The sequence below is a fragment of the Aricia agestis genome, chromosome 7 (assembly GCF_905147365.1).
Source record: "Aricia agestis chromosome 7, ilAriAges1.1, whole genome shotgun sequence".
NCBI lineage: Eukaryota > Metazoa > Arthropoda > Insecta > Lepidoptera > Lycaenidae > Aricia > Aricia agestis.
This window is the reverse complement of record NC_056412.1, coordinates 10,059,148-10,203,326: the sequence shown is the minus strand read 5'-3', so window position 1 is coordinate 10,203,326 and position 144,179 is coordinate 10,059,148. Positions and strand designations below refer to the sequence as shown.

At 37.3% G+C, this 144,179-nt stretch overlaps 8 protein-coding genes and 1 long non-coding RNA gene across 11 annotated transcripts; 4 read left to right on the top strand and 5 right to left on the bottom strand.

Moving 5' to 3' along the window:
- Positions 1 to 831: 831 nt before the first annotated feature.
- On the bottom strand, positions 832 to 2,785 carry LOC121728821 (muscle-specific protein 20). The gene is made up of 4 exons (XM_042117122.1): positions 2,682 to 2,785; positions 2,286 to 2,497; positions 1,862 to 1,982; positions 832 to 1,263 (listed from the first exon to the last, which is right to left on the bottom strand). Exons 1-4 carry the CDS (start codon positions 2,709 to 2,711, stop codon positions 1,072 to 1,074), a joined length of 555 nt encoding a protein of 184 aa, XP_041973056.1. The 5' UTR covers positions 2,712 to 2,785; the 3' UTR covers positions 832 to 1,071.
- A 3,685-nt stretch (positions 2,786 to 6,470) lies between these two features.
- LOC121728820 (paired mesoderm homeobox protein 2-like) lies at positions 6,471 to 49,345 on the bottom strand. Its single transcript, XM_042117121.1, has 4 exons — positions 49,120 to 49,345; positions 36,869 to 37,065; positions 9,820 to 10,021; positions 6,471 to 7,263 (listed from the first exon to the last, which is right to left on the bottom strand). Exons 1-4 carry the CDS (start codon positions 49,343 to 49,345, stop codon positions 7,067 to 7,069), a joined length of 822 nt encoding a protein of 273 aa, XP_041973055.1. The 3' UTR covers positions 6,471 to 7,066.
- Positions 49,346 to 67,899: 18,554 nt separating this feature from the next.
- On the bottom strand, positions 67,900 to 79,337 carry LOC121728718 (G1/S-specific cyclin-D2-like). The gene is made up of 4 exons (XM_042116957.1): positions 78,931 to 79,337; positions 77,249 to 77,464; positions 75,519 to 75,675; positions 67,900 to 68,880 (listed from the first exon to the last, which is right to left on the bottom strand). Exons 1-4 carry the CDS (start codon positions 79,162 to 79,164, stop codon positions 68,600 to 68,602), a joined length of 888 nt encoding a protein of 295 aa, XP_041972891.1. The 5' UTR covers positions 79,165 to 79,337; the 3' UTR covers positions 67,900 to 68,599.
- Positions 79,338 to 82,578: 3,241 nt separating this feature from the next.
- On the top strand, positions 82,579 to 83,455 carry LOC121728719 (anaphase-promoting complex subunit 10). Its single transcript, XM_042116959.1, has 3 exons — positions 82,579 to 82,752; positions 82,884 to 83,120; positions 83,195 to 83,455. The coding sequence occupies exons 1-3, from the start codon at positions 82,656 to 82,658 to the stop codon at positions 83,404 to 83,406; spliced, it is 546 nt and encodes a 181-aa protein (XP_041972893.1). The 5' UTR covers positions 82,579 to 82,655; the 3' UTR covers positions 83,407 to 83,455.
- LOC121728717 (translation initiation factor eIF-2B subunit epsilon) lies at positions 83,422 to 88,399 on the bottom strand. Its single transcript, XM_042116956.1, has 10 exons — positions 88,218 to 88,399; positions 88,017 to 88,141; positions 87,499 to 87,690; positions 87,107 to 87,290; positions 86,164 to 86,408; positions 85,566 to 85,685; positions 85,170 to 85,480; positions 84,832 to 85,008; positions 84,387 to 84,667; positions 83,422 to 83,667 (listed from the first exon to the last, which is right to left on the bottom strand). The coding sequence occupies exons 1-10, from the start codon at positions 88,308 to 88,310 to the stop codon at positions 83,458 to 83,460; spliced, it is 1,938 nt and encodes a 645-aa protein (XP_041972890.1). The 5' UTR covers positions 88,311 to 88,399; the 3' UTR covers positions 83,422 to 83,457.
- Positions 88,400 to 88,932: 533 nt separating this feature from the next.
- Positions 88,933 to 96,841, top strand: LOC121729117 (Bardet-Biedl syndrome 7 protein homolog). Of its 2 annotated transcripts, XM_042117504.1 has the most exons (16): positions 88,933 to 88,957; positions 89,066 to 89,187; positions 89,771 to 89,894; positions 91,008 to 91,122; positions 91,211 to 91,340; positions 91,435 to 91,628; positions 91,761 to 91,941; positions 92,024 to 92,202; positions 92,386 to 92,503; positions 92,843 to 92,983; positions 93,510 to 93,742; positions 95,123 to 95,281; positions 95,855 to 95,964; positions 96,047 to 96,149; positions 96,324 to 96,433; positions 96,518 to 96,841. In XM_042117504.1, the coding sequence occupies exons 2-16, from the start codon at positions 89,086 to 89,088 to the stop codon at positions 96,652 to 96,654; spliced, it is 2,136 nt and encodes a 711-aa protein (XP_041973438.1). In that variant the 5' UTR covers positions 88,933 to 88,957; positions 89,066 to 89,085; the 3' UTR covers positions 96,655 to 96,841. The 2 variants fall into 2 exon arrangements, with proteins under 2 accessions (XP_041973438.1, XP_041973439.1); XM_042117505.1 differs by lacking the exons at positions 88,933 to 88,957; positions 89,771 to 89,894 and having other exon boundaries at positions 89,134 to 89,187.
- Positions 96,842 to 96,871: 30 nt separating this feature from the next.
- Positions 96,872 to 97,492, bottom strand: LOC121729118 (probable 28S ribosomal protein S6, mitochondrial). Its single transcript, XM_042117506.1, has one exon. The coding sequence runs from the start codon at positions 97,380 to 97,382 to the stop codon at positions 96,930 to 96,932; it is 453 nt and encodes a 150-aa protein (XP_041973440.1). The 5' UTR covers positions 97,383 to 97,492; the 3' UTR covers positions 96,872 to 96,929.
- Positions 97,493 to 99,230: 1,738 nt separating this feature from the next.
- LOC121729116 (THO complex subunit 2) lies at positions 99,231 to 124,157 on the top strand. 2 transcript variants are annotated; one of them, XM_042117503.1, is made up of 30 exons: positions 99,231 to 99,363; positions 99,541 to 99,706; positions 99,776 to 100,017; positions 100,515 to 100,648; positions 103,667 to 103,923; positions 104,019 to 104,168; positions 105,421 to 105,590; positions 107,097 to 107,262; positions 107,748 to 107,917; positions 108,070 to 108,268; positions 108,595 to 108,830; positions 109,229 to 109,346; positions 109,421 to 109,553; positions 109,983 to 110,131; positions 110,696 to 110,952; positions 111,177 to 111,336; positions 111,840 to 112,088; positions 112,621 to 112,841; positions 114,245 to 114,413; positions 114,663 to 114,776; positions 114,945 to 115,032; positions 115,353 to 115,434; positions 115,567 to 115,636; positions 115,765 to 115,834; positions 119,308 to 119,348; positions 120,653 to 120,751; positions 122,566 to 122,623; positions 122,769 to 122,839; positions 123,084 to 123,133; positions 124,014 to 124,157. In XM_042117503.1, the coding sequence occupies exons 1-30, from the start codon at positions 99,296 to 99,298 to the stop codon at positions 124,042 to 124,044; spliced, it is 4,188 nt and encodes a 1,395-aa protein (XP_041973437.1). In that variant the 5' UTR covers positions 99,231 to 99,295; the 3' UTR covers positions 124,045 to 124,157. The 2 variants fall into 2 exon arrangements, with proteins under 2 accessions (XP_041973437.1, XP_041973436.1); XM_042117502.1 differs by having other exon boundaries at positions 124,011 to 124,157.
- An 837-nt stretch (positions 124,158 to 124,994) lies between these two features.
- LOC121729119 lies at positions 124,995 to 143,714 on the top strand. Its single transcript, XR_006035913.1, has 3 exons — positions 124,995 to 125,009; positions 128,735 to 128,740; positions 143,491 to 143,714. It is a non-coding gene; the product is annotated as an uncharacterized LOC121729119 (long non-coding RNA).
- The last annotated feature ends 465 nt before the right edge of the window (positions 143,715 to 144,179 follow it).

Genomic DNA, 144,179 nt, shown 5'->3' with positions numbered 1-144,179 from the left:
GTATGGATATTGCTGAGTAAACGAGTTAAATTGTATTTAAAAATTATTAAATAAAAGAGAACGAGAAGCAAGTTATTCCTCAAATCTTTTAATACCTAACAGACTTATATAAATAAATGTATACTTTACCAGTAATATAAAAGCAATCGATATTTAAATTGTGTTTTTTATTTCGAAGAGCCTATATTAAATTAGTATAGAGCTAAATTAGTATTAGCATTAGCATTAGCATATTATGATGTATTTTATATTTAGGCAAGAACTTACAACATACTCTCTATACAAATTGTATTAATTATACTTATAGTGGGAATAAACAACAAGTGTAGGCAAGTTTCTAGATACATATTACATTAAAATGTATTATGGTGCTCCCAAAGTGATAATGCGCATAGAAATTTTCGTAATTTTTCGGCAACGGTCGTATTTCCCGAGCGTTGGAAGACGTCGCTGCAAAGCGCTGATTTTAAACTTAACTTTAAGAAAAACACCGCTTTGCGGCGACGTGGAGGCGCGAGACGTTGCTTGGACGTTACATGGTAACGTCACTGGGCACGTCGCGATGGCTTCCCGGTGAGTTATAGCACTTATTGACGGACCGGTGGCAGCGGACAGCCACCGGCTAGATATGATGTTTACTTCTATTTCCTTTGAACAAGGTGCAAAAATGCAAGTGCATTGTTTGGGGCTCTTACGTTCATAGATTCGGGTGTTTTCGTGATTACGACAATTAGCGAAGATTTGCATGCGCATTATTAATTTGGGAGTTCTGTACCATGGTATCTGGATCAAGCATTGATATTATATTGGACAAACAATAAAACGGCCGCGTTAGAAAAATATTTTATTATAAAATGTTTGTAATAAAATGGAAATAAATAAAAATTCTTATCCTAAACCGTTGGTGATGGCGGTAAGACGTTACCCGACGGGCAACTTATCATGATTTTCTTGACAAAGAGAACGCACAATCTTACACAACAAACTCTTCGACTTGCAGTCTCACAAATGAATCGTGTTCTTAATTAATACTTATAATTAATATCACGTGGTGGAAGGCGGGCGGGGTCCTTACTTTCCGAGGAGGATCTTGCGGCCGGCGCCCATGTTCGATCCAGCCTGGGTTGCGCCCTTGTTGGAGCCGGCTTGGAGACCGATCACGGTCTGGCCTGCCTTGAGGACCTCGTCGGAGAAGTCACGCTTGCACTCGTCCGAGGGCTTGGGGCCGAGGAAGGGGCCCTTCCATTCGGCGTGCCTATAGGTCTGGTGAATAAATTCGTTATGTTATTTTGCGTCGAAAGTGCAAAGAAAAAGTAAATTAAATTACTCGCTTTACAATCTAATCGTCTCTAAAAGAGATCAAGTTTATTGCGATAATGATGATGATGTCTGAAATAAATGGCCTCTTAGCCCGGCCTTGGATATTTGTAAAAGTGAGGTAATGTTTACAATGTTGTAAATCTTTGTTATTCTTGGCAGAGTTTCAATACAGAGTCGTTCGAACAAATATTTGTAACGCACGATCTGGAGCCGGTTCCAGCTTGTTTATCCTACTGCGCATAAACCGATACATTATTTTGGCTATCCCAAAATTACAGTTAGGAAACTAACATGAGTAGAGCTCTTCTACGGATAAACCTTACAAGTTGCAAATTATATACATTTTAATTAACGGCTAAAGTATGATATCGAGGTCCACTTGCACTGAAATTATTGGCAAAAGGTTAAACTCTTCTCTTTCCCAAATACTTGAACAAACTTATAAAGTTTAAGTACTTTACTTCAGGATTAACTTTAACTCTAAAGATTGGCGCAAGTAGGAATAAGTCGACCTTAGATATAATTTTATCAAGGTAGTTACCTCGCGGCCGAGGGCGAACAGGGTGCTGACGACCTGGGCGATGTCCTTCTTCTCCCACAGGTCTACGGTCTGGAAAACGTCGATGTCGGGGACACCGTAGTTTTTGATTGCTGCTTGGAAGCTGAGAAAAGATTAGTATATTGTGTACATCTCACTTACTAATAACACCCATTTTATGGGTTACAAACGCACAAATTGTATTGGGTGAGACTAACAAATTATCAAGCCTAATAGAATCTCCAGGTTACAAGGTAATCCGCGCGAGCTCCAATGAATCGGGGGCTGAATTATATTAATCGGCCTTAGAGCTACCTAGTTAGTAGCAAGTCCTCGAGGCTCGTACGTATTATGTTTTAGGTAATTTTAAAGTTTTTATTTATGTACTAGGTCCAGATATCAAGATGAGTAGTCATATTATACTTACTTGGTGATGTTCTCCATCATCTTGAATTGACCACCAGAGGTGTTTATTTTGTTGACGGATCCAGGCTTGATCTTGTTGATCAGCTGGCAAAGGACTGTGCCGTCCTTAAGAACATCTTCGAAGGCTTCGCCGGGGGGGAACTTGGCGCCGAGGATGGTCTCAATCCATTCCTGGGCCTCTTTCTCCTGTTCTGGGTTGCGCTTGGAAGCTAACTGTTGGATAATTTAGCTTATTAAAATTAAGGGCTCATTATTAGTGATAGGTTGGGGAACCGAATCCATGATAAAAAAATTTAGATGATCAGATTTTTACTTGTAAATTGAAATATTTTTGAATATGCATATTTATTTCGAATTTCGTAAGTGGAATTTGGAGTGTATATTTAGCGACACTGACCTTTAAGCGGACTTGACGTTCGAGAGACATGATGTAGTTTGTTGTGTAGTTGTGGAGTGCTGGGATGGCTCCGGTAGACTGAGCTCCTGAACCAGGGTAGGCAGTATTTATAGAGCGCGGGGTTTCGCCCTTCTGGAAACTCACGCGCAGCGCCACTGACGAGGCTACGAAATAAGCTTCTGACTCAACAACCTTTGTTCGAAGGCGTTATGCTAATATATTCAGACTTTAGATTAATTTAGAAATATTTCAATATAAAATCTATTTTTTGAACTATTATTAGAAAGTTTATTAAATTTAAAGTTAAACTGATTGTTTAACGTAATAATTAAGCTACGTTATTACGTTAAACCGAAGGACAAACAAACGATATAATATTGTAATAGCGGTTATTGTTGATTAATATAATATATAATACTTACCATATAATATACAATACTTACCGCTAAGCGTTTTACTTACAAGAAACTCAAAACTCAAATTCTGTAAAGTTTCTTACTCAGATTATATTGTTTTATAGCTTAGTAGGGTCACTGGGCCACACTACCACTCAGCTTTTAAACAAAAAAATTTATCAAAATATTTTCATACTTTTAGAAGACATCAAACTAAGTATACCTCGACGCTATATAACTTATTTCACGTTTGGGGTTAAAAACGATACTTATATATTGTGTACCAAAAAACGGTACCAATAATCACACACTTTCTTGTAATATAATCATAATATAGGTACAATACTTACCGCTAAGCTTTCTGCTTAACGGTAAGTATTGTATATTATGGTCCTATTATATTTTATTAATTAACAGTAACCGCCATCACAATATTATTTCGTTTGTTTGTCCTTCAGTTTAGAACCTAATAATGTAGAGTACAATAATTTTAGTATCTTAAAAATTCAAGCATCTTATTTTGGATGGTAATAGTTCTACCTTCTTGCTTTTGTATTTTACTCATCATGTGCGAAGTAAACAAATAGTTGAAATTGCTATTTGGTTTCTAAAGCTTATTTTTACCTGGTATAATTGACTAAAAATTTTGAATACTTGAAATGTATTTTAACGATATATTTTGTGAATTAATATTACGATTGAGGAGCTTTTTACGATTTAAATTTAAAAATTATTATTATTATTAGTTTTTTTTAAGCAAATGTGTAGGTGTAGGTTTTGCAGATCGTCGAAAATTAACTATCTTAGATGATAGATATAAAAGCTCACGCATTTTCGTGTAGGTAATAAAGCTTTCTATAGAAAGCTTAGACTTTCAAGTTCTCATACCAAATCTGGAAATTAATGGCTTGTAGATAGTAGGTATGTTGTTTTATTAATAAACAATGAAAGTTATATTAATAAACAATGTATCATATTATAGGGACTTACCGCGAGCTTATGACGCGTGCTGCCGCCGCCCACGGAGCTTTTTTGAGCTCCCGATGAGTTATAATTGTCACCGAAATCTACGTCCGAGGACAGCGTTATATGAGAGAGAATCAGAGAGGTTTTTAAATTCATGAAAAATAACAGCTGTTTGCTACGTAAAGCATATTTATAGGTACATAGCTTTGCCTGGTCGCAGGTTGCAGGTAGAAAGATGTCGGAAGATTCTTATATGTATAAGTATCTTCTGACATTTTCCTACCATATATTAAAATCATCACTTATTTTGAAAAAATAAGCTTCGTTGTAACACCATTTCATAATTTAGTGACGATGAAAAATCCTGAAAGTTTTATTTTTAAGCAATATTTTTCCGTGTTTATTTAATAAAAAACTAGGCCTTTGCATCCATTGTGGATGATTTATAAAGTATTTTCAGAGAGAAGTAACCACTCCTCAAATAGTGCCTGGGACAAGATTTTTAAATGACCGTATGGTTGCTCAAGCACATACGGCATTCTCGCAACATAGTCGGCCTAGTCCAGTGGGACCAACTATGTGCGGGTTTCCTCACGATGAGTGTCTGTGTTATGTACTTGAGATCAAAAAATGCCTGATTAGTACACGTCTCCACCCGGGATCGAACCTGTACCCTTTAGGAGTGCGAAGCAAAGGTTACCCATTAGGCCACGGACGCTCTTTATACTATTTAATATGTATTAAGTTAAATAAACATTAAAATCCCCCTTGGATTTTAATGTTTATATAGTCAGTAGGCCTGCGTAAGGATAAAGCTAATAAAACTATAGCTAATAATATAATTTCTAACTCATAATATTGTAGGTTTTAATGTCGTGTACCTAAATTCATTCTTCATACAATGTAACAGAAATGTTCAATCTGTGTGATATTGGTTCAATTTCGCAGTTTTGTTTCACATTTTTAAAATGTTTGCAGAGAGTGTAACACGTTTGAAACATTGCGACGATTAATATGTTGAACATGGTGCATTTAGTCATACCCAAATCTGTGCTCATAAATACTTTACACAAACATTTCCGATCGTTTTCTCGCATTCAAATAAACATATTTTTGTAAGATGTACGAAAGAAGTTTTATTTTTAAAATGTTACTAGTTATTCGACTTTAAATTGTAGAAATTAATTAATGGTATGTGTATTTTATATTGTTTAAAACTAAAACTTTTAAACTTTTAAAAGCATCAACATATTTATCCAATAATAATTAATCATCTGTGAGGGCTCGTGTCGTTACATCTTAACTGACTGTCTACTATGTTAAAGCACAAATCAATAGGCCTGATATAGTTTTTCCGTAAAGGGTACCACAAAATTGTACAGGTTGTAGGATATGCTAAGGCTCGCTTCGCTCGCCCTGATAATCGGATTCAGGACGTGTCCACATAATATTATGGACAAGTTGTTTTCGAGCACATTTTTGAATTATTTAAATAGAGTTCTTAAAGTGTAAAAATATGAATGTATTTAATGTTTGAAACATAAAGATAGTAACGATTTACGAGCACTTGGGCGTGTATGAAATATTTGTCTGAAGTGTTCACGACTGCGAACTGCTGAAAAAGATTGATGTGCCATTACAGTGTGAAGATATCTTTGATGTTTAGTCTGTGTGAAGTATCTTCTTAGTGTATCATGTACCTTTAAATACATAATAACCGATAGATGTATTTTTGTGTTTAGAGCCACAAAAAGTATGTAAATGTAAATTTACCTACTGCTTTTTGGGTAAACTAGAGATCGCCCAATGGTCGAAATTCGACCTTAGTTTCAAACACATTAGGACTAACTATTACGTTTAATTTGTAAAAAAATATTGACCATATCATATATTTTTTTTCAACTCTCGTTTCTGGGACTCCGCTGATCTCAGACTGGCCGTGTAAGCATTGTCTAATAGTATCTAAGATTCAATAAAAAAAAACTATAATCCATTTTCAATTTGTCAACTTGTTGTCAATAGACTTCAACCATAAATAAAAGAGTATAATTCGTATGTATAGGTTTGTCAATCAAAAATCTTTCATCTTCTTGAGTGTGCGTATTGTAGTGTGTGTAATGTTTTGTTAGTTTAAAAAAATGTGTAATAAAAGCATAATTTTAAAATAATATTAGCTCGATGCACTTCTTCACCATATAAACTATAACTGTGCAAAATTTCATTCACCTACGTTTCCGCATTTTTCGTCAAAAGGGATACAAAGTTTTTCGCTTGCGTATTAATATATAGATTCTTAAATGTGTTTTGAATATTTTGACCTACTAGAGACAGAAACTGTAATAGTTACTTAATAACTGTTATTTTAATATATTCTATAACTCTTTAAAATAAAATAAAAAAACATAGTAGTTACTCATTTCTTTATTAAAACACCCTCCAAATCATCGTTATCAGTACATACACTCAAAATACGTCACTACAACGCATGATACATATTTACATGTTTTACATATTTACAACATTGTTCGCTACGACACTATTGAACAATATCATAAAACTCTGACCTCAAATTATCACTATTACAAAAATCAAACAAATTGACTACGGCTCCTGGACTAGAACGTTTCAAATTGCTACTACTTATCACATTGCTGCAGTTAGGGAATGTAAGGGTATTAAAAGCTAAATATGTTAGTCGCGGATCCCCCGTATACGACGCTATATTTACAGTACTTATCACAAAAGTTGTCTTACACGTAGATAACCATTCGTTACGACACCGGAACCGAACATTTACACTTATCCTAGCACTAATAAATCTAATTTAAAATACACCGCTCAATAAATTAGAAACACAATGTCATACGCTAGTTCATCATGGACACTTGGCACTTATTTCACCTGGTTTGTAAACACTCGGACCGTCAAATTCTATGGAGCTTACGGTCTAGGTACATCGCCGTACCCGACCGGCCGATTTAATTGTCATTAAGCTCACGTTTAGAATTAGAACAGCTGCGACCATTAGAAAAGATGGTTGTTCGTTTTGGCGAGAGTCCCGAGGTGGTCGGATAGGAGGTAGTTGGGGGGCGCTACGCCCAGCAGTGGGAAGCCGGAGGGCTGCCGCAGCAGGCCGCAGCCGCCGGCCCACTTGTTGCCCACGCCCACGCCGCTCGCCGCCTCGGACCCCACGGAGTTCAGCTCATCGCACAGCTTGTTGGCTGCAATAGAACATTTCCTGTTAGCATATTCTCAAACGGCAACGGTAGTTTAATTCACATACCAGCTATCTCCCCAGATACGGAAGACATCCATCATTGCTAATAAGATGGGTTTTGTTCTATCTGTTAGTACTTATCACAAAAAGATAGATAATTAAATAAATAACTAAATAATAGATGATTAAATCAAAATATTCTGTGCCCTATAATTAATATTTAATTATCAGTTATTCTTATTCAAATAAACGTATTTCATACAACAACACTACCACAAAAACAAAACTTTAAAATTTAAAATCCTTCACGAACTGAGTTTCATATTCCGAAACTTGAAACTAATGCACTAAGCGCAGGCTGATTCGGAATTCAAATTGCGAGGCGGATATGAAATAATCGCGCTAACGCAATTAGCCGCTAATCACTAATCCTAGCTCGCTCGCTTGTTTATTCAGCCCTGAGCGACAATCGCGCAATTATAGCAAATGAGTCGCGCGGAAATCTCGCGCCGCCGCCCGCCCTCGCCCGCCCTCGCCCGCCCGCCTAATGTGATTACCGCGCCGCAAGTGTCAGACCAGGACCTATGTTATTAGGCTAGATTAGGACGCCTTTAATAATCTGTTACCTGCACGAATTGTTCGTATATAACCTAACAATGTAATTTTCGAGGGAGAGTTTTCTGCTCAAATGATACAATGACCGCCAATATTCAGGAATTCCAATAATAATTAGAAGTTATAAAAATATGTTTAAATTTTTTTTCTGTTCAGAATTCTACTGTAAAATGAAATCAAATATGAGAAAATAATATTGAGCAAAAGCTTAAAAACTGACACTCATACTTGACCTAAATATAAACGGCTTAACCAATTTAGATGACCCTTCTGTAACGTAGCGTAAGGACGTTATTGAAACGTCTTCTAAAGAATTTCTCAAACGCTCAAACGGTTTAGTTATTTATATATCATTATATATCATTGTAGATATTTGCTAAATATTCGCGTATTTGTTTCACAATGCGTGTTTTGGTTGAAAATGTTTTTTGAGGACCATTTTGAAGTGATGCTACGCGCTGGAGCTGTTTGCTACGCTTCGTAGCGTACGTATAACGTAGCGCTGAAGTTAACTCTGTACCTACCTAAAGTTATTTGGTTCTATTATATTTTTTAATTCTGTAATTTTGAAAAAAAAAATGCGAATGTAGTTCAATTATTATTTAGTAAGCTGAATATATTTTAAACTACTATTATTTATTATCCTTAATGTTCAATGATCAAAATGCCATACATTAGCCGTTAGCCGTAACTAAAAACTAAATATAGAGAGACTAGTGCAGACAGGTATCAGATATTTCGATGCATTCTAATTTTAAATTCTAATTTGAATCCGTATTGAAATATGGTTGAAATCAGCCTTGTTATGTTCTCCCACGCGGCGGGGCAAGGCGCTGAAATAGCGGCAATCACGCCGTCTCACGATGGTCCCGACTGCCAACTCTCATGCCTCGAATACCCCTTCGATCGCAAGCCTCGAATACCCCTTACTCGCGTGAGGGACAGATTTTTAAAATTTCATTCTATTAAAATGGGATTAAAAAAGAAAAAATATTTCCAACAAAAAAACGTACAACTACATAATATTTTGTGATGTGTGGTAATTATGGTTGCTCGAGTCTAGTTCTGAACTCAGTTGTAGTTCCTCATATTAACTACCTTACATGGCAGGGTATTGATGATGAATAAATATTCTGTCAGCTATTCTACGAACTGACGAAGAGGTATTCGGGGCATAAGAATCGGGCCCCTGCCCCTGTAGACAAGTGGCAAAACGCTAACGCCAACGCTCGCGCTAGCGCTACAAAATGTATGGATTTGACATTAGTATTCGCTAGCGAAGCGATGACTTATGTCAAATCGCATACATTTTGTAGCGCTAGCGTTAGCGTCAGCGTTAGCGCTTTGCCACTTGTCTACAGGCCCTGCTCAGTCTCACCTCGCTAACTCATCGCTCACGGCTTACGGTATGCATGACTCACACGATCACAATATCATAACCATCGATTCACGGACTCACACTTATTTGTGGAACGCCAAAAATAATTTTATTGCATTCCCGCACTATAACACAATATACATTATACATTTTATTGCTTTACAATAGAAAACTGTAAATGAAACGACCATTAAAAATATACGTAGAACTTTACAAAACGTAGACAATAAAAGTGTGTGACACAGAAATTTTAGATAGAGACTCATCAGATGTATACAATTTGAAACATTTCTGTATATCTACATTTACGCTTCAACCGCGGGATCGCTCTTGATTAAACTTAGCATGGAACAACTGTCCCGGGAAGGACATGAGTTTAGAATGTTTGTATTAATGCCGCGGCCGCACACGCGTCTATCGTCACAAATACCTATACCATTGGACGATACACTCAGATCATCCAACGCTTTCGTCTCAAGCACGAAACACTACGCATGTGCGGCAAGCAATACGAAGTTCACCAGGTCATCTAGTACTATTTCTTTTTCTTTTATTTTTCTGTCTTACCTGCAGAGGTGATCGGCTTGAGGTCCGGCGGGGAGAGGTGTGGTAGCGAGTGGTGCGTCTGTCCGGGCGGGGGGTGGGGCGAGGCGGCGGGAGAACCCCCCTTGTCACGCTTCCCCTCCGCCTTCACCCCCGCCTCACCCGCCTTCTGCTGCGCCAGCCGCTCCTGCTTGCGGAACTTCGCTCGCCGGTTTTGGAACCATACCTGAAATAATGTTTTTGTAATGTTAGAACTTAGAAATATAACCAAATTTAATACTTTACGAGCTGCACCCTCATCCTACGCAGGACCAACATGTAATTCCTATAAAGGGTCTTAAAAAATAGAATAAAACAGATAGGAATAACCTTCCACATACGCATTGTGTAATGTGTATAAAACAGGTACATCATCTTAAATTATATCTATTAGCATGTGCTGATAGACGATATTGCTGGACATAGGCTACTCCTAACAACAAAATCGTCAACACTTCATTTGTATTTCTTTGAAATGAGCACATAAATTAATTTTATTGGATCTATCTAAGATAAGGAATAACATTCATATTTAAAGGCGAAAGTTTGTGTGTGTGTAATGCGTATGTTACTTTTTCACATCAGAATGCGATTTTAATAAAATTTGGAATGTAGTAATGATACCCTGGATTAACACAAAAGTAGGTATTTTTTACGGCGGGAAAATATCATAATTTATTTTGCCGAATAAGCCGCGGGTAACACCCAGCTAGTATGTTAATAATAATTCGACAGAATAATATTATTATTATTATTTATTTTTATATAATATATTAAATATATAATATATTATATAATAAGGGGGCAAACGAGCAAACGGGTCACCTGATAGAAAGCAACTTCCGTCGCCCATGGACACTCGCTGCATAAGAAGAGCTGCAGGTGCGTTGCCGGCTTTTTAAGAGGGAACCGTTTGCTCGTTTGCCCCCTTATCTCATTAAAAAAAAAGCCCGTGGTATTTCTCCGGTCGAGCCGGCCCATTCGTGCCGAAGCATGCCTCTCCTCCATATATTTGTGCTAGAAATATCTTGTTTAGTTGGTAAAGTTTGATTTAAAGAAAAAACTACACTCGACCACCAAAAAACGTAGTGAAAAAGTAATATCTAATATAATAACCGGTTTCGGTGACGGTGGCTGGTTTCATTGAAAACAGGCCAGCTACGCAGGAGTAATTTTATAGTGCCCAAGTGTGTGCGCAGTACACAAGAGCACTCTCTATTCCTTTACTCTAATAACCCAGTGGGACGGAAGTCCGACACGACTGGCGAGGGATCAGGCGCAGGACCGACTTTTTACATGCCCATGACCCATCCGACGCATGGATCATCTTACTTGTCAGACAATCAGGTGATCAGCCTGCATTGTCCTAACCAAACTTGGAAATAACATGTTTCCAACGCGGGAATCGAAACCACGACCTTCGAGTCAAGAGCCGCGCTCTATACCACTAGACCACGGAGGCGTTGTGTCTAAGTTAGTAGCATGACAGCCACCACTAAATTGTAACTATGTATAAGTACATACATAGAGAATCGGAACCCAAACTATCAACACAAATCCCTATGTAAGCTGTAGGCGTAATATTTAGGTTCGGTGGGCGGTCGACAACTAAATGGGTGTTTAGACAATAACACATAAACACGCCCAAAAAGGTAGTGTATTAATTAATACCTACACAATTTTAGTTCATTCTGAGTTCATGAAAGTTGAAATTATAGTTTATATTATCTAACACAGTGTTTTTCAATCTTTTTGATTTCGCGACCCCTTTACAGATTGAAATATACTGGTGTAATGATTTTTTTTTCTAGTATGGTAAGTATATATTTATCTATTATACGTCAGCTTTTTCTTTCTGTCGGCGACCCACAGATTGAAAAACACTGATCTAATATCTACTTCACTTAATGTACCATCGAGGAAATTGATTCCTAGGCAGTTGACTGACCAACGTCATTTGGTCGGATCATGTCAATTCAATGTTAATTGTAACCTATCGCCTCAGTTTGACATAATGCGACCTACGTCAGTCCCCCATCTACCTAGGAATCAACTTCTCTGATAGGACTATCAGAGATTAATAGGTAGATGACGGACTTAGGCCATTTGGTTGTGGGTGGGCTTAGCCGATAGATCAGACTTGACAATATAATCAGCGGTCACCTTGTTTTTTTTTTTATATTCTGAGGCGACGTGTTATTCATTTATAATTTATTTATTCGCATAAAACATGGTACATCTAAGTAGTTATTACTAGGTCATATAATCTTGGTTCCAGAATGCTTTATCAATTGACAAGCAAAGAGAGAAATGTTATGGAACTGATAGAGCAAGATTTTTGACGATTTTTGATAAAAGTCAAAAATTCAAGCCCCAGAACATGAGATATATTTTTTAATTCACTTTACAATATCTACAGAGAAGTCAACCTCTGATGCGTAAACTGTAGCTCGTAAAATAAAATGAGGGGACCATGGTATATTATCGGGGACCATGGAACATTATAATTTTCATAAGCTATTTCGACAATTTACTATGCGGTCTTTATTAACTGTCTATTTATATTGCTGGATACTTAACCTACTTTAATCAATCGTTAAATTGCCAATTATAAATTACACATCGGTAAGTAGATTTGGAAGGAGTGGGTATAATGTTTCAGTAACTTCTTGCAGTTTATTTTGGCACATAATAATAATAATAATCTTAATTTTAATTGTGGAACTGTCTGTCTATCTGTCTGTCTGTTACATATTCACGTCCAAACCGCTGAACCGATTTTGCTGAAATTTGGTATGGAGATACCTTGAGGCCCGGGAAAGGACATAGGATACATTTCACCCCGAAAAAATATACGGGTCCCGCGCGATAAACGAATTATGTCGCAACAGAGTTGCGGGCGTCATCTAGTGTTAAAATAACAGTATAGCTTGTCATCGTACTGATTTATGCTTGGTAATTAGTCCCTTCTTTTGAGTTCATACAATCATCAATCTATGTCTTCAATATGTTGTTTGACTATTATTACATTTATTTCAGTAGAAGAAATCGTTTACTGTAATATATGTTTGTTTGCATAGAAACACAATAGACATTCGTTGATAGTGGACAAACTCGAGCAAAATTAATGTTAGAATTTGCTTCGGAAATATTATTTGCCAAAACTCATTAAAATATTTATATCTAGAATAATGAAATGGGAACTAAAATCACACATTGCTCTAATGAATGAAAGTAAAAATAAAGTAAATTGATTTTAACATTATACTACGAATAACAATACCCAAAATTGTATTTTATAGATATTATAATAAATGTAGAGCTGTTTGGGCACTACGCTCCTTGTAAATTAAAAAGACATGGCACTAGCAAAGTATTTCCATTTAAAAAAGATAATAAAAATCCGCGAACCGTACGTAAACACTGAAAGAGGAGAGAATACGAACTTGCAGGACAAACAAAGTTAGCTTTTGACTCGGCTAATGGGAACGCATCCGGTGCATCCAAATTTTAATGCAAACCGTTTTATATTCGTTCGAACGCGAAAATCCGAATTGATCGTAATTCGATTTGGGCCCGGAGATAATTGCAACTGCCACGGCGCTGATTGGCAAAAAAGTCCGGGCGACTCCGCGCGCCGCCCGACAATCATACGCACAGTGTTTGCGCGCCTGATGATGTTTGCCCGCCATGTTTTCACAGCCCCGTTACAATTTTAACCCTTTTAATGAACCTCTTACTTCATATTATTATGTAACAGAATTAATTCGTTTTCGTGTCCAATATTTGCGCGTATTTTATTACATTATTTTCGTTTCGTTCGCGTAAAAGATTATAATATTTTACCACTATTTTGTAGGTTAAAATTTGTATTTTTAACAATGTAAGTACTTGTTCGGTTACCTAGATAGAATTAAACATATCTATGTTTAAACAATAGCAGTAGGTGCAATGTTTTGCGAATTGTAGAGCTTAGCCAGTAAAATATGATGTAAGATGTTTAAAGTATATTTGCTAAGCTTGTAGGTATGTACCAGATACCTTTATTTCGTAGAAAGATTTATATAATATTTAAACTCATACATGGTGCTGGTAAAAGTACCATTTATTGAGGACGATAGCATAAAGAATAAACAGAGTGTGTGATTTCATAATTTTCATGTCATTTTAAATAGATGAAAATTGAAATGACCGGAGTTACATGCGATACAAAGTGTTAAAGGAAGTGCTAGAATGGTATTGTGCATAAATCATGCGAAATCTAGCAAACAACAATTTCCTTACTGCCATAGACATATTGTGTCAACATGGACCACTACTTGCGGATGATAGCCAAATGTTACGATAGGTATTTATTATTTTTATGATAGAACACCCAAACAGCTGTAAGGCTCAAGCTACACTGAATTGGCTGCGATCATCGGTTGTCGCACAAGCTTTATTTACATATATTTCCCTTTTTATCCAACATTAACACAGCTTTAATTCGGATCCTACCAAACAGCAAAACATCACATTAACATTTCAGCGTTTATTTCATGAGAATAATATTTCGTACCTTAAGGCCCAGTAGTCCCTAAAATAAGCAGGTCGTTGTCTGTCAGTACGAATATCGACGTTAAGGACATTAAAATAACATTCATATCAGCGCGCCTTGTACAGTGGCTGTTACGCGCTCGCCGCGTGCCTTGATAATAGAAAATAGGAGAAAAAACCTTTTGTTTTTAGTATTACACAAATCAAATATATCAAATCGTTTACGTTAGGTTACGACACATATACTACATTTTTTGTTTTTTCTAGAAAGTGTGTAATTTAGCCATAAAATGATTTAATTATGAAAAACAGCGTTATAACAGTCATCTTTGAGATTTTTTTCTATCGAGCAGAATTTTTCAAATTGTGTACTGATATACCTTTGCGTATAGGAAATTTACTCAATTTTAAAACGATACTTATTTTATTCTTAAATAATGACATTTCCTTTACTAAAAACGTGTTTTAAAAAACCCACTTTACGTAGTTGCAACTACCACAGCGCCTTAATGGAAACCTTGATACCATATTTTATACATAATATTATAAAACAAAGTCGCTTTTTTTCCCTCATGTCTAGGGAATGTTATTATTCGACAAATTTACTATTCGAATAATTCGAATATTTTACAAAACTTTTCGAATAATTCGAATATTATTCGAATAATTAAAAAATATTGAAAAATGCTGAAAACTCTGAATAAAAGTAACAAAAAGCTTCGTACAACCATGTACAACCTATTTTGTTAATACTATAAAGTAAGCAATTCTTATTTTTACTTTTATCAACATAAATCTTTATAAATGACAAAGTTAATTTTTATTATGAAACACTTTAAAAATGTATATTTTAAGGTTACAGCTGGGCAATAAAAGAAAGGCTGTAAAGTGTAAACCGTTTTCGATCGTAGCACTTTTTACTTTTCTTATGTGTTTAAGCTTAAGTCTTGCTAGGCAGCAGTTGAGATTCAATAATAATATGATATTAGACATTATGATATCTGTTCATTAATACTAAGCCAGCTTACCCGTCTTTTTGATATTTTCGATTCACGTTCACCTAGTTCACCTAGTCGGCTTCACCTGTGTGTGAAGGCTTCGGCTGTATGTGGCTCGAAATTATAAAAAAGGGCTACTAGAAAACCAACCTCACAACAAAAACAAAATTGCAACGAAGCCCTGGGGGAGGGTGAAACAATCCTAGAGCTGGTGAATTTAGTAACTTGAAGTTTGATAACTCCAATAACATGATATTAAGGAGTCATCGACATTTTTTGATACTGTACTAACTGTTTCAATTATCAGTCGAGGACTGCCGTGGTAAAGCTATTGTATAGCAAATTTTTATCAACTTGTCGAATCATAGATCACATCGCGAGATTCAAGCCAGAAATGCGTATAGAAAAAATATCTTTTGTATTTTAACTACGTATTTTAAAAATCTCAATATTGCACTTACATTTATTACCTTCTTAAAAAACGAGTTTGTTTTATACGAGTATACGTAATGAACATGAACAACAATGAACTAAAAACATGGTCAACGGCGACGATGAATGGTCGTATACTCATTAGTTAGACTTAAAACAGATTTATATATATTATTAAATATGTAGAATATTCATAAATAATATTATTTTTCTGAAATAAACTTAATTATGTTCTTATTCCATGTTAATTTTATGATTGATAGCATTTTAAACAAAAATAAAAAATATTTTTAGTATTCGAATTATTCGAAAAATAATTTGGCGAATATTCGAATAATAAAATCGTCGAATATTCGAATAAAACGAGTATTCGAATATTCGAATAACATACCCTACTCATGTCCCTTTGTTCCCTTTAATTTTTAAAACTACGCAACTGATTTTGATGCGGTTTTCTATAATAGATAGAGTGAATAGTGATTCAAGAGGAAGGTTACAGGTATAATAACATTCATTCAATAGTGGGGAAATACTATAATTTTTGGGGTTTCTAATGTGATGTCGTAATTAATTACATTTTTTCCGCTTACATTGCAAACGCAGGCTGAACCCTACGAGATTTATCAAAATAATGTACGAAGTATTATACACATTAAAAAGGTCTACAGAAAACTCCGCGATGGTATATGTCTATCTCTTATGGATATCCCACAATATTTTTTTTTTGTCATTTTCTTTTTACGACAAATAATGGCTAATTTTCGAAGCAATTTTAATAAATACAGCATTAATCCTTGTCCAATTAAATAACTTAAACACATTGTTGATTTAATATAGATCTATATGGCCCTTTACAGCATATTATGATTTAAATGAATATTTTCGAATATATTACAGATTCAAAATTGCGGGTTCAGTAGCTTTTGCGGCGGTACCGACCAATGCAGGCCACGGGTAGTAATAATGAATACAAGTCAAAACTGCTGAATCGATTTTAATCATTTTTTCAGTGGCTATAATATATTTTATACCCGATGCGTAGCCGGGCCGGGTCAAATTGACATTGTTTAACAATGTCAATTTGAGATTATTTAACAATATTTTGTTATTAGATTTAGCTTATGAGAACTGGTCGTCTCTGCCAACTCAGGGTGGTTCGAGCCTAGCAGTTAGCACCGCCCACCAGTAAGCTCGCCTTGGCATTGGCGACGAGACAACGAACTTTACTTCTCTAGAATAATTCGAAGTGTTTTATTATACGCGTTACCGGTTCATCACATCTTTGGCTGTTATAGCGGTCGTTCTTCACGTTATTTTTTATATTGACTATATTTAACTCTGTGTTTTGCACGCGTAACGCAATACCTACGCAAGCGGCATAAACTTTTTCCAGCGTTATGAGTCGTGATTACTAATCCTTTTCCCGCGTTCTAAATTTGAATCTGACTCATATAATCTGTTTTATAGAGTTCCGTACCAGAAGAAGAGTCCAAAGGGTAAAACAGGACCCTATTACAAAGACTTCAATGTCTGTCCGTCTGTCTGTCTGTGTGTCTCCAGGCTGTAACTCAAGAACTGCTATAGATAGATTTCTGAAATTTTCACAAATTGTGTACTCATATCTGTTGCCGCTATAACAACAAATACTAAAAACAAAATAAAATTAATATTTAACGGCTCCCATACAACAAACGTGATATTTTTGCAATTTTTTGCTCGATATCAATAACTGTAATACATAGGCACTTGAAATATTGACGAAATACTCAGTTATATTTGTACTTTAATAATCAATAATAAAATTTAAATAAATTAAATAATTAATAATTAATCCCATACAAAAAAAACACAACTTTCAGCCTAATATTGCTCGATTGAGGTACGGAACTCTTCGTGCGAGAGTTTAACTCGCACTTGGCCGATTTTATTTTTACTTTTAATTAAGTTTTTATACAAGAGATGACAATGTCCACCTTATCATGGCCAAAATATTCCTAGTCGTACATTTTGTTATCTTATATCTTTAAACGAGCAATTCTTGTATATATATTATTGGGATCGCGGAATCGGCTCCAACGATTTTCATGAAATTTAGTAAATAGTGGGTTTCGGGGGCGATAAATCGATCTAGCTAGGAATCATTTTTAGAAAATGTCATTTTCATCGAATACCGAGCAAAGCTCGGTCAAATAGCTAGTATTTACTAAAATATAATACCACGTCTTACAAAAAGAAACTGAAATTTTAAAATATTAAGGTATATGGTTTTTAAATTGCCTTAGTAGTTACTCAAATCTAAATGTTCAAACATAATATTACCTATATTTTTTCTTTCACTAACGTGAATATTGTCACGAGTCACGAGTCACGACTAATTACGATCATAATGCAGGAACACGTACATTTTCAATATTAATTATTGACAAGTTCACAAGTCACAACGTTCACCTCACTAACAAATTGTTCTTTGTTTATATTTTGAAGAAATATGGAATAAATACATCTATTAATATAAATTATTTTGCTTCTGGAAATTCTACTAGTGATGAGAATGGCTGGATGCCCAATTTTGGTCATCACTAAATTCTAGCTACAACTAAGTATAAATTATTTTTTCCAAAATGAATATTGCGGTAGCCCTGTAATTGCAGTAGCACTTAAACACAAATCGTAGTAGCATCAATGTCAGCCCTAGCAGATGCAGCGACCTCGGCCGTTAAATAAATTATAATTATTGAGATAAGTAATTATAGTGCTAATGTAGCACTACCGGTCCAACTATCCAAATTGACGACGCCTTGAACAAACATCAAAGAAATAATATTATGTCGCGTTATTTGGTGTGAAAACTGAAATGAAACATTTCGTATGTCTTTGTTAATATTCTGACTTTTTAAAAAGGAAATGCCCAGATTGGTATAAAAGTAGCAAAAAATCTACATTTACAGTTTTAAAATCAAATTAAGTCTTAATAGGAATTCTAAATTAAAGTAATTATTAGCTCGTTTTTAAAAATATCTTTATTATTGTCTTGTTTAGGTATTGAAAATTATATGAGAAGTAAGTCCATAAATATCATTATAATATGTCGTAATTATTGTGGCTGCGCTTGCTGGATATTGGACAAATATCAAGTTTGTTCATACATACTATAGTCTAACAACTTTAATAATGTCTGAAATCTCATTAAATTAATGTTTTACAACTTCCGCGTGTCTGTGCCATGCTATTTTGAATTTTACATCTGTTTTGAAACTTTATTTAGCAACTATTTTGAGGTAGGTAGTCATAATATATGAGAAGCTTCATATAATAATGTGACGCATCGTCATGGCATAGCATTACATACCTACATTTCCATACGGCTTTTCCTTTGTCTGAGCTCCGCATCGAAACTCGTATATAGGTAAATTTAATTAAAAGTCCCTATTGGAAACAAAGTTCAAACATTCGAGTCGGGACAAGATTTTCATCGGCGTTCCCTAAAAGAAAATCAGTGCTTCGGAGTGGAAAGGTCGCGAGTACGTGACCGGGTTAGGCTAGCGGGCTAACGAACAGAACTCGGCTGATTGGAGCCCGCCGCGATCGCCCCGAGCGATCTTCCGCATTATTTCCGAATAAAAAAAATCAAAGCTCGTATGCGGCACCGCAAACAAACAAATAATGCGGCCCGTCGCCAATACAGATGAGCTGCGATACGCCTCGCCCCGACGCAAATAACCGATGTTTGTGGAAATTCGTTTCGCTGTTTACCGAGATGTTCTAATGTAAATGTTGCGTCATATTTTATGTATACCAATTTTTTCAAAGCGCCATCCCGCCTTATTGAGCAATAACGACACAAATAGAAATATTTTTTTCTTAAATCGGCATCCCAGTTCAGGTAGGTACTTGCCTTCGAGTTAATGGCACCAATTACCTAAATAAATCGAATATTATGTGAGGCTTCCTATATGCTAATTTATATAACTTCATTTATATAACTTTAATGCTAATTTATTGTATTTTATTTTATCATATTAGGTGGCTTATAACACAGTATATATTATAATATGTGATAGTTTTCAAAAAGTCAACTACTAAAGCTAATGATTTATATAACTTTGTTTCCAATACTATTTCTGAAGCTGTCTTTTAGCTAAATCCGCAATAAGTAAATGCGCCGATTCTTACACCAACAAAAATAAACGTTAAATTCTTTACAGTAATAAAACAAAAACAATCAACTGAATCAATAACTGATAACCAATATTTAAAGATCAAGTTATTGTCAATCAATGACGGGGCACCGAGCACGATTGGGGCATAGTGGGGCACGGGCAATTAAGCGCAGGGAGTCGGACAGTGCACTTCGCAAATGAACCGAATTGCAGAGGCCGAGGCACCGGGGGCGCTCCGAGTCACGGCAAATGTAATTAAACAAGAGATGCACTCCCAGATGTAACTCCAATCACACGTCGCTATATCATAGTCGCCCCAAATCTCTATTCTATTATTATTAAAGTGGCGATATCTATTAATGTTACTGATATTATTAAATTGTCCGCGCTTGGAGCTTGTAAGAATAGGATTGTGATAGTTATTTTGCAATGTGTTCTAAAGAATGTCAAAAACACAAGTTTGAATACCAAAAATTATATTATAAAGACCAAACAGCAGACTTAGTATCGGAAATAAAAAAAATTGAAATACTCAGACTTTAGGAGCAAAAGAACAGATTTTCTTCAAATTCTTTAAAAAAGAAATTTTCGTACTTTCTTTTCGCTACCATAGAAACTTTTTTGTGGTAGCTATTTGCTGCCTCCAAATGGCCAGCAAGGGAAATATAATAATCAACATTTAAATTTTCAACTTGCTACAAAGTTACACCGTGTCTAAAGCAATACAATTTTGTTATTGCAATAGTATGAAAGTTGCAGCAACGAAAATACGAAAATAGCGTTATATTCGGCAAACATTTTCGTAAGACCCTGTTTATATTTTGTCCGGTGTCACACATGGGGCACTCATTCGGCAAATAGTGGCAAGCAACAATGGTGGAGTATTAAAATAAACAAGACGCCATGTGGCGACAGTCAACACGGCTAATGTATTCAGTGTACGACTAACTCGCCCCGTTTGTCTTTGCTCGGAAACTGCTAAAACTTTACCGTGGAATTCGCTTCGTGTAGTGCAGAAGTTGCGATTTAGTTTCTATTTTGCTTGGCTGGACTCTGGAATTGCCGTAAAAGGCTGAAAATTACTGAGGTTTAACATAATGTAATATTATCTCTAGTTTTTGTTACTTACAAGAATAAAACTTAGAATATTGCACCAGCCACCACGTTACAGTCATATAACATATTCGACGAAAAAAAAATTAACACAAGAAAAGCTATCGTAAGATTGAACTTGAACTTCAAATATCAAAATATTCCCAAAAAATTGAACTGACGGGATCAGTCTACAATAATTCCAATTTACTTATGTTACTAGAAACTTTAGTTAATTTGAATTAAAACTCAAAGAATGTTCTATCTTTACCAGTTAAGACGTATCTCGTGGCAAAGGAATTCTAAATACTAAATTTTGAACAGCCAGATGGCTTTTATGACGAAATTATTCGAAAAATACAATAGAATAAGACAAATTGAAATAATAAGTTGAACAAATCTGCAGTGGACCGCATATTTGTGAAGGTGTGACCTCTGTAGACGCCGAGCGCCGGGGGCGGCCGGCCAGCCGGGCGGAACGAGTCAGGCCGCGCGGAATGATCTAATTGTATTCATTAGCCCGGGACAAATATTTACCCGGCCTCAGGCCCGACCTCGGCCTGCCCACTTTGATCTTACCTTATATTCAAGATAATATATATTATGTAAATGTAAATATTACTGTTTAATTAGGATAGATGCGACTCTTTGCAGACGATCGAAGAGCGTTAACATAGAAGTTGAAATTTACGCCTACTTATTTTTCCTAAGACAGTATATCAATAGCAACATTTCTCGGCGCATTTGGTCTCGTAGCGCGGCGTAGCAGCTCCAGCCGCTGTTCTGTTGCTACGACCTGTGTAGCACGCAAGACAAGCTTGTAAGTTTTTGTGAGGAACAAAAACTTAAGAGCCTTCCCCTACGGAGATTCCGTAATTTACCGTATTTAGAGTCTTATAAACTCATAATTTGAAAGCTACAAAGTTATAATAAAAATACAGCAATAATCTTCAGTATATCAACATTCCTTTCTATTTTTGTTTATTATACTCATAATATTAGCCTCCAAAGTAATAGCAGGGGGGTGTCACTCCGCCGTTCCGCCGCCGAGCTACAAGTACATACGAGACTCCCCGACGTCGCGTCGGGGCGATTCAATGGTTGCCGCGAACTGACTCGTGGCGCACGCGCGCGCCTCCTACGCAGTGTCATTTTAATTGGCAAAACTTATCAAAAAAAGCAGCCGATTGTTGGGACAATGAAAAAATAGCAAATTTATATATAAGTACTTATCTACTGTCATGGTACCTAAATCTATGACAATAATGTTATTAAATATACAGACAATTAATGTTTTATAATTATAATAAATATACTTATTTAAAAAAGGGGGTAGGTCATAGGTGGTAGCTGCATATACGTTATACATAATAACATAATCCATACCTAATTACCTACTTACATCAAAAGAAAATCACGTGCCGTGTCTGTGTAAACTGATTTATATGTTCGGTATTCATTTACCTAATAGGTAGGTATAACAGTTTCCGTATGTGCCTTGCGTGGTATTTATACTTATTTGATTTTGACAACCCTATTTTCGGAATATCTGACAAGGTGTGGAATGGGGATTGTCCATTTTTTTTTTAATTTTGCTAATTACAAAAACATTTCGAGGAATAAGGTCCAGTGATCGTTTTTCTGTATATAAACGAAAAAAATACCCATTAGTTACTTATATTTTTGCACAAATATGTTTAACCTTTGTTTGACCTTCACTGGCGTTAAATTAGCAATACATTCGACCAACATTACGTTTCGAACTTTTGGTAAGCTTCTCGTATCAGCTTTCACATAATGAGAACTTGCATTTGAGGAACCAGCCATTATAAATAAGATTGAAAGGAAAAAACATATTGCAGAGGTCAATTATTGGCCGCCGATGATGACGTCAGAGTGAAACTTTAAAAATTTATTGAGAAAAAACTAGCCAATGAATTTCAAAACTATTTAATTTGTATTCTTAAAATACCCTATTTTAACGAAAAAAATATAAAATGTACATGTGATTTTTTTTTGGACAATGCCCATTGGTGTGGAATAAAGTCGACCTTTGCGCGGCGCCAGAGAGCTCAATGTCGGCTGCTCGCGTGCGGTCCGTTGTTAATAATACTTATGTAGGCACATAAAACGGCGGCATTTGTGAACATCAAAGCAGTGAGACTTAATCTGTACTTGTACTATTATCTATTCTGTGGTATTACCAATTCATTTAAAATTGAAGCATACTTTCAACATCTCCCTAGTATTTACAAATTACGTTTATTTGAAACACACGATAATAGATAGACAATTTCATTAACGACATATTCCCCGTTTTAATTTTTTTTAGATATATTTTGAACTAAGATAAGTAAAAAAATAGGATTTTGGTGCGATCTCGGCAACGCGTTAAATGTATGGTCAAGATTGTTTGCTCGGGGGATGGCCTAACTATTTATTTTAGTAAGTAGTGATTAAAAATTTCTTAACAAAAGTTAGTACATAAACGAAAATCGATGTACCAACTGATCTATAAGCTTTATAAACACAATAACAATATAACATTATTAAAAGATCATCAAAATAATCGCGGAGCTTCAAGTAACTCGAATTGAATCATGCTATTTACCCTATAATGGCTGGCGCGAAGTTAATCAATGGGCGATGCGGCGATCAAACGCCGGCAGTCGGCAGGCGGCACACCCCCCTGTTTATACTTAGCGGATGAAAAGGCAACACCGAACGCCCTGGAATAATATTAGCTACCCTCGATAACTCAGCCGATAGACCCACCTCCGACCCCCCGCGAAAATAGATCTTATCGCGAATTAAAAAGGCTTATTTTTAGTTATCCCGCCCTCGATCGTTGTGCCGTTTTAAAGGAGTACATTTTTTACTGGTAACATGTGTTAACATTTGCTGATAATCCGGGATTAACACGTCATAATAAAGAGATGAGGCCGGGTTTGTTTAGGCCGTATGTCCACTATACGATGCTGTTTAGCGCGACAGGTGTCCTGTCCTGATCATCGTATTTTATTAGGGTTTAGCTTTATTTTGTTAACTCGTCGTGTGCGAGTATGAGTCGATAGAATGATTATTTTAAAATAAACATAATAGTAACTCAATCCAATCAGTTTAATAAATTCAGACTTACAAGTATTTGAGATTTATGTAACGTACCATATTGCTTGTTTACTATTCTGAATTCTATGGAAAAGTTTAAAAAATAAACTTGCCTAAAGCTTGACTTCAAAGATGATAGACTTTTAGTCTTCGAAAAGTAGGTATACCGTATACGTATTAATTTCTGTTAGATATTCGTCATATCTTTAATAATTAATAACTTAACTATATTTTTTAATTCACTATATACGAGTAGGTACTTAGTTCCATAACCATGTTAATCTATACTCTATACTAATATTATAAATGTGAAAGTATCTCTGTCTGTCTGTCTGTCTGTCTGTCTGTCTCGCTTTCACGCCAAAACTCTGAACCGATTGCAATGAAATTTTGTACACAGTTATTCTAGAGTCTGAGAAAGGACATAGGCTACATTTTGATGTGGGAAAATATCTTATTTCCATGAAAATATCGATGAAAATTAATTGGCATTGCGCGTGGCCAGCGCTCATCCCGGGGGTCCTGGGTTCGAGTCCCGCAGGCGGAACAAAAAGTTTTCAATGTTCCTGGGTCTTGGATGTGTATTAAAATAATATTTCAAAAATCTTAAATATATTTTATGTATAATATTATAAAAAATCCAGAAATATATCGATGCAATGAACATTTTAGTTCTAATACGATTCAACAGATGGCGTTTTATTTTTTACTTCATTGTAACATAGAACTAATCATACTTATTAGTTATTATGTTTTTGTTTATAGTTTTTAATACGTTAGAATATTATGTTTAATAATATTATCACTTGGTATAATAATAATCAATCTATCTTAACTTATAGAACTCCTACTGCATTTCTAAGGAGTTCGAGTGTACCGTGTTGGCCTATATTCCATCCAGAAAATATATCAATGCAATCAACATTTTAATTCTAATATATGAAAATAGATGGCGTTTTATTTTTTACTTCATTATTGTAACAGAACTAATCATACTTACTTTATTATAATTATATTATTGTTTCGGTTCGGTAGTTTTGGCGTTTGGCGTGAAAGCGAGACTGACAGACAGACAGACAGAGATACTTTCGCATTTATATTATTAGTATAGATTATGTGCACACTGCACAGCTGTTTTTGGGTATTTTGATTAATTAAGGGCCGCGCTACACCGGAATGGCAGCGGCGAGGCGAGCACTTTCAGCGCTGCCATTCCGGTGTAGCGCGGCCCTAAGAGGGGTACCACTTACCAGGGTTTTAAAAAGTTTTTAAATTTGTCACAAATTTTGTTGACATCGCGCGCTATAAACTGAAGTCCACGCGGACGAAGTCGCGGGCAACAGCTAGTAAAGTTATACAAAAACAAGTTGATTTCGTGTGTATCATTATTTAATATCAGTGACGCCTCCAAAACTACATTTTAATTAAAAATAAATATCATAAAATAGAGTCATAAATAACGAGGACAACAAAAAGTGTAGGAACCGTAAAGTCATGTAACATGCTGTCTGATAAATTTTTAATGACGACTGCATGACAAAAATCATAAAACCAACTCGACAGATGCGCCCCGACTGATGTTCGGTCCATTACCTCAGCATAGTTCGTTCATCCATTCAGCGTTAATAGTGTTAAAAAGAGTCCGACAGTTCATGATTATCTCGTTAACTGTTTAATACATCGGTTTAACGCATAGGATTTGGAGCTTCGTGGGCTTATTGAAAAAAACTAATGCGGAATAAATAGATTTACATTCCAACTGTTCAGTTTTATATTAAAAATTGTTATAATCCATATTTAATTTTATTTTTGTTTCTCATGAGTCATGAGTGAAGAGACACAATATTTAACTGATTTGTTTTATTGACTGAAAAAGTTTACAATTATTATTTTAGTAACCTTTTTGTGATCACGCCAAATTATAACTATATTCATTGAAAAATAAATTAATTATAATCTCAGCTCTAATCTAACATGCCATCTCCCCTAGTTGCAATTAAAATTGTTGCAGATCGATATTGACGGATGAGTGTGCGCGCGCGCACTTCCGCAGACAATGCCGTAATCAGCGATCTACCGGCACGTGACGTGACACGACAAATTACTGATACGCATCGACAGATGTTGCGATCTACTGATAAATAGGACATCGGTAAGGACGATAAGAGATGAATTGCATTTCCTAAAACAGAAGCTTTAAATTTGGTATGATTGAATTGGGAATAAAAGTCACTGATCATCAGTATTACATACAGCATAATTTAGATAAATTTATTTTTATCTAAACTTACAAATTCGAGTTAAATATTGGTATGTAAAATTTTTATATCTGAAAACTATTTATTTAGTAGGTCCGTGGAGTAGATAATATACTAAATATACCAAAAAATTATTATATCGAATATATCAATGAAATACCAATCTTAAGTCTAGAAATAGTAAATAAAAAAAAGGAAAATGTATGGTAACGTTAACCAAATACTACATTCGAAACAGAATATTTTATCTTTACGAGTAGTATAATTACAATAATATTTCACTTAGCCAGATGCACTATTATTTAGTGAATAAACGGAGTGAGTATCAAATGAGTCGCGAGTGGGGAAGAGCCACTTGCCCCGTCCCCTGCTAAATGGCGCGAGAGAGAAGTCATTGTGATGGCAAGTGCGACCAAATTAAAGTAATGCTTCTGACAATTGCCACGATTTACTGACGACTTCATACATTTCACTTGACTTTGCAAAAATTGCATCTATTAAGTGCTTCCATGTATCGTATGTTTTAGATCAGTTGGTTAGCAAAATCACTCGATGATATACAAGTTTAAACTTAGGCCCTTTTGACAGGAGTTGGTTTATATTTTCAATATTCACAAAAATGTTACTTGATTGGGTAAATTTTTGACGTTAACAAACAACCACGCTTGAAAGTAATTCCCAGCCAAAAAAACCCTTAAGAAAGAACTTACAAAATCGTGTTAAAGCATACAAAATATGTTGCTAGTATAATATTCACATGTTAATACTCGTACATGTTGTACCTACTGTAGTGGATTTCAGAAAATATGCAATACTTACCAATCTAACAATAGCTTCAACTTAAAATAATATTATACGTCTATGACTTCAATATTTAACAATATCATAACTGTTAATAATATGAATAATTTTAAAATGTATATTTTCGATCACAGTACATTTCCAAGACAAAAGTAATTTACAACAAAACATAATAACTCACGACTAATAAAATGAAGCAAAACGTACATTTTAGTACACTTAAACGAAATAAATTCCGTCCCTTGCAATTTCATACCCATAAATAACCGTGGTATGATAGTTTTTGACAAGTCTCCTATGTCTCCCCCATAAAGTTGCCGAGATACGCGCGAAATGATGCAGCCTCTTATGTATTATTTCCCATAAAATATTCTCCTCTTATAGAAACTCTTATGTATTATTGGATCAATATCTATTTTCTTCTTTGAGACTTAATCGTCTACTTTAGGTAAGGTTAGCCTAATGACCTTAATTGTTCTAAGAACTGTTATTTAAAAAAAATTAACCGACTTCCAAAAAGGAGGAGGTGATAATATTATGTTCGTCTGTATATATTTTTTTGTATGTTCTACCATAACTTCGCCGTTTGTAGATCGATTTTCATAATTCTTTTGTTGCTGTACAGGGTTGAATCCGAATTTGGTACCATGTTTACAAAAGTGGTGATCTGATGATAAGATCCGTGAGGAATCGACTCCTTAAAATTTGTATGAAAACATATTATAGTGATTTTGATTTTTCATCGAAGCAGATATTTTTGATGATTATTTCGCTGTTTGTGGACCGATTTTCAAAATTCTTGTGTTGTTGTGTAGGATATAATCTTAATTTTGCATAACAATTACGAAAGTGGTGATCTGATGATGGGATCCATGAGCAATCGAGGGGAATCCTTGAAATTTATCAAAACACACGTAGTGAAATTTCGTACGAAGGTGTCTCTTGATCCAAAGGCACTAAACAGAACTCGAACTAGTAGAGATAAAAGTTTGGAAATTGCAGCATCGCGTATTACAGTAATATAACATTATGGATAGTTAACATTCGTAGTGGTTATCTACGCATAAAGCCTTTGTCTTGTAGATAGCTAAAAAGAGTAAAATTATTATTTTTTAACAAAATATTGAAACCGACTTCTAAGGTAGAAACAATATTCTTAAAATGATCTAAAAAGTATGTAATAATTCTTATTCTTCATTAGTGCTTTTTTTTATAAATTCGATTGAACCTCAAAGAATTCTGTACTCAACTTTCATTCTTCTTTGTTGTACTAGGTATTGATCAACTTAGGGAATGCTGTAAATTTAAACACAATCGGTTCAGTAGTTTTTGAGATAGGGAATTTTTAATTCTGAATTACGTACAATTTTGAAGTCGGTTTTATCTTTTCAAAATAATATTACTTAAACAAATTGTTCGATCCAGTCCGTTTCCTATCAAAATACCAATGATGCCAATGTTGTTGGTTTGATATATCTTGAGAATACTATTTTGTATTTTAATATGAAATGAACTGGATCGAACGAAGCTGGGCCCGTACCACGAAACAGTTTTGAGACTCAAACAATCGTACGAGAATGTTGCGTCATTCTCTAACAAACGTGAAATGACGTTGTTCCAGCATCGGTAATCGGTATCTTAATTGTCATACTAACGCAGCGTCTTCTCAACTTTTGTATTTTGAGTTAAAAGAACATACCCAGTACCCACGATAATTAGCGACTGAACAATCCCCAGATCACCAGACAGACAATAAAACGACGAAGTCCCACGCAATTATTTTTCATTTAGCCAGTGATAGTTGTTTTGTCCCTTGAGATACCATGGGATCAAGTGCGCCCCCGCTACAACTATTTGAATGTGAGAAAGTTTACTGTGTACGGGGCGCCCGCGCCTGGGGATTTGTAATTGTGTTTATCAAAAAATATCAAAGCTACATTTTAAAGTAGTCAATTAAGTTAAGTCAATTCATGCTTCGTATTACGCAGATAAGTAAACAGTTACTAAACTGTTTAGTTATTTGTGACTATAGAAAAAATGATAGTTAATTTCACGCTAGTTCTGTTTTTTTACGGTTTCAGGCTTTATTTCGCCACTTCTGGAATTCACTTTCGGATCTTGTTTAGAAATTTTTTCTTCTTACTTTTAATTGAGTGAGAATAAAAAAAGTTATTTCTTTTTGTGGTCCCAAAATATTTACTTAACAAAAACATGACCATCTCAATAAGTTTTGCGACTTTGAAACATCGAATGACATCAACAAGGCGACAGTATATCGAGAACACCAAGTATCCCATGGTTCCCGAATTGGTACCAGTCCCGTGGGATAGCAGGTCACGGTGCGCCATTCAATCGCCCGTCAGTGTCCCACGCGATATCGCCATAGCACCGTATCGAATGTCACGCCCTTCACACATTAGTCGCAGTTAACGCGGAGCGCAGTAATCCGAAGAGACGTACTTAGCAATAATTTGCTTGTAACACATAGAATTGACTAGCGTGAAATTTGAATAATTTATCAAAACCTAGATCAACATTACCATTAACTTACTGTTCGCTCCTTGAAACTTGGTACAAAGTAGGTACTCCGTACTACATGAATCATGATATAAAATTTCAAGAGATCTTCGATATCCTATAGAAGTCGATCAAACGACTTTTTTGAAAAAGTTGGACTGTTGGCAAAGAAAAGGCGTCTTTGATTGTTTTAAAAAACATAGATAACAATAATTTTGAGTCACAAAAGTTCATTATACCCTAAAAGCGCACAACGTTAAGGCCCAGTAGTCCCTAAAAGAAGCAGGTCGATGTCTGTCAGTACGAATATCGACGTTAAGGACATTAAAATAACATTCATATCAGCGCACCTTGTACAGTAGCTGTTACGCGCTCGCCGCGTGCCTTGATAATAGAAAATGGGAGTAAAAACCTTTTGTTTTTAGTATTACACAAATCAAATATATCAAATCGTTTACGTTAGGTTACGACACATATACTACATTTTTTGTTTTTTCTAGAATGTGTGTAATTTAGCCATAAAATGATTTAATTATGAATGAAAAACAGCGTTATAACAGTCATCTTTGAGATTTTTTTCTATCGAGCAGAATTTTTCAAATTGTGTACTGATATACCATTGCGTATAGGAAATTTTCTCAATTTTAAAACGGTACTTATTTTATATTTAAATAATGACATTCCCTTTACTAAAAACGTGTTTTAAAAAACCCATTTTACGTAGTTGCAACAACCACAGCGCCTTAATTAAGCAAAAATATCTATAATGTCTTCGAAGACATGACGTCAGCAGGCGATGGCTCAGGGCGTCTGGGAGTCATGGCGCAAGGCGTCGCGTCGGAGCAGGGCGTCGCGTCGCGTCAGCGTAGGGCGGCGGGCCCGCTAAGTGATTACACGAAGCGTGAACCGCAATCTAAGCGATTAACAGTACCCTACTTTCATTCAACATTAGATTTTATCCTTATTGTTCGGCAAATAAACAATGTATTCCTTAGGAACAAACTAAGTTATTAATTAATAGTGAAACATGTGAAACATACAGATTTCGAGTGTCATTTGATAAATATGAGGGAGGCTTTGCCTGGATATGGACAGACGGACAGGCTGATATTATATCTTTGTACTCGGGTTCCGTTTTTTACCATTTGAGTAAGGGACCATAAAAAGGAGAGAATTATCCATTTCCGTTATTATACTACGAAGTCGCGGGAAACAGCTATCCATACTAATATTATAAATGCGAAAGTGTATTTGTTTGTTTGTTTGTTTGTCTTTTCTTCGCAGCCTAACGAAGCAACAAATTGACTTGGTTTTTGGCATCGACTTAGTTGAAAGGATAGAGAGTAACATAGGCTACTTTTGGTCTTGGAAAAACATCATGTTTCTAAAGGAGATTTGCAAGAATATTCGTATTGTACACGATTTTCGAATTTCACGCGAGCGAAGCCGCGGGCAAAAGCTAGTATTATATAAATCTGTTTTTAGTATAACTAATGAGTATATTATGACCATTCATCGTCGCCGTTAACCATGATTTAGACGTTATTTTGCCTAAAGACATGCAAATCTATATAATATATAAAACTCAAAGGTGACTGACTGACTGATTGACATAGTGATCTATCAACGCACAGCCCAAACCACTGGACGGATCGGGCTGAAATTTGGCAGGCAGGTAGATGTTATGACGTAGGCATCCGCTAAGAAAAGATTTTGATCAATTCCACCTCCAAGGGGTTAAAATAGGGGATGAAAGTTTGTATATATTAATATTTATTTTTATTTATTTATTAATAATAACACTTCTTACCGCGAGCGAAGCCGCGGGCAAAAGCTCGTTGAAGATAAAATGCCGCTCAGTATAAAAAATATATTACCAAATATTGAAAAAAAAGGACGTAACGTTGATACTCAAACATTTATTAGGTCGCTCAAATATTATGAAGCTGCTCATTTTGTATTTTAAGTAACCAAAATATATATTTCTAAGTTGCTGTTCTGTTAATTTCTCGTCACTCGCAGTCAGTCGCTCAAATAGTAATTTTGTAACCCAAATTTATTAATTTTGATACTTAAAACTGTAATTTACAGTAACTCAATTAAATACTACCCTTAATATATAATCTCAACTGCTGCCTAGCAAGACTAAGTATGAGAAAAGTAAAAGGTGCTACGATCGAAAACGGCTTACACTTTACAGCCTTCCTTTTATTGCCTTAGTTAAAATAAGAATTGCTTACTTCATAGTATTAACTAAAATAGGTTGTACATCGTTGTACGAAGCTTTTTGTTACTTTTATTCAGAGTTTTCAGCATTTTCGAAATTTTTTGAATTATTCGAATAATATTCGAATTATTCGAAAACTTTTGTAAAATATTCGAATTATTCGAATTTGAAATTCGTAAATTTGTCGAATAATAACATTCCATAGTTTTAAGTATACCTTTTTTTGTAATTAGGTAGATCTATTAAAAAATTGGTTAATAATAAATGTTTGAATAAAAAACAACTTTACTGTATTATTATATTATATAATATTTTATATCGGATTAATACCTACAATAATATCTTAAAGTAAAGTTATATCTTTGATATAAAATGTAAACCATTTCCAAGATACCAATTTGGAAATATAGTGTTTTTGTATGTTAATAAAATCATATTCAAATATATCACAACGGCTATCAATGTAATTACTTATCCACTTCAAATGGACAAACACTAATAATTTCGTGCTTGAAGTGAGCAATGACTGCGGCAAGTGTAATGTCGCACGTCGCACGCGCCGCGCACGTGGCCGAGAGCACGCGGCCCGCACGCGCGCGCCACCTGCGACACACTTGCCCCACTCGGTGGGAATTGTCCCCAAAATGATGCCCCATTGTCCCATCTCTAGACTGTGACAGCCGGAGATATTATGTATTGTTTATCGGCTAATGAATTCCTGATCTCATAATGTTAAGCCAAAATCGTAAGTATCCTTTATCTTACTGAATGTTGAAATATTTATCATATTATTTTCAAACATGACACTCATAAAATAAACATAGGCACGTAACCTATTGCTATGGTCAGTTACTCGCCTCGGAAAATCATAATTCTGTAAGATATTATGTAGAGCCCGGCTCAGACGGTCTCTGGGGTCCGGGCGTCTAAGATCACTTGGATTGACATTCGCCGGCTTCGTCCCAGAGGCTGGCTTGTCAATCTTTATTGCACACCCACATTGCTATCACATCTAGTGGTCACTGCAGTTGTTGTTAATATTCAGGACCCGGCTACGGTGATGCCAAAAAGAACCGTTATGATTATTATGGCAATCCATTCAACACTCGTATATTATATGTTATGCGTATTTTGATCGTAACCAAAACTACAAATTCGATTAAAATTATTAATGAGGTGTCGATGCATTCGTAATAATTGCCTATTTAGCATAGTGTAATAATATGACCTATTATATGTATTATGATTTGTTTTATCGGGTTATAATTTTTACTTTGGATAATTTTATAAATGCAACAACCAGAAACAGAAAAAGACAAAATTTAGTACAATTAAACATAAAGTAACATTAAGTAACTTCGTTCTAAATCAGTTCATGGAACTATGATTTCCTGCTTTTTTAATCTAGAAAATGCATTTTTTGCACCTACAACGAGCCGCATATTAAAAAATCTACTACGCCAACTCCAAAATGAATTCTAAATTTAAAATCGAAAACTGTATTGTCATCCGAGCCAACAATAAAACCAAAATCGTCCGCAATTTTATAGAATTTATCGGCTCGGCCGGTGGCGGCGCGCACCGCGTGATGGATTAAATTGCCCTATCCCTATGACAACGTGGGCAGGAAAAATACGCCATGTATTATAAAGCAGCTGGTCATTTTTCAGGCGATTCCTTTTGCTCTGGAGCAGGTGGCTGCGGGGAGCAAACTGTGCGTTTGCTCAGCGCCGTCGAGCGTGGCGCACAATTTCCCCGGGATCCGTGTTGAATTAGGACGACGGTGTTTGTTCTACCCCTAATGCACGTTTCACAAAATGGCCACTCAGAAATTATTTGACTGATGGTATTTAATTTTTTATTCAAATCACTTATTAAAGTCAGCGAATATCCTACCAAATTTATTTTATCTTAGTATAGATCTTAGCAAATTTCGTTAACAAAGTGAGTTGTAACTTTTTTGTACGGAAAGAAAAAAGATTTTTTTCTATCTTCATCACTATTATATCGATAACGTTCATACTTCATAGAAACCTTTGAAACAATGTCTATCCCAACTTTTATACTGCCCACTTAAAAACAACATAACGAACCTAAATAAAATGAATACCCAAAACAAACAGTCGAAATACATAATTGTGCATCGACCATTGTATTTACCGCTCATATACAAGCGCGGAATTGTAATATGTGGATTGTTTTCCAGCGAGTTTTAATTATCAGAAGTCGCGGGCGCTGAGTTACGCGACCGCTCGCGATATTTATTGCGGGCCGGAGCCCCCGCCGATACTTTTTAACGTAATGAGCGTTTGTTACTGGGGCCGCTGAAATATGGCGCTGCTGCTCTATCTGTGTAGCTCTTATATTGAAAAATATTGTTACCTACAACTTACAAGCGATAGAAATGTGTCGAGGTCATAAGTTTATATTAGAAACGTTTTTGTAAACGAAAATTGTGTGACACAAAATTTCATAGTCTTCTGCAGAGTAGTTGATAAAGGATGTAAGAATCAAAACAAGTAGTGTCTCCTAGCAGAGAACCTCAAGCGGCGCAAATAGCTGGGAGCTACCTGGCACAGCGGATAGCAATTGCCATCCAACGTGGCAATGCTATCAGCTTGCTGGGCACTCTGCCAGATGGGGACGACTTGGGCAATTTTTTCTTTTTATAGTTTTATATTTAAAGTTTGTATATATAATATATCTGTATTATATATAATACAGATATATATCTGTATTTTAGATTGTATTTTAGTGTTTAGACGTCTATCCTATTATTCTTAACATTTATTATTGTTATAATTATTATTGTGAAATATACTTTTATACTAGTAGTGTCTCTGTTTTATTGAAAACAAATAAGTTTTACACCATTTTACACCAAAGACGGTATTAACTTCGGGCCTAAATAAAACTCCTCTAGAAAATAGAAAAGAATATCAATAAACAACAGTATGATACAGATACCCAAGATTTGTAACATATGCTCGGGTCGGGCTCCCGATTCTTTGCTCCATCAAATATTCAGGCGAACATATGCGGCGGGCACATAAAAATGAGCGCCTATTATGAAATTAGAGGCAACCGCGTTTCTTTTTTTACCAAGGCGCGCGTCAGAAGCCGAATTAACGGACACTAATTGGACCGTGGAAATGCAGTGACGGACGAAACGAAAAAGTATTTTTTTCGTCCAACGGGGACGTGTCCAAATATTGCGATTACATAAACCTATCAAATATGTATTAATATTGAAAAGTGAACGATTTCTATAGATACGATTTCTGAAATGGTATAGGTTTGTAAATGTGAAGCTATAATACTTAAACATAACTTTAATGTGCATGGTTTTATTGCGAAATAAACAATTTCCTTTTGGCTCACACGTTTACCTTTGCAGAACATTTCATATTAATCGAGAACGTCATTAAAAAAATATAATTTTATCTCTATTATTATAAATAGATTTAGCTACGATTGTTGTTTAAAATTTTGATAGTTAATAGTGACGAGGGAAATGTGACGACATATCATGAATTAGCTAGACAGTTTGAGTACGGTGGAGTTTCACATTAAACGTCCAATCTATACTCTACGTTCTACAAACTATCAAACAAATTCATAAAAAATTTACACAATTTTTATTCGACTTATATAATTTTGGTTGTTGTTTACTAACCTAATATCGCTCTAATGGTAGTACATAACCCATCAATCCCAAAGTGGCACAGAATAGCAATATTAGTCCCATATTGCTATACTGTGAAAGTGGCACCCGGCTGTCGCGTAACAATTGAAAATCTATTGTGTCTGCCATTCCCATGATCGCGGTAATAAATAAAATCATTTTCCTGCCTTTTTCTTATTCATTGGAAACATTTTTAGCAAAAAAACAGCTACATGGATTAAATATTTTTATAGGCCACACAAAACTTTACAATCGCTTGGAGAAACTGCAGGCAATAATCGACTCGAATAATAATAATACTCCCCACACCGGTTTCGGTGACGGTGGCCGGTTTCATTGAAACCAGACCAGGTACGCAGGAGTAATTTTTATAGTGCCCAAGTGTGTGCGCAGTACACAAGAGCACTCTCTATTCCTTTTACTCTCATAACCCAGTGGGACGGAAGACCGACACGACCGGCGAGAGATCAGGCGCAGGACCGACTTTTTACATGCCCATCCGACGCATGGATCATCTTACTTGTCAGACAATCAGGTGATCAGCCTGCATTGTCCTAACCAAACTTGGAAATAACACGTTTCCAACGCGGGATTCGAACCCACGACCTCCGGAGTCGAGAGCGACGCTCTAACCACTAGACCACGGAGGCGTTCAAACTATATTATACGGTTAATATTATACGTATTCGACTCGAATACGTATAATATTAACTAGTTAGGAACATATACGTAGTGTCACTGTCTAATTGCAACCTACTAAAATATAAGTATGTAATCATGACGTGTTCCCATCCTTAGCTCACTTTTCCAACCACCAAAGAGACCTAAACATCGATGTGCCTTGTAGTTTCTCTAAACTCTATTTGGGTTTCACTCTATCAATATACAAAAAATCAGCTGGTTAGTTCCGTTTTAGGGTTCTGTAAACAACCACTCTAAAACGGAACCCTGTTTTTTAACCACTAGGTTATCCGGTTAGTCCCTAAAATGTTTGTTGCCCTAAATAAAAAAAAATACGTGTGGCACTCAGGGACTGCCGCGGTAAAGCTATAGCATAACATCTAGTCTACACGCATACATCTAGTCGCATGTATACAAACACCGCGCCGATGTCTGCCGAACTGAATCGACGATAGACGACGAAGTACCTAACGTCGGTCACCACGCTTTGACCCGCGATAGAAGATATGCAATAGCTCCAAAATAAAATCATCTCTTACCTGTACCCTCGCTTCAGTGAGGTCTATCTTCATAGCGATCTCCTCTCTCGTGTATATGTCGGGGTAGTGTGTCTCCTGGAATGCCCGCTCCAGCTCCTTGAGCTGTGCCGACGTGAAGGTGGTGCGGATGCGCCGCTGTTTCCGCTTCTCCGTCAGCGAACCCTCGTGACCTCCGTATACCTTGTACGGTAGACCGGCTGAAAAAATACAATAGGAAATTATCTAATTATTATCTATGTCTACCTACATTATATACTAAAACATTGTATTTTCAACGATCTTTCTTAGGACTTTAGATTTATTTAAAACAATTCTAGTACGAAGTCATTCGTACGGAACCTCGTATGAACCTAGTAACAACTACCACGAGATATGTTGTAAAACATAGTTTAAAAATATGTTTATAATATTACTAAACTAGTTAAAAACATAAACAGCATGTAAATACACGACCGTGTAGAAAAGTAATACCTACACATACTGCAATGGACAGGTCAAAGAATATATAGATCACTAGCTGTGCCCCGCGGTTTTACCCGCGGTTTAAGTGACATACTCGTAATATAATAAAAGACTATGAAAAGTTCCAATAATAGGGTAAAAATGGTTTATGGTAGTGATGATGATGATGAATGTAATTTGCATAGTAGCATATACTCTTCGTTTTTAAAACAACGTCGAAACTCTCAAATTTGTATCTATAAAGAGTCAGGAGTTCTCTCAGCAATCTTCAGAACCATGGTATACATTGGTGCAAAATCTTACTTATTGGTAGCGAATGCTTAGAATACTGCTCACGAAACTGAAGTCATCACTTGTTTCCATATAAATTTCGAGGAGTTCCCTCGATTATTTATGGATCCCTTCATCAGGTCATCACTTTTATGAATATGGTACCAAATTCGGATGATAACCAACCACCACCGCCACCACCAAAAGAAACATTTTGAACATCGGTTCACAAGCGGCGGAGAAATCGTTGAACATAAAAAACGAACATAACATCTCCTCCATTTTGAAAGTCGGTTAAAATTGTATAAGCTATATTATTGTAAAGTTTCATTAAAATCCGTTCAGTAGTTTTTGAGTGAAAAAGTAACAAACATCCATACATACATCCAAACTTTCGCCTTTATAATATTAGTAGGATTATTATAGAGGTTAACATGATTATATGAATTAAAACGATTACTGATAAAAACTCATATTTACAAATTGAAATTGTAACTGGTTTATTTATGTTACAAGTAATATATGTAATAGTAATTTATTTGTAATGTACATGAAACTAATTGCGTTTTTTTTTTTTTTTTTAATGAAATAAGGGGGCAAACGAGCAAACGGGTCACCTGATGGAAAGCAACTTCCGTCGCCCATGGACACTCGCAGCATCAGAAGAGCTGCAAGTGCGTTGCCGGCCTTTTAAGAGGGAATAGGGTAATAGGGGAGGGTAGGGAAGGGAAGGGAAGGGAATAGTTGAGGGTAGGGAAGGGAATAGGGTAGGGGTTAGGGGATTGGGCCTCCGGTAAACTCACTCACTCGGCGAAACACAGCGCAAGCGCTGTTTCACGCCGGTTTTCTGTGAGAACGTGGTATTTATCCGGTCGAGCCGGCCCATTCGTGCCGAAGCATGGCTCTCCCACGTATTTTTTGGAAAAAATTCTTAACATTCGCTCATTCTTCACATTACATAACATCGGGACTGTGCCAGCGAATGATAATGCTCCAGCAATTTAAGTGACGAACAAAATATAAGGTGCAGGCGGCCATTTTGTTCCCCTCCCCCTCGCCGATCCCGCGCGCCCGCCCGCCCTGCGCTGTACCTACTTGTTTGTTAATGTTAATATTGTTTACCGTTATAATTAACAGCTTGTAACATTTTCGTATAATATTATTTTTAAAATAATTAAAAATTTAACACGTTAAGGAGTATATTAAAGTTATTTTTTTTCAGGTATAATCGAATTTTTTAATGTTTATGGAAAGTTAAACATAATAATTACGATTTTGAGCTTGTGATTCTATGTATGATTAATTCTTTTAATTTTTATAAAATGTGAATCGTGTAGTCCAGTTGTAGATAGATACTAAATAAGGTAATAATTCGAGAAAAGACAATAAGTTTTTCATACAAAAGTTAACTCAACTTTTTTCTTGTCGTTTCAAAGCACCCTCACAAACAACGTAAATTAGGAAATAAGACAAACGTTCAGTTTTTCTAAAGATGCAACACAATAATTACATGGATGTAACTTTAAGAAAGCAAAACATAAAAACATTCATGTAAAATTATATGCCATATGTTTTCGTAAAACATAATAAATTACTACGAGGGCTTCAACCTCTTGCAATAAAGAAACACATAAAATTATAGCGTTAGTGAAAAAGCCTTCGGATGTCGCGTAGCACGTATCGATCGTAGCCCGTAGCTCGTAGCTCGTAGCCCGTAGCCGTAGCGCTACGACACCGCTACGAAAGTGCTACGAAAATGCTACGAAAGTGCAAGCTTTGTTTCGGAGACTTGTATTTTATGTTCCTTACATTAATTTAAGGAGAGCCGGAGACAGATTTTAAAGTAAGGGTCAATACCTATTTTGTCACTACTATTTTGTTGAATGTAGCATTTTGTGTTTTCCCTCGTCAGTTCTAAGATGCCTTAGAACTGCTTTTAATTACTTTATGCAAACTGCTGAGCTACTCTTATATACGAAATTAAACATATTTCGTTTACCTTACTAAAGAAACAATAATATAAATACATTTGCAATAGCTGTTTATTGGAACCAAAAAAGTAACAATTTATTTTATTTTGCAGAACATACTGTTCGGTAATGGCGTTTTTAGAAACCAAAAAAATTCAATTTCAATATTAAAATTTGGGTTTTTCTACGTAGGTACAAGACGGATTGTGTGACATATCAGCGAGGACGGGCGGCGGACCGCAGACCGCAGCGCGCAGCGACAATTACCTCAAATGAACCGGAATTAATCGGGACTCGCTTCTTGGCCGAGCTGCGGTCTCATTTGCATTATTAATAGAGGAGGGCCCAGGCGGGTGCGCGGGGAGCGGGGGAGTGTCTCCGTCCCCCTCCCTCCGGGCGTCTCTTTCCCCCGCTCGCAATTTGCGGGACCTAATGAAGAGGATCTTGGGAAGATGTTTCCGCTCTTACAATGTTTAATTTGAGTTCGCAGTTTGGGTCAGGCGGTCCGCTTATTGTTATGATCATTTTTTGTCGGCTCCGGCTTCAAATGGGATGATTCGCGTACATTTTAGATTGAATGTTCGTACCTTCGTAAACAAAATGGCATCTACGTTTACGTTTAAATGCAGTGATGTCGTGTTTACATGTTATTTCTTTGTATGTAATACAGTAAAAACATTATTACATGTAATACAGTAAAAACGATCAAACGGATTAATTGTAGTCGTAAGGCATTCGGATATTCGAAAAACCTATAATTTAAAGTGCAGGGTAACGGGGTAAATGGGTAATTTAAAGTATGAAAGAAGACGTGTTCGGTAATATTATGTAAAATATAACTATGGGTTTTTAAAAATCGCATAAAATCAATGTTTATTATGAAATTATTAAAAGATACTTTTTACGAGGGCAGTCCGGATAGTCGAGAATACGACTTTTATATTATATTAACACGGAAATAACTGAAGGCCGGGTAATCGAGTTTCTACTGTATCATGATACTTGAATTATTCTTCTGGTCCTTACAAATTGTGAGTTTTAATTAAGAGCCGTATAGCAACATTAGTCTGCTAATTTGTTGCAACGGAATAGCAAAATGCAATTTACACACCAAATGTTCTCGATAGGCTGAGCTTTTTTGAACAAACTGTTAGCTCACAAAGGCAAACAAGTAATCCCTTTGAAGCTTAAACTAACACGCTAATTAATCGATTGATGGCAATTACCCGGTGATATGGTGCAGACCCCCCCTCCCCCGACACCCCCTCCTCCCCCCGCTACCGCCCGCACTACCCCTCATTACCACACAGGCCTGATAGCGTCTTTCGCTAATTACATTGTAAGGTGTTCTACGATATGATAGCATTGTGTGAGGTCACTTCTTTCATATTGCAGAATGAAAATTTGGTTTTTAGATGAAACAATTAAGAGGAGTCCACACCACCGTTTTTCCATACAAACGTTGTCCCCTGTTTCCTCCCTGGATAATGCCGGTAGAGTTATGATTTTTTTCCTGAATATCTATGGCCACTATTAGCATGTCCCTATGTTTTCTTTTTTTCATAATTTTATTATTAAAAAAGATATGAACGTCCAAAAACCCAAAAAAATGGCCAGATATTCCTCTGTGTTGAAACACCCAGAAAACAAAACTGGCTAAAATATAGTAAAACCTAGGAACACAGCTCAAGCCTTGCTTTAATTCTTAATGAAAAAAGTACTTAAATCGATTAAGTTTTGGAGAAGGAATCAGCGGACAACGAATCGAAGATGTTCTGTTCTTTTATTAGAACTTTTGTCGTGTTGTCTCTATCGCGCTCTGCGGTGGGAGACTTGAGATTGGTGAGACAGCAATACATTTTCAAATACCTATTTTCAATTTCTCTCGCCCCTGGTGTATCCTCTTAAAGACGTGAGTGAATATAGTAAGAAATTTAGGACCGGAAAAAGGTTTTGAAATAAAAAAAAATATTCTATGTATAGCTAGATATATTAGCCAGATGATGACGTAGGTGAGTTACAGGGTTTGTTGAAATTATAAGGAAAAAATGAGTAATTGCTCTCATAATGTAAAATGTGCGTTAACTAATTCATCCACTCATGTCTTCATTTTTTTTACGAATTCAGTATTGCAGATCATATATAACTTAACAAGGTGAGTGGTTAAGCCAATTGAATTAACAAAGATGTAAGCTCCTAATACATTATGATCTTTACAATCGTTACTCTAGTTATGTACTAGACTACCTTAATACCTGCTTCGTACATTAGTTTAATTCTAACTAAAAATATATTTAGAACAAAGGGTTTATGATTAATGGTGGCACAATAAATCTACTCATAAAAAATCCTGCACTATGATGTAAATCACTATATACAGGGTGAGTAAATTGTTTCGCCATCCTTCATCGCGGCCCTTGGTTCATTTTTCTCGCGTCACGCGAAAAGTTTACCGACATCCATAATGCAGGCTCCGTCGGCGCGTCATCGCCGTACTGCGGACCCCTGAAGGGTTACGTAGATTAATGGAAGCCTAAATACACAACACCGTGTTTACTACCATGTAAATTGTGAATTTACATACAATTTTGGAATATGAATTGGCTTATGAATGGAAAGATATTTTGAACTACTCTTGTAACGACCGTCAGTGTTTAAAATTCGTTTGATAGAAATAGGAAAACAAAAGAAGATAAGCGACAATATATTATTATGTCAAGAAATCACAACCGAAATCGTAAAAAATTTTAAGTTAACGTTTTGACTAAGTTTCTTTATTCCATTAATATAAGATATTTATATCTTTAGCAAAAAAAAACTTATTATATTAAATCGTAAAAAAACAACACAGCCTTTATGCGTGCATTCGAGTATATTATTTACTTACAAATAAACATGGTGGTGAATTTTCCTAATGGAAGCAGTAAAGTGAACACTTCGGAGCAGTTAAAGTGTGCGCCTGTTGGATTATACAAACTCATAAAAATAAATGGATGTGTTACATACCGGGACCTAATAAAATGTACACCTGGAGATATCAGTTATTTCATTAAAAATGCTTTTATGTTCTTGCACTAAATAATAACTCCCACGTCGGCTTTGGTGACGCTGGCGGGTTTCAGTAAAACCAAGCCAGCTACCCAGGAAAATTTTAAAATAATTATTTCTTTCTTTTTTTCTCATAATCCGTGAGGCGATAAACGACACTACGAAGATCAAACGGAACACCGACTTTTAGATACACATCGTATTAGGAAATATTTTTGTCAAACAACTAGGTCATCAACGTACATTTATAAATAAAATTTGAAGTCTTCTCAAGGTACGAAGCCGAACAACAACCTCCGCCCGATACCTGAGTAGAAACTGAAGAGCCACGCTCTAAAGCCCTGGACTATGTAGGCGCTACTTTGTACTACTACAAAGTATAATATATATTACATCTATAAATGTATGCAATATTTTTATGGGTATAACCTTATTAGAGTCACTGCAACGACTAGACTCGCAAAATAAAAATATTCCGGGAAGCGTCTATTGTTCGCTATAAGGTGGCTAAAGTGCAAAAGTTATGATTGGATTGGTGTTTGGTGTAGCATCAGAGATGGTGCGCTAGCTCGACTGTGAGATATAGCCTTTTTATGGCCCACTTACCATACTACAGTGAGACAGAATAGATCACACGATGCGATAAAACATCCCTCCGTCCTGGCAAATCGAATTAACCCGTCCACTTGCATGTAAACTCGCGCCGTCGGAATAGAAACGGCGGTATTGGTTTAGGTCGGGCGATATTTGAATTTTCCCTTACGAATCAAATCGAATAAACAATAGACGATATATTTGCAATATTTATTTTATTCGTGGGTTAAATGTTTTATGTGGACGACAACATTTTCGCTTTTATATTGCAGAAGTTAGATCATCGCGAATTTCTTGCACTTCTTCTATATAAATTATAATAACTTTTTCCTGGCATCAGTAGTGTAGCTGTTATATAAAAACAGAACATATTATTCTTATGGAAACAGATCAATGCCAAGTATTAGAGGATAAAATGATTACAGCGTAACTCAATTTTAATAAGCAACAACCTTATGAGGTAACGGAGCCTAACAACGTAAGGTTTGTAATTGTGTTGTAATTAATACGCAAACTTGTAATTAATTTCTGCGTGATTAACGGGCATAAGGCGGCTTACTTAGATTACAAAGAGAAGGGGAGGCCGGGGGCCGTTCTGCTGTCCTCCCTCTAAGATTCTCGCGGACGCCGCCGCCAATTAGGGGCGCAATCGCTCACGCGGCGACTTCGCCCCCGCGACTTCGCCCCCCGCGACTTCGCCCCGCTCGGCCCGCCCAGACCCGCGGTACGTGACAGCGTTGCGCTTCCTTAAAACTTAGTGTGCGGCTAGCATTATGGTGACTAATCCTGCAGTATCTACCGCGACCTGACTAATCTGATAACATCCATTTATGTTGTGTAGCGTCTTGGCTTTTAATTATTGAATCTTTTTTTCTGAATCGAAAAAGATTCATTACATACCTACGTTGCCTGATATTTGCAGAAATTAACTTAAACTTTCCAACTATAACGCTACAAGTTGTTTTTATCATGTAACGTAATCATTTATCATTTAAATATTAGTATCATACGCAGGTCAACAACATGGTATTCTTATTATCACTGTCATCATCATAATAGGGGTTCTTAGCCAAAGGGTAAATTTTGGATTTTATATTGCAGAAGTTAGCCGGCTATTACTAAGGCTTTGCTGTCTGTCCGTCCGTCTACCACTAGGCTGTAATATAAAAAGGCTGTATCTCAGGAACCGCTAAACAAACGTTGTTTTGCCATATAAAGTATTTCGCCCATATTATTTTATTGAAGTGGCTAAATAAGTATGGCACCATGGCAACGTCCATCGCTATCCAGTCGCACAAACAATGGTCGCCTTGAGTTGTAATAGTTTACACTTTACTGTTATTTATTCAACAAATGCACTTACCAATATAAAAAGTAGCCAGTAGCCGATTCTCAGACCTACTGAATAGGTATGCATATTGCATATAAAATTTGGTAAAAATCAGTAAAGCCGCTTCGGAGGAGTACGGTAAAGTCTAACATTGTGACACGAAAATTTTATATAATATAAGATATTTCAGCTGTCGCTATAACGACAAAAATACTGAACACAAAATAAGATAAACTAGAGATCGACCAATGGTCGAAATTCAACCTTAGTTTCAACGACATTAGGTACTACGTATATTTTGTAAAAAATATGTACTTTATCATTTTTTTTCAACTCTTGTCTCTGGGACTTAGCTGATCTTAGACTGGCCGTGTAAGCATTGTCTAATAGTACATCTTAGATTCAATAAAAAAACTATAATCCATTTTCAATTTGTCAACTTGTTGTCAACAGACTTTAACCATAAATAAAAGAGTATAATTCGTTTGTATAGGCTTGTCACTCAAAAATCTGTCATTTCTCATGTGTGTGTGTTGTAGTGTGTGTAATGTTTTATTTGTTAAAAAAATGTATGATAAAAGCATAGACATAATATATAATAGGTTTATGGATAAAAGCATAATTTCAAAATAATATTAGCTCGATGCACTCCTTCACCATATAAACTATAACTGTGCAAAATTTCAAAAAGTTTTTTGTTCGCGTATTAATATTAAGATGATGTATTATATAGAGGGAGCTCATAAAAAGAGCTCATAAATTCCTCCCTGGATAATGCTAGTAGAGTTATAATTTTTTTCCTAAATATCTACGGCCACTAATACAATGTCCCTATGTTTTCTTTTTTTTCATAATTTAATTATTAAATAAGATATGAACGTTCAAAACCCAAAAAAATGGCCAGATTTTCCGCTGTGTTCAAACGTCCAGAAAACAGATTTGGCTAGATTATACAAAAAAAGCAAAACATAGGAACACAGCTCAAGCCTTTTTTTAATCTTTAATGAAAAAAGTACTTAAATCGGTTAAGTTTTGGAGAAGGAATCAGGGGACAACGAATCGCTGATTTTCTGGATTTTCTGCAGTTGTCTCTATCGCGTTCTGCGGTATAGGCTTGAGGTAAGGGAGACAGCTATAGATATTACACGTACTTTTTTTTCATTTCTCTAGCCCCTGTTGTATCCTCTTAAGTATCAATCAAACACGCGCGGTGCCGTAATTTTTACACGCTGTTATTTTGCGATCACTCCTAAGCTATTCATTGGATTGTATTATAATGTAAAGTACAATAACCAATACGGTTTTACTAAGGGTCGTTCCACAACGGATGCTGGTATAGGTCTTCTTTGTAGCATATTTGAAGCTTGGGAGGAGTCACAGGATGCCTTAGGTATTTTTTGTGACCTCTCTAAGGCATTTGACTGTGTCGAGCATGCTACTTTAGTCAAAAAATTGCACCACTATGGCATAAGGGACTCAGCACTCAGCCTTTTGACTTCTTACCTCAAAAATAGGACTCAAAGGGTTGAAGTTAATAGTAAAAGATCCAATGGGACCAAAATAGAATTAGGTGTACCACAGGGATCCATTTTAGGACCATTTCTTTTTCTCATCTACATTAATGACTTACCTTATCTAGTTAAGGATAATGAGATAGTACTTTTTGCTGATGACACTTCACTTATTTTTAAAGTGAAGCGACGGCAGTCAAATTACGACGAGGTAAATAGTGCTCTCTCAAAAATAGTACATTGGTTTAATGTTAATAACTTACTTTTAAACTCTAAGAAAACCAAATGTTTAAAATTTACTTTGCCCAATGTTAGGCAAGTTCAAACCAATTTACTATTAAATGATGAGAAAATGAATTTGGTGGACTCCACTTAATTCTTAGGCATTACATTAGATAGTAAATTACAGTGGGGTCCTCATATTGCTAATCTTGCAGGTAAGCTCAGTTCTGCAGCATATGCAGTCAGAAAAATTAGGGAAATTTCTGATGAAGACACGACAAGACTAGTTTATTTTAGTTATTTTCACAGCAGAATGTCTTATGGTATCCTTTTATGGGGAAACGCTGCCGACTCAATACAATTTTTGTGCTGCAGAAGCGAGCTATACGCTCAATTTATAAAATGTCAGCTTTTGAATCTCTGAGAGAAAAGTTTAAAGAAATTGGTATTCTAACTGTTGCTTCTCAATACATTTTGGATAATGTATTGTATGTTAGAAAGAATTTAACTAAATTTAAAACTAAAAGTGATAGTCACGGTAGAAACACTAGAAATAGGCACAAGCTGGAAATACCAGTGATCAGACTTAGCAAAATAAGTAAATCTTTTAAAGGTCAATGTATACGCCTTTACAATAAAATCCCGGAAAACGTTCAAAATCTATCAATTAATAAATTTAAAAAAGTAATTAAAGAACGTTTGTGTGCCAAAGCCTACTATACGGTCAAAGATTTCCTAAACGATAGCACATCTTGGGAGTAGGATGGCTGCTTGCAAGGCTGCTTCTACATTTATTATATGTGACTTACAATTGTGTATTCATATTGTATAGATTAAGTTATTTACATTGTAAATTATTATCGAACAGACAGACAGACAGACGCAGCCGGGGACTTTGTTTTGTAATATTATGTATCGAGAGATAATAGTAGGGGAGACCAGAGTGATATTTTCTTAGATATTCGAGCGCCGTGGACACCTAGTAGGTTTTATAGATTAGGTCAAATGGAAAAAATGAGCATTTTTTATTTTAGCTGTGCGTTTATAAGCAACAGTCATTTTAAAGTTATGAAAAAGAAAATATATTAAAAATGGTAATTAACTTGATAATGGACTAAAACATTTCATCGAGTGCGACATAAAATATCTGGAAAGTTTAGATATGAGAATCTGAAGCTTTATTTGTTGAAATTTTAAAATGTTCCTACAGGCTTGCCATACCTTTAAAACATTAGTGCTGTATGTGTTAGCTTCTTTGGGGTATATTTAATTCAGTCAGATAGGGATATCATAATCTGACAGATCCGATGATAATACTTGAAATTTATATTTTTTTTCTAACCCACCAACTAAGTAATATGATTTTTATACCATGATAACATATGGGAAGCCTATACAAGCTTAATCTGACACGCTCGAGAACATCGCGAAATCCCCTCTTGGCCTCCTCTACTATAATGAAATTTATAATATCATACCTATGTTTAGTAAAGTTTCTTATAATAATTATTTTAGATAAAAGTTGATTGCAACAAAGACATTTTACTGTCCACGATTATAAAAAGTGTCCATATCTGCGGATTCTACTAATTTAGAAAATTTTGTTGAAATACCTAATGCACTACAGCTGCACTGTAATACAACCACTGTAACATGTGGGCACTGTAACCCTATTTCATCTTATTTTTAGATATTATATCTTCGAAACAATAATAAATTATTACCTTATTTCGACCATCCTACACAGAGGTACCTCCACGTAATTGATTTGAATTATACAGTGTGTAACAAAAATAATTGATAATACTTTAGGGTGTGTACGACGTACGTGTTCCTTGAAGAGCCTTTTGTATGGGGAAACTCGTGACGCTCGGGCCAAGGGCCCGAGCGTCACGAGTTTCCCCGCCCATACATACAAAAGTGAAAAAAAATTTTCACACGCCCATACAAAAGTGAAAAAAATTTTTCGTCTTTCAGCGCTGCTACTTTCACAGTGAACTCTCTACAAGGAATACGTACACACCCTAAAGTATTATCACTTATTTTTGTTACACTCTATATATTATTATGGTCAAATTATTGTATAAAGGTGCCTCACCGGGAGCATCAGTGATGGATGAGAGCTAAGCATTGCAATGCGCACCTTGTAATGATACAAAACCGAGCATTACAATGCGCACCTTGTACAGTTACAGTGTGTAATATCTTGATACAACTTGTAACATCAACTAGCTATGGAATGCTCAAAGTCGAATGTTACATTACATGCGAATGCTCGTCATTCAGGAAGGTAGTATTGTGATGTAATGCTCAAAGTCGAATATTTAACACAGTCGAACATTACACGTAAATGTTCGTCGGTCAGGGAGGTTTTTTTGTAATTTAATGTTCAAAAACGAATCTATAATGTTACATCACAAGCAACTTAATAATACCTAATGTAATGAACACATTACACAATTGCTATTACGGTATGATAAATTGGTATTTTTTCTGGTGTTTATAAATTGCGTGGATTCCTCTAGATAAATGATAAAAAAGCAAAACTTGATGGGAAGTTTCGCATCCCGAATTAATAATAAGAAGTTAGTCTTACTAACGAAACTTTGTCACCCGTCGGGAAACAATAAAATAATAAAATTCATCTGTTTAACAATTTTCTCGGAGGCAATAATAGCAGCAGGCAAGTGGGCCTCAAATGACCCGTGTTAAAAATAGCTTTGGAGGCGCTAAGACCAAGTAAAGACTTTCTTGGAACGTCTATATTTGTTTCGGAGCTCGGGGGCCCATTTAATTAAAGCGGCACCTCCAATAGTAGTTATGCCTGTTACGTCGGTTACTCACGTTGCAGGTTCATGGCCGGCGGGAAGATGTGGTGGTTGCGCATGGCGGCGTCCTGCGGGCGCGCGCACTGCGGCGGCGGCGGCTGGTACCGCATGCCCTGGTACCGGTACGCCGCCTGGGACATCTGCCCGCACGACGCCAGCTCGCCCCACGACAGCTCGCCGCCGCCCGACAGGCAGCCACCCTCGAACCCGCCGCCGGCGCCGCTCAGGTACCCGTACTCCATTACGACTCACTCGACATGTGCTCAAAAACGTAAGTTATCGGAAACCGCGTCCCGGCATAATTGGATGCTAGTATATCGAATTATATCGCGTCGGGTAGGTCTCGCGGAGGACCGCGCGCTCGCCCCACTCGAAATCGAATGATAAGCCTAATTCAATAAGGGTGAGCCTCGAGGAGGGGGCGGGGCGCGCGCCCCCGGCCAGCCGCGCCCCGCCCGCCGCGCCGCCCCATTGGTCGCCGCCCCGCGCCCCCGCCCCCGCCCCGCCGCGCACCACGCTCGAGGGTGCATGTCACGACACTTGTCTACTTTTCTTTTCGCCGACAGTTCCTTTGTCGTTGAGGAAAATAAAAAAGTTGTAATTAACGATCCAGGTAGGTACTAACGAAAGACACCAGGCTATTTTTAATTCGAACCCTCGTTTATTACTGGATTGGTTGCTCATCAATGACAGCGGGAGTTTCGGTAGCACCTCTGATAAGAAAATTCGTAGGGATCTGTTTACATTGTGAAAATATTCGGTGTAGGCCGTGGAGCCTTCCGGCCGATAGACGGGCCTGAGTGTTGAATGAGCGTTATTATGCGTCAGGAAACCGTACATAAATAGGTAGAGTTTCTTGTAGAAAAAGCTTGTAACATCATTGTGTGATTAAATTTAAAGTTTATCAATTAAATAGGATGGGCTTCCTCTAGCTCGGCATTCCAAAAATCGATGCATTTTATTTCTAATTTTTTCTAATTGGCGTAAATAACTTTGTGGTTAAAGAAAATTAAAGTTATAATTAATCAGCCGATGTATAGTGTTTTCATGACACGAAATAAGACTTAAGCTGCTATTAGTCTTTCTTTTTAGGCTTTTTAGCGAAGAACATAAACCTAAATAAAATATTATAACACCGCAGACTTTAACGAAAAATACCAACCACCACATCAACCTCCTTTTTCGAAGTCGGTTCAAAATATAATTCCTCAAAGACAAGCAACGATGAAAATCAAAACAGCACACTACATTGGGTCCCTTAGACATATCGTAATTTCGCTTAACGGGGTCCACATAAAATCGGGATCCCATAAACAAATAATTTCTGGTTCCCAAGGCAAGCGACGGCGGGTGGTGCATAAAGGGTAGGTCCTACGTGAGAAAATGACGCGGATAATATTTGCAATATTCGAATTCGGCTCACAGACGGCCCTAGGGACCGCGGCGCGACACCAGCCACATATATTATTTATAGTAATTGCCATAGACGTCCCTTACTTTTTAAAATTGCTTTTTTTCATAGTTATGCATATCGCGTAATTGATATACACATTATACAGTTGGAAAAACTGTTAAGTTCCATAAAAATTAACTTAAGAGGTAAACTAAAGAAATGTGCCGACCTTAATGTAATTAGAAATTTCAGTCATAAAATCGTTAATATAAAGAAGCTGATAAAGAAAACAAATAAAAACATCAAAAATGCAATTTGTTTAACTTTTGTTCCAAATTAAGGTTGTTTTTATGACATTACACGAATCGTTTAATTTTACAAGGTTCCTAGTATCAATTGTTTATCTGTATGTAGTAGGTCTTAGGCTATATAAAAGAGAAGAAAAACATACGCAATAATGTATTTGTTTTGAACGGACGGAAAACAAGTCCCCTGTAAAATATGTGATCACTTAGCGACCTGCAATCAGATGGAGACGACGGCTGTGTACTGCAATACTTTTATATTTTTCTAAGCTGAAAAAATGTTTATGTATGAAGGCTAAAAAAATTAGTAGTAATCTATTAGCGTAAAGTATAATGTGGGTACCAGAGGAAATGACAAAAATAGCGAAATACTAATGTGAACATTATTTTCAAGTTATTGATCATGGTAACCACGAAAAGTACTAGGGCAAATTAATTTAATAAAAAACAGGGCTTACAAACGCCATCTTTTTAAGGTACCGTACCAAAAGGGTAAAAATGGGACCCTATTACTGAGACTTCGTTGTCTGTCCGTCTGTCTGTCTCCAGGCTGCATCTCAAGAACCGCTATAGGTATTCTGAAATTTTCACAGAGTATGTATTTCTATTGCCGCTATAATAACAAATACTTAAAACGAATTAAAATAAATATTTTAGGCGGGCTCCCATACTTATTTATTATTATTTTTTTTATGAAATACGGGGGCAAACGAGTAAACGGATCACCTGATGGAAAGCAACTACCGTTGCCCATGGACACTCGCAGCATCAGAAGAGCTGCAGGTGCGTTGCCGGCCTTTTAAGAGGGAATAGGATAATAGAGGAGGGTATAGATGGGAAGGGAAGGGAATAGGGGAGGGTAAGGAAGGGAATAGGGTAGGGGATTGGGCCTCCGGTAAACTCTCTCATTAGGTGAAACACAGCGCAAGCGCTGTTTCACGCCGGTTTTCTGTGAGAACGTGGTATTTCTCCGGTCGAGCCGGCCCATTCGTGCCGAAGCATGGCTCGTTCCACGTATAAAATTATATGTGTAATTTAATATTTAATTATAATATTAAAATAAAAAAAATTAAGGGGTGCTCCCACACAAAAAATACAATTTTTGGCCTATTTTTGCTCTTTAAGGGTACGGAACCCTTCGTGCGCGAGTCCGACTCGTACTTGGCCGATTATTTGTATTATTTATAATTATTTGATCGTTGTTATTATAAAAAATGAAACTTGTAATTATGAAGAAAAAACAGAACGCGTTGAAATCTAATAGTAATAAAGATTAAAGAGTTGATTATCTTTAAATGTGTAATTATAATTGTTTTGCTATTTCATACAAATTTTACGTGTCTCAAAAGTTAAATGCTAAGCAAATAATATTATCCAACCAAAATGTTTAAACGACCATTATATAAGGTTTGCCCTGTGAAAAAGATATCAGGATCTGATGTAGAGCCAAGCTTCTGAAAATACACGGCCTAACTCTACCGACCCTAACTTCAACAAATTCTACACATCAGTAATTAATGTATGACTTCGTCGTTTCGCTACCGCCGTGTGGGTGATGCGAATATTTAGTTTCTGATCTGACGTAAGCAACGAAACAGGCAAACCATACATATTTACTGATATGCAGAATTTGTTGAAATTAGGGTCGGTAGAGTTAGGCCGTGTTTATTCAGTAGCTTGGCTCTACATGTGATCTGATATCTTTTTAACAGGGCAAACCTTATATTATGGTCGTCTTGGCAACATTTAACATGAAAAGTTTTTGGTGGGGTTTTAGTTCTTTTTATAAGTTGGTTCTTGTAAATGTACATATATTAATAGGTTTTTTTAGTTTGTGTATATAGTCCCATGTAAAGTTTCATTGCTAATTAAAAAATTGCTGAAAGTCTCATATAAACTTCCTTTTTAGGACATTTATGATTTTTTTTTTGTAGGTTGTATACTAAACATAGATTACATACTAAATTTCAGCTTTCAAGCACTTCAGGAAGTAGCCAAACAATTAGATGATCATCAGTGTGTGAGTGACGTAATCGGCGTATTTTAGATATTAATAAAATCTAAAGTATCAAAGCTATTCAATTGAGATTTTCATGTTTAATAAATCTATTATTGACATAATATCCTGAGAATATGAACTATCTGGTACATCGGAAACCAACTCTATGTAATGATGATTAAAAAAAACGACGAAACACTTCGGGAAAAGGTAGGTAGTGGCCTTGCGCTTCGCTTGGCTCATCTTGGCGGGGACACTACCGTGCCCCTAGATTAGATATAATAGTAGTATACTAACGAAGTAGTAGTATACTAACGAAGCTTAACACTTACATTCAAATAATTCGTCATAACATTGGCATAGAATTTTTACAATAAGACAATAAATCGGCAGGAAACTGCGCAACAGCGACTTAACAGCATCGCGAGTTGCATCTAATCAGATAATGCGGCGGTTATGGCGGTGCGTGCTCCCTAATTCGATTTGCCCCCTCGAGGCCACATGCCAGCCCTACTTCACCGTTTTTAATTAATGAAAACTATATGTCACTGCTTTCTATTGATTTAGGAGGAAAATAAGACTTAAGCAGACTTATTACTCGATAAAGTGGAAGTAAACTGCTAAGTACTATATAACAATATGTCACTGCCTCTTATTGGTTTATTAGAAAAATAAAGTCTAAATACTCGATATTATGTCACTAATACAAGTGGTTTCTTAATCTGACCAAAGTTATGTACATCAGTTATATTAATTTCTTTTTTTAACTAAAAAGTAACAAAAGCTTATTAAAACTTTAGTTATTAGATAACAAAATCAGTGTCTCTTATTTTCCATTGGTTTGTGAAATAAGTTTCCTTCTACTAAGTAGGCAATTTAGGGCCTACCTACACGTACCACAACCACAAGACAACCGTAACCACACGACAACCACACGACGTGGTCGGGCGTATATTTCATATTGTAAATGAACTGGACTATTCACACGTACCACATTTTGCAGTCGTTATCGACCACTTGTACCGACCACATCGCAACCACGTCGCAACTACGTCGCAACCACGTCGCAACCACGTCGCAACCACAACGTGCAACGACACGCAGCCCGCGCTCTTACCCCCCTCCCCCCTTTTTATATGTAGATATTGTGTTTTCATAATTCATTAGAGCTGTAGCAAAAGTTGGTACAGAGTAACGGGTACGCCATCTAGTATGAATCGTTACTTACGAATGCGTTTCGTTACTCGCATTTTTCGTTGCCGTATATTTTTTTATTAAATGTTTTTTTTTAAATATAATAATATTATTATTATGTTTTTTAGGGTTCCGTACCCAAGGGGTAAAAACGGGACCTCTATTTCGACGATTACGCCTACATCGCCGTCGTCTTCTTCTTATCAATAATACATATAGCAAGGATAGCAACAATAAAGTGTCTTCTTCGAAATCCATGACTTTGGGCAAGACGTGTTTCCGCTATAAAAGCCGGAGTCGAACTACAATAGTTCGACTTGCATATGACGCAACCACATCGCAACGTCATTTTGTCGGTACCACAACGCAATCACAAAATGCTGCAGCGACACCATTCACACGTAACCACAGCTCGACGACATTTTGTCGTTGCGATGTCGTGTGGTTGTGGTACGTGTGGGTTGGCCCTTAATCGGGCTAGTTGACGATAAATAATCACCCCATAGCTCTCTTGTCACTTATCTAGGCCCAATGACAGAAACGAGAAATGTTTTCAATCCAAAATTACTTAGAAAAGGTAACGGTCTCTGTTTGGGACTGTATTCGCCCGTAGGTTTCGCCGCTGGCTCGGATCGGACTCGAAGATTCCAAGGCTACACCGGTATATCTTGCTGAGCGGGGGCGTAAATAATACACGAGTCGTCGAGGAGAACATTGGCCCCGAAACGCATCTCGGTTCCCTGGCTCAAGGCAATGCCATATAGAAAGCCCCTCTGAGGTACCCGACCGCGGCAATGCCGTATAGAAGCCCCCTCGGGGGTACGCGCCCGCGGCAATGCCGTAGAGAGAGTCGCTCCGATTCGCACGTCTCTTCAGTCTTATTTTCACTATCGGAAGCGGCTATTTTCCCTATTTTCCCTATTTTGCCATGAGCCAAGGTAATTGAAACGCATTTCGGGAAATTCTTTATTTATCGTTCCACAATAATCTACTTATTCTAAATATTAAGATTTACATTTAACGTAATTATAGCTAGGCGAAGATAAAAGTTAATACAATTTACAAAGTTTTTAACACATTTTTCCTAATATTTTCCGAACTATTTATTTTTTAGACACAAATTTTCTGGTACTTATTAGTTAACGTTCTATTTTATTAAAATAACAACTTTTTACCTCTTAGGGATCCACAGATTTATCACAGTTCACTTCTAAAGTTTATTTTTAAAAACACTTATTTTGCACTGAGTTTATTTTCATATTTAACTGTTAACGAGTTTGTATGCACTCACTATGTGTTTATCGGGTGCGAGGCCGCTGTCCTCAACATCCTCCCCCCGGCGCAGTAGCCAGGGTCTACGCAGCCTTCTCCGGTGACTGCGGGCTCGCCGAATCCATGGTTGACTGCAGGCTGGCTGGTCTCGCTGTTGGCTGCCCAGCTGAGCACGAGCTGGCTGAGCTCGTCACGTCTCGATCTGGTGACTGCGGGCTGACCAGGCCCGCCGCTGACTGCCCGGCTGAGCACGAGCTGGCTGAGATCGTCGCGTCTCGTTCCGGCGACTGCGGGCTGACTCGGCCCGCCGCTGACTGCCCGGCTGAGCGTGAGCTGGCTGAGCGCGAGCTGGCTGAGCTCGTCGCAACTCGTTCTGGCGACTGCGGGCTGACTAGGCCCGCCGCTGACTGCCCGGCTGAGCACGAGCTGGTTAAGCCCGTCGCGACTCGTTCTGGTGACTGCGGGCTCACTCGGCCCGCCGCTGACTGCCCGGCTGAGCCCTCTCCCGGCGCCGTCTGCTCCTCTGGCGGCGATTCTTCTATTACCGCCAGCTTTGATGTTGGCCTGCGGAACACTCCACTACGAGTACGCACGTCCGCGCAACGCACTCGTCCGTCCGGGCCCGGGTAGACACGGTGTACGACTCCTCGCAGTCACGTATTACGCGGCAGCGCGGGGTCGACGACGATCACCAAGTCCCCTGGGGCGAGGCTGCGGCCGCTCCTCGGGGCCCCGCAACGGGGCGTGAGCGTCGGGAGATACTCCCTCACCCATCGCCTCCAGAACTCGTCCGCCAAGGCCTGCGCGACCCTTCACGTCTTCTTGTCGGCCAGCACGCACGGCCTGACGTATGGTTGACCCGTAGATGACCCTATGAGGAAATGGTTAGGTGTGATCGCCTCTGGATCGTCGGGGTCCACGGAAACGTGAACGAGCGGTCGAGCGTTCACGGAGTATTCCGCCTCGGTCATCAGGGTCTGGAGCACCTCCTCCTTCGGTGATTTCTCGTTCAGTGTGGTGAGTAGGGCGGTTTTTACCGACCTCACCAGTCTCTCCCAGGCGCCCCCTTGGTTCGGCGCCCATGGCGGAGTGAACTTCCATTTCGGTGTGTGAGGCCCAGCTCGGTCATAGCCGGCACCCACTCGGCGTACGCTCGTCGCAGCTCGACGTCCGCGCCTCTGAAGTTCGTCCCATTGTCGCTGTACATTACCGCCGGCCATCCCTGCCGCGCGGCCATTCTTCTCATTGCCATCAATGCTGAATCGGTTGACAGCGAGGCCACCAGTTCCAGGTGGACCGCTCGCGTCGTCAAACAGGTAAACAGCGCTCCCCATCTCTTCTCATGACGCCGGCCGATGGTAACGATCATTGGGCCGAAACAATCGAGACCACAGTAGGAATATTGTCTCTGGAACGCCCCCAGGCGCTCCGGTGGCAGGTCTCCAGATTGCGGGAATCTCGGGCGCGCCCTCCTCATCCGACAGAAGGCGCAGTTGTGGATGATGCTCCGCACCGTCGGCCGTAGCTTCAGGATCCATAATTTCTGTCTTAAATCGTTCACTACTCTCTCGCGGCCATGTCCGGCTCTGGCATGCTCCCTGGCCACCAGCAGCCTCGTGAACGGGTGTCTTCCGTCCAGGATAACTGGGTTCTTCATTTCGTCCGGCACCTGCGCTGCTCTGATCCTTCCGTCCAGCGTGAGCAAGCCGTCCCTGTACACCGGGTTGAGCCGGTACAAGGAGCTCCATCTTGGCGTCGTCCCTCCGTCTTTCATCTTCTCTGTTTCCCGTGCGAAGCTATCGTCTTGTGATTTTCGGTACCATAATACCTCCGCCTTCTCCAGGTGCCGCACGTCGTGACTGGCCCGGCGATCACGACACTTCTCGATGAATAGTAGAACCATCACCGTGCATCTCACGAGGAGCTCGTACTTTGAAAAGCGGCTCACGTCTGGCAGACAGTCCACTTCGCTCGCCTCCGTGGTCTGGAAGGCGACGTGCTCCTCTAGGTCCTCGGCTTGAACGGGACTCTCCACGGGCCACTCGTTCACAGGCCTACGTAGGAAGTCTGGTCCATTGAACAACGGATTCTCTTCGCTTTTAGTGACATAGCCCGTTCGGGTGGCCATGTCGGCGATATTATTATTCGTGCTCACTTCACGGTTCAGCTGCCGGTTTCTTGTGGGGCTCCCCCCGTTGTAGCTCCAGGGTAGCTTGACGCCATCCTTGCGCCACAGGTGTCCCACTTCGAATCGACCGTCTTCCGTTCTCTTAGCCGTTCTGCCAAACAGGTCGATGGCTCGCTGTTTCTTGTTGCTCAGCTTCGCCTTAGCCGCTTTTCCCATCTCTTTTGCACACTCAGTTTCTTGAAAGCAGCGCAGCGAAACAGAGCGTGGCGGTCGGTGCATATCGGACACTTCGTTGGTTCTTCGCGCATTCTTTCTGGCTGGCTGTGGCTCGGTGTGCCTCGGCCCTCTTCTGATATCGCGAAGACTGGTCTTCTCGTTCTAACTTCGTTCTTGTTGGGAGGTGGACGCGATGTTTCTTTTCTTGAGGCCGGAGCCGTGGTGAATCCATAGCGCAGTGCTCTGTCCGCTTCTCTCATTAGGAATTCAGAGAGAAGGACGACATCGGGCTTGTTCCGGTAGCGCGATGTCTCTTCTGCGTAGTCGTACCATTTGCTCTTCTCGACATCCTGGAGAAGCTCAGCCCTTGAGCTTCTCCAGGATGTCTCTCACAAGCAACGGATTGAAGAGGTACCCGTGCTTTAACTTCCTCAGGATGGCCACCATGTTCTGAATCTTAATTGCGAAGTGGTTGAGCTCTGCCGTCGAGCCTCCGAGCCTCGAAAGCTTCTTCAAATCTTCCATCATGCGGTCGACCATCACCTCGGGCCGGCCGAAGCATTGCTTCAGAGTCTTCATGATTTGTTCGGGTGGTGTTGCGATGCTCAGCAACGGCGCCACTGCTTCTCGAGCTTCCCCCCGGAGACAGCTTCTCAGGCGCGCCAGGTTCTCGATCGGCTTGAGCTTGTAGAATGCGGTGGTATCTTCCATGGCTGCTTGGAACGGCAACCATTCCGAAGGAGAGCCCGTGAATATGGGCAACTCCGTCTGATGGCGCGGCTGTCGTTGGTTCAACAGCTTGTCTAGGGTATCGGCAAGCTCTTCCACTCCGCTGATCCCGGCTGCAGGAGGTGTAGGTGAGCGAAGACGGCTTTGTATCGGCCGCTCGAACCTCAATCTCTGCGGCTCGCGTCTTTCTCCTGCAGGTGGTATGTCTTCTGGCTTCGGCGCGTCCCCTTTATCCTCTGGCACGACCCGTTCCTTGGCCGCCTCTTCGTTGTCGGGTCAGAGCCTGGCTAAGCGAACAAGGGTTCGCTTAGCCAGGCTCTGTTCTGAAGGCTCGTCATCGTCGGGATCGCTGGTTTCCTCGGCAGTGGCGACATCAGCGACGAGCTTCTTCTTGATAAGTTCTGCTTCGATCTGCAGTTCCTTCTTACGGAGTGCGGCAAGTTTCTCTTCCGCCTCATATCGGATGCGCGCGATGACACTTGCTGTCGATCGATGCGACCTTATTGAAATAGCCTTCTTCCTGGCTACAGGTACTCCCGATGGCGCGGGTGTCTTGCTGACACCCGGCCTCGGTTTCAATGCAGTTTGAAGCAGATCCTTCCCTCGTTCGGTGGCTGGCTGGTTGCGGCTGCAGACGGCGACCTGGGCGGATCCGAAAATACTTTCGGTGGCTGGTTCTCCTCGGCCCCGCCCTGACTCTTCGTGACGACCATCTTGAAATTAAGTTAAATCTTCTAAGTTGAATCTTCTATGTTGAATCTTCTATATTCAAGGATCTTCAGTAGGTTTTGTGACGAAAAATCTACGAATCCTTGCTTCCCCTCCAGCGGTATTGTCTTGTATCCTCGAGTCCAATCTTCTTCTAGTCCGGTCTTCCAAATTTTTTTCTAAGTCCAGTTGACTGTTGAAAATCGTGTCGTCTTCAAATCCGGATCGCAAAGGACCACTTCACTGTTTGGGACTGTATTCGCCCATAGGTTTCGCCGCTGGCTCGGATCGGACTCGAAGATTCCAAGGCTACACCGGTATATCTTGCTGAGCGGGGGCGTAAATAATACACGAGTCGTCGAGGAGAACATTGGCCCCGAAACGCATCTCGGTTACCTGGCTCAAGGCAATGCCATATAGAAAGCCCCTCTGAGGTACCCGACCGCGGCAATGCCGTATAGAAGCCCCCTCGGGGGTACGCGCCCGCGGCAATGCCGTAGAGAGAGTCGCTCCGATTCGCACGTCTCTTCAGTCTTATTTTCACTATCGGAAGCGGCTATTTTCCCTATTTTCCCTATTTTGCCATGAGCCAAGGTAATTGAAACGCATTTCGGGAAATTCTTTATTTATCGTTCCACAATAATCAACTTATTCTAAATATTAAGATTTACATTTAACGTAATTATAGCTAGGCGAAGATAAAAGTTAATACAATTTACAAAGTTTTTAACACATTTTTCCTAATATTTTCCGAACTATTTATTTTTCAGACACAAATTTTCTGGTACTTATTAGTTAACGTTCTATTTTATTAAAATAACAACTTTTTACCTCTTAGGGAGCCACAGATTTATCACAGTTCACTCCTAAAGTTTATTTTTAAAAACACTTATTTTGCACTGAGTTTATTTTCATATTTCACTGTTAACGAGTTTGTATGCACTCACTATGTGTTTATCGGGTGCGAGGCCGCTGTCCTCAACATCCTCTTCTTAGCAACTTACTTTGATAATTCTGAATACCAGTCCTTGCTCTCTCTATTTTTCACGAAAATTATGTAATCATTGATGTCTTAAGAAACTGTCTATATTTAGGAGTTTATTATTTCTGTCTAGAAAAAGAATACAGATTCACCTTCTAAGCCACTCTGCTTAATTTTTGACACAATTCCGTTACCAGGTAGTACGGTTCCTTAACACATACAAACCCTAAATAATATTTTAGGGTGTGTATTATATGACACATACACACCATGTGTAATAATAATTAAAAAATATATGGGTGACACATACATACCATAAACAATATTTTAGGGTGTGTAATATACCTATATAGAGTTTACTGTGAAAGAAGCAGCTGCTGTGCTGGAAGAGTGACTTTTTAATTCTACGTTTCTATGAGAAAGGTCCTCACGTCAATAATTTTTAAATAAAATAAATATTAAGGGAAAAAAACAAAGCAAAAACTCCCATACAAAAAAACACTTATTTCCCTACTTTCACTCTATACCGGTACGGAACCCTTCGTGCGCGAGTCAGACTCGCACTTGGCCGATTTTTATATATGCGGTATCGTGCGATAATGATCGTCTTGGATGTAATCCCTCAAAGTCCTTAAAATAATCTGTACAAGTAGGCCTTTGACTTGTAGGCTGTGGCGGGGCGAGAGCGGGGTATTGCGAGGGGAGCGGGAGGAGGGGTTCGCGGACGACAGTCCACACCTGAGCCGCTGATTGATGACACCAGCCATCGCCATGATTGCCACAACCCCACCACGATGGAACTATAAATTATGGATTTTATATGAAAAGGCCTCGCGGTAAACAATAAGCGAAATTGAAAACCCGCGCAGATCGTAATAAATGAAGCAAATTATATAAGTACCTGAAACATGAAGAATCTAATGACATCTCAATCATTATAATCGCATTAGTAGTTAAGGTAAAACAAAGTAACATACATATAAGCGACTGCACTTTGCCATTTGCATTCGCCGTCGCCGCCGCGCCGCCGCGCCGCCGCCGTTAAATAAAGCTTTTGAAATTAAAACAGGTATACCTTTACATAGTATGATACCTATACCCCTTGGATTTATAGAGGTACATATTATTTTCGCCATAACACCATATAAATGCTAGGCGAACTCGCCAAAAATTAAGGGCCTCGTGAAATAAGGCAAGAATATGTTTTATGCCAACTGACTATTATTATAAAATAATATGTGCTTTGAAAATTACTCCAACTGTTTATTCGCCTTTCTGTCTGTCAACAGCCCGGTGTCAGACAGAAAGGCAAATAAACAATTTTTTACCATGTAATAGATTTTTTAATACCAGTATAATGAACATCATATATCTTTTAACATCTAGCAGGTACAATAATTCTAATATTTCCATACAAAATGAGGTACAAATTATAAACCTAAGAACAAAATTTTTCGGGAATAATCATTATGAATCATAGGTTTTCAATAACATTTATGACTCAAAATATGGTGCGTTGCGATGAAATGACTGAAAGAAAGCTGCTACGGCGTAGGCATCCGCTACGACGGGTTGATTGACCGCAACGCGACGCGTAGATGCATTTCTTATAATATGGATTTGACAGATCTCCGCGCCGCGCCGCGCCTCGCCACGCCTCGTCACGTTGCGGTCTGAATTGACCCTTACGAGATATAAATTTCATAATATTCGCACTGAATTTGAAAAGTTGCTACGTCGTTCATTTGAAATCTTGTGAACTTTATATTATCCGAGCCCAAATAAAATTATTATTAGTCGAGGTATTTAGTTATCTGTTAATATCTATAAACAAAAATACTACTACCAACTGATCGAAAGCTAATGATTTTCAGAGATGGATTTATTTATTTATTTATTTCGATTCACCAACAGAATATCATCTCACACATTCAATAAAATACAAACAATAGTAACTTATAGGTTAAATGACTTCCAATGACAGGTGAAATACAGCATGTAATGGCGACAAAGAAATTAGTGATGAGAATGAGATGAGATGAAATGAGGTGAGAAACGATTGTCATTTTTTAATGTATAACAATTTGTTCCATATTTAATAAACTACTTAAACAAGAAGATAACATAAATATAGAGCTCTTATAAACAAGGATGAATTTGTTTAACATATTATTATTATTTTATCAATAGGTCGTCATGACGTGACGACTAATCATAATAAAAATCTTCAATTCTTACAAATAGGTAAAAATTACAATTAAGTAATGATATTTTTATATTTATTTTTTAATTTAAGTTCTACATTTTTTAATATAGTACTTTTGATTACTAATTATATTATAGAGTGACCGTATTATATTTAACAATGTTCAGATAGGTGTTTGTTACGTTTGCTATTGTTACACAGAATTTGTTTTAATTTACGTTTAAATGAATTTATCTTGTCAGAAAATATACAAATTTCAGGGTAATTAGATACGGCGTTGTAGGATCTACACAATCTTCTGAGCGGTGCATAGTGACCTAGATTGGTTCTGGCAAATTTAACATTAAACGGCTTATAATTATTTTTTCTAGGTAATCTGACAGGAATATTTATAGGAATTTTGCTTAAAAGTCTAACATTATCAATAACACCACTCAGAATCTTGTGTAGAAAAATAATTTCCGAGTATTTTCGACGATCAAGAAGCGAATCCAGATTAAAATATTTTAACCTGTCGACATAATGGGGTAACTTACTGTATATTTAATATTATATATACTCTTATATAAGTGGTTGTAATGTAATGTCGTGACACAATATGCAGTTCGGTGTACTGAAAATGTATTGAAAGTGTTTTGTTTTTGTTATGAGTAAACCACATGAACATTCATAGTTTTTTGGCTTTTTGAGTATGAATTTTGGACCAAGCAATAGTACCTTAACCATGCCAATCGTCAGTCATAGTGTGGCTTTATTACTCAAAGACTTTGACTATAGCTAGTTAAAGATTGTAAACACAGATCGATGGGTACGAGTAAACACGGGCTAGTTGGTATCTTACGAGGGTCCAGGCGAAGACTGTCGCCTGTCGGAGTGCCCGCCGGCGCTGTTTGAACAACTAATGAGAGAGTCCTCGGAGACCGTGTGTTTGCCCTCGACGCCCCGAGCGGGCTTTTTCGAGGAGGCTCGGGGTGTGCGGGGCGCGGGGGGCACGGCGGGGGGCTGTCAACGATCCGCTTACCCCCACTATCGGACTGTCGAGTGCAAATTGAAATACCCACTCGGAATTTTCCCATTAAAAACTGTTTAGCCTATGAAACGATTACGCAAAATGTTAAGTAATAAAATTTTTTTTAGGAATTTTGCATTTTATACATCGACTCAAGTGTTACAAAGAATAATATATCTACTTAAAAAGATATAAATATATGTTAATTGTTATACGATATCTAGATGGTTAATAATTCATTTAGAATACAAGTCATCAGAAACGTAAGTTATTTTAAACATTGAAGAATATTTCTCTCAATCATGGAAAATAATTGTGTATAGATACCATGATCATAATAATGAGTATGTATTGTAAAATATTATGTAATAGATACGTAAAACAGTCCGACATAGCTTGTGACCGCCTTGAAAATTATTATTACTTTCGGGAGTTGTCGTTCCTATTATTTGTAATTTGACAGAAAATGTTTAGTTTTCGAAACATCTAGGTTGGGTTGCACCAACTAACTTTAACAGCATGTAATGGCGACAAAGAAATTAGTGATGAGAATGAGATGAGATGAAATGAGGTGAGAAACAATTGTAATTTTTTAATGTATAACAATTTGTTCCATATTTAATAAACTACTTAAACAAGAAGATAACATAAATATAGAGCTCTTATAAACAAGGATGAATTTGTTTAACATATTATTATTATTTTATCAATAGGTCGTCATGACGTGACGACTAATCATAATAAAAATCTTCAATTCTTACAAATAGGTAAAAATTACAATTAAGTAATGATATTTTTATATTTTATATTTATTTTTTAATTTAAGTTATTTGTAATTTGACAGAAAATGTTTAGTTTTCGAAACATCTAGGTTGGGTTGCACCAACTAACTTTAACTATAACTTTAACTACAATGCAAAATGTCAAATCTTTGGTTAAAGTTAAAAATGGACGCCATCAAGACGCCATATTTAATCATAACCATAGAGCTCGATAAGGTTTTAAATGCGCGTGGCGAAAAAAGGAACTAACGGTGTCATCATACAAAAAACGCCATTTTTGACATTTCTCCTTTACCAGCAGTGCCCCCGCCCACGTCCACGTCAAAGTTAAGGTTAAAGTTAAAGTTAAATATGCCTTAACTATAACCTTAACTTTAACTTTAACCACGCCTCTGGTGCAACCCAACCTTAAAGTAATTTTTTTAACCTATGACCGAGTTGAATAAAAGTGTTGGCCTCAGTTTCGCTAAATACGGGGATCAGCTATCTTCAGTCGAACACTTATCCACTAATCTACACTCTAAAAACTAATCGAAAAGTTTCTCAAGTGGCATTCGAGGCATCTTGACGTGTTATTTTGTGAAAGCTCACTGCTCAACTTTCAAGTTTCCTCTTTAGTCTGCCATCTATTAACGTCACCGGGAACCAAATAACCCCTCCTTTGACGTCGAGTAAAAGCTTCGTCTGCTAACCAAAGTAAGTAGCTATTCAACTGCCCAACAGATGGCGCTCTAATTGTTGACTTTTCTTATTAGAATTAGTTCCAAACATAAAGTTAATATACCTCTTTACGGTTCCAAATGAGTTTATTAGAGTAACAAATAAAATTGAGCTAAACAAATATACAGATAACAATCTAAACACAAAAGAATACAATCTAAAATATACAAATATATACAAACCTAAAGTATAAAGCTATAAAAAGAAAAACTTCCCCAGGTCGTCCCCATCTGGCAGAGTGCCCAGCAAGCTGACAGCATTGCCACGTTGGATGGCAATTGCTATCCGCTGTGCCAGGTAGCTCCCGCTCTGGGTTCCAAATTAGATTTAAAATTTCAAGAACCATATCACAGATGTCGCTAGTAAAAGCTGAGCCTGCGCAGCTTTTCAGGTAATTTTAATTTGGTAATTTATTAAAATGTTTTCTTTAAAGGTTTATTAATGTTAAGGATTCCAATGGATATATGGAAATAAATATTCTCTAATGTTTTTCGCAGGAACCGTCAATTTTCGCGTGATTAAAACAAACTTAACCCATTTAAACCTTTTCAAACTTCAAAGTCTCTCCATAAGAAAAATCAGCCTTATAAACGTGAAGAGGTTTTTTTAAAGTAAAGACTTTTAACATTTCATGAAAATAAATAGCTAAACGATGTATCATGTATGTCATAATACTCATAGTTAATATTAGTTTACATGTTCACATCGCCACATTCAAGTTCTAACTCATATGACATATTATAGGTATAATCCATACTAATATTATAAATGCAAAAGTATGTATGTCTGTCTATCTGTCTGTTACCTCTTCACGCCCAAACCACTCAACATTTTTGGTGGGTATGTATCTCCATACCAAATTTTCTTGAGTCCCTGGAAAGGGCATGGGATACTTTCTATTCCAGAAAAATGTACGGTTCCCGCACGTTGAACGAATTTTGGCCCAACTGAGTTGCGAACGTCATCTAGTAATAATATATTACTTTGCTACAAGCGCATCTCCAAGCGAACGCTCAAAAAGTCATGGGACCATGGTCTCGTCTCGAGTGTTGAGTGACTACAGCTGACCACGGCATGCTGCAATATTCTTCGATCGCGTTCCGCTAACAGACCACCATTCCGTCATTTTATCTATTTCATTGTGGTTTTCTTGTTAGTTTAATCCATAGACTTAATATATACATTATAGGTTTATGGTTTAATCCATAGAGGACTTAAAAAGCCAGTTTAAAAAGACATTCATTTTCTATTTAAACTGGCTTTTTGCAGCCGATGTGAAATAATGGGGAATAAAAACCCTTTAGGGATGCAATTTCAAAGAATCGTATAAACTACTAGTTCTCATTTCTAAAGATACTACAAAAAAAAATAGGCCTTTACATCCGTTATGGATGATTTATACAGTATTTTTCAGAGCGAAGTAACCACTCCTCAAATACTGTAGTGCCTGGGACAAGATTTTTAAATGTCCGTATGGTAGCCCAAGCGCATACGGCATTCTCGCATCATAGTCGGCCTAGTCCAGAGGAAAGAACTAGTCAATACGTCTGGGACCAACTATGTGCGGATTTCCTCACGATGTTTTTCCTTCACCGTACGAGCGTCCGTATTATGTACTTGAGATCGGAAAATGTCTCATAGGTACACGCCTCCACCCGGGATCGAACCTGCACCCTCTAAGAGTGCGAACCAAAGGTCTACCCATTAGGCCACGGACACTCTAAAGATACTACAAGGTGTACTATAACAACACCTTAGAGGTGTACTACAGTTACAAATCTATAGAACATATTCTATTATTTCAAGATTTTACTTAAAAAAAATAGGACTTTCATATTATGTACTTCCAACCTCTGTAATTTTACCCCCGTATCAATTTTAGTTTTGTGAAATTCGTTCTTAGCGGATGTAACACCCTTTTCTTTTTTTTTTCTTTTTTATTCACTAATGTCTACCCTTATAGGTAATAAGGTGTCGATAGTGGTATTTCTAGTTTTAGAAGGGTAAGGGGGAAGGGTTGAAAAATTCTTGTAGCTTCAATTTTAATTTTATTACATAAATAAAACCAAAAAATTTACATAATTTTACATTAAACTATTCGTTTAACTAACTCAAACTCTAACAATATCAGATGAATCTATTAACAACCAATACAAAAGCTTGTATCAAAAACCGAGCAATAATTTGATAATGTTTGTGAAACAGTTTAGGTACTCGAGACACAATACTGTACGAACATGATTATATTTTACTACTGTACTATGAACAATTACAATATAAGTTCCAGTCTTCAAAAATAATGGAAAAGGTTAGGACGAAACATTTTTAATTGGTGAAAGCTCGCTCGTAACGGATGGCTTCATGCCTCTTTATGCCCTTTGTACGGAGCCTTAATTATAACGCATGAAAACGGACCACGTTCGTACAGTTTGTATTCTTAAAATCAATTTGAGTATATGTATATCTCTGATTCTATATGTACGGTTTACAATAACGATTTCACTAGCTTAAATTATAAACACTTAACTACACAAGTAAAAAAACTTAGAAACACGATGACATATTTTGTTGCGTTTTATATTTTACGTGGATTTTATTATTGTTTCTCGAGTTCACATACTTCTGCAGTCAAATGCGCCTATACTATACTTAATTTATATAGCTCCTTATTAATAAAAAGATCCACGCTATTAGCATAGATATTTTAGTAGATTTACAAGACTTTGACATTTTCTAAAGCATCAGACGAGGACACAACATTCTCAAATTCAAATTTCCGTATACGCGGTCACAATAGACATAACTACCAGTAGTTCGACTGCAAAGAAACGGACAGGTTTCAATATCTGTCAAATTCGTCGGGTTTCACTAGGATTGTGAACGGAATGTGCCTCGCGCTGGCTGATATAATTTATTTTTAAATATTTAAAATAAAGATTTCAAAATTGGATTCTGACAATTTAAATCGCATGTGCCAAAACACAAACAACAATACGACCAAAGAGAAACACGTCCAGCGAATATGTCGTAGTTTGAAATTTGTAGGTAACAATTTAACAACCCTAGCGACGATTTTCGTCATCATACGTCAAATTAAAAAATTTCAACATCAGATCTAAGTCGGCATACTCTATAATTCTGTCTACTCTGACGCGGTGTGGATCTTTTTATTATTAAGAAGGATGTTAAAGATAAAGTTTGGTCGAAACAGGAATGTGTAAACATGTGACTAGAATTTACTAAACTTAACAGCGACCTAAATAAATATTACATATTTTAACATTTTCATCGAAACCTAACTCTAGCACTAACTGTAACTTACAATAGCTGTACAGGACACAAATTACATTCGGAATTTTCTAAAATGAGATCTTATTTCATAAATAACACACAATACGAGTAAGACAACCACAAGCCGGTGAAACAAACTTTTAAAACTAAAGATGTGCACCACCTACTCAGTCACAAAGCAATAAAACCAATCGGTGTATTATGTACAGCGTCCTACTCCTACATACCTTACATAATGAACAGTCTTATAGAATATCGTTTTTGGAATCAACGGAGATCACGATCGGGGAAATTAGCGAAGCTGAGCGCCGTCGAACGATCTATACACGATTTAATAAATAAACGTCTACACTAACGTTAAATGCTACATAAATAATTTGAGATCAATGTACAATATATCCTTTGGAGGAGGAACCGTGGGTATCCAGATCCTTGTAAATATTTTTCGTAGACCCCATCTTCTGTCGTACGACCAGGTGCGCGGCGAAAAAAGCTAACAACAATGGGCTCGGGAGCGCTTCACGACAATCGGCAAACACGTGGGAACCCAGCTCCCTGGGCTCTAGAACCTGACGTCCTGGACGTCCGTGGGGGTGTCCGGGAGCTGCGTCTGCTGCGTGGTCTGCTTGGTGGGCTGGACGTGCCTGGTGCGGTGCTCCTGTGGCTGGGTCTCGCGGGCCAGCACCCGCTCCACGTGGCGGGCGACGAGCTCGGCGGCGGGCGCCGGCGTCCGCGTCAGGAAGCACAGATCGTTGATCGTCATGCGCACGCGCAGCCCGCGTGCTGCGGCCGTGATGCACGCCACCGCGATCAGCGACGGCGGCACCAGCATGAACTCCGTTTCTGTGAACAAAGCAAAAGAAATGTTAGTTTTATCTTTGTAAAAAGGTTTCATCAAATTATATTAATTTGTAGCCGTCTTTCATAATTTGGTCGCCCTACGTAACGTTAGCTTGATATAATCTGACAAAAATACGTGGGTCCGCCATCTGCCGATGAATTCATTTCTCTGATGATGCTTATAATTTATAGCAGACATTCAGTAGGCGAGATAAAGATCCTCGTATTGGTCAAATGCCAGATTTTTATACCTGCGTATACGTAATGAAAGTACGCAGGTAGCGAACTGGCCGCTCACAAATATTGTATTGACTGTGCACAAGGTTAGCGAGTGGATTGTAAACGTACGAAATCTGTCTGCTTAAGATGGATCAAATAGCTTTATAAAATTTTAGTGTCGATAATATTTTATCATTTTATTATGAGCATAAAACAACATGCTTGTATTTACCGTAAAATGTAAATGCAATTGTATATACGTAGTAAGATATCTAAATAATACTCGTACTTATAAGGCTGGAACGCTTACAATTTAACATTTTATTTATAGGAAACGAGTAGCAGCTTATAAACAGGACATTAAAGAAACTAAAGGATGCAAGATGGGCACAGCGCGCAGGTAGAGAACATCTGTTGGGGAATAATTAGTTGAGCGGGCAGGTGCTACTCCGAAACACCTTGCACCTTAGCGTCCTTGCATCTCCAGATTAAACTTAAATCTTGCAGTAAACTCTCGCTTCGTAGTGTTTATAAGTTTATTCCTTTACTAACCATTTCACATTGCGTTTGAGCTATGGATTGTGTTTATATAAAGTCATAATTCCTCTAAAAAAATCGGGTGAACATCGCACAAAAGTTTGTCGCGCGAGAAGGGTCGCGGAGACGGGCGATACATTTTGCACAATACGAGTAGGTACCTCGCCATTGTTGAGAATAAGGAACGAAATCGAGCAGCTGCCTTCTGCCTCCGCGTGCAGTTTCTGTGCGGGGTATGCGGAACAATGCGCCCCGAATAATGGTAATTTACATCTTACGCCTAGAAGCCGCAGCTGCGATTTCGCCAAGGGACAATTCTTACAATTGGGCCCAAAAATTTTGACTTCTCCCGCAACACCTCATCACCGCTATTATGATTAAAAAAAAAGTGTACCGAGTTTCCTACTCATATCTTACAAATATAGTTATTAGCTCAAAAACCTTTACTTTTAAAACATACAAGATGAATTATTATATTCCACACCATCTGCCAATTAAAAAATGTAATTTGCCTAACTTAAAAGTCGATAAGACGACAGTACAATCGTATTACTGGGCGATGAAGCGAAACTACTCGGCAGTAACTGGCGCTGGGGGTTCGGGGTCCGCCAAGACGGCAGATGCGGCCGCACCTGGCCACCCTTCCTCCGCCGAGGAGGGTCAATACCACCTACGTTCCTTTGCACGTTGCCCTCGCCTTAGTTGAAAAAAGCGCAACACGCGAGTGGTCAGAAAGTTCAATATCGTTAGAAGTTCGTTATCAATTATTATCATTAATGTAGCTATGGAGTCGTATTTATGGTTACGCGACGATTTTTACAGCTTTTGCTAGGTTTAAGTGAAATTGTATGCGTGTTTTATTTGATGAACGGTCAGCTGTATAAATAACAACTTCCTCGAAATTCTAATCGCGGATTTCAAAGTACTATCAAAGAACTTGATTCCTATGCAAATCGGGGACCTAAGTAGTTTGGTCGCGTTACGTCAAACCCAGCTGACAGATCACAATTAACATTGAATTGACATATTCGACCAAATAACGTTGGTCTGTCAATTGCATAGGAATCAACTTCCTCGATGGTACATGTACTCTATTTTAGTATGAATTAACTGGAATGTTTCCTAAGTAAATCAAAACCGGCTGCTGATTGTAAAACAAATCGTAGCGTGGTAGTAAACGTACGGTACTCATTAATATTTAGTGAGCTGCGTATCAGCGGTATCAGCAATCAGAAGCGGGCAGCGGAGCGGCGCGGGCCGTTTGCGACAGGTTGTCCGTCAGTTGGCCCCACAGCTGCCGGGGCCACTCGGGGCCGCGACCCGGGCCAAGACGACACCCCCGTCTTACCCCTTCTAATTACCCCAGCGCCTCGAGTACCGTTGTCGCAACAGACTTCAGGAACCGTTAAGTTCCGTTTGTCGGTCGCCCTTTGGGAACTGCATAGTGCAAGGGGATGCGAATAGATAATCACCTATTGTGCAAAACTAGACGTCGTTAATGTCTTCGTTACACCTCGAGCCTTATTGAATAGAATTGGCGAATAATTTTGCTTTAACGTACTTACTGCACGGCGCACTAGACTGTTACAGATTATTCGCAGGTATAAACCAGTTAATCATATTTAATTGCCATTTACATTTGCTACGGAAATTGCGAAAAGGATTTTCTAATGCTCGTCCATATATGTAGCGCGTTTTTATACTAACGATATGGTTTTTGTTACTCGTGGCAAATATTTGTCAATACTTAAAGAGTCGCAGCGATAAATAATTCATGCAGCCTTAATGATACGTCCTAAGTTACGTAAGACTACTTCCTCGATACCAAAAAAACCGTTCCGAGACGAAAAAAAATGCGAGCAGAAGACACAATAGACAGGTCGGAAGAGCACGAACGGAAACATCAGTTTTTCGAAAATCGCTTCGGGATTACACTTAGTTAAATATTGGGTTAGATAGGGTCTCGGCCAGGTGTGCCGTCTTTGTCGCGAGCTCTTTGTCGGGCCTCGAGACAGCTCACAAAGGCCGCGGGACGTCTTCGATTGTCGAGAGTCAGCTGTCGCTCCCCTACTCGCTACTCGTACTAGTAAGTCACCGCGGCCGTGACACTCTTAACTAGCTTAATGTTCGGTCAACGTTCTATTTCGGTGCTGTTGCTTGCCGTCTATATTCAAAATCATAACATAACTTTCTCATGTCCGATTTCTGAGTGGTTTCATAGAAGTTATCTGTTCAACTTTTAATTTGGTAGCGACTAGCGTTATTCAAAAGTATTGAATAGGATAATCCCTCAAAAATACATGTAGATATAATTTAAGTCGCTTATCTGGAGAAAGATAAAGTTAACTTCATAAACAAATGATAATTCTTACAAAGTGGTCAAATAGATGAAAGACGCTTTGAACTTATTGTTCATTGCATAATAAATGTGGCTAAGGTCTGAAAAAATAACCTTCTCCATATTGGAAGTTGGTTAACAAACCCCGCGTTCCATTTAGCGTTAAAAACGATCAAAACGCTCAAAATATGAGGCATTTTGAGCGTTTTGATCGTTTTTAACGCTAAATGGAACGCGGGGAAAAGGATTAGTTTCGGACCATGTTTTTTTTTCTTCTAATGTTGTTATTGCATAAGATTGAATGAAGGTATGGTTTTTGCGAATAGAAACGGTATTGTCCACCGTCTTTATAACGCCGAGGCTAACTTTCTAAGCATTTTGTAGTTACTAGTTAGTATTTAATTTGCCAGTCAAATGTCAAAAGGAGTTCACGGGTCAGGTCACGTATTAACCTGTTCACACTTCAGTTAAAACACGATAAGTTACCGTCAATTATATTCCACTTCCTGTGTCCGACACGACCCGGTACAAAGTACTTCCCTTAGAACGGAAGGGTAGTTTAAATTCGGAACACGTAACGAAATCAAACGCGAGCTATAACTTTTTAAATTTTTGTGATATAATGGTTAACGATAACCCTCGACGGCCGCACTTTTGAGTCCTACGATTTATGATGCATCGAAAAAAGTGGTATCTACTGCCACGATAATACAAAAAATGATCACTATTAAAGCAAATAAACAATAGTACTTATTTTAAAAAGATAAAACCGACTTCTAAATTGTACGTAATTATTAAGAATTAAAATTCCCTATTTTAAAATTATTGAACCAATTTTGATGAAACTTACAGTATTCCCTAAGTTCAATATCTAGTACAACAAAAAATAATCACTTAAATCGGACTCGTACTTCCGAAGATATGCGAACACAAACATAAAATACATACATACTGTATACAATATACACTTTTGAAATTTGGCACATTTGTTCTTGGCAGTTCTGGAAATATCACATGTAACATACAGGTCGATTATTAATCTCCTTCTTTGAAGTCGATAAAAACCAAGTGTGTCAGTACTAAGTACGGTGCCAAAAAATTGTAAAGTAACTAATTGATTAATTGACCGTATGTAGAATTTTTACTATAAGGACTACTACTAAGAATACAATAATCGAAACGCTAAAACTGTTACACTTTCCCACGATGTACATTCGATCACTAATAAGGAATAATTAGCTCGTTAATCGAATAGACAATTAGGTAGAAACATACTTACTTAGGTATGCAAATCATTTAAACTTTTCCACCCCCTTCACCGCACCATATACGACGAGCAATTACTATCAATCTTATTAAATCCAAAAATAGTATAAACCATTTCGCTTTTAAATATTCGAAGGGTGGTTAAAATTAGCATAATATTAATTTAATTCCTTCGTATTTATCACAAGAACAACGGTCATATAACTTTTAGTGTCTAAACACACTAGGCCGAAGTTACGCGGCGTAAATTCCGCATGATTACGCCCGCAATGTATTTTAAATTACCGATGACACACTATTCCGTCGCGTTCCGTCCGTATTTTGTATGCGTTTGACATTGCGGACGTAATCATGCGGAATTTACGCCGCGTAACTTCGGCCTAGTGTGTTTAGACCATAAAGTAGGTATATTAACTTTATGGTTTAGACACACACGATAAAATAATAAAGTACTAATGACTTGTGAATACATCGTTGACATTTTAAAGTTTTTAATGAAATTAAGAAGCAATTGTAGTGTAAATATAAAAGCTTTCTCAATAATTAAAATGTTAAGTCTCCGCACGATCATTGTAAATAAGTCCAAAGTGGCAACCATAAATAACTTTTTTATCGTGTTATTAGAGCATAGGGGCATAATATTGGGTTCAATGTCAGTCCTTAAATATTTTAATTGTTAAAATGGAGATAAATTCAACATACTCCCAAGATAACTGTAGGTTTGTGTAATAAATTTCAATGCTATGAATGTTGTTTTAGTTGTTTAATCACTAGAAGTTCTCGGTCGAAACAATTAAAAGCTTGACAAATACGAACTTGCGGGAGATTTTTTATTAAAGAATATTTTAACATGTTAAAATCGGTAATGTACGCATATTATTATATACTTTCCATTCATAAGCCATTCATAATAAAAACGCAAAAATTAAGTAACGGTTTAAAAAGTTTGTATAAAATTGGACCCTAATTTCGAAATGCGCGTTACAAACGTCCAAACAGATTGAAAGCAAATAAAGATTGTATCAGATAAGGTGTACAGATATGATGGCCATCTGGTTGTGTCGCAGTCGCAGCCCCAGATGCTTCAATTAGTGACAAAAAGCTGCGAGCACGACATTAGCACTCCACTGCACAACTAATGATTTACTTCTCAATGGTGCTGACTTAATGGCTTGAGAAATTTCTTGAGCTTTCCGAGGCATCGAACTGAATAACAAAAAAATTTAAACTTCTCAAATCTTGCTTCAAGTACTTAATATAATTTCGTAAACATATATAAATGCGTTCGTATATTTTTAATCGTCATGTACTTTACCATGAACGAGCTTTTAGCTCCAATGTCACTCCCTTTGTTATTATAATGCGCTTACAGTGTGGTCATGTACGAGTATTTCGCCCCGCGTAGGGAAAGGGCGGAGGGCTGCATCGGAACGTGCTGTGATATCGCACACCTTGCCTGCTGCCGCACCCCATCGCCCATCTGACCCCCGGCCCTCACAAAACACACACAAATTATCGTAATCGCTCGCCCATTATTGTTTTAAATATATAGCCTCGACAGTTTTAACGCCGAGCCGGCTGAGGTGTATTATTTACGCGCGAAGCGTGCTTATATTCTACTAACCTTTCATAAGCTTTCATACTTATAATTCGCCACTTTCCAATAATCGATTGGCAGTATTAACATAAAGTCAAGGTAGGCCGTAAACACCCGCATAACGCGACGGGCTCGTCTCAATTGTTGTAATTACACCAGTAATTGCTAGTTTTTGTGCGTCTGATGAATGCTCATTCGAAATCAATTGCCACCCGTTTCCCTTTGTCACATAAGCATGTATTAATTTATATCGCTCGAAAAAGTGGAAAAATGTCGTTCACCATATCGAGATACGATACACGTAAACAAACCGCTAGCTGCTTTTTGTCTTTACGAAGGTCACTCGATGTTATTGTATTTAAAAATTTTTAATTTTAAATACAATAACATCGAGTGAGTAGTGACGACCTTCTTGAAGTATTTCGATATTTATATCGAAATACTTTCTTTAACTTAGATAGAGATTGTTTACATTCTGAAATCATATTATACAGGTACGTATTGCAAATAAATAATAGTGTAGGTACTCGTCTTCATCAATTATATTTATACAAAATTTACCCAGTACAGCTGGACCTGCAACATCACAGATATTCAGATCCCTTTCTTTCACTTTCAGATTGTTATGGTAGTGTTATGTTTACTTCTTAATGGATTATATAGGATGTACGTTACAAAACCTACCTGTATAGCAGACGGAGGTGAGTGTGAGCGCGTGCGTCCGCACCAGGGGGTTGGTCCGGCCCCACGGCACTCGCGCCAGCAGCGGCTCCACGAAGTCGAAGGCCGTCGCCACCGACAGCTGCCAGTTCATCCGCTGCAGCAGCATCACCTCCCATTGCTGAAACACATTGGTAGACGTGAAACGTTGTCCAGAAACCTCAGGTGTGACTTTTCCATTAATACTTTGATTTATATGCATATTTTTGCAGACCGATATTTCTATAAACATGCAGTGTTTAATCTCACATACTCATTTAAAGTGATCGTCATACCCGACGAACCAGGAAACCGCAAAAAGTAGCGAATAATTGAAAAGAAAAGGACAAGGCGGGGAAGCATCCTCGGGGGCAGATCGTACCCCAACTGAAATAACAAGGGACCTAACGACTAATTGTCTCAGCTGAGGTTGAAGCCTTTCAAACTCAGAACTGTAACATTATACGATCCAGCAGTGTGGGAAGCGGGAAACATTATTCGAAGATACCATCCGCGTTAAAAATATTCATGAAGCTCAAGACCCCAGAAGCACTCGGTATGCGTGCTGGGAAATTATCGCGAGGATCGCCTGAATTAATCGCTGGGAAGTGTAAGGCCACCCGGGCCATACGGTCTCGGTCATACGGCACAGGAACAGTACTGTTCTCACGGTCACGGTGTACAATTACAGACAAATGTCACGAATTATCATAAGATAGTGTTCGGTAATGTGGGAATCGGTGATGTCTCGATAACGCCGCGATCGGCCATCATCGGTAGCGTGTGAATGGAGTGACAAGTCACAAACCCACGCATATTAGTGACCTAATTGATCCCGCAGCACCTGCCGCCGCGCCGCACACAATATCACAATTACGCTGCGACAATATCACTAATGATCCTGTGTGTGAATTTACGCAATGTTTACGTCACGGCTCGACCACGCCGCCCACACCAGATTATTTGGGCTTGACATTTTCAATCATTAAGGTAGGATTTTCACTAAGTTCATCAAAAGTATAGCACGAGGACATTTTCAGCGGACGCGGAGGAAGTTTCATTATTTGATAGCATCTACCCGATGTACCGCTACGTCTTGTCTTGGGATGCTTCCGTCGGAAGTAGGGGGTGTCTTACGTCACACGTCGCGGCTCCGAGCGCCCCGGAGTGTACGGAAGGAGTAATTGCCGGAAGCTTACGAGCTCTCCAAGGAAACGGGTAATATAATGTTGTCCCTTCGAAGTTCGAAGTGACATTTGACTCGGCTAATCGAGTTCGTTCACAGCACGATCAAAACAACGTCTTGCGGTCGGCACAGGATGTAAGGTGTATGGCTGCTCGCAACGCGTTACCGTAATCATTAAAAGTCCACGCCGAGTGAAATACTTTCTATTGTAACTTTAATTGTATTTATTATAATCATACGAGTAAGGAGCTAGTGGTTGGCGATAACAACGATTATAATTTAGGTACATAATTAGACGTAGACGGTAAACCAATTATTATCTACGAAATTATGATTTTCGACAATTAGCTACCTAATTATATAAACAGGGTAATACTTTCTAAGTATTAGATAATATGGACAATTGGACAGGTATAACTATTTCAACACAGGAATCCTCGGGTTATCCTTAAAAAACTACTCCATACAGACAGCAAAACTATAAGAAGAGATCGATATGCTGAAAATATGCTCCAGCCGAAATACTCACCCTGACTTCATGAGGGTACACGGAGTTGTCTGTGTAGGCGCAGAGCAGGTCGACGGAGAGCGGGTGACACTGGCGGAACTTGGAGGCGAGCAGCAGTGACGTCACCGCCAGCAGCTGCAGCTGCTGCCTGGAGATGGCTCGCTGCGCCAGGAACCTGTCCATGTAGCTCACGGCCAGCGGGAACACCTGCTCCTCACATTGCTGTTCCTCGCACACCTGGGCCGACAAAATTACTCTGTGATTTAAGCATGTTATATTTGATAAGATAACAAGGTATATATACCTAATAAGAACGCTCGTAATACGGACATTGGTGATTGGTCATGTAGGAAATAATTTGGATGTGCGCGAAAATTGCACGGTTATTACCATTATATTATCATCTCTTTCAATGTTCAATATTTCCCAGACCTCATATTGAGTACCAGTGTTCACAGGATAGTTTCAGCCAAGGAAATCAGAATAATTCATAAATCATAACGTAAATCGAGGTGCCAGTGCAGACGGTGAACTCAGCTTGATTAGAAATGTTTATGTTTTGAATAATTTGGGTAAGTTTCATAATATACAAGCTTATTAATGATTGAAGACTTTGTAGACTCTAGAAAATTATTCCTATCATCAAAGGAATTTAAAAATGTAATCAATGCCCTTTTTAACGATTGAGATAGATTTTATTGCAAAGAGTGCGCAGTGGAGTGCAAATACATAAACCTGCAGGCTACTTTAAAGGTCAGGTAACTAAAAATTTTCCTATTTATACGTAAAAATACATTATATTATTATGTACCATCGAGGAAATTGATTCCTAGGCAGTTGACAGACCAACGTCATTTGGTCAGATCATGTCAATTCAATATTGTGATCTGTCGGCTGGGTTTGACGTAACGCGACCAAACCACGTAGACGTAGGTCCCCCATCTGCCTAGGAATCAACTTCTCTGTTGTTTTGTTACAAATAGGTGCAAGTGGGTAAGAAATATGAAGACATTTTATAAGGTACTGGGTGTACTTTATGTCTGTAAACAAAGAATCCTTGCTCAATGAAGCAGAACGGATTCAGACGTAAAAACTAACGTAAAAAGCCTCCGCGCGTCCGCTGTAAGGGTTCATAAACATAAATAACTACACAAAAAACTACGATCTTATAACAATAGTCAATATGGGTGTATTTTACTTGTTAGTACTATATTATGAATAGGTACCTACATGTTGTACCTACTATAATATTATGTATTGTTATGTATTAAATGAATGTTAAGTTTTTACATAAGGTTTACTAATGAGAAATAATCTAAAGGTCTACTACAATAGCACTTATTGTTATGGAAAATGGATCGAATTTTTCATAGCTTTCCATTGTTGGTGCACACAAATATTACGCTAGTTGGATCTGAATTATTAATCTAAAGATCTTGGTAATATTTTTGTGGGTAGATTATTAAGAGTTTTTTGTGATATTACATATCAATGTTTAACATCACTTCAAATATTAAAGTTTTAATTCATGTACTTACTTCGAAATGTAAATCAATCAATACATTTCCGTAAACTGTTAAAATATTTCCTATAACATTCTCAAAATAATCAATGGAAACTTAATTAGTTACTTTATATTTGGTACCCCCAGAAATTTCGTCTGGTCATTGCCCCAATGTAATCAAATCACGAGCTCGAATTACCTCCAACATCCACGTCGTGACGACTTTCCTCATGAACGGCTGGATGTCGATCTGGACGGTCTGGAAGTAGTCGGTGTGGAGCGCGTGGACCCGCTCCAGGGTCAGCAGGTTGAGCAGCAGGCGAGGGTCTCGGTCCAGCGCGGGGTCGGGGCCAGCCACGCACATGTCCACCGTCCGACCGCTGCCGCCGCTGTTCCCGGAGTTCTGCAGGTTCTCGCCGCACGACAAATCCATTATGTACCACACAAAGTCCAAAAGCACATCAAAGTTCACGACGCCCGTAAATTTTGCGCGAAAGCTCGGAAGACGACACACACGACCGCACTGCGCGCGGCCAGGCGAACGAATGAAAGTTGTGTTGGAACTTAAAGTTGTCACAGCTGACGGGCCGGGGCCCGTGGCTGATGCGATGGAACGCGACCCGCACCACCCCGCGCCGCCCCGCGCTTACCTGCCCCTCACAACAAAAGCTCCCGCACCCTAGATGTATTATTAAAAGACACACCGATATCGCATAGATGTATAATCTAGGTATACTAACAAGTTACTCAGCTCAGCTTACTGCTGTCTCTCTGCCTGGCACCCTTTGATGCTACTGAACTGATTTAGATAAAAATATAATATTAGTAATAATAGCTCCCACACCGGTTTCCGTGACGGTGGCCGGTCATATTGAAACCAGGCCAGCTACGCAGGAGTAATTTTATAGTGCCCAAGTGTGTGCGCAGTACACAAAAGCACTCTCTATTCCTTTACTCTTATAACCCAGTGGGACGGAAGACCGACACGACCGGCGAAAGATCAGGCGCAGGACCAACTTTTTACATGCCCATCCGACGCATGGATCATCTAATACTTGTCAAACAATCAGGTGATCAGCCTGCATTGTCCTAACCAAACTTGGAAATAACATTTTTAAAACGCGGGAATCGAACCCACGACCTCCGTCCGAGTCAAGAGCCGCGCTCTATACCACAAGACCACGGAGTCGTTCAGATAAAAATATAGTAAAATACTAAACAGATAGATGTAGTTATTCACTTCGAGTCGCACCCCGGTAAAGTAGTATAGTTTTATCACAAACAACAAGAAGCGTACGGTGCGGACTGCGGACAGAGCGTCGTCATTTATTTATAATTTGTCAGGCGCTGAAATGACGTTCCAGTGCATGTGGTACGGATAACGGAGTACCACAGAAATCAATACAAAGCAACGATTCCGTCCGCTGCGTACGCTCCGATTCCAAACTGCTCCTTTAGTCCGCAAATCATGAACAACACATCTACAAGTTGCAGGGTTGGCAACCCTGCAAACTGCAACTCTTCGCTCTTCTGTTACAACTCTTCTGTTGATGTTCCGAATGTCCATGGGCGACGGTGGTTGCTTCCCATCAGCTGTGACCAGTTTGTTCGTTTGCCCCATAACTGTATAAAAAAAAGAATTTAGACCCCACTATCTTGTTAGCCCGAATACCAGTAGCACATCTCGTACCGAGTTTGTTACTACATAATATTATATTAACAGATAAGTATTAAGTACCTGAGTGATAGGATAAAAATCATTATAATGTATGTAAGTCCGGGTAATAGTAAAACTCAACATGCCTTCGTAGTCCAGTAGCTTAAAAGTTAAAACTTGGCACATCTCCCGAGTCCCAATTCAATTCTCGCGATGGAACAGAAGAAAGTTTCCAAGTTGGCTGGTAATGCTATGCAGGCTTTGTCTAATAACAATGACGATGATTGCGTCGAAATTCTAATGGGTGAATACTGAATAGTTTGTAAAACTCGATGCTGACAATACTGCAGCGCTGTCCGCCTGCTGGCTAGTAGTAACATAGTATTGTATAGTAGAAAAGGGAAATATTTTGCGGCAAACTGACAGACTTCCTTTATCAATCTGTTATTTGATTATTCTGAGTGTGTTGTCGATATCTTTTCAGCCGTAGCTCGTTTTATCTCCATCTTGCGTATTGCGCACATACCTGGGCAACATATATTTAATGTTATATCTTTTTATAACGTATCTCTGTATTAAAATACCATACCTAACAATCTAGATGTTCAAATTATTTGATTCATAATAATTAATAAGGTATGTATACATATTTTTTGTACAGCATTTTATGACGGACAATAACGCTGTTCTGCAAAAATGGCCTATGTCTCTTCACGTGGTCTATTCTTCATGTGTGCCAAATAACATTAAAATTGCTCCAGTAGTTCTTAAGAAAATTTTTCCCCCGTTTTTTCAACATTTTCCTCTGTTTCTTTGCTCATATTAGTCTTGGAGTCATAAAATATAGCCTATAGCCTTCCTCGATAAATGGGCTATTAGGTAGCCCATTTATCGAGGAAGGCTATAGGCTATATTTTATGACGCCAAGACTAATATGAGCAAAGAACTGAAAGAATTTTTCAAATAGCGCGTTCGAACAAACAAACTCTTCTGCTTTATAATATTAGTATAGGTAGGCATGCAAATTCATAACAATATGAATAACAATAGTAATAAAATATAAGCTGAGGGAGGTCTTTTTGTTGAGGGCTCGGAGGGCGGAGGGTCAAGGCACGCGACAGCTGCGCGCGCGCCGGGTGCACCACACTCATTGTTTACAAATCCCGACACACCTGATCTTCGAACTGGTCATTGTAATTTTACGAGGCTGCACTAAGAATAACACGTGCTCAAATCTCCCTCTGAAATGTTAATTGATATTAAACCGGAGTACTTAATTTCGTGGACCCTCTGCCCTCGTAAAGGCGAATTATTATTCGAAGAGAGGAACTTGTTTAGGTGTCTAGTTAAGATAATAATAAATTGTGTGCCCTGAACACGCATGCAATAAATTGAAAAAAGGCTTGCTACGCAGCTAAGAGCTCTTTTCGTAAGTCTGTGGAATGACCGACACGAGTCACGACTCACGACTGGCGACTTGGCCTATTTATAAATCTAGGGATGCCATGATCTAAACCACTTATCAACGGTCCACGCAGGAGTCAGGCTTGGACCACGGAGCTGAAGTTGTATAGCTGTAAGAATTGTATAAGTAGATACAAAATAAAATTAGTGAGTAATGGACAATGGTTAATGAACAATATAAAAAGGCGCTTCCAGACTTCAGACTCCGACATGCAAAATATAAAAATAAAAAATTTCATTTCATTTAGGCTAGGTACTAGGCTTTTTAATAATGAACGTGGTCGGAGCGCTGCTGGTAAAGGAGAACAGCTGTCAAAGCTCAAAAATTACGTTGTTGCATGATGGCAGCGTTAGTTCCTTTTTCCGCCACAGTCCTGTCGAGCTGTAAAATATATAAATTTTATATATTTTATATAAAGTTTATAATTTTAAAAAAAATACAGCTCGTAACGCTGCCAACAACGTAATTTTTGAGTTTTGACAGCTGTTCTCCTTTACCAGCAGCGCTCCAACCACGTTCATTATTAAAAAGCCTAAAATTTTTATTTTTGAGCTGTAAAATATATAAATATATTTTACAGCTCGAAAATACGTTTTTAAAAAAAATGGCTCCCTAGTTATGAAGTTTATGACCTAAAGTTATTTTGGCCATAAAAAAATTCTTATTTGTCACTTGTCACTTGTCAGTGCTTGTCAAATGTCAGTGTCAAAAGCCAAATTTGTTATTTGATGCAATTTGCACTCTTTTGAATTTTGATGTAAAAAAATAATATTATTTTATATAGTAAAAGAATTGATATCAGATGACCTCTGAAAAAGACCCTTTAGTTAGTGAGCGATCCGGGACAGTTAGGGAAGTCGGAAATAATGCGATATGGAGTTTATCTTCCTGTAAACCAGGTACCCTATTTTTTATTATTCAGGTAACTAAATACTGAGTAAATAGAATGGCTCAAAAACAAGCACTCGCTGGGATTTACTAGAATATCTCTAGGTCAGTTTATAATAAAAAAATGTTAATTACTTTTTAGGTTTTGGTATTGATCAACTTCGCGATGACTGTATGGATACATACTGGCAGTCAGATGGACAATTACCCCACTTAGTTAATATCCAGTTTCAAAGGAAAACTATGGTATCCCATATCTATATCTACACCGATTACAAACTGGATGAGAGCTATACCCCAAGCAGAATTTCCATAAGAGCAGGAACACACTTCAATGATTTACAAGAAATAGAAGTTATTGAACTTATAGAGCCTAGTGGTAAGATAAAATGATCTAAAGTTATTTTGAGTGGTTAATGTGACTATGCTTAACATGTTCTTAAACTTTTCTAGGTTGGGAAATGATACCAATAAAAGACATACAAGATAGGCCAATAAGAACTTACATGATCCAAATAGCAGTGTTGAGCAACCATCAAAATGGAAGAGACACTCATATGAGACAAATTAAAATACACTCCCCGTGTGAGCCTACGTCATTTGACATTAACAAGTTTAGGAATTTTTCTACTGTTGAATTTCAGCAATATGCAACAATACGATAGAAATAAAACTAAATGTAACAATATAATATATATTACAATTAAATGTATTAATTAATCTGATTCTTCACTTTCCTCGCTGGCTTGCTGCAGCCATTCAAAGAATTTGACTAATGATGCTTCTTTACACAGTGGACTCTCATCTTCTTGCATGTCATTTTGCCATTCTAGCAGTGAATCTTCATCAACAACATCCATTTCATAAAACAAGTGTATAACTTGACCACTCTTGCCATTTAGCCACTCATTTTTCAAACAACTTTCCTGCAAAATGTCATCCGCAATTATTTTTCAGATTTTTTTACCGATTCGTTGCGATGTCTAAATTTTCTAACTTCTAACTGTGGTGTTGGACAAAAATAACTGTTCAGTGCCCAGCGCCATATGATTAGATGACACGCATCTGTGTCTTCAGCCATGTTCTGCATGGCTGAAGACATAGATGCGAGATGCTAAGAAAACAGTATTTTGACAATTTTTTACATGTTCAAAGCTTCAATACTTTTGTTTACATTCGAAATCTGACGTAAATGGTCCGGCACACTATTTTAGGTGATTTGAAGTAGCAAAATAATTGTATTTCTGGAATTGGACAGTAAGTTACTTTTTAAATACAGTTATGCTGAACCTTTATAACTTATTTTGCATTTTCTAATGATTTGCTTGATTGTGAGGTATTAAATTAGATCTAAAAATCTTATTTTGGTTTTCCTCGTAAAATTTTCAACTATTAATATTAGCATATTTAAGGTACTTACTTAGCGATTGAATAAAATTTTGGTTTTTTTGTACAGTACTTTATGGAAGTTGACTGATACACTTTTCAAAAATTTGTGTATATTAATACCCTAGGAGTATTTAGACCATTGATTTTTAAATGACACACATCCGTGCCTAACGCCACACGCAAAAAAAAGGTATGGCACTGAAACATGCCATTAAAATGAACCTATTTACAAAAATAATGTAGTATAAATACACACCTCAATAGCTTTGAGACAATCCATAATTGACGGCTTAGTTTTAATGTAATTAGCTAAAACCGGTCTGAAGTACTTTAGAATGTCTTTGACTGTGCTGAGCACACTCTTGCTGTTAATTAACATTGGCATGCTGAGCATGGCTCTTATGACAAAGAAATTAACTTCATGTAGCTGTATGTTGTATGCATATCTTGAGGAATTGATCTCCAGAATAAGATAATCACATTTAAGTTTCTCCTCATATCCTCTAGCAAGACTGTCAATGACCTCTTGAAGAAATACTGTAAAGAAGTGAAATGTTTTATAAACTATTCAAAATTTGTTTTATGCCTATACAACTTAACTTCTGGTTAATTTGATATCAACTAGTGGTATTTATAGCGTAATATGTATAATGCTGCTTAAAATATTCCTTTAAATTCATAAAATGGGAAAATATACCGACTGTTTGTATCATCAGGAATCGGTGAGCCGGGCATTGAGGAGTCAACACTGCTGTCGGAAGAGTAACATGACTCGCTGTCACTCCATACCTTTTCAAACCCAATGAATTCATCATCATCACCTGATGATTCATTTTCCCAGTCAGTGCCATCAGATGCTGATTTCAGTAATGTTTTGTCTGTAAAGAAAATGAGTTTGTGGCATAAACAAAATAATGTGTTGTATTTATATTGTTCTTGGATTGTTGAAATATATGCTAATTTTCCATTAGTCATTAATATTGCTTTTGCACTAATTAGCTTATTTTCATAATCTACTAATTAAAATTATTTTGCATACCATTAGTTGCTTTGTCTGCCTCATCCAGTACAGCCCCTTTGAGTGTGCTTTGAGAAGTTACTCTTGAATCGGAGGCAGCTAAAACGCCTTCTAGGTTACAATTTTCCTCAACAATGCTATTGTTATCAATAAAACAATTTTTGATTGTGCAGTTATCTTTGATAATAACATTATTCATAATATGACATCCTTTGATAGTGCAGTTACTGCCAATTACGCAATTGTTACCAATAACAGATTGTTCTATTATAGTTGAATCTCCTATGACTGTGTTCGTGCCAATAATAACATTATTTTCCATTACACTGGACCTAGAATAAAATTACTTATATTATTTTTATCAATTCAAGAAATTATTTTTTCAGTTTCAAAGCTATTCATATATTAATATCTAACCTGCTCAATTTGCAATCAAATTTTCTGGCTACACTATTTTCAGACAGCAAGAATGTGTTACGCTGTAACATACCAGTCTCAATACTCAGTGGGTGAACCCAATTATGTAGTATATCCCAACTGAAACAAAATATCACAAAATAACATCTATCTATATATTAATACGTGAGACAAAAACTTTGTAACCCTTTTGACGAAAAATGGGGAAACGTAGGTGAATGAAATTTTGCACAGTCATAGTTTATATGGTGAAGGAGTGCATCGAACTAATATTATTTTGAAATTATGCTTTTATCATACTTTTTTTAACAAATAAAACACACACACATGAGAAATGACAGATTTTTGAGTGACAAGCCTATACATACGAATTATACTCTTTTATTTATGGTTGAAGTCTGTTGACAACAAGTTGACAAATTGACCTTAGTTTCAACGACATTAGGACTACTACTTACCTATATTTAAAAAAAATATAGGTAAGTAGTAGTCCTAATGTCGTTGAAACTAAGGTCGAATTTCGACCATTGGGTGATCTCTAGTGTTAATTATTGCATAATATAATATAATTATGAGTACAGCTTGATGAGCTTCTTACCATATAGTTTGATAAGTTTTCCAGTTTGTAACGGCAGCAGCATATTGATTTCCTTTAATAAGTGTATAATATAAGGAGCTCGCTAAAATATCTTCATTTATAAGAATTCCGTGTATAAAATCATGTCTAGTTTGAAAATCAAAATTGTCGGAGAATAGTGGGGGCACCGATGGAGAACACAGTGCAATGTTACCATCAATGAGATTGTGATGTAACTTCACTTCCGAATGTTGCAATACACAGTCCTGAAAATCATTATTACTCATTGCTATTTGCACTGATTACAATAATAAAACTAGTTAAAAAAGATTTACACAAAGGTACTAATTAACCCATCAAGCTACATAAGCTCACCGGTGAGCGAGACACAATAGGCTACTTGACCTACTTTTTTTTTCATGCTAATCGCAAATAATCTTAAATAAGAAATTAGAAAACATTTGTAATGTTGAAAACTTTTGGAGAAAAGTTTTGGCCATTTCATTTCCTGTTTACAATAAATGGAGATAATAATATATAAAACTGATGTTTTATTTGAATTATTCAAGAAAATATATATTTTACAAATTTTTCTAGGCTTATTCTTATTGTTTATGTACAAATAAACTTACATATAAGAAGCGCGATAAATAAAATATATTAAATTATGAGTATGATGATGTCACATCCAAATCGTTTTCGTCAGTACAAAAAAGTAAAAAAAAAGCATTATCGTCAGTACAAATCATATTTTCATAAAATCATATTTTCAAATCGACTTTATTTATCAATTCAATCAAAGCTTTTATTTGCTGATAAGGGTGAAATATGGTTTCCTAGACCGAGTTCTACTGGAAATATGCATTTATTCAATGAAATTGAATATAGGTCAAGTAGCCTATAGAATAACAATAGATTTCCAAGAATCCACAATCGAAGCATTAATAAGGTACATTAAACTTACTAGTGGTAATGTAAAAGTAGCATCATTGGAATTGCTTTTATACTTCTTGTGCAACAAAATTTTTTTAGTAGTACTATTGGCCGCTAGTAATATTGAAGTGTCATTTTTAATTAATGGATGCTTCCATGATACTTCTTTATACACAAGAGTCATTGCAGCACCTTTGTCCTTCTTGCACAATAACCTGGAATGTTTAAATATTATTCAGAGGAACAATAGAAAAAGTAAAAACCTCTGTGGTTTATCATAATAACATGTAAATAATATTATGAAAATAATCTTTTGTTGTTTGATAGGATCCAATCAATCAACGCAGTATTAATGTTAGATTTAGTTAGCAAAAATGGTGAAGATAAATTAAAAACCTAAATAGTAAATATGGAAACACTCACTTGTGCTGTTCTAATAAGGAGGCAAAATTGACATTGGTGATGGTATTTACACCAAGTAGTATAAAGTAACCTCGCAGTATTGCTGCAGCATCTACCTCTCTCATCACATCCCCCATAGTCTGACAAGTGTCTGATGTAATAATTTGTACATCTAACATAAGACTCCATGTTGCTTTTTCTTGTTTACGTTTTCTGTAAAGTTTAATAAGTTTATAAGTAAAATTTTTAGATACCTACATGATCAATGATCATAATATACTTAGGTATCTAATTATTATGACAAAAAGTATTCAGGATTATATTGTGCTATGTTGCTGCTACTTGCTTGCCACTTCATTGAGCCGAAATTATTTTCTTGTGTATACCACGATCACATTAACTTGATGCATGGTGTAGAGTATTATTTTCAATTAAGTACCACATTATTATTATATTTTTTCGGGTGAAGATACAGACTGAGAGACACACTTTCAAATAATTCATAATAACAGTAAGTATGAATGTTACCAAAAACTTACTTTATATATTCTTTTATTTTAGGCCCATCGTAACAGCAAAACAAATAGACTTCGGCGACTCCACCTGTATTTAGAGAATCCAGGACGTATTCAATGAGAGGAACTCCCGCGATTGGTAATAACCCCTAAAAATATGATTTTTCACTTATTACCAATTAATTTTGTACAAAACTTTTAATATAAACTTAAAAATATACTTACAATAGGTTTATTATGGCATATGGGGCTAAAATTGTTATTGAAAAGGTCCATAACAACTAAAGCTTGAATAATATTTTCTTTGTCGGATTCCATTTTAGATTTTTCGCTACGTTAGTTGCAGCTACAGAAGTTTATTAAAATATTTTCAATAATAATAGTTTTGTACAATATTGCGGATATCTGCAAAATAATATGAAATATAAAGCTTTTTAATTTCTATTTTCTAAAATTATTCTAACCTAGAAAACAAAATTGTCAACGTCAGTCGTCAGCACAGATTACTAGTTTATATTTGTAGAGTCGTCAGATAGATATATGACGTTGACACTTGACTGTTGACAATTTAGTTTTTTTAATAATACATAGAGCGTCAAGATTCTATTAATAAAGAGTCAGAAGAAATGCCCAAAACAAAAAACCGACTCTTGGCTTGTACATTTGCGCCAGTTTAGTGAGCGATCTCTGTATAATTGCTTTCTTACCCTTTCTGGTAATACGTTACCTGCCCTAAAGCACTTATTTCGCCCTTATAATTATTATGATCAACTACAGGAAATTTCGTTTTCTTAATACTATAGACTACTAACAGTACAGTAGCGATATTCTAACATAAATCGTGGCTGTAGGTAGAAATATTTAGGTACCTACTGGGTAATTTACCTACTATTGATTCATAATTATTTTGTAACCATTGGAAACGTAAACGTACATAAATGTTCGATTATGAGTTAAGTGAAGTTGTAAGTTTAAATCTAAAATAGTGTTAAATCCAATTAATTTTACTTAAGTACTTATAGAAAAGAAAATTAAGAATATAATACTTATAAGATATAAGTAACTTTTTGTAGGTACTAGGTATGTGGAAAGGATGGATTACGATCTGTCTCGAATCGATTACATAATTTCTGGCATAACTTTTCCCGACACGTTAAAAGTCTTGTCGGGTCCGGAACATAAAACTCAACAAAAGGTTAGTATATTTTAGAATCTTACATCTTTCTTACAAACTTCATAAACCATGTACCTACCGGTTTTAGTACTACCAGCGCCCTGGGCGAGATTTGTGCTGGCAGTGCTCCTTATTATCCGCGCCCTAGGCGATCGTCCAGCGCGGCGTCGCGCGTCGCCCCCCTTTCGTGTGGTCTAAACAGAATCTTGGTGTTCTAAACAGAGCGAGGCAGTATTTCGGTTCGATCCAACCGTCTAAAACTCCAAAATATCAACTACTCACTCCGGAACGTATCCAACGAAGGGCTGCTCGGGTTATTGTACCTCCTGCAAATTCTCGCCACCCTAACACGAAAAAAAATACCATCTAGGTACATCAGTCACCTCACATCTGGAATCACGGTGGAAGACCGACACTCGCCTTGTCAGTCTCCCACCGTGCGTTTTACCCGAAACTTTCTGCCACGGCCCACGCAAAGTTGAAACTCTGCAATGAAGTATGAAGTATGAACCCCCGGGTAAATAAATTCCCGGAATTCCACAACGGATAATTTGATTAAGTAATTAACAATGTTATTTTTACTAATCTTTACCAACAAATTTAGTTTGCCGTCGGGGACAAAAATGGAGTTCTGCAGTGTCTTAGTATCAAAGATGAAGAACCAGTCGTTCAGTTTAAAACATTGCCTGGAAAACCAATTACGTCCCTGCAGATCGCTTTGTCATCGGGTACCTAAGTATACCTTATCATTTATTTCATAAATATTTATGTTATCAATAATTGATCCATACTAATATTTAAAAAAACTTCTTCGTGCTTAGAAGTTACAATGCTTAATCAGGGCCGGTTTTAGCACTACCAGCGCCCTCGGCGAGATTTCTTTGGCGCCCAGGGTGCTGATAGTGCTAAAAAAATTGGTACCTCTTTTGTTTGCCTTAAGCGCCCCTTTTTATCTGGCGCTCTGGGCGATTGCACCGGGGCCCCCCCCCCCCCCCCCCTAACGCCGCTAAAGTGCTTAATCGATTTTGATGAAATTTGGATACCTCTTGAGTCTTGTCCAAGGTTGGACATGGGGTAGTTTTCATCCCGGAAAATGTACAGTCCCCGCGTGATAAACGAATTAGTACATTACATTTTGTACCTAGCTGAGGTTCGTTTAATTCGTTTTTAGGGTTCCGTACCCAAAGGGTAAAATCGGGACCCTATTACTAAGACTTTGATGTCTGTCTGTCCGTCTGTCTGTCTCCAGGCTGTATCTCAAGAACGGCTATAGCTAGACTTCTGAAATTTTCACAGAATGTATACATCTGTTGCCGCTTTAACCTCTAGTCTGTCGATTAAATCTGCCGTCTTTCGGCCGTTCCCAATATTTGATCTATCTCTGGTTTTGCCCTACTAGAGATAGGAATAGCTCACATTATACATTAGGGACTAGTTTTTATTATACGTAGTTAGGTAGTAGGGACATATATTTTATGTCAATTCAATGTTAGCTGCATAAACTACGACAAGTCTATGGTTAGCTGCGAATTGCGATCGGTTGTATGTCAAACCAGAGATAGATTGAATATTGGGAACGGCCGTTAAACAACAAATACTAAAAACAACATAAAATTAATATTTAAAAAAGTCACGCTTTTTGTATGGGAACCCCATACAAAAAACGTGTTTTTTTTTTAATTTTTTTGCTCGATGTCAATGATAATTAATGGTAACAGGTAGGCCCTTGAAGTTTTCACAAAGTTTTTGGCAAATTTTTGCTCTATAACCGCGGTACGGAACTCTTCGTGAGCGAGTCCGACTCGCACTTGGCCGATTATTTAAACTAGCGACTATTTTAGGGGACAGCGCTCATAAAATTTTTGCCGCATCTGGAAATGAGGTAAAAGGCTACACAAGAAGAGGAAAGGTTTTTCTTAGCATAGAAACTTCCGTCTCAGAAACTATAACTTCTATGTAAGTTTTTCCGATAAATTATATGGACTATGATAATCTTTGCCACAGTTGAGTACGACAATGTTAGTTATAGGATTGTCATTTTCAGGTGCGTTCTAGGAAGTGATCTGATACTGTGTAGTGGTCGTACTGTGACTTTCTACAGAGATTTGAGAGAAATTTACTCCTATGTTTGTGAGGACAGAGTTTTAGACATAGCTGCATTTGGTACTCCAAATGTAAGTATCGGAATTCGGAGAGAATAGTTTGGACTGAGCTATAAGTTTATAACTCATACCTAAATTAGTACTTTATTTAATGTCTTGTTACCAGACGAACAGAGTGAGGCTTCTAGTTTTAATTGCTAACAAAGGAGCGATGATACTCGAAAACGGCCAACAACAAAAAAGGACCTACGTGTCTTCGGGCCCAACTCGAATATCTACACCACCGACACTTCACACGTCGGAGCTATGTGCATTCTATGGTGCTGCTGATGGCTCTATAGGGCTCATATTTTACGAGGAGTAAGTTCTGTTCGGAATACTATCCCGATTGCTGAGAATTTATAAATTCAACGTAAAAATTCATTAAAGGATTAATTGTAGTTATTGAAAATACGTTTTATACAGTGGCTAACCAATCATTGTTCTGTTTAGGTCACAGCTAAAAAGCACTTGCCTCGTCGAAGGCCGAGGTCTTGGATCAGTAATGTGCATAGGATGGTTTATCAGCAACGTAGGCACGCATTTGGCTGTGGGACGACACGACGGCTCCATACAACTGTACCTCCTGAACAATGATAACTTTCACGAGAAGCCGCAACTGAAGTATACTTATGTAAGGTTTGAAACATAGATAACTAATACCTATACAATTTAAATGAATGTCGTGTATCAAGAGACCCATTGTATGCTTACAGTTTTGTGGAGAACCAGTCACTTCTGTTAGTGGTGGTTGTATTAGTTCCAATGAACCGGAAGTTCTGGCGTCGACATTTTCAGGACGAATATTTGCATTAAGATCCCGAAGGTTTGCGCCAACGTCTGGCATGGGAAACATTTCTCAAGAAGCCCTTGCACTGCGACGTTCAAAGCTTGAGTAAGTTTTTATGTATTAAAAGACACTCAATGTTAAGCCGCCAACCCACCGCGGCGCACTCTGTGCACGGCCACGCGCACGCGTGAATGATGAAAATGTACGTGGAATGTAAAATTCTAGGTATGTGTTGGCAAGTTGATTTCACACTTGATCTTTATTTATATGATTTCGGAATTCCTGTAGGACCGAAGTTGCACGATTGGAAAAACAAACGGCGAATGAACGTGAAAAGTATCAACGAAATACACGCTCCTTTAGCGCTGGTGTTTCCGCACCACCTCTGTTGGACTTGCAATACGAGGTAACTAGTAAGGCTAGTCAGCCTTTTTATATGAGCAAAGCTTCACGTCTTAGGCCGGTATAAATAGTCAGTAATCAAGATGCATCTCGGTCTCAAGACGCGGTTCGGCTCTATGATTGATCTAAATTTTGACAGCCAACCAATCACAGAGCCTGAACCGTGTCTTGAGACTGAGATGCATCTTGAGTACTGACTATTTATACCGGCCTCAATGTGACTCAGTAAATTAATTTAAGTACTTCGATGATTTACGTATCATGGTAAGTTGTTATTATTATTATTACGCTAAGACATAGGTATAATATTATGATTGTACCACACTAATCGAATGCTCTTTAGTTGTCAGGCGCTACCCAGGATAGCTGGCAGGAATTGAAACTAATTTCGGCAGTGCCTTTGGATGTCCTGTTCATATATTGTATGAATAAGCTGGACATACAAACAGACAGCGCTGCTGTATTAAGCATTTGTCCACCACAGGTGTGTAATACATATAAACACTAGACACCAATGCAAAATTATTTTTGTTCAACTTCTCTCAGTACAATAACGAGAATAAGATGTAGCCGATGTAGGTAGCACTCAGAGACGAATATTATTTACTTAACTGTAATTAAATTAACATTTCGTTAGTATTATAGAAAATTATGCATGGGGCAATACATTATATTTTGTCAATCTCTTTATTAAATAATTGAAGTTTAATCATCAATGTCTCTGATCGCCGCCGCGCCGTACTCAGAGACATTTAATTATGATTAACCTTCAATTTAATGACGAGTTTGACAGATAATTAATACCTATATGAGGCTTATGTCAAAATTTTGAATGTTCCACTCTGAGAGCGGCAGTTAGTGTTGTTGGTTAGTTGAGTATCACTAGTGAAACATTTTTGACTCGTTTATCAATTTTGTTCTAGGATCTAGATTCTAGGTATTTAAGCAACTGATCGCTAAACTAATAAAATTTACTAACACTATTTTTATTACGAGGACTATGATTACAGAAAAAAGCAGAAGATCTTTTGGCAACAATCAGATGCCAAGCTGGTACAAAACGTCTTTGGTTGCGTATACGAATACAAATTTTAAATAACGCTGTAGTAACCGAAGGATCGAAAGTTTTTATTTACGTTTTACCGGCGGGTGTTCCTAGAGTTGCAAGACTTATAAAACTTTATTTACCTATATTACCACATTATTTTAAACACGAAGTAACTGAAGAGGAAAACAAAAGGGGGTATGATTACCTATAATATTATTATGTTTTATAATTTATTTGAATTAGAATTTTTTGGGAAATTAGGTACTTACTTACATGTGACATGGCCCATGGGTGATGTGACAGCTCACAGCACGGGTAAGAATAGCCCGTTTCAACTTCAAGTGAATGCCCACTTGGCTAGTTCTAAGACCGCAATTAGCCAAATTAAATGCCAAGGCGTGCAAAGTAATCGCAAAAGTGTTGCCTGGTGAGGCGAGAAAAATGTTTAAAGACGGGAATGACTATTATAATACGTTTATATTTAGCCTCTACCGCTGCTCCTCACGCTGCCGGCAATTTATTGCCCTGAATACCCGGCCGGGTCGACCGGAGAAATACCACGGGCTCACAGAAAACCAGCGTGAAACACGCTGGTGAAACAGCGCAAGCGCTGTTTCACGAAACGTTCTCCGTTAAACTCACTCACTCATGAGTGAGTGAGTTTAACGGAGGCTAACCTACCCTATACCTACCCTATAACCTATTCCCTTTCTTATCCTCCCCTACCCTATTCTTATATATATTTAAATAAAAATACTTCTGCGGCAGTTACGACGCGAGTCAGAGTTTACACTCAGGCCTCTGGCCTCTACACAGTTACCGCGCCGGGCAACGGCAGCGGCCGCGGCATGAGTCATGAGTCATGACTCATGACGATTGAGATTTGAGTTCGACTTTCATTTTCGCGCTGTCCACTTTCCTGTCCGACAGGACTGAATGTAAACTGCCCATTAAAGATGCGCGCTGCGATTCCGAAGATGCATTTATGTTCATTCATACGTTAGCTAACAAGAACTCTGGGCAAATTATACCTAAGCCCTACTGCGATTTGGATTTTGTGCAGTGGCGTAACTATAGGGTGGCAGGACTGGCAAAATGCCAATTGCCACGGGCCCCCGACCCAAAAGGGCCCCGGCCCAAGAGGCCGTGAGATCAGATTTTTTTTAAACATTGATTGTTAACGGTTTTATTATTAACGTGCTTTTGCCCGCAGCTTCGCTCGCGTTAAGAAGTATTATTATATGTATACAAACTTCAATCCCCTATTTTAACCCCTTGGAGGTAGAATTGATCAAAATCCTTTCTTAGCGGATGCCTACGTCATAATATCATCTACCTGCATGCCAAATTTCAGTATATATATATATATATATATATATATATATATATATATATATATATATATATATATATATATAGCACGATTTTATGGACAGGGCCCGATCAATTTGCCACGGGCCCCAGATGGTTACGCCACTGATTTTGTACCTTTTTTTTCACAACTATTTCTTTTAAATTCAAGAATTGAATTTGAATTTCTTACAAGCCTTTTCTATTATAACTTAAACTTTGTAGACCATGGTGCGAGTTACGAGTAACGGGCAGCTTTTCTGTTGCTGAGATGACGTCATGGTTATCTGAACTGCTGCCCAGGGAGCTTCCAAGACCCACCGCAAGTGTAGCGTTCGCTCGCTCACATTCACTTTTAGACACGATTCTCATATGCAAATACCAGTAAGCATTACATTTAAAATAGGTACCTAACTACCTTCTATCAGAGAAGTTGATTCATAGGAAGATGGCGGAACTACGTAATTTGGTCACGTTATGTCAAACCAGTGACGGATTAACCCTTAATCAAACTAAGCAATTGCCTAGGGCATCACGTCTGAGGGGGCACCACAAGAAGGACAAAAAGGCAAGAGGGCATCACGTCTCACTCTCTCGTCACCAAAAACCACACCAAAAAAGTTTCTAGGAAAAAACTAATGTTTTTAAGCGGTAAAAGTTTAAGACCAATTCTAGTTGACATACAGATAGGGGTGGGGGACACAGGCATGAATTGCTTAGGGCATCAAGTAGTCTTAATCCGTCACTGTGTCAAACCCTTCCGACAGATCACAACTAACGTTGAATTAACATTATCCGACCAAATGACGTAGGTCCATCAACTGCCTATGAATCAATTTCTTCGATGATACATTCAAAGAAATTAGTTTTTACAGATCTCAGAAGAAACTACTTAAGCTGGGGTATTTGATAAGACATGCTTAATCTGCTTATAAATAAAAAAAATTACAATTTCAGAAGGGGGGAAGCCGTATTTAAATCAGATGACATATCAGCAATATGCATAATAAAAGATGTCATATCTAATAATGCAGTGAAGAAGGGCAAACGAGTTGAAATATGTTGTGGTCTGTATTGACTAGATGTAAATTTTCTTCCATAATTATTTTTTCTTCTCATACATAAAAATAAAGGTAGATTTTTTTTCAGATACACCTAAACTTTGTTGCCTTAATGCCTTTCAAAGAATACAGGAAAAATTTGTAGTGGAACATAAGAAGAAAATGGAGTTTGAATTGAAAAAGGCACTAATGTAATTACGATTATAGATTATTATTAGAGATGTGCCGACTAGTCAGTAAAGCCGACTATCCCCTCATGGGCTCCCCTACTATTATTATTTATTATAGTTTTTTTTGTATGAATTTTATATAATAATTGGTTATTTTAATAACTCTCATTTATAGCAATTTACTTAAATTTTTAGGTCTTTAGATTTAGTTAAAGAGGAAAATGAACCAGAACTTTGCAATGACTATTTGAAAATACTGGGTTCATCAGGAGAGAATTCTGAAAATTGCTTTGATGATTATGTTGGTAAGGCAATTTGATAAATAGAATCATAATAAAGTAGAAATTTTTTTAAATAATAATATATAAAAATGAAAACTTAATTTGCAGGCATTGTGTTAAAGTGGTATGATGACTGGTTTAATTTAAAAGCAAATAACGCTAAGAAAGCAACAGCAGAGTTAAGAGAAGCACTAACTAAATGTAATATAGATGAAATAGAAATAATATTTAATATGGACTCATAAACATACATTTCAATTATCTATTCAGTGTGAATATTATTATGTGATGGGTACGAGTAGTGTGGCCAGTATTCCCTTTATACTATTTAAATCTTACATAAATACAGCTTTGATTGTTTCAATGTTCATGTCATGTTTCTAGCTAATAATGTGAATGAATACCAAATATAATAAAACAGATCCAATACAATACTATTTTTATTTATGTCTATTTTCATACTTTACTAAATACTATACAATATGAAAACAAAGGTACATACACAATTTGAGTTGTTCAATCATTTTTGGAATGGATAATAATCCAGGCCAGAGTTATATTTGAATTTGAATGTATATCTGTTCATATGGCCTTTACCCTTTTCAATCATATCCTGGACTTCTTTCCTATAGGCAGGAGGTAATAATTCCTCTTCTAAAGTGCATGGTGTACTCTCCTCAGTCTGAGCTTTAAATACTCGTTGTCGTATGATATCGACATCCCTGCTATATTCTTCTTTTAAATCGGCTACAGCTTGTGTCGCTGTATCTATTTTGAATATGAAGTAATTAGCTTCCCGATGTACTAGTCCATGCGATGACGTCTTATATGGCATATTTCTGAATCCCAAGTTTTCTATATTTCTTATGATACCACCACGGTCAAATATGGCATGAGAAACTCTTGTTAGAGCGGTTTTGAGTTCTGCCTTTGGCATCGCTCGAAGCATTAGAGCTAGTTCATAAGTCGGCATTTCTGCGCTGTTTCGCAGCAAATTTTAGAAACAACTCAAATAAAATTACTTATTTATTACCACTTCAAACGTTTGTTTAATAATAAAATGTAAATTTTATTAAAATTAAAGTAAAAAATAAAGTACTGAATAACCTCAAACACAATTGTCAAACTCAAATCCACAAATCAATGTCATGTGTCAACCTATCGTTTTTTTCTTACAATGGCACTTCGGCTATATAAGCATGGCCAGTGTCGAGTATTTTTAAATATTATAGCGGGAAAACAATAGCGGACTTGGCGGGAGCACTGCCATGCCCCCAGATTCTATAGTCTGTCAACAAAGTGAAGAAATTAAATAGTGGCAACATCGTAGTGTCATCCCTTTCAAATCAATCATAGAAAAAAGGGATGACACTACGATGTTGCCACTTTTTAATTTCTTCACTTTCTTTACGGACTATATAATACAATTTTTTCTATATCGTCAGGTCAGTCAGGACCATAAAGTTAATATACCTAGCGGAATAGAGCCATAATCTCGAGCTGTCAAACGTAACCGAAATTGGTTTCATCTGTGTGTAAAAATATGTGTACGTATACACTTACACAAGCATGATTGAACATGATTTCTATGAGATTAAATTGTCAACGTGCAGCACGTGCCGACTGGACGTCAAAAAAAGAATACTACTAACATGTATCACACTTCTATTTTTACCACCAGTGTTACTGATATATTCCGCTAGGTATATTAAATTTATGGTCAGGACTCAGGCCTAAAGTCTAGTCAATGTCTAAGTATAAAGTCAATACAGTCAAGAAGTCAAGTCGGTCGATTCAGTAAAGTGGTAGACGCTTTACTGAAACTTTCGATGGAGTTTTGGAGTGATAACTCAAGCTATTAAAATGGGCGACATCAGCTGTAGGCCCACTACGAAACCGTTTTGAGACTCAAACAATTGGACGAGAATGCCGCGTCCTGCTCTAACAACGTCATTTCAATTTTCACGTTTGTTATAACTTAAGAGTAGGATGCGAAATTCTCATTCGATTGTTTGAGTCTCAAAACGGTTTCGTGGTACAAGCCCAGGTCCCGACCTGTTGGCACTTGGCAACACTGAATACTGATCTATTATCATAGAGTATACATTATAGCAAGCTATAGAGTGCTTCTAACAAGGTATGAACTGTAAGCACGAGTGTGAACATATTTTCCTATAAGCGTCAAACGATGGCGCATGGAACATCACTAGACTTGCGTTATACGTTACTGTAAGCACGAGTGTGATCATATTTTCCTATAAGCGTCAAACGATGGCGCATGGAACATCACTAGACTTGCGTTATACGTTTGAGTATCTATAGAACTTCTGCTTACGATCGGCACAACGGGGAACGTGCGATGCGCGCGCTCTATAGCTTGCTAATGTATACTCTAAGTCTATTATCTATTATCTATCACTGTTAAACTTTAGAAGCATATTCATAATTTTAAGTCTACAGGTACATAATAAGAAATAAGAACAAAATATTAACGAAAATGTGTAAGAATAGGTATTTTATATTTGAAAATAAATGACTTATATTTTATATGTTGTTTTTATTGTTAACTTAGTTTCATATTAGTAAGAAACTTAATTTGCCCAGAGTTTCTTGCTAGTCTAAAACTAAACCTAATTAAATAGTAAAATCTTAACGAGAACCCTATAAATTGACATACATTCAAAATTCGCGGGTTCATGAAGTTGAATGGAGGCGACCAATAGATGGCGTCGAAAGATTCGTGAATTTTTGTACTAAGTTGATGTTCTTCTCCGTGAGTAATTTCTAGTAATCTGTGAGTAATTTGTATTCTGTGGTTGACATGGCCGCCGCGGCGTATGTTTCGTTTGCGATATTATTGTGAAATTCCACAAAAACCCTGTAATTATGGGTTCTTTTAACAAGTTTGTTTCAGAATATTGTAAAACATGGGATAAATCTGGAAAAGATCAATTGTAAGATTAACTGTATTAATTTTATCTGGTATACCTACATCAATAACCACATGTTGATTAAATCAAATTTTATCAACAATACCTACTATTATTTAACTCACAATAATAACTGTGCAAAATATTGCTAATAATATGAATGTCTATTTATTTTTAACTTCTTTTTTTCATTGATTTCAGTATAAAAACAATAACCCTATACGTCAAGGATGAAGCGAAGAGTCCTTTATTTTCTAAGTCAGCCAAATTGTCTGGTATATCAGAAAGTATATATGATTTACTCCTTTGTTGTGTTCGGGGACTATTAAAAAAGGATTCTATTATAACTGTACTACGAGAAATAGTCGTAAGTGTAAAAATTAACATGAAAATAGAACAGTGTAGCTTCAAAAAATAAAACATAATAAACTTACAGGCATTACATGCGGATATACCATCTATACTTTTGGATGTTGTTTGTATACTCGATGCTGAAACATCAATTGAAGTGCAAAGCGAAGAAAGGGCCCAGTTCTGCCATATAGTGAGAGATTTGGAATCATTCATATCTGATAAATTGTTAAAAGAGCGTTTAGAGATTGATACATTGCAAGATGTTGGTACTCTCAAAAACAAATCTTTTTACACTAAGTTTATCAAAATCAAAACAAAGCTTTAGTAAGTATCTATGATTTTATTTAAAATAATTCCATTAACTTTCTTATTAAATGAGGTCTAATAATTCAAGACGTGAGTGGAAGAATAAGGTAAGTAACATGAAAAAATTTCCCGTTTTTTTGCTTAAATAGAGAAATAGAGGCTTTAGGGCCGGAAAAATTATTTGAAATGTAAAAAAATATGGATTATATGTGTAGCCAGATATATTAGCTAGGTTATGTAGTAGATAACTTACAAGTTTTATTAAAATAATTAGGGAAAAAATGAGTTATTGTCCGTATGTTACGAAATGTTACTTGTTTGATTCTTCCACTCACGTCTTCAATTATGTAATGTAATAAGTAATATGTTTGGGTTCTAGGCACCTTTGGCTCAAATTATTAACAGCTTCAGGTTATAATCACAACATTTTGACCTGAAGCTACAATACCATAAAAGTATTATTTATTATGAAATTGTCTAGTTAATTCTATAACATGTATATTTTTACTTTTCAGCTACAAACAACGTAAGTTTAACTTGTTTAGAGAAGAAAGTGAAGGTTACGCCAAGCTGATAGTTGAACTGAATCAGGAGATATCAGAGGATGCCGACTGGTCAACGATGTTAGAAATAATTCAATCCTTAATAGGTAATAATAATAATAATAAAAACCTTTATTCAGATCTGCTTACTTAAAACACTTTAAAGTTTCTAAACACTAAATACTAAAACATGCCAACAAAATATTACGGTTTAAAGTGGTGCTAACTTAGATAGCAATATGTTATGATATAATTTATATCATATCATAACATACTATTACTCATCCTAAATAACAAAATTATATTTATTACTAACTATCCTAGGTATCTAATATTTGTAATTTGCTTGATCTCTGCAGATCAGTTTGCCAGTCGGCAAAGGCCTCCTCCAATCTTTTCCATTCTTGTCTGTTCTGTGCTACTCTATGCCATGTCACTCCAGCTACTTGTCGGATATCATCATCCCATCGCTTTTGGGTCCTGCCCCTTTTCCTTTGTCCATCTCTGGGATACCAAAGAGATACCATGTTGCTCCATCTATCTTTTTGTCTAATCATGTGGCCAGCCCACTTCCATTTTAGCCTTCTGATTTTGTTTGTTATATCTGTTACTTTCGTTCTTTTCCTGATAACATAACTGTTAAGTTTGTCTAATTTTTTTTTCCTAGAAGGCTTCTTTTCACAACACATTAAAGAGATCAGTAGAAAAATACACGCAACCTGGCACTCTCTATCTCGCCTGCGTTACCTACTTCCCATCCCCACAAAAATTAAGATTGCTGAATTACTGTTCCTATCTACGCTTGATTATGCGGACGCTTGTTTTGTTGATCTGACGGAGGACCAGCTTAGCAAGCTCGAGCGACTGCAAAATCTTGCTATAAGATTCATATTCGGCCTTCGAAAATACGACCACGTCTCCGAATTCCGTGCAAAGCTGAGATGGCTGCCTATACGTATTCGACGGGATGCTCGCGTACTATCTCTTGTATATTCCATTATACACGACCCGTATTTACCTTCTTATTTGAAAAATGTTTTTCTATTTCGACGGGCAGATGTCAAGGACTTACGGTCAGTGTCTAACTTGCTCTTAGAAATGCCTGTACATAACACCAAATTCTATGGTTCCTCCTTCACTATTACTGGAATCAAACTCTGGAATGCTTTCCCTAGAGACATAAAAATGACGAAAACGTTGAGTCGCTTTAAGATCTTGGTCAAGCAACACTTACTTGCTATCGCTAATAATGATAATAGCTCAACTTAAATTTCCTTACGACTATAGATACAATTATAATAACTTTTTTTTTTCTATCGCTAAAATATTACAATTACATAAAAAATAATGTTCCATACTTTGTTATAAATTATGTATGTCCGTATGTATGTAAGTATTTTAGATTAATTATGTATGTATGTATTTATGTATGTATGTATGTAGCTGTGTATTTATTTTATAATTATATATCTATATTTTTATTATATTTATTTTGAAGCATCATGTTACATTTGATATATTATGTAATACATTTTTGTTAATGGCACATTTACCATACTTATATCTTAAAATTATGTTTCCTCTACCTGTGGTTGCCTGGAAGAAATTACTAATTAGTAATAAGGCTGCCATTGTGTGTTACCTGTGTTTTAAAAATGTCTTTTATTTTAAATTGTTATAATATGTATGCACAATAAAGAATATTTATCTTATCTTATCTTATCTTTCTTTCCATTGCTCGTTGGCATGTTCTGAGTTTTGAAATTGTCTTCTGTGTTAAAGGCCAGGTTTGACAGCCGTATGTGAGCACAGACAGAATACAGGAGTTGAATATTTTGCTTTTTGTTTTTGTATGTAGGGTTTTGTCTTTCATTACCTCCTTCAGGCTCCAGTATCTTTTCCATCCGTTGGTTATTCTCCTGTCTACTTCTTTGCGTATGGGTTCGATAGGTGTTATCAGTTGTCCTAGATAAGTATATTCATCAGTATATTCTATTTGTGTATTCTGTATCTGTAAGGGATATTTCTCACTGCTTGTGATTAATTTTGTTTTCTCAGGGTTTAATTTTAGCACGACTTTCTCGCTTTCTTTTGATAATTCCTGTATCATTTTATTTATTTCTTGTGGAGTTTTGGCGAAGAGCGCGATGTCGTCTGCAAATCTTAGATGGGTAAGTTTTGCACCGTCTATGTTTATACCCAATTTGTCCCAGTCCAGATGCCTGAACACTGTCTCCAGCACTGCTGCGAATAGCTTTGGCGACAGGGGGTCCCCTTGTCTTACGCCTCTGCGAATGCTAAATGGTTTGCTCGCCTTTTCTAGTTGGATTCTGGCCGTACTATTGTTGTAATTTTTTTTTAATATATGGATATATTTTTGTTGGACTCCTTGGCTATCTAGTGAATTCCATAAGCTTGATTGTGATATGGAATCAAAAGCTTTACTATAATCAACAAAAGCAATATAATAGGTAAGTTGATATTCACTGAACTTTTCTAGAATTTGGCGGACCACGTGGATGTGATCGAGGACTGAGTAGCCCTTACGAAATCCAGCTTGTTCGATTGTTTGCTGCTCGTCTAATGTCCTTTCCATTCTGTTTAGTAGGATCTTAGCAAAGATTTTATAGGTATTCGACATGAGGCTGATTGGCCTATAATTTCCTATGTCATGTTTGTCTCCTTTCTTGTGTAGTAATGTTAGATTCGTATTATCCCTTAATAGGGATACAAAAGTATATGACGTGTTACGTCATATACTTTTGTAAATTTATATTTTTTAACAGTAATCTTTTACATACCTACTTAAGCAATCTTTCCTCGAGGTAAAAAGTATCACTGTACTAAATTAAATGGCTTTAGCTTTTTTAAATGAGTATTAAATGCAAACATTTGCATTTAATTATTTACTAGCTATTTGACCGAGCTTTGCTCGGTATTCGTTAAAACACGAATAAAATGACATTTTCTAAAAATTATTTCTAGCTAGATCGATTTATCGCCCCCGAAACCCCCTATATACTAAATTTCATGAAAATCGTTGGAGCCAATTCCGAGATTCCAATTATATATATACAAGAATTGCTTGTTTAAAGATATAAGATTAAATAATATTTCATTTTCAGGTTGTTTCAATTTGGATCCTAATAGAGTCCTCGACATTATATTGGAATCATTTGAAGCCAGACCACATTTAGATCAATTATTTATACCACTTGTTAGCAGTTACATGGGTGATCCTCAAGTAATATCAGAAGTGCTAGGTTTTAAGCTTGGCAATATGGAAGTTCTAGAAGATTATAAGGAGCCACCACCGCTTATGACTGTGATAGCTTTACTTTTACAACACAAAGTCATTTCCTTAGATAATATTTACCCCTGGGTGAGTATTACCATTTTATTAATATATACAATACAATATACGAAAATGGAATTACATAATAGTATACACCTTTAATTGTCTTTTTTTTACTACAGTTGCGTCCTGATGATTCTATTATGGCTAAAGAAGCAGACAAGGAATTGAAGGCAGTACAAGAGTACATACGTAAGCTAAACATAGTGTCAACCAAAGGACCACAAGCTAATGGACCGACAGAGTTCATTGAAGAGAAAGCTGACCCACAGGTATAACTGTAAAAAGTTATATAATTTTCACCCTTGCTTTATTTTAATTATAAAGCATATCCACCAAGGGTATGCCTTATTTTACTGTCACTTATTGGCTAAACAAGAATTTTGACCAAATCAACATTTTTGTTTATGTTTCTAATATAGTGCTGTGGAAAATATTTCAGAAGTAGAGTTTCATCTACAAGTTGTTTAATCTCATTTTATGATTTGCTCTCTCTCTCTCATCTGCTGTCATATATTTTTTTATTTATAAACAAACTATACAGAAAAAAATGATTTCTAGCATCTACCCTTTTTATTGTCTATAATTTTGAAACCCCAAAGCCCTTTTCACATGCATACGGTTCTCATCTAAGCGGCCCGGCGCCGTGCCGTGCTAACCCTTTCACATGTACACGGTTTTAGCACAGTCACCCAGCAACGCGGCGGGTGGCGGTGGCAGTTTTCATTCAGCAATCAGTAATGTCCATTGATGGAACGCAAAAAGCAGATAGTCTTACTTCTACTGTATCAACGACTTTTGCGTCGTCTTTGTTACATATGTGAGAGAATACAGGGTGCAATTAAACCTTCCTGCCAAATTTTGATATATTGATTCATGTTAAAAATAAAAATACACGTATTTTTTCTTTTATGATCACTTAGTACTAAAATTTTGAGAAATAGCTTCCGAAAGTTATCCTAAAAAACACTACAATTAATGGACACGTGACCCCGCGCGCGCGCCTCCCCCTGCGTTACCCCCTCTCATTCACCCGCGCCGCGAGTGACCGTTCTGCAACGATTTTAAATAGGATAAAATATGTCATTGAAAAAAAAAAATAACACCCAATTCTTTTTTTAAATGGACTCTCCTAGTGATACCTAAGCCCTGGAATTTTTTTGGCAGGAAGGTTTAATTGCACCCTGTATATTGGATCCATCCATATAATGCTATGAGGAAGGAAAAGGGAGACTTTTACACAATGTTTGAGGAGGCTGTTTTCATTAGGCATTCTTGCTACGGAAAACCCCTGTAATGTTAGTGATTGAATTGTATTGTGTTGCATTCGTGAGTCTTGTCATGTGAACAGGTCTATACTTGTCCATACTATGCAAAGACGGCTACCGCGCCAGAACCGCGTTTGTAGTGGGTAAACACTGGTGACACACGGTCACGGCACGGTCGCCGTGCCATGTGAAAGCTGTCTAGGTAGTTCATACATGTGAAAAGGGCCCTTCTAACATTAGGTTTTATCTTTTGTAGGAATACTGGAGTAACCAAAAACTTGTGCTTAGTGAGGCTCTCCTCTCTGTGACAGCATGGAAGGAATTTGCAGATTTGTCAGCTAGAATGCCTGTCACAACAATGGCTGCCCGGCCCGCTAATGCACTGTGCAAGATGTTGCATGCTTTGGTTGAACCACTTTATAGAAAGTAAGTGATATTGTTTTTATCAGATTGTTAATATATTAGGTCCTTACATATTAAATTGGCGTTTTGTTGTACAGGCCACTTTGATCTCAAATATCTCTTTGGTAAGAATTCCAAATTCAAATTTATATTATATTCATTTATTTGGTACATTTGATTTTCCAAAACAGTCATTCATTTGTTTTTTTCTTGATACGGTACGTATTTTTATTACGGTAACATATTAATGGTACGGTTTTGGTTCCAACGTTTTCGTTTTGGAAATTTCGACCTTTAGAACAAGCCCCGTGGACGAGTCGAGACCAAAATGAATAATGAAGAATTAAAGGCTTTTGTGGAAGCAGATCCATTGCAAACCACTTCAAAGTTAGCAGCAGGCTTCGGTGTAAGTGATAAAACTGCTTTAATCCACTTGAAGCAAATTGGGAAGATAAAAAATATCATCAATTGAGTGAAGCAAACCAGAAAACACGCGTCCATTGCTGCGTTACATTGCTCAACCGACACAATAATGAAGGGATTTTTAATCTGATGATGAAAAATGGATCCTTTACGATAATGGGACGCATTCGTCCCAATGGCTGTCCCCTGGAGAATCAGCCAAATCCTGCCCTAAACGAAAGTTGACTCAGAAAAAGTTACTTGTGAGTGTTTGGTGGACTAGTGCCGGTGTCGTTCACTTCAACTTTCTAAAATCTGACCAAACGGTTACCGTAGATATCTATTGTCAGCAACTACAAACCATGATGGAAGAACTAGCCGCTAAACAACCAAGGCTGGTTGATTGACCAGGCCACTGCTGCTTCGGGACAACGCTAGACCACACACTGCACAACAGACATCCACAAAACTGGAGGAGCTGCTATATAACTTCCTACAAGAAAAAAAATTCAACTCTGATGTGGCAGTCCAAACCGCATTCAAAGAATTTATTGACTCGTCGCTCCGTTTTTTTTAGTAAAAGGATCAACGAACTACCCATAAGATGGCAAAAATGCACCAATAACAATGGTACATACTTTGATTAATCAAATATATTATACAAAAAAATCGACTTTATATTCCTCCCATACAAAACTCTAATTTCATATGTAAGGACCTAATATAACCATACTTATGCAATATTATTATAAATGCAAAAGTGTTTATCTGTTTTGCTTGACAAATATTATATTATGGTTCTGGACAAAATTTTGTGGTTCAATCGTAATCAGTTCATTGTCACTGAAATAAAATTATTAGAAAGGGAAGGAAAAAGGAACCGAATAGCTTTGTCCACACTGTGCCTTTTTCTGTTCGTCAAGGGCATGCGTTATAGCGCAGTCAACAGCGAACGTGAGGCATGCTCGAAACGCATGCCCTCTGAATTATTGAATGCGCCAATATGAAAGTTGATGACGAAATTTGAAGATGAAAGTTCACAGTGTGGACATAGCTAATAGGATTCACGAGCTACATAACACAATACATAATATTATGATGCTACAACATTTTAATATATTGTTACAGACATTGTCGAGTGTCGCCAAAGATTTTAGGTACACCTGTGCCACCGCTGAATTCCCCACTTGCTCCCCAAGCTTGTAAAAGCTTTGAAGATATGAAAGAAACTGTGATTCCAGCACTTATACTGTTAGGGCCTGCCCTTCACCACGATCCTATTTTGATGTATAAGGTGAGGTTTTAAGGCACACTTAATTGGACTATGCACCTTGCCAATAAAAAGATCTACTCTAAAGAAAAAGATGTTATAGTTACAATATTGTAATGTTTTTACTTGTTTTTGAGTATATTTTTTGAGTTTCTACGACACGACGTCGTGCCGTGTATCGTGGCACGTTACGATGTCGTCACGTAGTTTTTTACTATACTCGTCGTAGATTCCCACGACGCGACGTCGCATCGTGAAACGACGCCGCATTGTGGTACGACACGACGCCGTGTCGTGTTTATGTATCCCGGCCCTAAGGGAATATTTACTAAGGTTAAATATGATGGGGGTCAGAAGTGGCTCCAAATGGTTTGTGTAATATTTCACACGGCTGCTTGCCAGTTTTGGCACTTGAACTTGGCTTGATACGCTCCCGCGTCTCTAGATACTGAGGCTAGTGCCAGTGCCGGTGTGTAAGTCACGACAAAGAGGCTTTTTTTTTCTTTCAGATTATTCGTATTTTGAGAACTGCTAAGTTAAGGTCCGATGATCCTCTAAACTACGAGGCACTGACTGTGCTTGATGCGGCAATACTTCCGGCGTTAACACTCATGGAAGGAAATTGTTGTATGGCAGAAGAAGTTTATACTCTGCTCAAATTATACCCATATCAATGCAGGTAAAAATAGCAACTACTAAATAAATTTACACTTTCTTTGCATATCTAATAATTTTTATCCTTGTATGTCAAGCACATTTCCTGACAGATACATATTATATCAGACTCATTCAACCGATTGAAACACAAAAAAATATTCTTAATGTTTTTAGGTACTGCCTGTATTCTCGATGGAAGAATGAATCTGGCGAAAGAATACCGTCTTTGATTCGCGTTCGCGGCAATTCATTGCAAAGAATTAAGCACATAATGAAGCGAGTGTCGAAAGAAAATATCAAGCCACAAGGTCGACTTATAGGAAAACTGTCGCACGCCGCACCGTCGTTCCTGTTTGACTACATGCTTTTACAAGTGAGTGCTAAAACATCTGTTGCGTTGCCCAATATGTATTTACCGCATTATATTTCGCATTCAAGTTTATAATGTTAAATGAAAGTGACTGTAGTTCTGTGCTGCAATTATATTGTAATTTTTTAATTTGCAATCACTAATAGTATAGAATATACGAATATACTTGCTCAGTCATACATGTTCATAAACAATAAACATCAGTCATCACGACGGGTCCCAACGCGAGACCAAACATATTTTGTATGGAAATTGACGCCACACTGCTTTCTTAATTTTTAATGCGCGCTTGCCTATTATAGAATGTTACAAATGTGTTGTGTATACAGATACAGACATACGACAATTTGATCGGCCCAGTCGTGGAGTCTTTGAAGTACTTGACTGCACTGTCACTGGATGTGCTCGGGTGCTGTTTGTTGGAGGCACTGGTGGCGCGGCGCGCATCTGCGCCCGCCCCGCTGCAAGCCCTCGCCGCTTTTGCCGGCGCCGCCTTCAAGAAACATAACATTGAACTAACTGCGCTACTCCAGTTTGTTGCCAACCGACTTAAAGCTCAGCAAAGGTACGTTTTCTTGGTTGGTATGTAAGAGCCAGTCCACAGCGTTGCGTCGACGCATAGCCGGTCAAACGGGCGCTGCGTCATCGCAGCGTTATTACGAAGCAAAGTCGCGACGCACATGTGTGCGTTGCGACGACGCAGCGCGCCGTGTGAACACCTTGGTTATTTGTATGTAAAACAACGCAATGGCAGCGCTGCGTCGAAGCAACGCTGACTCAACAAATGAAATAATGAAATAAATAAAATAAATAACACACCGTGTGGACTGCTCTAAGGAAGTGTATATGAAAATAAATTTTTAATTGTGTTATTTCTAACCATAAATTTATTCAACTGTAAATATGGAAAAGCAGTAAAGGCTTTTTATCGTAATTTATTTTTCAATCCGATTTTTTTTTCAGTCAAGATTTGATCATTCTGAAAGAAATAGTTCAAAAAATGGCGGGCATCGAAGCTACTGAGGAAATGACTCCAGAACAACTGGACGCCATGGCTGGAGGGGAATTGCTCAAGGGGGAGGTAATTATTAGTGTTATTTTTTATTTTTAATTCAATTTGGAATGGTATTCTTATTTATACATCTTTATTCGTAGGCTGGATATTTCTCACAAGTACGCAACACTAGACGCTCATCTGCACGATTGAAAGAAGCGGTGGTTGGAACCAATTTGGACATTGCTCTGTGTATACTGTCAGCTCAACAAAGACATTGTTGTGTGTGGAAAGGTATAGAAGTTTTAATTAATAATCCAAATGTTAATTCTATTTTTTTAATCGGATCCTCGAGGAATTGAGGCTACTCCTCTAATTTAATAAGGAAATAATAATACCCTCACTAATAAAAATAGTTACGTAATGGAAATGCTACACATTGTTTTGGAATTCTCTTATTAGATGTCTTTTCCAGATGTAACGGAAAACATGGTCCATGTGTCTCCTTACTAATAATTTAAATGTGAAAGTTGTTTTAAACCGTTGAACCAATTTAAATGAAATTTAGTATGGAGATACTTTAAAATAGGAAAAGGACATATTTTTTATGGCGAAAATTTACGGTTCCTGCGTGGTAAACGAATTTCTGCGGAAACATCTAAATTGTTTAAATATTTATATTAGGATATGCTATGGAGTGATTTTGTGTTTTTGCGTGTTCAGAGTATACAGAGGAGAGCAGCGAGGGTTCCCAGCTGAAGGTGGTGGGTCGGCTGGCGGACCACTGTCAGGACGCGCTCGTGCAGCTCGGCACCTTCCTCGCCTCCTCGCACGCGCCGGACGAGTACGCCGCGCGCCTGCCGCCGCTCCAGGTACATTCGAGGATTTGAATTTGAATTGATTCCTACTTCCTAGCCAGTTGACAGGCCAACGTCATTTGGTTGGATCATGTTAATTGTGATCTGTCGGCTGGTTTGACGTAACGCGACCAAACTACGTAGGTCCCCCATCTACCCAGAAATCAACTTCTCTAATAGTACATTTTTCCCTTTTTTTCGCTGAGAAATGCCGCTTCTAGCATTCGCTGCGCCCGAAGAAATGATCGTAGACGCACGTCCTACCCCCTAAAACTCGGTAGGACTCCAACACGGAGACGGAACATCAAGACCTCCGTGACTCTGGCAACGCCTTGTCTGTTTCTCAGACTGCTGACACAATGCTAATATTTTATCATTCATCATCAATCATACTATCCTAGTTAATCTAAGCGATAGCTGGACAGTTGTGGAAAAAGTAAACAAAGCTTTACATAAAAAAGCTAAAACCTGCACCTTACCATTACAATTATTACGCATCACACTTGAGGAAAAATAATTTTGTGAGTGTGTGTGTGAGTTACCTAGTATTTCAAGAAAGTAATGAAAATGTATTTCTAGGAACTACTCCGCGACTACCACGTGGATGCCGATGTGGCATTCTTCCTCCACCGTCCAGTGTTGGCTCAGAAGATCGCAGCAAAAGTCGAGGAGTTGAAGAAATCATCGGACAGTAAATCCGATTCATTAGAAAAGAGTATCGAGCGTTATAGTGCCGCGTCCAAGGACGCTTTAGAACCGGTCGTTACTTCCATAACACCGTTGTTACCCGCCCGAGTCTGGGAAGATATTTCGCCGGAGTTTTATGTGACTTTTTGGTAAGTCAGAAACATGTAATTTTGTTGAAAAGTAATTTAGTATCTTCTGCCTGCTGTTGGCGTGTCTTCGGTATTTTTATTTTAAAATAACTTTTGAATTAAGTACTTATTGCGAAAAAATATATAAAAAAAGTGTTTTGTTATAAAACTTATATAGATCTTTCCATTTATCACAAAAAAATTGTTCAAATACCCAATTATGAGATGTGTTAAACCTATTTCAGGTCTCTGTCAATGTACGATCTTAAAGTGCCAGTGGAGAGCTATGACAGAGAAATAGACAGATTAAAAATTGCAGCTGCAAATGCTACCAAGGATTCCTCCCAGGGTTCAAAGGGGAAAAAGGAGCAGGAGAGATACAATACTCTCATTGAGAAACTACAGGTAAGGAAACTTTCAATATTCCTAAATTTTTAAATCAAAATATTTATGTTATTTGTTTTAACTTCTAGTATCGACAACAGCGTCCACATGGGCTCTGATGTAGCGTATTTGTTTAGCTTAAATGCAACATTTTATTAGTACGTATTATATTATTAGGTTACTAGCTGTTCCAGCAAACATTGTTTTGCCATATAAAGTATTTCGCCCAATTTATTTTATTGAAGTGACTATATAAGTATGTCACCATGGCAACATCCATCGCTATCCAGTCGCACAAGCAATGGTCGCCGTAGTCTTGAGTTGTAATAATTTGCTATTATTTATTCAACAAATGCACTTATCAATATAAAAAGTAGATGTTGTCCGATTCTCAACCCTAGCCGATATGCTCGCTAAGATTCACGAAAATTGGTCGAGCCGTTTCAAAGTAGTTCAATTACGCACACCATGACACGAGATTTTTTTATATTAGATTAGAGAGTAGGTACGTATTGTGTTTGCAGGAGGAGCGTCGTCGTCAGGAGGCGCACGTGGCGCGCGTTCGGGCGCGGCTGGCTCGCGAGTGCTCGGGCTGGTTCCCCGCGCGCGCCGCCAAGTCCGCCAAGAACGAGACCGTCACTCGGCTCATGCAGCTCTGCCTGTTCCCGCGCTGCGTATTCACGCCGCCCGACGCGCTGTACTGCGCGGAATTCGTGCACACCGTCCACGCGCTTAAAACGCCCAACTTCTCTACGCTCCTATGCTACGACAGGGTGAGGTTTTATTTTTTAACCCCCTGTTGGGGGGTGGTGTTTCAAGTTTGACGTGTATGTCTGTGGCATCGTACCAAACAAACTGGTGGATCGATTTTGATCTAGTTTTTTTTTTGTTTAAACGTTGTCATGATTGAGAGTGTTCTTAGCAATAGTTCATCAACATCAGCCTGCTCATTGCTGGAAAGAAGAAATTGCTGGATTTGTCTATTTAATGAAATATTATAAGCAACTTCCAGTGATTTGATCTGTTGAATATTATGCATTTGATGTCTGACAAAGTGTTAGTTCTGCGACATCACGTACTCGGCGATGATGATAGGTTGTAAGCAGCTTCCATTGATTGGATTGGTTGAATAATCTGACAAAGTGTTTCGAATTAACCTCTTGAACCCCACCGACACCATATCGAGCCACCCGTAAAAATACCTCTGTGCACCACCGGCTCGATATTGAGCCACCTGACTGCTCTCGACCTCACACAGTTTTTTAAGCTATGATTCAGTTTGGATAATTTTCCCGGTACGTGCAGCTGTTCTGTGACATCACGTACTCGGTGATGTCGTGCACGGAGGGCGAGGCGGCGCGGTACGGTCAGTTCCTGTGCCGGGTGTTGCGGACGGCGATGCGTTGGCACGGCGACCGCGCCGCCTTCCACGCTGAGTGCGCCCACTACCCTGGCTTCGTCACCAAGTACCGCGTCTCCAACCAGTTCACAGAGGCCAACGATCACGTCGGATACGAGAATTACAGGTACGCAGTGGCTCCTACGTATATTATCGTATGTCTTCAACTGGTAAAAGAATTAAGATTTTACCCATACGGATTTTACGGATAAGGCATCAATACATTATATAAGTAGAATAGGTTCCATTCTATAATGACAACGATAGTTGATTGAATTTGGGGGAGACCTATGTTCAGCAATAGTTAGCGATAGGATGGTGATTATGCTGACGATAGATAAAATCTCGAATCGATTATAAAGTTTGTCCTGCTCGCTGTGAAATTATTAGTAGGGAAATTTGGCCTTTGTAAGTTACATACAGATAGCACATATAGTATATAATACAGAAGTATAGACCTAATTCAAATTAGCTCTACACTGAAGGCGAGTGAAGCGTGACGTGCGGGTAGCGTGGGGCTCGCTCCCGCACTTCACTTCAAGTGAAGTTCCAATTCCAATTCCAACATTAACCGATTCAGTGCGGAAGACACGGAAGCCGTGTCATACATGTTTTTAACTTGTGGCGTATGACACGTGAGCCGTGTCATTTGAAAAATGCTTGTATCTCCCTCAAATTACACTTTAGAAGGTTCTACTCTGAACAAAATCATCTTAATTTTCCACGTAGAACAAGGCTATAGGCTTCGCCTCTGAATATTCTGTGAATTGAAAAAAAGTAGGGGACGTTAACCATTTTTAAAAGGTACATTCATTGCGGATTACACGGCAGCCGCGTCTTATGGGTTTTCAACGTGTGGCATATGACACGTGAGCCGTGTCATTTAGAAAGCGATTGTATCTCCCTCAAATTACACTTTAGAAGTTTCTACTCCGAACAAAACCGTCTTAAATTTCCACGCAATAAAAGAAGCCTATAGGCTTCGTTTCTGAATATTCTGTGAATTGAAAAAAGTAGGGGCTGTCTTCTTTTTTAGCCCAGCCGTACGCCCGCCGGACCCCCGCCACAAAGCTCTCTGTTCATACATTTTTTATCTACGAACGTATAATTTTCATCGAAACGGAATCTATTTAATATACTCATTTTTCTAACTTTCAAACCTACAAAAGGTTTGTAACACCTGAATAAAAAAATTGTTTAACTGCTATTTTCAGGTTAAAACTTGGTAAAACTACTCGAAATCAACTCAAAACAACGTAGCCTTTCGTTAACAACAATGGTTTGGGTTCAATTAAATAAATTAAGTTAATAAACACGTAAAAACCAAGAAAAACAATAAACCTTTTTGAACGTGGCAGGTGACACGGTAACCGTGTTATCTACTTCTATGGCGTATGACACGGCTCACGTGTCACGAGAAAATTGTATGCCGCCACGACTGAAAGTCTTCAAAAACGTGCGCCGCATTGAATCGGTTAAACTAGTGCGCTGCCTGCAAATCAGTTGTGCTCACTCAAGCGTTCTCCGCAGGCACGTGTGTCACAAGTGGCACTACAAGATCACGAAGGCGATGGTGGTGTGCCTGGACTCGGGCGAGTACGTGCAGATCCGCAACGCGCTCATCGTGCTAATCCGCGTCCTGCCGCACTTCCCCGTGCTCGCGCGACTCGCGCAGATCATCGAGCGGAAAGTCGAGAAGGTGCGATATTTATCTATTTATTTACTTGAATTTGAGCACGGCTCCGACCGCGTTAAAAGTTTCCCACGGTAATCGTACATTTGCTCGTGACAAATAGTATTCTACGTCGTTCTCAATAAATTGTTGTGGCGTTTCAGTTTTATAATAAAAGGTGCGATTTTGTATATTTTTAACATTTAAACAAACACTTTACTTTTAACATGGTTATGATCTAAATTTCTATAAATTATAATTATTTTTGTATGCTAGGTCAAAGAGGAAGAGAAAACGCAAAGACAGGATCTGTATGTGCTCGCGACGGGTTACAGTGGTCAACTGAGGAACAAAGTTCCTCATATGATGAAAGAAAGCGACTTCCATCAGGTAAATAGGTTATCTTATTTACACCTAAACAAAAACACTGTATTTATATTGTTATTTGTTGTTGTTTATATTCATTTTAAGTCCCAAGTCCCAGGTCAGATGATATTATATTATTTAATCGAAAGTTTTTTTTTGAACTTAGAGTTTTGAATTTTGCAAACGTTTTAGGTTGTGCACTTGGTAGCGCCTGAGCAGAAAGTGACGGCAGAAGTTCCTAAACAGGAGGACACCCCCGCGTCACCGCCGCAGCCACTAGGTAAATCTAATATCCTTATACCTATTCACTGATAATAAAAAAGTTATACAACATTATGTCGTTTCGTCGTCGTCTTCGTTTATATTATAATGTATTTCAGGAGTCGTTTTGTCCTTTCTCAGCTTTTTTAGCGTACTTATTATATCATTTATTGATATTTCGGTTCTTCTCGGTTCTTCTCGCCGGGTTACTTCCCGAACCGGTGGTAGGCACCAGTAGTAACGGCGTTCTGGAAGCATTGATTTAAATCTACTTATCCAGAAATTAAAAATTATATATATTTTAAATATAATACTAAATTAACTTTTATTATATTTAAGATGCGGATAAAAAAGATTTAAGAAGCGAAAGACGTAAAGATGATACCGAACGTGACAAGGAGACCAAACGAGAGTCTAGATCGTAAGTGATTTTACTTATAAGTTTTTAATATGTGTTTACTTTTTTCTCATATTAATTAGTCATAATCACACCAATTTCGTAATTGAAAAAAAAAACTAAAATAGGTAACTTCAATGTCACAAAATGTTATAGGTCCGCTAAGGAGAGAAATAAAGAGGAAAATAGAAACAAAGACAGATCGCCGAGAGATAGATCGCACAGAGTACGTAAAATATTATTTATGTAAAATATATTTATAAATATTATTTATATCACATGCTTCAAATACAAGTAATGTAAGTAGACTGATTTGTTGATGACATTCGGTACAATGTAATGTGTCGTTTTCAGGAAGAGCGTTACTTAGAAACTGTATCCCCTCCGCACGAGCATCGTCATGCGTCTGATGATTTAGATCGCGGTAAGTTTATTACTTATTACTTATTAGACTATCACATTAAATCGCCCCATGGAGCATGTACACTGTCAAAGTATTCAACAGACTTTAGACTATTTTTAGGAAATATATTTATTTTACAGATGTACATTTGTTACACTTAAAAATATATTATATAAAAAATAAATACACTCTTATTTAAATTTTAAAAAATCGTTTTAAAATTTCCCGCTAAAAGGCTAAAGTTCATCATGGCGTCGCTATGACGTCACGGTCCTCCAAACAACAAAAATCTTTGTATGGGTTTGACATCGAAATGTCACTGTCACACGCAATGTTGTGAAGATCGTGACGTCACACTCTGTGATGGCTGTTTGCGATCACGTGATATTACGGATTAAATATTTACTTTTTATTAAATAAAATAAAAAATATTATATTATAAAGTCAATGGGTAAAAATATGTCATTTTCGGTAATTCTACATATAATACAAAGTCTCAAAAAAACAATAATTTGTATTATATTTCGATTACTGTCAACACCCCTATAGCCATGAATCATGATTACTTCAGATGCTTCAGTGAAGTAATAGAGAGGGTCCCGTTGAGGCATGTTTCGAGCAGTGCCGTAAATAGGGCGGTGCCACCGGTGCCCAGGCACAGGGCGTAGACTCTGGGGGGCGCAAAAATGGCCAAACCAGAGAGATCCTTATTTTTCGAATTGCTCCCGATAAGTTCCCGCTGCGCCCCCGGCCCCAGAGATGTTTCCCAATGTAGTAAAATAATATCTACAGACGAAAATATTATAACCTCCTCCTTTTTGGAAGTCGGTTAAAAAACAAAGGTGCAGTTATATAAAAGCTCGCACAGGGCGCAAAAAAGGCCATTTACGGCACTGGTTTCGAGCTCTTAAATGCGCTCTTTTCACATACAAGCCCAATAATATTCTTTCTTTGTATTGAAAAGAAAGCGAATTATGATTTGTGATGTACTTAATTATAAGTTTTGAATTTGCGGCACCTGTTCGTAACTTCATCGTTGCGCAGGTTTTTTCTCGCGTTAATTAAAATAATAAAATTTTGTTGAATCATATCGGTAACGACACTATTATTTAGTATTAAACATATTTTGTAACTTTTTATTTACTTTATGGAATTTCTACAGTAACGAAGAGTGATGAACTGAATTTAATTGCATATTTAAATAGAGGTTAACAAGCCGACAAATGTTATTTGTAGTAATTCGGTGAAGTGTAAATCAAAATCGTTATAGGCTACTTGACCTATATTCAATTTCATTGAACAAATACATATTTCTAGTAGAACTTGGCCTAGGAAACCGTATTTCACCCTTATCATCAAATAAAAGCTTATGATTGATAAATAAAGTCGATTTGAAAATATGATTTTATGAAAATAGGATTTGTACTGACGAAAACGCTTTTGCGGTACTTCCGAATTGGATGTGACGTCATTCTATTCGTAATTTAATATCTTTTATTTATCGCGCTCGTTATATGTAAGTTTATTTGTACATAAATAATAAAAATAAGCCTAGAAAGATTTGTAAAATATATCGATGGCCCCAACGAATAAACGTGCAATCGAAAAAAGACAACTTTTCAGGAAGCCAAAAAAACGTTTGGAACCACATAACTTTGACTACATAATAAATAACCAATATAATGTATAATCAAATTAAAGGTAAAAAAAATATATTTCAGCTCATATACTTATTAAAAATCAAATATTGACGGTTTACCACATATTTAAGAAAAACCATATTAAATTATTATTCTAGTTGTTATATGTGATATGTGTTATATGTGACTCGTTAACACTATTGTATCAATGCACGTTTATTCGTGTCATAAATTAAATTTTAACAAGTGCAGTGAAATGTTGCATGGTTATTTCACGTATATTTTTTTCCCCCTGAGCCATGCTCTGGTCATTTACACGCTTATTCTTGTATATTTTGTTGCTTTTACATGTTTGTAAAGATAAAAGCCCGTATATTTGTGTTAAGAAGATAGACTCATTATTTATGTCATACGACCTTATTAGTGCATGGTATAAAATGTAAATCTATATTAATATTATGAAGTGGAAGAGTTTGTTTGTTTGAATGCGCTAATCTCAGGAACTACTGGTTCGATTTGAAAAATGTTTTCGTTGTGACTTGTGACATGGCTCATTTATCGAGGAAGTCTATAGACTATAAATTATCACTCTAAGACTAATAGAAGTGAAGAAACGTAGGAAAACGTGGAAAATACCAGGAAAATTATTTGAAGGCGCTTATCTCGCCAACTACTAGATAAATTTTTAAGTTATTTGGCACAGATGTAGAGTAGACCATGACGTGAAGAAACAAAGGCTATTTTTTGCGGGAAAATGTACGGTTTCCGTTAAATTTCTCATTTATGCGGACGAGGCCGCGTGGAACGTCTAGTTAGCCTATATTTTCTTGTTGACGGTTCAGTAAACAAATATTTTTGACCTTTTGTTGTTGTTGACAAATATTGACCTCTCTCGCGCCTATACGAGGACACATACATATAAAATGAAGTATAACCTTGCCTATAGATCCTTCAAGAGAGAGATCACTCGGGCAAAGAAACAGCACGTCAATAGTATTGGTGAGAGACTCGAGTGCCTTCCTTTGAGAACCCGTGAATTCTCGTCTCTGGTCTAAGCTATTGAAGGATATTTCTGAAAGCCATCCTACCATCCCTACAAGTAGGAAATGGATCGTTGGCCCACGACGCAAAATACAAAGACGATCTTCTGGGTAAGCTCTTTGCTATTGCAAATATTGCGATAAAAACCGCCGACCATACCACGATGCAGGGGCATCATGTCGGATATTAGGTTACATCAGCGCTCAATGTAAATAGCCCTGCGTGCTCTTGATATCCAAAAGTCGAGTGGGTCTGACGGAATCCTTCCTATTGTATTGAAAAAGTCTGCTTTAGAGTTGGCTCCGGTCATAACGCGTCGTTTTCATTTCTCCCACTCCTTTGGCATTGTCCCGGCTTCTTAGAAGACAGCCTTAGTGTTACATCCGATCCTCAAAAAGGTGACCGCTCAAATCGTTTCAACTACAGACCAATTGCTAAAACCTTCTTGAAGATAATGGAATCCATTATCAGCTCTTTCGATACTTGGGCGGCCAAACATTACTAAGCGACAATCATTTCAAACAGTACGGGTTCCAAAAGGGTCGCTTGGCTGGTTATCTCTAGGCGTACCAAACTCATCGTTGGGCTCAGGTGATTGTGTGGAAAGGAGAGGCATTGGGTGTTAGTTTGGACATTGCAAAGGCTTTTGATCGAGTTTGGCTCAAAGCGCTGCTATCAAAGCTTCCGTCATAATATGGGATTCCCGAGAATTTATGCAAATAGGTCACAAGTTTTTGGCAGACACATTTCACGGTGTTCCACCAAAATGCAATGCAGATATTGTCATTAACGACATGTCAATTTTTATTGCAGATGTGAAACGTCGTAAAGTAGAAAACAGCGGCAATGGCAAGGTGAGTATCGTTATTGTAAGTCGGCCCCGCCGAGCGCTCGCGCCGGACTGAGCCCCGCCCCGCGCCCGCCGCGCCCCGCGCCGCCTGCCAGCGTCGCCCGCGACCGACAGTGTAAATAGTGCCACCCGAAGTGATCGAACAATGTCGCGAACTGTTAAACCTAATCAGTGGAATTGTAAAATGAAGAAAGAAGAAATAATATAAGCATTTAAATTAAACGAAACTCTCATATACACAAGGAATAAGCTAAAACTAATGTAAATATAAATCGACTGCCCGCCGATTGGATAAGTTATATCAAGAAGAAGAAAAAATAATCCACAATGAGCTCAAAAAAGTATTAATAATAAATACTTCTATAAAACATATAAAAACACAAATTTTGTAATATGAAAGATTTTGATGAATAAATTAAACATAATTTTTAACGAAGAAACGACACACTTTGAAGATTTGGAGATAAGATCCAGCCGTGTGTATTTGGTGTCCATACCTTCAAGCTATGTCTAAGAAACCTTCAAAATTGATGCCCTGAAATCCCAATGATTATTGTGATGTGTAAGTAGAGTCAGCCCACTCTTATCGAGCTGCTCGAGGTATTGTTAATGTCTGGCTACTTTACCTGTTTAATTAAGATTATTCTAGACAATGATCAGAAGCAAGCCTAAAACTAAGTAACCATCAAATAAAACAGAAAAAAATACTGCCGGAAGCGGAAAGAAGTTAAATAAAGAAAATTCCAGTGATAAGTGAAATAAAGAAGTAACCAGTGACTAAATAAATCAAGAAGTTAAAAAAATCAATATGTCCTCACAATATCTCCATCTTGCTGAAGCATGAACTTATAACATTATAAACATCTTGTGGAAGAAACAGAAGAAGAACACACACAAAGCAAGTGCGGTGGACGGAGTATATCAAAGAAGAAATGGGTCGGTGATCAAATTGAAGCAAGATCAAGATCATGTAACAGAACACAAGGTTACAAAATTGTAACAAGAAGCCTGATGTTGTGGTATCAAAAATTTATAACATGTAGGAACTTAGTAAAGCTAATAAGGAAGCACAAACCCCTACTGCGTTGTGGCGTAAAATCTCATCACGAGATGACATTCTAAAATATTCTTTAAACAGCCATTAAATATGGCACATACTTAGAGTCAACCGAGGCATAAATTATCTAGACAGAGTTAATTAGATTCACTTTTTGACTGATGTTACGATAAAAATTGTATAAGATCACGTACTCCTAATATTTTTATATATTTTTTAATATTTATTAATTTGTTTTTCTACGTAAGCAGGGTAGCAAAGATATAGAAGAGAGGTCTCCAGAGAAAGAGAAACGCAAGGCAAAAGTTCGAGGCGACGAACGTAAGGAACGTAAGATGAGTCGCAAGCGGGTAAGTCTGTCGCCACTATCTTTAACTTTTTATGAGTTAAAAGCATAACGTAAATAAAGTTCTAACCATTACCATTACATAAAAGTCATAAAGTTACATTAAAAATATCCTTTGTTAAGTCTTGGAGGGTCGATTTCATAACTCATGAGTTATGATTACAGTTGTCATCTTTGATCTTTAAAAAACACCATATTTTATAAAGTTGTAATGTCGAAATTATTATAACTTTTAATAGGATTTAAAAAAAGTTAAACGTCAAAATTATGACCATAAACCTAAAGGTGCGCTTATACAGGCAACTGAAATTGCTCAATTTCAGTCAATACTTGTCAACTATATCAAGCAATTTGCGGCAACGGCAACAAGCATCAATATTTTTCTATTCTGACGTGGGAGAGCCATGCTTCGGCACGAATGGGCCGGCTCGACCGGAGAAATACCACGTCCTCACAGAAAACCGGCGTGAAACAGCGCTTGCGCTGTGTTTCGCCGAGTGAGTGAGTTTACCGGAGGCCCAATCCCCTACCCTATTCCCTTCCCTACCCTCCCCTATTCCCTTCCCTTCCCTACCCTCCCCTTACCTATTAACCTATTCCCTCTTAAAAGGCCGGCAACGCACCTGCAGCTCTTCTGATGCTGCGAGTGTCCATGGGCGACGGAAGTTGCTTTCCATCAGGTGACCCGTTTGCTCGTTTGCCCCCTTATTTCATTAAAAAATAATAATTTCGCAATACAATATTGAACGTTATGGCGCAACTTCATCAACTAGACAATACTGTCCTACACGAGCATTTCAGTATTCACTCGCTATGGACGACATTGTTGGTGCGGTGGCTTGTAGCGCTTTTTTATTATTAATCAAAAACAAAAAAGAAAGAAAAAGAATAGGCGTATCAGGGTGAGATCATTTTTGGCAAAGAGGCCGCAATTTTCATTGTGTAAAGAATTAGATGATATTATATTATTCAAAAACTTTACTAAAATGTCACGAACAGACTTTGAATTACTTTTGAATAAAATTAGCCCATTTTCATTACAAAACAGACGACCAACATGAGAGAACCAATTTCTGCATCAACAAAACTTGCTTTCCTTCGATTTCTGGCAACTGGAGATTTATACAAAAGTTTAATGTAATGTAAGCAAGACGGCAAGCCGCAAAACAAACAAGTGCGAACGAGATACATACAAAAATTGTCTAGAATTTCCAAGCTCATTGTATATTCGACAATTCATATCTGCGACATTCGCTCAATGTGAAATATCTGGAGCAATAAGAAGCAATATCGCCGAAATAATTGCCGCAATTTATTGAAATTGCTCCACTAATTGCTCTATATCGGTTCATTCGTGAGCCGAGCCGAGCAATAATTGCCCTCGTGTAAGCGCACCTTTAAAGTTCATGTTCAAAGTAGGGTAAAAAAGGGCAGACTGCAGACTTATCGAGTCACTTTGAGGAATCTAAAGCCGGGTCCAGACGAGTGTAATGTGTGTAATGTAAGATTACGTGTAATTTAGCGTCAACAGTGTGGACGGCACACGAACTCAAAGCGAATTGTCCAAACGAGCCTTTGTGCTCGCGCGAAAACGATGGATAAACCCCGAGCGTTACATGTAATGCTCGTAGTGCCGTCCACACGTAGAATTCGTGTTACATTACACGGTGAATTACATTACACGTTACACTCGTCTGGACCCGGCTTAAACCAACACTTAATTTTTCACGAGAGTTGTCGAAACGTTGCTATTTCTAGATGGCGTTTTAACAATTCATTTATCTTTGTACGAAAATTAATGTAATTCTTAATATTTAGGAACGAGCAGATGATTCAGCTTTACTAGAGCAGAAAAGGCGTCGCGATGAACAAAAAGGTACGTTTTTACTTTTTTAATGGTATCCATAAGTTTATAATTTGACTAAATCATAGCTATTTTGGTTCAAAATTTATCCCTGTTTTACCTTTAGACCATTAATCAAACATTAAAATTAAGTAACAAAAAAAAATAATAATTTCAGGCGTAGCAAAATTAAGTGGACATCAAAATGGCTCTCAAGAAGACCATCACTATGAAAAATATCATAAACGGGTATGCTTTTCCCCCTTACTAATAAAGTATCCTACTCCGCATAGTATGTATAAGTATCTGTATACTACTGTATACAATATTTTTATACTTTGATTTTTATATTAACATATTTTTATTGTTTTAAGCACCTCTGCTGCTTCAACAATGTATTATCTTTAATAAGACATAAAACTAGATTTAAATTTTCAGTTTAAGTATAGCTAGTAGTTATTATTTACGATTGATTTAATATGTTGTTTTTTAGGAAAAATCACCATTTCGAGACCGCTCACATGAGGATCAACGTGACAAACAATATCCTTTTTAATACAAGTATTTTTAAAGTCATTTAAAGCATTAGTAAATTATACTATTTTTTATATTATTATAATGGCACTTTTTTGTTATTAATGTCGGTAATTACTGTTGGATACAGACTAAAGGTACAAGGTGGAAGCCGGCTACATGCAGTTGCAGCAGACGACGTGTCGTCGCGACACTACTGGTTTCTATGTGTTTAAACACACTAGGCTGAATTACGCCGGCGTAATTTCCGCCGCAAATGTCAAACGCATACAAAACGCGACGTAATAGTGTGTCACCCCTCGTATTCGGCCCGTATTTTGTATGCAATTTAAACGCGGCGGAATTTACGCCGGCGTAATTCAGCCTAATGTGTTTAGACCCTATGTATTTCTATGAATAAGTGTCGCTAGCTGCGCAGGGTATTTCATAAAAATACATGAAAACCAGTAGTGTCGCGACTCGCGGCACCTTTATAATATAATCAATAATGCTCGGGCCACACTAACGAGAAACGCCGTTAATTATCGCGTTAATTCTAAATCATGTTATAGCATTATCGCCTTTAGATGCCACTAATTAAAGGCGATAATGCTATAACAAGTTTTAGCATTATCGCGATAATTAACAGCATTTCTCGTTAGTGTGGCCCGAACATAAGAAATAACGACTAAACGGCAGTAAATTAAATGTCCCCGAGCTCCGGCCGTAATTACCTTTTATCTAAGTTCAACTCAATTTTGTTAAAAATAAAAAGGAAGTAACGATTCAAGTATTCAACTATTATTTCTTCTGTTGACGTGTCATTATTTCCTATCGTAAAGAACGGTGCAAGCATAAAATAGTATCATATTTTTACTCTAAGTTAATTTCCTTAACCTTACATTACTAGACGATCAAACGAGTCAAAACTCAGAAGATAAGAGAATGGGAAGACATTTAAAAATATCTTATCAATTAAATTTCAAGACTTAAACATGACTTACAGTATACTTTGTTACTGTGAATACTGTATGTAATAAAATATTGCTCTGTATAGTTTTTTTTCTTTACTGTTATTTCATATTTGGAATGGATTTAATGCGTTGTTAATAATCCAAGACGCAAAAAAATGTACTGCACTTTTAACACCTCTATCGTGGGTATCGCAGACACAATAAATTTTCAATTGTTATGTGGCAGCCGGCTGTCGCTTGGGGATTGATGAGTTAAAAGCGAACATTGACTTACGGTCACTTCACGTTGTAAAGTTGAAAGAAAAATTTGAAATCTTTATCTAATATACAGGGTGTAACAAAAATAAGTGATAATACTTTAGGGTGTGTACGTGTTCCTTGTAGAGAGTTCACTGTGAAAGTAGCAGTGCTGAAAGACGAAAAAAAATTTTCACTTTTGTATGGGCAACGGCCCGAGCGTCACGAGTTTCCCCATACAAAAGTGAAAAAAATTTTTGGTCTTTCAGCGCTGCTACTTTCACAGTGAACTCTCTACAAGGAACACGTACACACCCTAAAGTATTATCACTTATTTTTGTTACACCCTGTATAAAATTCTCGTGCCAGTGTTTGTGCGTGAAGTCCTCCAAAACGGCTCAACCGATTTTAATGAAATTTTGTATGCACTATCAGAGAAGTTGATTCCTAGGCAGATGGGGGACCTAAGTAATTTGGTCGCGTTACGTCAAACCCAGTCGACTGATCACATTCTCAGTTAACATTGAATTGACATAAGCCGACCAAATGACGTGGGTCTGTCAACTGCCTAGGAATAAATTTCCTCGATGGTACATTCGTTAGGCCTGCCCAAGGCCTGCCGCCTGAGAATAGGTTTTTATCTACTTTTTATTGATACTTACTAGAAATAATTTATGGCATTGCCGGGTCAGCTAGTACATAAAAATTACGAGTCACGTTGTTTGCCTGTGATGGACTCCCAAATCACTGAACCGATTTAAAATTTGATTTGTAGACCGTGTGCAATTCAATTCAGCTTAAAAGATAGGATAGCTTACATCTCAATTTATAGTCGCAATAATTTATTGCGTAATAGAGAAGATCAGTTATGGAGGTCGCCATGATTTTTTAACAAATGGCATCTATGTAAAAAGCATAGTGGTCTTGGTCATATATATATATATATATATATACAAGATGTTAGTGTAAACACCGTTATCCTTCAAACCTCAGAACAGCTTCAAACCATCAAATGAGCCCGTCAACTTTTTCTATGAGAACAATGCTGGGAACTCAAAAAAATCCGTCTTCATACCCCTACATACCCATACAAATTGCCGATCCGGGCATCCGTATGGGTATGAAGACGGCATTTTTTTTGAGTTCCCAGCATTGTTCTCATAGAAAAAGTTGTTCATTTTGATGGGCTTATTGGATGGTTTCAAGGATAACGGTGTTTACACTAACTCACTGTAATATAACAAGAACCTAAAGAAGCGCTTACACTGGCAATAATTACGGTAATAATTGCTCGGCGATACGAATCGAGCGATCTGGAGCAATTTATTTCATATCGCTCAAATATTCGATGGCCACATCGCTCAATATTGTATTGCGCAATATTGATGCTTGTTACCGCAAATTGCTTGATGTAGTCGTGACGCCAAAGTTGACGAGAATTGACTGGAGTTGAGCAATTTTTATTTTTATTTTTTATTTTATTTTTATTTATTTTATAATAGAATACTGGTATAGCTTAGTCCAAACAAAGTTCCTAAGTCAAAATTTCTGCTTTCGACTTTTCCATCCACACCCCCCTTTTGAGCATGCATTTACCTACTAGGCTAGTCGGTAATCCGTACGCTGCCGATACAGTGGACGTACTGTGAAAAAAATATCCGTTTGATGCGAGATGTCCGTTGCGTACGATACCGACCTGTGGACGCTTACCTACCTTTAGTTAGGCGGTACGTCACAACTGGGGGCCTACCACCGTGCACCATACCACCACCTCTACTATAAAAGCGACACCGTTTGACAGATTTGTGCAATATTAATTTAACGTCGAACTAGCGATCTAAAAAGTTGATATTTCACAATCACAGCGGATATAACAATGTTTTACATTTTTTACTGCTTTTTAGTAAAATTATATTTGAAAAGTGAGTACGGTTTAATCTTACGTTAGTTACCGTACTCCTCCGAAACGGCTCAACGTCAACGGCTGCCGTCGACTGCTGCGGACACGTGCCCCCGACGCGTGCCGCCGACTGCCGTTGACTGCCGCCGACAGTGTCAAGTGTGCTGTAAGCTGTTCGACTGTGAAGCCAAGACAAATAAGCTGTCGCCTGTTAGACCGGGAGATGGTGACACAATATACTAGGTCATTTGTACCAGTATGGCGGTTCTTCAGGGTTCTAATTACGTAAAGGCAAAAAGGAAAATGATGGTCATAGCGCTCGCACCGGCGGCCCAATCGCGGGGGCGTTAATCGAACGCGTCGGATAAAGGAGTGAGTACACTGAGACAGGCCGTGCCGGGGCTCAGCGTGCCGGGGCTCATCGCAAAAATCCGCCTCCATACAATTTGTATGGAAGCGGAAATCCGCTGCGCCCCGACACTGTGCGATACGCGCATCCGCTTCCATACAAATTGTATGGAGGCGGATTTTTGCGATGAGCTCCGGCACGCTGAGCCCCGGCACGGCCCGCCTCAGTGTGCTCACTCCTTTAATAACGCGCTACTCGACGATGATTAGCTATGCAAAAATTAGCCTGGTACAAATGGTTGAATTGTTTTATTTAAAATAATGTATTCCGTCATACCCTGTATCATATTCCTGTGCACGCCCCTGTGTATTTGCGTCGGTATGGCGGGTTGTAACTCACACCCGAAAATTATGGCATTACGCTATCTGAAAATACAAGCATTTTTGTGGAACAAATCGTTCGACACTCGTTATTTATCCGACGCGTTCGATTAACGCCCACGCGATTGGGCCGCCGCGCCGCGCCGCGCTATGACCATCATTTTCCTTTTTGCCTTTACGTAATTAGACCCCTAAAGAACCGCCATACTGGTACAAATGACATAATATGTTATTTTGTGTCACCATCGTCTATGTGACTTGCTCGTGTGCGACATTCGAGAACTTTCCGGTCAATACCAGAAAAACGTATAAATTATGATATAGGCATTAGCGTGGCATTAGCAGTTCTTTGACGGAAATACCTAAGGCCCGTTTAAATAGTTTGCTCTTAACGGCCCGGCCGCACCTGCAGCGTCTATCGACCGAAGCTTTGTGCTATGAGACGATAAATTACGCAGATCGTCCAATTATAGTATCCTGTATCGTTTTTAGCGCGAAGCACTACGCATATGCGGCCGCGGCATAAGACATAAGAGCAAAGAGAATATAAAGTACATAACAAGAAGTGGGACTTAAAAGACAAAAATACAATTCGATTTGATTCGATTCAAGATCGACTATGATTGGCTAATTTATAGGCAAGATCGACTGTCATTGGCTAATTTTGAAGCAAGATCGACAGTGATTGGCTGTTTAAAACGGCTGTTAGAAAGTTTAATCTGCGGTTTTTAACTTAAACTTTAATAACCGACGTAATTTTTTTTCTAAGTCCGACCTCTTTTTTAAATTAGCTTTGCTCGTAAATCCGAGTATAAATTTTGTCTGGGGCACTGACTTTGACTTTTTCTTCTATTTTGGCAACTTGACACAGAGGATGCGTATGTTGTGCCACAGACAAGGTAAAAAGGTAAGGAACGGCGGAAGGAAAATAAAAAGGTAGGTAACGGAATTTGGAAGAAAGAAAGTTAATTAAAACAGTGTGGTATTTTGGTAAATTAAGGGGCACTGACTTAATATTATAATACGCGTATTATGTCGGCTGTACCACTCTCGCCGAGACACTGCGAGGCGGCCCGAGTGCGAGACTGTAAATGGGTGTGCTCGCCTCGTCTCGCCTGTCTCGGACCCTCTCGGTCCGGTGTCGGTATTTTGCGCCCGAGAAAAAGGGTCTCGCGAGGATAGCGAGCGCATTACTGTACACTCTCGCGTTTTTCACTACTAGTCGCGCCGCTAGACAGTGCAGAACAGAAAAATAACAATAATAAACGTCATTATCAGTCATTATCTGTGAGAAATAAAATTAAATATGATTAAAGATCTTTGGATTACAATGATATCTTTCGATGCATGGTAAATGGTGATCAATGATCATTGATAGTAGATACGTTTTCGCCATTTTTTAAATTTTTTATTGTGTAAATATTTGGTAATTACTAATTTTAATTATTTATAATAGCTCATAGCACAGAGAGCTACGGCAGCTGCAAGAGAAGTGTTTTCGTCCATCTCATAGAGAAAATAATGGTCCATCTTCTCTAAGTTCATAACTGCGATTGAACTAAGCGAGAATGTACCTACATAATCACGCTCGGGCAAGGGGCTCTCGCACGAGACTCTCGCCCGAGAGCTCTCGGCGAGAGTGTACAGCCGACATTAAAGATAGCGAGGTCAGTGGTCTGAGGCAGCCGGCAGGGTACCATTGAGGTACTATAGACTGGAGAGAGCCTTATATCGGTGTATAAGCGTCAAAAGCGTGTAATGTTATGTCCTACTTACTAGGACATAACAAAGGAGTCGGTCTGCATATTTCATGTACCTAAAGGTTTTTAGTGAACATTTAATGCTAGATATTGTTGAGTTTTGTGGTTCCGCTAAATAATAAACCATAAGAATGGTCAAAGAATGCCTCAAACACGTGGATTTAACATTAAATATAAATATAAAGGTATTTTTGTAAGCTAAAAAGATAATAATTTATAAGTTTATTAATCCCTTATTCGTGCTATATAAGGCATTAGTGCTAAAAATGTCACATCAATTAATAATTTGGCTACAAAGATGACGGACTAAGATTACATCTTTTAGACATGTTTTAGACTATAATACTTTATCTAAGGGTATAACCTCATTATTTAAGTTTTAACATGTCACATGCTCATCATAATGTCAAATGCAGCAGGGGTTGCTACTTACTACATAGTATTTGCTGACTGGCTGAGCTGGAGATGAACGACTTACGAAGTCACGACTCACCAGTCACGCGGTGCCCTCATATTATGCCTTTATGCCCTCGTATTGTGCCTTTTGGCCTTAGTGTGGGCTTTAGGGTATTCTAATTCATATCTTTGAAATAGGTATATAATAGAATTATACGATGGCATTGCAAACTTTGCGTTGCGTTTCTATCTCTATGATAATAACAATGACATAAGAAACACAAGGACATGAAGCAATTGTCTATGTATATAATTGATTAGGTACGTCCGCGTCAAGTCGTCGAGAGAAATGCATAATCTTAAAACTATTTCTTTTTTGCCTATGCTTTTTTACGTAAGTGAAAAAAGATAACTGTAAGTGTGAAAGAGTGATGTTGTGTTTTTATATTATTTTCCTAAAATTGTGTTATCTGGGTTTTTAATGTGTAATATTGGTAGGATATTAACCATTAAATATTCGTTATCGTGCACAAGTGTAGGAGAGTGATGTAATAACCAGAAACGTGCTCTTTTGTGTTCCCTCCAAAACTCCATCAAAAGTTTCAGTAAAGCGTCCTACCACTTTACTGAATCGACCGACTTGACTTCTTGACTGTATTGACTTTATACTTAGACTTTGACTAAACTTTAGACCTGACTGACCTGACGATAATATAGACAAAATTGTTTAAAGAATATTGTTTTCCCGCCGAAGCCGAAGTGCCATTATATGGAAAAAAAAATTCAATTGTCATCCGCCATTACTAGCCTGCAATATTTGTGGTGGGGACGGCGGGAAACTCGAACGCGGGCGGTCGTGTTTTCCTCAAATTTTATTTGTTTATTAGTGTTCAGTGCGGGAATATTGTACATATTTTTGTAAATATTTAGTTTTAATTATCTTTCTAGTTTATTTTATATTTTCTTCTCGGTAAGTGTATTTATTTTTGTACTATGAATCGACCTCCGGATCCCGGAGGCGGGAATTTTTGTGGCCCAATTCCACAGCCCGGTTATTTTGTTACGTTGGATTTTGATGAGTCCAATAATATGGACACAGAAGAGTCAATAAGTCAAAGAACGTACAAACGATCTCGTAATGATTTTATTGACGAGCTGACGTGCAAACAATGTAACAAAGTAACTAGAGATAGCGCGGGAAATCGTATTAATTGTAAGTGTATACTTGAAAAGGATAATGCTGCTAGCATGCGTGTATCCTCAGCCTCAGCACCTGAGACAGAAAGAAAACATATTGGCAGAAATTTATATAATGAAAATGATGTTTCCCCTTATTTAATTCATGTACAAAAAGTTACAAAAAATGTCTCTGATGGTACGCAACTACACCCCATCACCTTTGGTGACTTTTTAATTAAAAATAACATTTATAATATTATTAATGGCTCTCTAAAAAAAATTGGTCGGAACAGAATTTCTGTTTCATTTCAAAATTACAAAGATGCTAATACATTTATTAATAATTCAATACTCGCTGACAATAATTATGAAGCTTTTATACCATCTTTTAATGTCGTTAGAATAGGTATTGTGAGGGGTATACCAGTTGAATGGTCACCTGAGGAAATAATAAATAACATTTCTACACCTACCGGTAGTGGTAAAGTTGTGAAGGTCAGACGCTTAAATTATAAAACAATGGTGGAGGGTTCTCCTGTATGGAAACCGACTCAGTCAGTTGTTGTATACTTTGATGGTAGGGTTCTGCCAAAAAGAGTTTTTATTTGTTATAATTCACTACCAGTTGAGCTCTACATCTTTCCCACTATACAATGCTTCAAATGTTGTCGGTATGGACATACCAAAGCTCAGTGTAGGTCAAAATCACGGTGTATCAAGTGTGGTCAGGAACATGATATGGATTCTTGTAGTGTTAATGAGCATGAATATTTCTGTTGCTTATGTTCTGGCCATCATATGGCTAATAACAAAATATGCCCAGAGTTTAATAGGCAAAAATCTATAAAAATACACATGGCTGAACATTGTGTCTCTTATGCAGAGGCCAATAAAGAAATTCCTTCCTCATATAAATCTTATTCAGATACACTATCCACTCCTAAATTTAATTTATCTACTAATAATAATAATAGTTCATCTGATAATAGATCATACAAAAAAACTGTAGTTGCTAAGCCTCGTGCTCCTTATAGACCAATGAAAGGTTATGATAAAATTGCCCATAACAATGTGGTAAAAGAGTTTTCTTTTGATAATTTAGAAAAAAACACAACATCAGTACATGAATACAATAAAGGTATAATAAACAATTACAAGAATGAACTTTCTTCACTTACAGATGTAATATCATTATTACAAACCCACTCACAGAACGATAATATACCGTCCATCGTTGCCCCTTTAATTCAATGTATAATTAATATTCTACAATATGGCCCAGATCATTCAGTGGAACGCTCGAAGTGTAGTTAATAAAAAAAGTGACATAGCTTATTTATTAAGAAATTATAATCCTTTTTTATTTTCTTTCTCAGAAACTTGGCTTAGGCCAAGTAGTACTTTTAGATTTAAGAATTATAATACAATTAGAGAAGATAGGTTAGACGGCTATGGTGGTGTAGCCTTTCTCCTTGAGAAAAACTACCCTTTTAGCCTTATTGATATCCCTGTACATAGTTCAGAGCTATCTATTATAGCAATTAGTGTAAATAATATATGTTTTGTCTCTGTATATATTTCCCATGCCTCTATTAATATTTTAAATGAATTTAATAACATTTTAAGCTCTTTACCAAGACCTTTAATTATAACAGGTGACTTTAATTGTCATCACCAGTCATGGGGAAGCTCCATTACTAATAGTTATGGTAACAAGCTGCTAAGTGTTTTAGATCTGAATAATCTATGTGTTATAAATTCTGGTGAGCCCACAAGGCGCACTAGTCCAACAGAAGGCAAAAGCGTTGTTGATTTGACTATTTGCTCCTCACAGTTTGTAACACAATTAACATCTTCGGTTCTATCATCCACTTTTGGAAGCGATCACTTCCCCATATTAACTACCTCTCCTTTTGATAATTCTCAGGCTCCTATTCAAAATGTCAGATTATTTCCCAGGTATAACCTTAATAATGTCACCGATAAATGTTGGAAGAAATTCAGTAGTAAAGTTGATGTAAAACTGTCACAGATATTTCCAAATGAAGATGACTCTATTGATGCTCTCGTTTTTACAGATGTCTTGATAGAAAGTGCTAATGAAGTTTTTCCAATAAAAAATGAATCATCTTCCATTCCCAGCCCACCGTGGTGGGATAAAGAGTGTACGGAAGCTGTAAAAAGGAGAAAGAAGGCTGAAAGAATGTATAGTACAAATATGTCTCTTGAAAATTATTGGACATTGAAAAACATTATAAATAGCACCAAATTACTTTTCAAAAAGAAAAAATCTGAAAGTTGGCAAAAATTTTGCTCCTCTCTGTCCCCGAATTCTCCTCCAACTGTTGTTTGGCAAAATATTAGGAGGTTCAAATCTGCATACAATACTTCTCATTCTGTTTCTCTTCCTAGTTCTATTGCAAATGATTTTCTTGACAAGCTTGCTCCTCCTACAGTCAATCTTCCTAACCTATTTCATAACAATAGTACAATAGATGAAAATGAAGAGTCTTCAGAATTAAATTCCTCCTTTACCATGGCCGAATTAAAAAATGTACTTTCGTATGTATCGGATTCCTCTCCTGGGCCTGATGGTATTTATTATTCATTTATTTCTCATCTAAACGAAAACAGTTTATCAGTTTATCTTAGAATCATTAACTCAATTTTTGAATCTGGCAATATTCCATCAGAGTGGAAATGTCAACTAGTGTTACCCATTTTGAAACCAAACAAAGATCCTTCCCTCTCATCTTCATATCGTCCAATAGCCCTCTCGTCTGTTCTTCTAAAAATAATTGAACATTTAGTCAAAAACCGCCTGGAGTGGTTCGTTGAAAGTAACTGCCTGCTTTCTTCATCTCAATATGGTTTTCGGCGTAATAAAAGTACATATGACAACTTAAGTTCTTTTACCACCGACATAAGATTAGCTTTCAGCGCAAATAAATTCGTTCTTTCGGCCTTTTTAGATCTTTCTAATGCATATGATAGTGTTATTATATCAATATTGAAACAGAAACTAAGACGTCTAAAAATTCCTAAAAAAATTATTTCATTTATTATAAACCTGTTAACTGATAGATATATTATTTTCTATAATAATGGCCGTAAATACATAAGAATTGTTACCAAAGGTTTACCACAAGGCTTAGTTTTGAGCCCTCTGTTATATGACATATATACTTATGATTTAGAATTGGCCATTGCAGAGTTGTTGGATGTTGATATTTCGCAGTATGCGGATGATCTGACCTTATATGTTGTAGGGAATAATGCTGATGATGCTTCCGCTAAGCTAACAAGAGCCTTGCATTTTCTTAAGCGTTGGTTGGACAACCACGGCCTAGATTTATCCCCAACTAAAAGCTCCATAGTTCTTTTTAGTCGAATGCGCGTAACTCCTCAAGTTAGAGTATTTTTTGATAACATTATCATTTCACAAAAAAACCATCATAAATTTTTAGGTGTCATCCTGGATGAAAAGCTTTCCGGAATTCCACATTGTGATTATGTTGTAAGTAGATGCGAAAAAAATGTAAATATCATCAGATGTCTAGCAGGCGTATGGTGGGGTGCCCATCCATTTTATCTAAAATTAGTGTATAATGCTTTGATTCGCAGCATATTAGAATATGGCTCTTTCCTTTTGGAGCCTAGACGTGTATCAGGATTTAAATCTTTAGACAAAATCCAAAGTAAATGCCTCAGAATTATATGTGGAGCAATGAAATCTAGTCCAATCAACGCTTTGCAGGTTGAATGTTATGATCCTCCTTTACATTTACGCCGTCAATATTTATCCGACAAATATCTCTTTCGATGCCTTCAGCTTTATGATCATCCTATTATTGCGAAACTTCAAACGCTTTCCTATCATATTTCCGAAAATTCATACTGGTTAAATAAACAAACCCCGTGTTTAATTGTGAGCTATTTTAAATTTAAATCTCTTACTGCACCTATTCATTCTTCTTCTAAATTACCGATTTTTTCTTCTTCTTATGGGGCTCTTGTGTCCGCTCCAAATATTCTGACCATTAATATAGAGAAGAACTCTTTGAGGGCCAATGAAAGATTTAATGATATAATTAATACACAATTTAAAAATCATCATTATATCTTTACAGATGCTTCTAAAAGTAATATTAATGGCCATGTTGGTGTAGGTGTATTCCATTCCCAGTACAATATTGTCCAAAAAATTAAACTCCCTCCCGAATGTACCGTATTCTCTGGAGAATGCTTAGGGATCTTAAAAGCTTTAGAATATATTTTATTAGCCAAACTTAAAAAATCTATAATTTTTACAGACTCTCTAAGTTCTATTCAAGCTCTTAACAAGAATCCATTTAAAATTAAACAACAACATCCTGTTATATTCGATATAAGACAGTTATTAACAGATGTTACCAAGAAAGGTACTTCAGTTTCATTTGCTTGGATCCCTAGTCATTGTGGAATAGAAGGAAACGTTAGAGCGGATTCTCTTGCCAATGATGCACTAACGTGTGGTGACTTAAATCCATACAAAATTTACTACCCTGATTTATTAACTTTACCCAAAATTCATTTAGAGACGTCATGGAAATCGTCATTTGATCAAAGTCATAAACAAAAAGGAGCACATTTCTATAGTATTCAATCCGAAATTGTATCAAAACCATGGTTTTATAGTATGAATTTCAATAGAAAATGTAGTAGTATTATATCACGATTAAGACTTGGCCACACTTGCTCGCCAGACCATCTTGCTAGACTTAATATAATGCCTGTGGTGCTGAGGTTGGGGATGTCAACCATATATTCTTTTCTTGTCCTCTTTACAACCGTTCCCATTTCCTTGATTCATTGTTAAAGAATAAAATTCCTTTTCCTACTTCAGTTATTTGCTTATTGCATTCTAGAAAATATATTATATATCAAATATTAGCTGATTTTATATTACATAATAATATTGAGATTTGATATTTCTATATTTAATTATAAGTATTCTTTTGTAAATATATATTTTTTCCTGATCCTGTCCTGAATTCCTTTTTCCAAATTCCTCGTTTTTCGTAATAATTTAATTTTTTTACATTGTTTTTCCCGTTCGTCATTGGCAATGTACTATGTGCATGCCATTAAAAAAAAAAAAAAAAAAAAAAATATTTGTGGTAGGCAAGCTATCAACGTACGTAAACAAACAACATTTACTTATTTTAAAAATTTCGACATTATTCTAGTTATTATTGGTAAAAATTCTTTTAGGAAGTGAAATTTGGAGTGCCGAAACATGACCACGTGCAGTGTTATTGGATGCCGTACTCGAATCCGAAGAAAACAACCAGATTTGTCTTTACATCAGTAAAGTTTAGTATTTTACTTCGAAACACACCAGATTTATTAATTCAGACGACTGTGTTTTCTTAAAATGATCTACTACAAAAGGTTCTATTATTTCACCGCTTGGTTCCCTATATTTTTTATGTTTTCCGTAAGTATAAAATACGTGGTAGTAATATTGTATGAACAGTACTGATTGCCTTTATCGATAATTTTATTTAATTTTTTTTTTTACCTAATTTCATCACTTTTACAATGTATGTATATGTGTTTATTTCTACTTTTAGATTACCTAATGATGAAGCAAAAAGAAAAGAGTGGATAAATATTATAGGTGCAGAAATTAATAGGACGTTGGGCAGATTAAAACTACAAGATGATGCTGTACCATCAAAAATATTATTCGTGGAGGCTTCAGCCTTCATGTAGACATTCTAAAAGTGTTAAGTTTGTTAACCTATTTAGAAATAAATATTTTGATTTTTGATTTTTACTAGTGTAGTTTGTGCTCATAATATTATAGGCTCTATGGGTAAGGCCAACTGCCAAGTTAGCCTCTAAAAAGTTTGGTGTTCTTAACAGAACTAGGCAGTATTAAAATACTAAAGTCCGGAGTTTCAGTCCAGTCGCTTCACTCTGCATCCTCTATCAGTTGTATCACTGGAAGTACTCTGAAGTCTGAGGAATTGTTTGCAATCATACCTCCTGCAATTTTTCGCCATCGTTCCACGCGAAAAATATAACATCCACATCACCTTCATGAGTGATAGACTTGGACCGTGCGTTTTTCGTTTCTGCCGTGCACTTTAAACCTCTAGAACGAACTGTCACCAGTAGTATTACTGGACCAGTACGATATGCAAACCTTTAAGAAAAGATCATGAATAAAAGGCATAGTTCCTTTTAACAAAATTTTATTTAAATAAATAAAATTTAAAGAAATGTCAGTTTACTGCAGCTAACTACTAAACCTATATTTTATTTGTTGGACTCAAGTAACACTGTGGTAACACCCATTTGAATAAACCACCCTAAACAAAATTAATCTTGTCTTTACTTTTATAAAAATTGGAAGTGAGCAGAGGTCATCAGTTTTTTTTTAATTTATGTTTATTATATTATAGTCACCTTAAGGCTGGTTTTACAGTCACGCGTTTCGCAGCGCCGTTGGAGCGCGCGCGTTCAAAGCTGTAACAAACGTATGGACGAACGGCGCTGCTCAAGCGCGCGACTTTAAAACGCTACTACTACCCCCATACATCTTCGAACGCGCGGCGCTCCAACGGCGCTGCCGAAACGCGTGACTGTAAAACCAGCCTTACTATTATTTAAAAAAGTATATGTGGTTTTAGGGTTACGTACTCATTTGGTTAAAATCGGGACCCTATTACTAACTCTTCGATTTCTGTCCGTCTGTATGTCACCAGGCTGTATCTCAAGAACCGCTATAGCTAGACTTCTGAAATTTTCACAGATTGTGTATATCTGTTGCCGCTATAACAACAAATACTAAAAATAAAATAAATATTTAAGGGGGGTTCTCAATTCCCATATAAGAAACGTGATATTTTTGGCCTTTTTTGCTCGTAATCAATAATAGTAACAATTAGGCACTTGAAATTTTCACAAAATCCTTAATTATATTTTTACTTTAATGATTAATAATAAAATTAAAATAAAGTAAATATTTAAGAGGGGCTCCCATACAAAAAACACAATTTTTTGTCTACTTTCACTCTATACCGGTACGGAACCCTTCGTGTGTGAGTCCTACTCGCACTTGGCCAATTATTTCATTCAGTGACGTCTCTTGTAAAATCCGCCGTTTTACTTTTTAGTCCACAAAATTTGAATTAAAAGACCAAATTAGGTGTTTGCCTTTACTATTATTTGGAAAAGTATCGATATCGATATTTTTGCATCGTCTCTAGTAAAATCCGCCATTACTAGCCTTCAAATTTTGAAGGCAGGCGCGTTCCTTTCGTGGTTATTTCATGTCCTGTGTTTCTTATGTCATTGGATAATAATTATTATTCGTTATAATATTACATATTATTTATACAATAATAGTTTATACTTTAAACACTCGCTCAGCCTCGGATATTAAAAAAACTTTTGACAGAGAAGTTGACGTTCGAGACATTTCTTTTGGTTTGGTAACAAAATATTTTTTATCTGCACTCAGTGAGCAATCACACTATTGAATAGGTACTAAAAAGTTGAAAATCGAGTAATTTTCACGTTTAAATACTAGTGTAAATAGTGATTAGTTCTAACAACCAATTCTGTAGATACTTTAGTGAAAACTGATGATTATTAAAGCATGTGATGTGAGAAGATTTGAATACGTGGTCTTTATAGATGACAACAATCTGATGGCCGCCATTTTAAAAACGTGTGCGGTGGTCAGTGGTGGTCACGTGACATGTTTTAGACCATAAAGTACAAAAGTCACAACAACTACTTATTATCAAAGAATTAGGAATTTAACAAGGTAGGTTTAAACAAGTAAAATAATATGTTACGTTATTACATATGTGACTAAAACTACGGTGGTAAAAGGTGTATTCTTAAATAACCAGTTATATATACTTAAGTACCTACCTACAGCTTTGTGTCAGCCACTTTTGATTTTTGAACATTGAAGTAGGCAACCATCACAAGCCGGTACCCCGCAACAACACAACCGAAATCGCCAGTTACGTTGTTATGTAACATAATATTTTTGCTTGAAATTTTAGTAACAACTGTTTATTTTAGTGGCAATTGCCGTATTGAAGATTACTTATAAAAATACATGTAAAGACATCATATTATTTATATTATTTTTAACATTACGTTACATATTTACGCAAGTAGCTTGTCATGTAAAAGCAAACCGAAATACTTAACACATCTTAGCCGAATCGACTAAGATAAACAGAAAAGTGAAATTGGCATATAACATATTATCATTCATAAGGTTCATAATATTTATAAAATTCTATATTTATAAAATATTAAAGAGTACACGAGTATTAAGTATCTATATGGCACATTATTATTTTATGTATAGGTACACAGCGGACATACTAAGGAGATGTCAGATGGCGTCCATCTTGAATTTAAGGAATACGTCCATCTTGTTTGAATGTCAAGTATCACGATTATCGTGTGATGTGACGCTCATTGTAGGGTGTGTTACAAATACTGCAAAATATTTATATTACAAAAACATTTGTTTTTTTCTATTGTTGAGACGAGTTTGGACTTAAAGCAAAAGAAATGTAGAAGTTTTTGTTTTGATTGTTTAGTGGCCGAAGTATAAAAAAAAACAACAAAAAAAAACAATTTTTGGACGGCTGTTCACAGGTGGTTTTCTTTTATCGCTTTTTAGGGTTCCGCACCCAAAGGGTAATAAAATCGGCCAAGTGTGAGTTGGACTCGCGCACGAAGGGTTCCGTACAATGTGTAAAATGTGTTTTTTTTTCATTTTCATTTTTAATTTTATTTAAATTTTATTATTAATTATTTAAGAATAAATAGGTACAATTGAGTATTTTGTGAACATTTCAGGTGCCAAGATGTTGCCATTATTGATATCCAGCACTAAATGGCAAAAAAATCACGATCGTTGTATGGGAGCCCCACCCCCCTAAATATTTAATTTATTGTGTTTTTAGTACTTGTTATAGCGGCAACATAAATACATAATCTATAAAAATTTAAATTCTAGCTATTACCGTTCTTGAGTTACAGCCTGGGACAGACAGACATCAGAGTAGACAGAATGATAGAGTATACCGACATAGAACTGATGTTGAAATTTTTAAATTTGACGTATTATGACGAAAATCGTCGCTAGGGTTGTTAACTTGTTACATACGAATTTAAAACTATGACATATTCGCTGGACGTGTTCCTCTTTGGTCGTATTGTTGTTTGTGTTTTGGCACATGCGATTAAAATTGTCAGAATCCAATTTTGAAATCTTTATTTGAAATATTTAAAAATAAATTATATCAGCCAGCGCGAGGCACATTCCGTTTATAATCCTAGTGAAACCCGACGAATTTGACAGATATTGAAACCTGTCCGTTTCTTTGCAGTCGAACTACTGGTAGTTATGTCTATTGTGCAGACATCGAAGTCTTCGTAATAGGGCCCCGTTTGCACCCTTTGGGTACGAAACCCTAAAAACAAAACAAATTCAATGTTTTAGGGGAGTTGCCATACAACAAACGTGATTATTTTGCTATTTTTTGTTTGATCAACAACAGGTAGGCAGTAGGCACTTGAAATGTTCACAAAATGCTTAGTTGTATACAATATTCATACTTTAACTAAATTATTTAAACTAAATTATATTAGGTTGGGGAAAAAGTCTTTTCGCATTATAGTATGTATGAACTTGTCATAAAATCTCTTGGGCTATACCAATTGTATCTGGCTGCTTTTGGTATCATTAAAAAGTTTTAATTTTACAGAAGACAATTCCAAATTCAAATTAGGTAAATGTGACATTTTCATTTGTTTTCTTATTGTTCAAATGAGTGATTCTAATGAAGAAATTAGATACATTTTAAAATTTTATTACAAAAAAGGTAAAAATTCAACACAAGCCGCGAAAGTAATTTGTGATGTTTATGGACCTAATGCAGTATCTGTGAGAGTAGCGCAAATTTGGTTTAAGCGTTTTCAATCCGGAAATGATGCACGTCGCTCTGGTCGCCCTGTTACGGACAAAACTGATGCCATTTTTGAAAAAGTGGAGCAAGCTGCAAGATCGGCATATTAGTAGTTACGATGTAGATAAAGAATAGGGGATTGACCACAAAACGGTTTTGGCGCATTTGTAAAAAGCTGGGTACACAAAAAAAGCTCGATATTTGGGTGCCTCATGAGCGCACTGAAAGAAACCTAATGGACCGTGTACTCATTTGTGATTCTTTATTACGACGTAATGGAACCGAACCATTTTTGAAGAAGATGATAACTGGTTATGAAAAGTGGATCACGTACGAGTTACGACAAGGACGTGCGAAAAAAATCGTGGTCAAAGGCCGGTCAGGCTTCACAGACTGTGGCGAAACCCGGGTTAACTCGCAACAAGGTGATGCTGTGTGTGTGGTGGGATTGGAAGGGCATTATTCATTATGAGCTGTTACTGCCAGGCAATACCATTGATTCTGAACTGTACTGCGAACAACGGATGAGATTAAAGCAAGAAGTTGAGAGAAAGCGGCCGGAATTAATCAACAGAAGGGGTGTGGTTTTTCACCACGATAACCTAGCGTTACCTCACACATCTTTAGCCATTCACCAAAATCCTGACCTTGCACCTTAAGATTTCCACATGTTTCGGTCGCTGCAGAATTCCTTAGGCAGTGTCAAGTTGACATCACAAGAGGACTGCCAAAATGGCACCTATTATACTTTAGTCAATTGTAAATAAACTTTATAAAAAAACCTTTTGAATTTTTATATAAAATGCGAAGAAACTTTTCCCTAACCTATTAATTAAAATAAACTAAATTATTAAGGGGGCTCCCATACAAAAACACATTTTTTTTGCCTATTTTTATTCTATGTGGTACGGAACCCTTCTTCCGTGTGTCCAACTCGCACTGGGCAAATTTTTTGTATTGCTTCTTTGTAGAATCGTCGATCAAAATGTATGGAATTGACATAATATTCAAGGTGTAACAAAACGAATATTGTAATAAGTATATATGTTACGCTCAAAGACCGAAAACGCTCAGTAAGCGAAAAAATGGCTCACAACGCGTTGTGGTCATAGTGAAACGGCCACGACGCGTTCTGGTAATCACAGAAATACACCATAGCGAAATACGTGTCGTGGCTGACGTGCTATTCGACCACAACGCGTTGTGGTAATCGAGACAAGCCATGACGTGTTCTTTTTCTTTTTTTTATGAAATAAGGGGGCGAACGAGCAAACGGGTCACCTGATGGAAAGCAACTTCCGTCACCCATGGACACTCTCAGCATCAGAAGAGCTGCAGGTGCGTTGCCGGCCTTTTAAGAGGGAATAGGGTAATAGGGGAGGGTAGGGATGGGAAGGGAATAGAGGAGGGTAGGGAAGGGAATAGGGTAGGGGATTGGGCCTCCGGTAAACTCACTCACTCGGCGAAACACAGCGCTATCGCTGTTTCACGCCGGTTTCCTGTGAGAACGTGGTATTTCTCCGGTCGAGCCGGCCCATTCGTGCCGAAGCATGGCTCTCCCACGTATGAATCTATATGTTCTGAGCATTTAATAACCCCAATGCCCAAGTGTGTGCGCAATACACAAGAGCACTCTGGTTTCAATGAAACCAGGCCAGTTGAGCAGAAGTAATTTCATAGTGCCCAAGTGTGTGTGCAATACACAAGAGCACTCTGGTTGTTACGCAGGAGTTATGTTATAGTGCCCAAGTGTGTGCGCAATATACAAAAGCACTCTGGTTTCAATGAAACCAGGCAAGTTAAGCAGGAGTAATTTTATAGTGCCCACGTGTGTGCACAATACACAAGAGCACTCTGGTTGTTACGCAGGAGCTATGTTATAGTGCCCAAGTGGGTGCGCAATATACAAGAGCACTCTGGTTTCAATGAAACCAGGCCAGTTAAGCAGGAGTAATTTTATAGTGCCCAAGTGTGTGCGCAATACACAAGAGCACTCTGGTTTCAATGAAACCAGGCCAGTTAAGCAGGAGTAATTTTATAGTGCCCAAGTGTGTGCGCAATACACAAGAACTACTATTCTTTACTCTCATAACCCAATGGAGCGCAGGCGAGAGATCAGGTGCAGGACCGACTTTTACACGCGCACACACGTGGGCACTATAAAATTACTTCTGCGTAACTGGCCTGGTTTCATTGAAACCAGAGTGCTCTTGTGTATTGCGCACACACTTGGGCGCTATAAAATTACTCCTGCGTAACACGGCCTGGTTTCAGAACGCGTCGTGGCCGTTTTCACTAGGGCCACAACACGAATTCGCGTCGTGGCTGTTTTTAAATGCTCAGAACGCGTCATGGTTTTACTCGATTACATATTATACTCAATAGCACGTCAGCCGCGACACGAATTTCGCTTTGTGGTATTTCTGTGATTACCAGAAAGCGTCGTGGCCGTTTTCACTATGACCACAACGCGTTGTGAGCCATTTTTTCGCTCACTGAGCGTTTTCGGTCTTTGAGCGTAACATATATAATAACTAATATAATAAATATGATAATACATAAGGGTAATAATATGTACGTGTTCCTCGTAGAGAGTTGTGAAAGTACGTCTGTGGCTCAGTGGATAAGCGCGTTGGTAGCTCAAGCCGGGGGTCGCGGGTTTGAATCCCGCCGACGGAACAAAAAGTTTTCAAAGTTGCTGGGTCATGGATGGCTCTATATATGTATCATATTAATATGTATAGTAGTATAGTAGTAGTAGTAAAAGTATTAAATATATTTCCGTTGTCTGGTACCCGTAACACTGAACACAAGTCCTTCAGGAACTTAGCACGGGGTCAGACTGACGTGGTGTGAAGCATCCATAGATATTATATTATTATAGATATTATACATTATAATACAAAAGTGAAAACACGTTAGTCTTTCAGCGCTGCTACTTTCACAGTGAACTTTCTACAAGGAACACATAACATTCGATAGGTAACATAAAGTTGACATTCGACTTATGTTAATTCCATACATTTTAATCGGTAGATTCTATAAAGAAACGATAAAGAAAACATTTTGGCTAAAGGCTCTGGAGTGATAACTAACAGTCACGAGTGATTACAGTGTTTCTACTTTCTACAGACACAAAATGTGATCAAAAATTATATGAAATTCGTTACTTCAAATTAAACGAAGGGGATTAGAAATAATATGTGCATTAAACTAGGGGCAATTTAATAGGCCACATTTGACATCTGTCAGAATAATCTCCATAGTGAGGTGAGCTGCATAAAAACATCGACCAAAACGAATAAATCGATACGCACTTGAAATAAAATATTTGAATTTTATATGTTATTTATAAAACCAAAAACGAATTCCTGTCCTATTATTACTTTTTTTTTGCAAATTCAAGGAGCAAAATAAGACAAGTACATAATTTACAAGAAAAATGGCATTTATTCACTTGAAATATCAAAACTTAAATTTTGTATTATCATTATTCATTTCACATGAATATGTGTTACTTTTCACAACGTGGTTATGAATTTATGGGGATATTTCGTTACAACTAATCAATGCATCTGATTCTACTTATTCGCTTTCGATTTTTAGAGTAACATCCCTAGAGTTTAAAAAGAAAAAAGGTCAGCTGACGTAACATTGTACCGACGTTCAGTTCTTTAAATCATAATTTGTTTTTTATGTTTAAAATTGTTTATCAGTGAAAATAAATAGTAAAAGAACTCGTATTGGTTATGTTTATAATAAATATGTAATCGTTATTAGAAAAAGTGAATAAATTGTGCAGTAATAACAATGACAAAATATTTATTTTTTATGGCGTCGTTACAAGGCTACCACGCTCAATTTTGTTGAACTGTCAAATGTGGCCTATTATATTGCCCCGACTAT

Bases quoted from the DNA above. Each gene is read 5' to 3' on its own strand.
- LOC121728821 (XM_042117122.1), bottom strand. From the start codon at position 2,711: ATGTCTCTCGAACGTCAAGTCCGCTTAAAG. The intron at 2,498-2,681 runs GTCAGTGTCGCT...ATTATCCAACAG, and splicing joins AACGTCAAGTCCGCTTAAAG to TTAGCTTCCAAGCGCAACCC. The intron at 1,264-1,861 runs GTAACTACCTTG...TTTATTCACCAG, and splicing joins TGTTCGCCCTCGGCCGCGAG to ACCTATAGGCACGCCGAATG.
- LOC121728820 (XM_042117121.1), bottom strand. From the start codon at position 49,345: ATGGAGTACGGGTACCTGAGCGGCGCCGGCGGCGGGTTCGAGGGTGGC. The intron at 37,066-49,119 runs GTGAGTAACCGA...GTATTTTTTCAG, and splicing joins GCCGGCCATGAACCTGCAAC to CCGGTCTACCGTACAAGGTA. The intron at 7,264-9,819 runs GTAAGACAGAAA...GTTCTATTGCAG, and splicing joins CAAGCCGATCACCTCTGCAG to CCAACAAGCTGTGCGATGAG.
- LOC121728718 (XM_042116957.1), bottom strand. From the start codon at position 79,164: ATGGATTTGTCGTGCGGCGAGAACCTGCAGAACTCCGGGAACAGCGGC. The intron at 77,465-78,930 runs GTAATTCGAGCT...TTGTCGGCCCAG, and splicing joins TCACGACGTGGATGTTGGAG to GTGTGCGAGGAACAGCAATG. The intron at 75,676-77,248 runs GTGAGTATTTCG...AATGTGTTTCAG, and splicing joins TGTACCCTCATGAAGTCAGG to CAATGGGAGGTGATGCTGCT.
- LOC121728719 (XM_042116959.1), top strand. From the start codon at position 82,656: ATGACCTCTGAAAAAGACCCTTTAGTTAGTGAGCGATCCGGGACAGTT. The intron at 82,753-82,883 runs GTACCCTATTTT...ATTACTTTTTAG, and splicing joins TTTATCTTCCTGTAAACCAG to GTTTTGGTATTGATCAACTT. The intron at 83,121-83,194 runs GTAAGATAAAAT...AAACTTTTCTAG, and splicing joins TGAACTTATAGAGCCTAGTG to GTTGGGAAATGATACCAATA.
- LOC121728717 (XM_042116956.1), bottom strand. From the start codon at position 88,310: ATGGAATCCGACAAAGAAAATATTATTCAAGCTTTAGTTGTTATGGAC. The intron at 87,291-87,498 runs GTGAGTGTTTCC...TAAACATTCCAG, and splicing joins TCCTTATTAGAACAGCACAA to GTTATTGTGCAAGAAGGACA. The intron at 85,481-85,565 runs GTTAGATATTAA...ATTTTATTCTAG, and splicing joins TTTGATTGCAAATTGAGCAG to GTCCAGTGTAATGGAAAATA.
- LOC121729117 (XM_042117504.1), top strand. From the start codon at position 89,086: ATGGATTACGATCTGTCTCGAATCGATTACATAATTTCTGGCATAACT. The intron at 92,203-92,385 runs GTAAGTTTTTAT...GAATTCCTGTAG, and splicing joins CTGCGACGTTCAAAGCTTGA to GACCGAAGTTGCACGATTGG. The intron at 93,743-95,122 runs GTATGATTACCT...TAAACTTTGTAG, and splicing joins GAAGAGGAAAACAAAAGGGG to ACCATGGTGCGAGTTACGAG.
- LOC121729118 (XM_042117506.1), bottom strand. From the start codon at position 97,382: ATGCCGACTTATGAACTAGCTCTAATGCTTCGAGCGATGCCAAAGGCA.
- LOC121729116 (XM_042117502.1), top strand. From the start codon at position 99,296: ATGGGTTCTTTTAACAAGTTTGTTTCAGAATATTGTAAAACATGGGAT. The intron at 107,263-107,747 runs GTGAGGTTTTAA...TTTTTCTTTCAG, and splicing joins ATCCTATTTTGATGTATAAG to ATTATTCGTATTTTGAGAAC. The intron at 112,089-112,620 runs GTGAGGTTTTAT...CGGTACGTGCAG, and splicing joins CGCTCCTATGCTACGACAGG to CTGTTCTGTGACATCACGTA.